The following is a 121,435-nucleotide window of genomic DNA, read 5'->3' as shown; positions in this document are numbered from 1 at the left end:
TGATGCAACGTCTTCATTATGTAAAAGAGTTACATAAGACCAGATTTCAAGAGAGGTTTTGGCACTACAAAATTTCACAATTATAAGAGCTAGAAACCATAGCACTTACAGTCATCAACATACATTACCAGTCAGTTGAACTCCATGTTACTCAGTGTCTTAAAGTAGACACAAAGATCAAATTCACTTCTAATATACCGTTGACTCACGATGAAATAATCAAATTTCTTATGCCAGTGCATATGCGATTGTTTTAGGCTGTACAACGATCTCCTTAACTTACAAAACTTATTCTCTGATCCTTGTACCTCGAACTCCTTTGGTTATTTTATGTACATTTGCTCTTCCAATTCCACATATAGGAAATGAATTTTTACATCCATTTGTGGAAGTTTCAGTCAGTGTGAATATCTCAATAAAGTCGACGCCTTCTTTATGAGCATATCCTTCTCAACTAATCTCGCCTTGTACCTATCATGTTTATTTCTTTAAATCTACTTGCATCCGATCGCTTTTCGTCCAATGGAAAGCTCCACTAGTTCGTACGTCTCATTCTTATACAAAGAGTTTACTTTGTCTTGTATTGTCGCCGTCCACTTCTCATCATTTTTATCTTGCAATGCTTCCTGTAAGGAAGACAGATCTCCCTAATCCTTTGCGATATCTTGGTGACAATGCATCATTCGAGTTATCCTTGTATATAGTCGGTAATTTGTGATATCTTGGTGAATTTTTCCTCACAGGCGTCGACTTCACTGGCTCCTGTTTCTCTTCCTGCGGTTAGACTTTTACTAGTATCTCACCCTTGTCAATTTCAATATTAATCACTGCTAATTTTTTCGTTTCCTTATGTTCATCCTTGCAGAACGAAGAATCCTTATCAAACTTGACATCTCGACTAATTATGATATTCATTGTGGCCCAGTCATACAACCTGTATCCTTTCACATCATCACCATAGTAAAAAAAAGTACACTTCTTCACCCTTTGGTCTAGCTTATCTCTATTAATAGTGGTACATGAGAGTGAGCATTATAACCAAATATACATAGCCTTGAGTACTCTAAATCATGACCACTCCACACTTAGGAATTTTATAATCAATAGTTATAGATGAGGACCGATTCACTAAATAAAAAAATGTATTGACAGCCTTAGTTCATACCTCATTGCCTAATGCAACATTGCTTAATATACTTCATGCTCTCTCTATGAGAGTTCGATTAATTCGTTTCGCCACACTATTCTCTTATGGTGTATGCCTTATTGTATTGTACTTCATGATCCATTCATCTTTACAAAATTGATTAAATTCCCCATAAGAAAATTCTCCACTGTTATGTCCTTAACACTTTTAACTTCCACTTTGATTGTTTTTCTACCGTTGCCTTTCATATCTTGAAAGTGGCTTACATAGGATTTATCTTTCATAAAATAAACCCAACCTTTCTTGAGAAATCATCAATAAATGTGACAAAGAATGATGATCCTCACCTAGAAATCATGGGTGATGACCCCCATATATCCGAATGCACATAGTCAAGCACACATTTACTTAATATTTTTTAGATTTAAATGGAAACTGTGATTATTGACCATATATGTAATGTTCACATACATTAAAATCAGCACTTTTAAATGAAGAAATTAAACAACTATCAGAAAGTACCTTCATATCGCGCTCGTTCATGTGGCTTAGGCGCACATGCCACAAACACGCATACGTAGATTCTACTATAAACGTTGTAGCTCCAATGATAGATTTTACTAATCAGCTTGTAAAGATTAACGTTTTGCTATGCCTTCATAACAATGAGTGTTCCTTTTGAAACTTTTAAGACACGATTAAATCTGGTGAACTTATACCCTAGTGCCTCAAGAGGCCTCAAAGATAATAGATTCTTCCTTAGACTAGGAACGTGTTTCACATTCATCGGGATGCACTCTATCCCATTAAACATCTTGATGTGCACCAATTTGATACCAACCACCTTACAGGCAATGTCATTGCCCATAAACACCAAGCCACTATCATACTTGCGGTAACTGGTGAACCAATTATGATGAGAAGTCATGCGATATGAAACCTCCGAATCTAAAATTCACTTGTTACTGATGAGATACCCGGATTTGGATGAGATCAATACGTCACAACTACTTGTCTCATCACTGGATTCTGCTATGTTGGCCTCTCTTGACAATCCTCTAACTTCTCTGCTCTCTAAGTTTTAGGATTCCGATACTCTATGTCCCAACCTCTAACAATTCTAACACTTTATCTTCCCTTTACTTTTAGACTTGGATTTACATCAAGGCTTTCCATTCTCTTGCTTAAATGTTTGCCTCGAAAAAATAATGTGTTTGTAGAAGATCCACTATTAAAAAATTGACCAACATTGATGGTCGTGTATTGCTTACCCTGCAGCTTTTAGCCAGAGGCGAATCATACTAAGCCGCCCCAGGCAGAACCTTGGTTTCAAGTGCACTATCAAAAATAGTAGTTTATGACGCCCACCACATTATGTGTGTTTTATCTAAGCTGTCCATCCATCTTGAAAGCTAAATTTAAGGCATTAGCCAAAAAAGGAGTAGATCGAAGGTCCATGTGGACCACACTGCAGAAAACAATAGAGATTAATCATCTACCATTGATACGTGGTGTGTTACACTAGGAGCTTTGATCTACCTCCTTTTTAGTATCATGCCCTAAAATGAACAGTAAAAATGGATGGACGGAGTGGAAACCAACATCACGGTGGGCCTCGTAAGCCCCTAATTGGACCGCCAGTCTCTTGCTCGTGGAGACCGCCGTGAGAAGCCCATTGGCTGGTGTACCGCACACTAGCTGTGTGTTGACATCACCAACTTCTGTGGTCCCATCATGAGTTATGAGTTATATCCAAACCGTCCTTCTACTTGGTGATTTGGTTGTAAGTATTGAGAAGAAAAATAAGATGGATCCAAAAATCTAGTGCACCACACTGTAAAAAGCAGGGCGGGTTTGAACGCCTGCTGTCGAAATCCTTTCAAGGGACGGAGAAAATTTGGATCAATATGATATTTTTTTTTCTCTTCATCCAGGTCTTCTTGACCTTATGAACAGATTGGATGGGAAGTAAATGTTACGGTGGGCCACATGAGAGCCGGTTTACCAGTTTAACGGTGAGAATCATTGTACCACTGCTATATGTGGTGTGGTCCACTTAAGCATTGTAAATCACTTATTTTGGATATGGATCTAAAATGATTTCTTCAAATTGATAAACGGTGTAGATATGATAAATACATTATTGTAAGGCCCATTTAACTTTGATCTGGTGAAGGGTTCATTCGTGGTGAAATTTCACTAGCTTGAGTGTGTGGGGGTGTGTGTCCGTTTAAAATTAAAATAATAATAAAATAAAAACCTTTGATTGCCCTTGAACCGTTCGTACAAGTCAGAGCTCGAGGAGCGTGAGTGCTCTCTCTCTCTCGCGCGCGCCCTGATTAGTTACTGACAAGGTCAGTAGCGATTTCAGTAGCCAAATCGCTACGACTACTGAAGTGGCGTCACCAAGCGCTGTAGACCTACCGTAATGCATGTGTTGTATCCATGCCGGCCATCCATTTTGAGATATTATTTTATTGCATGAGAAAAATAATAAGATAGGTATAAAGTTCAGGTGGACCCCACTATGGAAATCAGTGGGGACAGTGACATCCACCCTTCAAAACTTTTTAAGGGCCACATAAGTTACCAATCAAGCTTTGAACGGGAGATGTCACTGTCCCACTATTTTCCATAGCGAGTTCCACTTGAACTTTAGATCTATCTTAATCTCTATCTAACGCTATAAAACGATCTCTAAAAATGGTTTGACGGTAGGATACAACTGGTGGGATCCACAGAGCTTGGTGACATCACTTCAGTCGCGATTTGGCTACTGAACTATTCAGTATATAATCCGCGCCCAATCCTCTCCATCCTCTGTCTCTCGCCCTGAGCTTCTCCCTCTCTCTCTCTGTCTCTCTCCACCCACGATTCCCTTCTCTCCGCCCCCTAACCTCTCTCCCTCTCTCCCTCTCTCTCTCTCTCTCTCTCTCTCTGTGATTTCGCGATCTGCGATGTTGGTGGACTGACGATTGGAGCAGAGCTCTGCTCTTTTTTGTTGTAGGTGCGGCTGAAGGTCTGCTCTGCTCTGATATCTTGGTCGTTCGTCTTCCAATCAGCAAGAAAGGGCCTCTTTGAAGACGCTTGGAGTAGGGCTCTGCTATGATTTTTTATGCTTTGCCGATGGCTAGAGATGGGGTACAAGTGGTTGTACGTGGGTCGCTGATGTGAGCGGAGCAGTGGGTTTCGGGTGGAGGACTGGTGGTGCTCCACCCAATCGGAGGGCTGATTTTAATGGAGGGAGGCTGGATGGGTGGTGGAAATCGACTGCCAGAGAAGAGGATTAGCTCACAGGATTGGCAATGGAGGCGAAGATGGGTTTCACAGGCTGGTGTCGTCAGGGCTGGTGTTGTATTCAAGCATTATTTGCTTTTTTTGGGCTCTATTTTGGTGGATTCAATTGCAAAAACTGATATTTAGACATTGATTTCAGATCTTTTTTTTTTTTTTGCTTGCTCCATTAGTTTCCTTCTTTGGGTAATGGCAGCTTCTTCCTCTTAGGTAGAAGGCCTTTATATCTTCAGCAACGACTTCTCAGGTGAAGTTGTTGAGTGGACAAATCTGAATATTATTGAATGGGCGGAATAATGTCAACTCGTGGGATTTTGCGCATGCATGGGTTATCATACATATGCATGATTCTATTGCTTCAGTTTCCCAAGAAACTGGAAAATCCAAGCAGGATATAACTGTAGTCACCATAGATCAGTGCTGGCATTTCTTTTGATACTCGAGGGATCTTGATCATTCATAACAATGTTTATCTGGAAAGGACCACAACTTCCAAGCTTCTAGGATGTTCAAGGATATCTGGGAATTTTATGCATGAGATACTTTGAAGAAGAGAATTCAAGATCTAGGGAGTAGTTCTTTCTGTATTGATTTGTTGCAATACTTCTGTTTTGTACCCTTCATAGCTGTATAATCTGACTTTGAATTACCCTCTAGAGATTTGTTGCTCTTGTTGTTTTCCACTGCTTTTATTGGCTTTCGAACTGAAGCACCAGATTTCCTATCCATCTATTGTAAGTAGTATGATTTGAAGGAGAATAGAAACATGGCCTTCTATTTTGATTGTACGCCGGTTGATTTATAGCTCCAGAAACATGAAGTGTCAAATTTTCAATACTCAAATTGTTTGGCATAATCTGCCTAGGGCAGGCTTGACTTTCCTTAAACAGGATTCCCTTGGAGTTTAGAGAATTGAGTTGAAGAAATTAGGCAAATTTTCTAAGTGCAGTCATTTGTGAAGTTTCATTCTCACCGTATTCTTAGTTTGTGAAATTAGGCTAACACACATTCGGAGTCTAGTCCCACCATGTGGTATCATATTCAGAGTTTGTTTAGCTGATCTTCAATAAGCACATTTGGTTTTCTTGTGATGAAAATTCTGGTTATCTGCTATCTGTGCATGGCTTTAGAAGTTGTGGTATCATAACACAACTTCTTGTTGTTTTGTTATTAATAAAGGTCTTGACTTCACTATTATATCTTTATGTTGGTTCTTCCTACTGCATTTTGTAGTTTATTTTTGCTTTCTTACTGTTGTTAGGATGTATGCTCACTGTTTGGTAATCTTATTCCATCATAACAAATGTCCTGCATTGAAACTCATGTCAACATCATGGTCTTTGGTCATTGGGTTCGTTGACCGAATGCAAGTTATTCTGTTGGTTTGTCACTCTTGTGCTTGTCTTGTGGCTATTCTCAATGTCCATGATCTCCCAAGTATAATTGCTCATTGAGATCATGGATAAGGCTTAGATGATGGCATTGCTCAGCAATTTGGCTTAGGTACATTTTTGGGTTTCAATTATTGTTCGTTTTTTCACTTGATAGACGGCTTGGATATTGCATCAGTTGGAGTAGGGTCTATTATACTAGATGATTTTAATTTTCATGAATCTGTCCATCTTGACAATTTTGAGTAAATCATACATTGTGACAAGTCAGGATGCAGGTTTTTCTTTGTTTTGCTGACATGATGAACATAATCGAGGAGTCTTCATTTGGGATTTTTTTCCTTTTCATTTTCTGCTTTGCAGAAACATTCATCAATTATGGAGTGAGTATCCAACATAAGATCACATCATTCATTCTTAATGTTGGATTACAGGTAACTTAATGATGGTTTCTCTCTTATTCATCTGATTTCAACAACATTGTTGCATTAGAACTCAGTGTAAGAATAGGTGGTAACCAGTGTTCAAGTTGTCGGTGTCGCTACAAGTTTCGCTGGCCGGAGATAAAGATATAATATCGTTATCGCCGATAATATCTCCGATAACTGGAAATGTAAGGAAAAAGGGGGAAACATGGAGAAAATGGTGGAATTTTTCAGTAAAACTTCAGGACATGCCTAAATGCATATATTTACATATTCAGGAATGAAAAATTTGCAAAAAGAATATATTAAATTAAAAGTTTCCATTTAATGGGGGCCAAAAAGCATGCGTTGTTGTAAGAAATCACTCAAATAGTAATCAAAATGAGTTTATATAATACAAATGCAAGCTTACAATAATTAAGACATGCAAAAGTAAATAAATTGAAAAAATACACATTTCTGGCCATGTTTCATCCCCATATAGAGTGACGAGGTGGCTCGTAATCATTGTCTGGATCCCGTGGCAGTTGAGAGTAGTACTGTTGCCCAACATATTGGCAGTACTGTTCCCAGGTCATCCTCTGCTCGTACCAATTGAGGAACTCTCTTATGTACCTCTGATAGTCATCCTCCCCAAACTATACGAGTACGCCTAGACGTGGGAATTGCGTGACATACATCGATGGCATTTCCTAAGCAGGGTACTGAGGGAACAGATCAAGTCCAACCCCGACTCCTTGATAGTATTGCTGCCAGTCGTACGGGTATCCCAAATATCCACCTGTCAAAGGGTCATGACTCGAAGAACTATCTTCTAACTGCTTGTACTCATGGGTAGATGAGCGTGACTGAATATCAGAGCTGTCATGGCCATACCCATGATATCCCCCATGAGCATAAGGTGGGACAGAGGTGGAGCTCCCCCGATCTGAACTTATGTCCATAGATGACAAGCTGCGTGTGAGAGCATCAGCTGTGGCGCGTCCGACTTTCTTCTTCGAACGACGCTCGAACATATATGTGGGCTCCTATGCTCTCGCCCTGGATGGTGGATGAGATCCATGGTCCATGTCCTGAGTGGCATGGTCAAAGCTCTGCTCCTCAGTGAACTGGCCAACGGATCGTTGGCTCTGAGCCGTCGTGTATCCCTCACCACTGCCACCCTTACCCCTACTAGTACCACCTATACTAGTGTCGGTGCCTCCGTCCCTTCTCTCATCACTGTCGTCATCGTCGTCGTCATCATCATCGCTGTAGTCGTCATCCCCAGGACCAGTGTTGAGTGGGGGTTGAGTCTCATCATCATCATCACTCACTACGACTTGATGATGGGGTGAGGGCCGTGAAGATGCTTCCTCACCCTCATTGGAACATGCCGAACTCCTCACCAAAGGATCAAAGGAGTCTGTATCCGCCTCCTGTTCGGATACTACCTGATCGACGTCGATACCTAGAGCCGCTGCTCCCTTGGTTACCTGTGGAGCAGGGCGTCCCTCCGCATCATCTAAATCAGCTGATTTGACCTATTCATAAAGTGGGTCCTCATCATCATCACCTATCTGTGCCATGTTACCTATAGACAATAGGTCCAGTGGGTCCTGATTTTCCTCCATGTCTCGATCTACCCGCAACTGCCTCTCTCTTAACTTCATATTGTAGTGGCAGTAAACGAGCTTTTGCAACTTCTCATATGCCAACCTGTTCCTCTTGCTGGTGTGTATGAGTGACCATGTGCTCTAATTCCTCTCACACGGTGAGGAGGATACAGTCTGTGCGAGAACACGGACTGCCAATAACTGCAGTGCGGGCGTGTCGACTCCGTACATCTCCCACCACTCACCTATATATCCATGAGGGGCTTAGTTTAGTTTGAAGTTTAAACGAAAAATGCAATTACCTAATTATGTTACCATACTTACATGGCATCATCGTTTCAATCGATGCTTTTGCTAATGCGGATGAGAACGTACCCCTCGCATCCTTAAACCGCAATAACTGTAAACACGGATTCACAGGTCATTATTTTTAATCACCCATATTTCTGGAGGCTATAAGGAAGAAAATTTATTGCATTACCTGGTTACCGAAATTTGCTTGTGCTGTTAATTCTGGGAACAATCGTTTGAACACCTCATGGACAGCCATCGTCAAATTTTGATTCTCATGGAGCCGACGTTTGTAATGAAATTTGGGATGCAGATAGTATGCTGAAACCCAAATATTAGTTGCTCAGTTGTATTAACATGCAAACAGAAGTGATGCTTAAGGTACTCAGTTTTATTAAGAAGCTTACCGGCTTCGTGGGGTGGATGCTCGAGGGTCCTGGTCCATCGATGATCGATGATACTGATCACCTACTGATACGAACTGGGGATTGCAGTCATTATTCCTTCTCTCATAATTCTCATAAGCTCATACATTGACCCCATCGAAGGCCACATCTCATTATCTACGGCTCGTAGGACCTTGTACATCGGATGCAGAAAGAAAACGACGTTGTGAACTTTTTCCCAGAAAGCACTATCTTCGAACAGGTCTTTGCACCCTCGGTCTTCTTCTGATTCCACTCTATATATTTCTCAGATCTGAACAAATTTCTCAGACCCACGCGGTGCCTATATAAGCTGTTGAGTGCAATGAAGTTCGCGGCGAACCGTGTCGTGCTTGGTCGAACGATGTCCCCTCCACAACACTCACGCATTGCAGCCAGCAACCATGAGTGATTGTATATAAAATTTGTCACTCTCCTTGCATCCTGGATAGTCTTGTTGACAGAATCCCTCTGGCCTATCTCCTCGAGCATTAAATCAATGCAGTGTGCCGCACACGGGGTCCAATAGAGATTGAACTTCTTCATCAATTTCTTCCCTGCCTTAACGAACGCACTGCCATTGTCCATCACAACTTGGACAACATTCTGGGACCCAACCTCTCTAATCACTTCGTTTAGGAGAGAATATATGTATTCGTGATCTTTTATCTTGGCTGATGCATCAATGGATTTGAGGAAAACCGGTTGTCCTCTACAGTACACCATGAAATTGATAATGGACAATTTCGTGGGTCACGTTCACCCGTTACACATGATTGTCACCCTGTACTGCTTCCAGTTTGGCTTGAGTCCATGTACCCAAGCTTGCATCTCCTCGTGCTCCCGATCGAGGTAGACGCCAAGAATCTCCTGTGGCGTGGGAGGCTTCACACTGGGCCCGGCATGCTGCACCTCCTCAATCATATTTTTAAAGTGAGGACTGGCTGCTGTATTTGCTGGTATATGGCTCGAGATGAACCACCTAGATATAACACCACCCACTTTCTCCCTGAGCCCCTTGCTCTACATATTTTTTAATATTTTTTGATTAACACCTGCGATGGGTGCATCTGGGACACGAGCGCTTTGCGTCCGTTGTATGCCATGCCCGCTGCCTCCCTCAAAACGTCTGCTGCTCCCACCAGCCTCATGTCGGGACGTCCCAAACGACGGCCTACTCTCATCAATCCGTCTTCTTTGCTCCCTCTCCCACTCTGAAGCCCGATACTTACGAATCACTTATCTAAAATTACTCCTTTCTTGAGCCGTAACACAGTCATCGGGGTATGCGATCACCTCATCGCCGTCGTCATCATGCTCGTCGATAGCACCTAGGCCCCGTCTAGTGCCTCGTAGCTCTTCCCTCATATCCCTCTCCCAATCATTTTGTTGCAGCTTACGTGACTTCGCTTCAGTCAAAACTCTTCTCACCTCCTCTCTCACTGGCCTTGTTACACTTGGACAGTCTTTCACGTTCTTGTATCCCACTGCTAAATGTTCTTTTAGCCTAGACACTCCCCCACTCCGTATCACTTGGCCGCAATAGTTGCATATGGATCCATATTTATTCCCCTCCACTGGCCGTCCATATTTCCACCCTATGTCCCTTGCTCCTCCTTTTCCCGATCCAGACGACATTGTGCTCCCTAGTAGTATACAAATTTGCAATAATCGACAAAAAAGTGCGGACGGATTGGATTTTACTTTATGAATGCATGTGCATGTGCGGCCCCAGCCTCATCCACGACAGTGTGGTCCTGATTATGGGGCCCACCTTGATGTATTTATTCTTCCATTGCAAGTTTGATGCATGGAACATTCACATTTGGCCTACCATATCAATGGCTTAGATCACTGAATCATGGGCCCTACTTGTACAAGTACCAACTGTAACCTGAACAAGTCGGGTTCCTAGATCGAGCATATTGCTTCATCCTTCAAAGCTATTGATGGAGCATGAGATCTGGACCATTGGTAACTGAATGGATGGATGATCCAGGCCAATTAGAGGGAGCGTCCACAAATTCAATGGCAATAACAAGTTCTCTGATCAAATACTGAGAATATCCGACAAGTATCGGAAATGGGCTATGGACTGTCAATAACAGGTCCCAACACATGGACGGTCCAGATTTTCTAAACGTGCACACGTGTAAAGAGATGAGAGGTGCTTGATGGCAAAGATAAAAGCATTTAATCAGGTACTATATAGCTAAAGTGCACCATACTGCCAATAGATGCTTAACACTTTTCCCCTAATCGGGTCCCACCGTTGAAACATTTATAAGGGCCACCATTATGTATTTTTTAGATCCAACCTATTCATAAGTTAACATAGAAATAGATGAAGTGAGAACAAAAAAATCAGCTTCATGGGAAACTTCTTTGGCCCCGGGGAAGTTTTGAATAGTGGATCACTGTTCCCACTGTTTTCTATGGTGGGGTCCACTTGAACTTTAGATCTATCTCATTATTTTTGTCATGCCATAAAACTCTCTCTCTGAATGGATGGACGATATGAATTCAACACATGCATCATGGCGGGGTCCACAAAGCTTGGTGACGTCACTTCCGTAGCGCCCCTGGGAACGGATTGGCTACTCCCCCTGACACCAGCCATTGACTGGTGGTCGGTGCTCTGTGGGGCCCACCATGATGTATGCATGTCATCCATGCTGTCCATATATTTTTATATATCATTTTATATATGATAAAAAAAAATGAAGTATATCTCTATCTCAAGGGGACCACATTATAGGAAACAGTGTTGAATGAATTTTGACCATTAAAAACGTTTTGGGGGCCGTAAAAGTTTTGGATGAAGCTGATATTTATTGTTTCCCTTCAGTTGGGTCTTTATGACCAAATCAACAGATTGGATGTCAAATAAACAGTACAGTGGGCCTTAGGAGGATTTTACTTGTGAATATCCATTCATTATTTTTATCTTGTGGTGTGGCCCACCTAAGATTTATATTCCAATCATTTTTTGTATCAAGCCCTAAAATGATTTGTCAAAATGGATGAATGGAATGGATGAAACACATACATCATGTTGGGGCCCACAGAGCACCGACCACCAGCCACGGGGCTGGTGTCAGGGGGAGTAGCCAATCCATTCCCAGCGCCCCTTGGCGGATTTGGATTGTGTATTGAGTAACTGGGTACTCTAAGCGTATTGAGTAAACTCTGTGGGGTCCACCTTCATTCATGCATTTTATCCAACCCGTTCATCCATTTTACCAGATAATTTTAGGGCTTTAGCCAAAAAAAGAAGCCTATAAAAATATCATGTGGACCACACCAACGTAAACAGTGTGAATTGAACTTCTACTGTTGAAAAGTTCTTGGGGGCTACAGAAGTTTTAGATCAAGATGATATTTGTTTGTTTCCCTTCATCCATATCTGTTAGATCCCATGAACAGGTTGGATGAAAAATAAACATCACCGCGTGCCTTAGAAAGGTTTCAACGGTGGAAATCAATATTTCCACTGTTTCACGTGGTATGGTCCAGTTGAGGTGTGGATATACTTCAATTTTGGTCTCAACGCCTACAATGATCTTTAAAAATGTATGAACGGCGTGGATGAACTACATGCATTCACGGTGGGTCCAACAGAGTTTACTCAGTACCATAAGAGCGTACTGAGCAACTCAGTACGCAAGCCAATTTCTGCTGTCACTATCCAATCCGCGCCCAATTGGCAGGCGTTGCGCTGCAAGCTCAGGTGGGGCCCACTGTGATGTTTGTGAAAAATCCCCCCGTCCATCTGTTTTGTGAGTTCATTTTTGGACATGATGCCAAAAATGAACCGTATGTAAAGCTCAAGTGAGCCTAAAACGTGATAATTAAACATCCACAATTGAAATATTCGTGGGACCATAGAAGTTTTGATTCATGCCAATATATTTGTTTTCAGTTCATCACAATAGTACCGACGTTATTAACGGTATGGATTGCATCTAAACATCACTGTTGAACCCAAGAAGGTTTCAACGGTAGGAATTTCCCAAACCACATTTTCCTTTAGTACGGCTCACTTGAGCTTTGGATACCTTTCATTTTTTACAAGGAGTCCTAAAATGAAATCACAAAATCGATGGACGGAGAGGATTTCTCACAAACATCATAGTGGGCCCCACTTGCCCCACTTGAGTTGGCAGCGCATTAACCTTCCGCAGGAAATCCGCGTCCCTGATCCGCATGCTGCGGAAAGGGATTTGGCTACTCCCCTGCCGTGCTTTATGGGCCCCACCATGAGGTATGTGTTTCATCCATGCCGTCCATCTATTTTTATAGATAATTTTATGATATCTAGGAAAAAAAAAAGAGGTATATCCCAATCTCAATTGGACCACATTACAAGAAATAGTGTTGAATGAACTTTGACCATTAAAAACTTTTTGGGGGCCATAAAGATTTTGGAACAACCTGATCTTTGTTTTTTCCCTTCATCTGAGTCTTTATAAGCTAATTAACAGATTGGATGTCAAATAAACAGTATAGTGGGCCTCAGGAGGATTTAAATGGTGGATATCCAATCACTACTGTTTTCCCGTGGTGTGGCCCACCTTAGTTTTAGATCTACCTCATTTTTTGGTTAAAGCTCTAAAATAATATTTAAAAATTAATGGACAGAATGGATACAACAGATGCATCATGGTGGGGCCCACATAGCACCAGCATGCACCCATAGCCCAAGCCGTGGTGGGGTGGTGTGCAACCAAGTGAGCTTGCACTGTCCAAGCCCACCTGTGGGGTCCACCATGATTTATATATTTTATCCACTCCGTCCATCCATTTTAACAGATAATTTTAGGTCTTGAACCTAAGAAATAAGTATATCCAAACCTCAAGTGGACCACACCATAGGAAACAGTATAAATTGAATATTTACCGTTGAAAATATCTTGGGGGCCATAGAAGTTTTGGATCAAACTTCTATTTGTTTTTTCCCTTCATCCATGCCTGTGTGATCTTATGTACGGTTGGATGAGAAATAAACATCACTGTGGGCCCTAGAAAAGTTTTAATGGTGGAAGTTATTATTCAAACTGTTTCCAATGGTGTGGTCCACTTGATCTTTTGGTGGCCTTAAATTTTGGTCTCAATTGCTAAAATAATATGGAAAAACGGATGGACCGCATAGATAGACCAGATGCATTCTCGGTGGGCCCAACAGCGTTACTCAGTACGATAAGAGCGTACCGAGTAACCGAGTACGCATCCCCATTCATGCCCGCGGCCCTCCCGATCCCCAATTCGCGATAAAAACCCCAAATTCCCTCTCCCCTTTCGAAATTTTCGAAATTTCATTCCTTCCCACCGATTTCTCCGAGATTTTCAACCCGAAAGTCTCTCCCCCTCATCCCAAATCAAACAAAACCTCTATTTTCGAACAAGATCTTGGCCTGCAAGCGGTTTCCGCAACTTGCAGAGGATTTTTCGACGAAAAAAAAAGATATTTTTAGGGTTGAATCTTACCGGAAATGCCAATCTGCACTCAACAGCAGCTGAACTCGCGTCTTCCTCCAAATCCGGGCGAAAAAACAGGTATTTCTTATGTTTTTTTGTGATTTTTTCGTTGACAACCCCCCTTTTATCGATAAAAGTGGGTTGGTGGCTACAGTTCCCACCCGTGGTTGGTGGGAACAGTGATATATCGTCCTGATCTTCAAAATACCGATAATATCGGCGAGATTTCGGCGAAATCTGGAAACGAAACGAAATATTGGGGTTTCGGTGTCGCCAGTGCAGCGACACCGAAATTATCGGCGATATTTCGATAATATCGCCGACAATTTGAACACTGGTGGTAACTACCTTATATAGTTAGTGTTATTTATGGTCTACCATACACAACCTTTTTTTTTTTTTTTGAAGAATAACCATCTCTTTCTTACAGTGAAGATCTGTGTCATAGTTAATGTAGTTGCATTTGATTACTCTTTTGATGATGTTCAGATGAAGAACTTGTTTTGATGAATTTGATATTAATGTACATGCCTTGTTTTGTCAAAACAACCAGCTATATGCTCATAGGCACTTTTTGTTTCCTCTTTGAGTATTGAGGAATACAATGAATGTGTGATGGCAATAGTATGCTGTGAAGCACAGGCCTGTGTAAATCCTTTTTTTATTTTTATTTTTTCCAACGAAGATAATGTAGTTTTAGAATGATAAAATCCTTTTTATTTTTTGTTATTTTATTTTTTTTGTCCTTTCTTTCTAGCTGTTTTGATTTCTATTTTCCTTTGTTTTCAACAATAGAATTTTCGTGTACTATTGTCTTGATAGAGCAACTGTGATTTTTTAAAAGTTTATTTATTTATTTGCATTTCAGTTTTAGTAGTTTGGATAAGTATATAGCCTTATTCTAAGTATACAATAATTGCCAGTTATTTGTTTGGCATCCTTGCAACTCATTCATTACTTTTTGTGTTTTAGGATGCATTGCTCAAGAAACTTCTTGATGATGACTACTTATCAGAAGAAGGTTAGTATTAGATTGTTACCCTTCCAAATGCTATTTAAAGTGGTCTTTATAAAGCATTTTTAGAAGGTTTGGTTTTAGATTTTTATTATGTCCGTATACATTATATTATATTTTAGGTTTTATATGGTAGTTTGAAATATTGGGTTTTCCAATTTACTTGGACCAAACTGGAGTTTTCCAATCCTAATCTGTCCCAACCTGACCTGGACTCGGGTTGTTTAAGTCAGGTTTGGGTCAACCAAACCCAAGTTGCAGCCCAAAACTCAGACCTCTAATAAAGTTGCGTCTTAGGTCTTGACTGCTGGTTAATGCATGTTTACTTTCTGACTGAGCCTGGCAACTATGAGATTTTGCTACTTTTGGTTCATATGGCTGTTAATACAATTTGATATTATTATCATTATAATTGTCTATATATTACAGAATTATATGATCCTCAGGTCCTGAGTTCCTAACAGTGGGTCTTGTAGTCTGATGATCTAGACCTTTGATTTGATGGAGCCTCCTAGGTATAGTCGTATAGACCATGCCTCAGAAATATCTGGACTGGACAGTCCTAACCCTTTGCTCTGTTGTCAGCAAATAGATGATTAGGGAAACTGTTATAATGATCCAGATTCAACTGAACAAGGCCAAAGATTGGATGGATACAAGGGGGTCCATGTACGATAGGGCCCTTCCATCAATGATCTGGATAGCCAGATCCTGCACACCACTTCTAGGAAATCAGGATTTGAGGATAATACATATTCTGAACCAACTAACATATAATTCCTCAAACACATGTATTTGCACTTGTCATTTCTTTCTTTGGAATTCTTCAGGCATTGGAGCGGATGGGTCTTGTGGATGAAGTTGTCAATGATCCAGAGTGTGTTGCCATCTTTGTGACTATGATATCCACGTTGCTTTTGTTTTCATGACTAATCAAAACATGTTTATCACAATGTTAAAAAGAAAAAGAAAAAGACAATCATGTCTAGCACACATCCTTGAGAATTTTCAAAACGTCTCTCTTCATTTGGTCTTTATTTCAGCTTCGCGATGGCTAATGACCTTTACTTGTTTTTCGCTCTGCAACTACAAGTTCGAGTTCCGTGCTCGTGATGATAGACCAAGCCTGCCCATAATAAGTCTCAGGTTTTGTTTTTTTTTTTTTTCTCTTCCAGAAGATTGAGATTGTTTATTGCTTACCTCAGTGGTAGGGTCTGAGCCTATTCCTCAATGGTTGGCAGCCTCCATTTCAACTCTCAGGTTCAAGCTCAAGTTACCTATAAAAGAAAGATTGTTTATTGCCTACATTTATTTCAGTTTGAGAAGATACTACAAGTTCAAGTTCCTGCTCCTACAGGTGTTTTTACATGTTTGTGTACGCATACATGTATGTATAGTGTTACTCACAAATAATCCACGTGCAGATTGTGTATGTCTCATGACATATGATCCACTCGTTGGTTTGTTCTGTAGGCTCATTTAGTTTGTTTTTGCAATTTGTCTAATTCATGGACCATACTCAGCAAGTTTGATTGAGCAGTGCAATGTTTTAATATGTTGTATTCTGCAGAATTAATCAACTGATTCACAATTAGGGCTGCAACTTGGGTTTGGAACAATTGGAATTTGACTGATCCAACCTGAGTTTGGGTTGCTTCAGTCCTCGGGTCCGTTTAGGGTTGGAAAACTGCAACCCGATTGAAATCGAGTTGGGTTTGGGCTGAACAAATTCAAGACGGATTAAGTCAGATCGGGAATAATCACATGTTTTTGGGTTGGATCGGGTCAGTTTTGGGTTGAATATAGAGGATTGAGTTGGTTACATCACATCAAACTGCAACTTAGTTCACTTAGTTGATTCATGGTTCCATCATGTTCCAAGTGAATTGGGTACTCGGATGAGTCTGATGTGACTCTCTCTCTCTCTCTCTCTCTCTCTCTCTCTCTCTCTCTCTCTCTCTTTTATTTATATATATATAAATATGATTGCGTATTTTCTCATCGTATTTACAGGTAAGTCATGACGAACATTTGATATCTGGAAGCGTTGGCGAGCTGTGGGCAGTGTCGGAATGCAAGGTAATGCTGTTCCAAGGGACATTTCAGGATTACAAGAAGATGCTGTAGTCATCTTGATAAAAAACGAGGATGAATCGGCAAGCTATCGTTATTTCCTTCACTCGTAGAGCATAGATTTGTGAGAATTGGGACATTTTTTGTTAGCATGGATTTAATTATTGTATCAACGTTCTTTCTAAGATTGCTTTTAAATGGAGTTGTCATGATCTGTCGTGGCCAGGTGGGAACCTGGGATTAGGTATTATATATACAATTAATTTTTTATGGAAATACAGATTTCATTTTTGATTTTGATTTCAATTTTGATTTCTTCATTTTCGAATGTTTTGACTTACCTTTTCAAATAGGTTGGAGGGTTTGGGGCCTTGGAGAACATGTTTCTCAAATGGGTATTAAGCTAGTCTGGGATGCGTGCATGGATTAGGTAATCCATTTTCTTTTTTTCTTTTTTCTTTTTTTATTTGCAGTTGGTGATGGTTGGGGTTGGCAAGCAACCTTTCCCGACGGCTAAAAGCCGTCGGTGAAGGTCACTACCGACAGTTTTTAACGGTCGGCGTTGCCCTGTTTTTTTTGGTAACCTTCGCCATCATTTTTTTCTTCTAAACTGCTTCGATTGAAGTGTTAAGATAACAGTCTCAACGTCCAAGATATCTCTACCGCAACACAATATCCATCATATACTCATAAGATTTCGGAAGAGAATAACATGATTAAGGTTTTATTTTCTTCCTCCATCTTAACTTCAATACTTGCCAATTTACAAAGCAACTGATTAAACATGCTGATGTGTTCATTAAGATCCGACCCTTCTACCATCTTCAGATTATAGAATTGCTTATTCAGATACAGACGATTTGAGAGAGATTTGATCATGTACAAGCTTTCTAACTTCGTCCAAAGCTTCATGGCAGTATTCTGATCAAGGACATTATAGAAGACATCATTGGATAAATATAATTGAATCGAGGTTATTGCCCTCTGATTAAGTTCTTCCCACTCTTCATCGTTCATAGTCGCAGGGCGCTTTGCTATGCCAACGAGTGCCTATTGTAGCCTTTGCTAACCCAGAATGGCTCTCATATTTACATTTCACATTCAAAATAATTTTTCCTGGTGAATTTCTCTGATGTAGGACATGAAAATTAAATATGATATGCAAGATCTCAGGCTTTAAATTATACTAATTCAGAAACAATCACATAAAATTCCATATCCCACACAAAAGTTTAAACATTCAAGTAAGGGGAATTTGTGCGGGTCTAGGCCTAAGGCTAGGGTTGGATCAGTAAAATTATGGACCAAACGATACTCAAAAGGAAGTAAAAATCATTCACACATGCACAACAATCAGTCCCTAATCTAAGGGATTCACCAATTCCAATTCAGAGAACCCTAGGATAAGAAAATGGGCAAATAAATTGAAATTAATGCAATCTAGGGTTAGAGTTAGGGAGAATATGTATAAGAGGGGTAAAATAGGTGAAAATATGAACATGAAAATAGTCCCCGTGTGAGGACAGCGAGTCAGGCCTGTCGCACGTGTGCAGGGGTCTGGTTGCACGTGCGAAGGGGCGCTGATCGCAGAAAGCCCTCCTTAGCTTTGGTCGGCTAGGGGAGATCTTTAAAACTCTCAAGTTGTGTCGATCGCATGCGCGGTCTGTACGTAGTGCTCCGCCGAAGTTTCAGCCCTCCGATGATAGAGGATGGGGGTGAATTGAGATCAATGTGGCTTCGCACCATGATAGTTAGCCCTTCGATAAAGGGAGGGCTTCGCACCTAATTAGATTTCCACAACTCGAGAACTTAGAGGAGTAGAAAAATGCAGAATTTTTATTAAGCTTCAATGAGAAAAAAAAACTTACAAGGGATGCCTATTTATAGGAAAATCCTATACCTCAAAACTCGCGCCATGTGCGTAACCTATTACTTGGCGATGAAGTAAATAAAAATAAAAATAAATCAAAGAAATCTAAACCGTTTATGATATTTTAAATAACATTAATAAGCAAAACCTAAAATATGAGATTAATCAGATTAGTGGGCCACGATCATGAGATCCCATGATGGGCTTTATTTGACTATCGGGTCTACTCCAATGAACCAAAATTTCATCTTTTATCTTTGAGGCCCTCCTTGGACATCGTCATCAATCCAGATCGACGATGAGGCCCTCTTCCTTGCGTACGTGTGTAGGGGTGGCGTGCGTGTGCGCGTGATGTCCCCATCAACTCTCCCCGGCTGCGAAGATTTCACCACTGGCGAAACAAAACTCCTGAATCGCTTCAAGATATCAAGATCAAGTCTTTAAAGCTCCCCCTTAGTGAGCCACGTGCTGTCTGAAGTTGAGCGTGACTTCCATTTAACCAGGTACTTTTGAAACCCGCTGTCCGACGTTGAAACTATCTGATAGTCTAGAATATCATCTATTTTCTCTCTAGGTGTGTGAAGGTTATGTATGGGACGTAGAGACTGGGAAGAAAAGTCGGGAAGAGGCCATGTATCAAGGGACAGATCTGGGGAATCAGGATGGGGTGGGTAAAGGGCCAGACAAAGTATCAGGGGTCCCCTAAAAAATAACTAGATCCTCCACATTGAATGTGGAATTAATTCCCATGGAGGGTGGAAGATCTACCACATACGCATTGAGATCATTTCATTTTATAATTTTGAAGGGTTCAGTGCTGCACGCGTGTAATTTACGAACGACCCCCTGAGAATATTGCTTGGGCTTAATGCGGACCATCACAGAGTCCTCTATATTGAATTCCTTGAAACATTTATGTTGGTCTAAAGAAAATTTATAATGTTCATTACTAGTAGTGATCTTTCGCCTGATTTCTTGATGCATTGAATGGATGTGATGTGCAAAAGAATCTGTAGACTCTGATGGCCTATGAGACAATGACATAAGGACAAGATCAATAGGCTTTCTAGACTTGTAACCAGTAACGACTTCAAAAGGACGTAGACTTGTGGACCTATTGACAAAACTATTGAATGCAAACTCGGCTATGGGTAGTACGGCGTCCCATGTCCTGGTATGCTCCCCCTCTAAACATCTGAGCAAACTCCCTAGATTCCTATTAACCACCTTAGTCTGACCATCGGTCTGAGGGTGGTAGGCAGAAGAAAATTAGAGCTTTGTATTCATCATGTGCCATAATGCCTTCCAAAAGTAACTCATGAATTGCACGTCATGGTCAGACACTATAATTTTTGGTAACTTATGCAGTTTGATGACCTCACTAAAGAACAACTTGACAACGTCAGATGCATCGGAGGTCTTAGAATAAGGAATGAAGTGGGCCATTTTAGAAAAACGGTCTACGACAACAAGTATGGAATCGTGTTTTCGAATAATCTTGGGAAGTCCAAGCACGAAGTCCATACTGATGTCTTGCCAAGGGATGAATGAGACTGGAAAAAGGTGTGTATAATCCTGTATTTTATTTTTTTACTTTACTAGTTGACAAGTACGATATTGCTCTATAATTTTCGCTACGTCTTGCTTAAGGCTTGACCAATGAAACCTATCATTCACTATGACAATGGTCTTGTCTTGACCAAAATGACCCGCGACCCCTCCTGAATGTAACTCCCAATAAGAAAATCGCGGAGGGAGGTGCATAGTATGCATAAGCTGTCACTCCTAAACAAATATCCGTCTAAAAGCAAATACGTACTGCTAGCTCCTGATGAACTCTCTAACAACGATGCATATACAATTTCAAAATCTGGACACTCAGAATAATCTTCTTTAATGCGCTCGAGGCGGCCGGTAACTTTGACGCTCATGGAGTTGAGTAATGCGATTCGACGAATCAATGCATTGGCAGACTATTCTTTACGCCGACCTTGTGCTTAAGTATAAAAGTGTACTCTTGAGAAATTGAACCCACCTGGCATGCTTAGGGTTTAATTTCTTCTGAGAGTTCAGATATCTCAAGGCCTCATGATCTGAGAATAATACGAATTCTTGCGGCAGTAGGTAATGACGCTAATGGCGTAGTGATTGCACTACTGCATAAAATTTCTTGTCATAGGTGGAATATCTTTGTTTCGCCTTATTCAGTTTCTCACTAAAAAAGGTGACAGTGTGCCCTTCCTGACTAAGTACTCCTCCTATGCTAACTCTTGACGCATCACATGTGACTTTAATAGCTTTTGAAAAATCTGGAAGTCGCATGACTGGAGTTTCAATCATCTTGACCTTTATCTCCTTAAAGGCCTTCGAGGCTGCCTTTGTTTATTGAAACTCTCCCTTTTTTATGCAATTCGTGATGGGAGCCATAATGGAACTGAAATCTTGAATGAACTGCCTATAGAAGGTGGATAAGCCGTGAAAGCTGCGTACCTCATGTATATTGTGGGGTTTAGGCCAATTGACGATGGCCTTGACCTTATCGAGATCCGCCGATACGCCCTCAGCTGACGAAGACGCTGCTGACCCGTTTTGGTGCGGCTCGCGTGCGTTGTGTACCTTATGTACACGCTGTATAAACGGAGCCCATTGTGATGTTCTATCAAAATCCAAACCATCCATTTGTTTCCTCATCTTATTTAAACCGCCGAGACCAAAGTTGAGACAGTTCCAGATATCAGGTGGGCCCAGAATCAATGGTTTATGGGCTGATCTGTCAGTTGGAGTACTTCCATAGTGATCCGAGGGCTGAAATTTGATATGTACGGTTAATTTATGGCCCTCAGGCCATGTATGAAGTTTTGAGCCAATCAGATGGCGAGAACTATGTGATCTTGCATTTTTCACCCATTTCGGGCCTCTTTAACGTGAATGGGTTGATTTCCTCGGATCCCTGGTGTGTAATTCCATCGATCTTGGTCCCCTAGAGTCCGTCCCTTGCCTTGGGTGTCATCAGAGTGTCAAATCCATGGTTTAAGCACCCTTTTTCAGTTTATGCTTATAAATATACTCTGCATCACAAACATGATTAAATCAGGCTATTAAACGGTATCAATGATTGTAAATCCATGCAATAACTGGGTCTGATATGCAATATTTGACCCTCAACAAGCTTCAATGAGAAAAAAACTTACAATGGGAGCCTATTTATAGGAAAACCCTATACCCCAAAACTCGCGCCATGTGCGCAATTATTACTTGGTGATGAAGTAAATAAAAATAAAAACTAATCAAAGAAATCTAAACCGTCCATGATATTTTAAATAACATTAATAAGAAAAACTTAAAATATAAGATTAATCAGACTAGTGGGCCACGATCATGAGATCCCACGATGGGCTTTATTTGACTATCGGGTCTACTTCAACGAACTAAAATTCCATCTTCTATCTATGAGGCCCTCCCTGGACGTCGTCATCAATCCAGATCGACGGTGTGACCCTCCTCCTTACGTACGTGTGTAGGGGGTGGTGTGCGTGTGCGAGTGATGTTCCCATCAACTCTCCCCGGTTGCGAAGATTTCACCACTGGTGAAACAAAACTCCTGAACCGCTTCAAGATGTTAAGATCAAGTCTCTAAAGCTCCTCCTTAGTGAGGCACGTGCTGTCTGAAGTTGGGCGTGACTTCCATTTAACCAGGTACTTTTGAAACCCCCCGTCCGACGTTGAAACTATCTGATAGTCTAGAATATCATCTATTTCCTCTCTAGATGTGTGAAGGTTATGTATGGGAGGTAGAGGCTGGGAAGAAAAGTCGGGAAGAGACCATGTATCAAAGGACAGATCTGGGGAATCAGGATGGGTGGGTGAAGGGCCGGACAAAGTATCAGGGGTCCCCTGAAAAATAACTAGATCCTCCACATTGAATGTGAAACTAATTCCCATGGAAGGTGGAAGATCTACCACATATGTATTGAGACCATTTTGTTTTATAATTTTGAAGGGTCCAGTGCTGCACGCGTGTAATTTACGAATGACCCCCTGAGAATATCGCTCGGGCCTAATGCGGACCATCACAAAGTCCCTTTACATTGAATTCCTTGAAACATTTATATTGGTTTGAAGAAAATTTGTAATGTTCATTACTAGTAGTGATCTTTCACTTGATTTCTTGATGCATTGATTGGATGTGATGCGCAAAAGACTCTGTAGACTCTGATGGCTTATGAGACAAAGACAGAAGAACAAGATCAATAGGCTTCCTAGACTTGTAACCAGTACTTCAAAGGACGTAGACTTGTGGACCTATTGACGGAACTATTGAATGCAAACTTGGCTATGGGTAGTACAACGTCCCATGTCCTGGTATGCTCCCCCACTAAACATCTAAGCAAACTCCCTAGATTCCTATTAACCACCTCAGTCTGACCATCGGTCTGGGGGTGGTAGGTAGAAGAAAATTAGAGCTTTGTATTCATCATGTGCCATAATGTCTTCCAAAAGTAACTTATGAATTGCACATCATGATCAGAAACTATGGTTTTTGGTAACCCATGCAGTTTGATGACCTCACTAAAGAACAGCTTGACAACGTGAGATGCATCGGAGGTCTTAGAACAAGGAATGAAGTGGGTCATTTTAGAAAAACGGTCCACGACAACAAGTATGGAATCTTATTTTCGAATAATCTTGGGAAGTCCAAGCACGAAGTCCATACTGATGTCTTGCTAAGGGATGAATGAGACTAGAAAAGGTGTGTATAATCTTATATTTTGTTTTTTTGCTTTACCAGTTGATAAGTATGATATTGCCCTATAATTTTGGCTACGTCTCGCTTGAGGCTTGACCAATGAAACCTATTATTCACTGTGGCAATGGTCTTGTCTCGACCAAAATGACCCGCGACAACTCCTGAATGTAACTCCTAGACAAGAAAATCGCGGAGGGAGGTGCGTAGAATGCACAAGCGGTCACTCCTAAACAAATATCCGTCTAAAATCAAAAACTCACTGCTAGCTCCTGACGAACTCTCTAACAACGATGCATACACAATTTTAAAATTTAGACACTCAGAATAATCTTCTTTAATGTGCTCGAGGCTGCCGGTAACTTTGACGCTCATGGAGTTGAGTAATGCGATTCAACGAATTAACGCATTGGCAGGCTTATTCTTTACGCTGGCCTTGTGCTTAAGTACAAAAGTGTACTCTTAAAGGAATTGAACCCACCTAGCATGCCTAGGGTTTAATTTCTTCTGAGAGTTCAGATATCTCAAGGCCTCATGATCTGAGAATAATACGAATTCTTGCGGCAATAGGTAATGACGCTAATGGCGTAGTGATTGCTCTACCGCATAGAATTCCTTGTCATAGGTGGAATATCTTGTTTCGCCTTATTTAGTTTCTCACTAAAAAAGGCGACAGTGTGCCCTTCCTGACTAAGTACTCCTCCTATGCCAACTCTTGACGCATCACATGTGATTTTAAAAGCTTTTGAAAAATATGGAAGTCGCATGACTGGAGCTTCAATCATCTTAACCTTTATCTCCTTAAAGGCCTTCGAGGCTACCTTTGTCTATTGAAACTCTCCCATTTTTATGCAATTTGTGATTGGAGCTATAATGGAACTGAAACCTCGAATGAACCGCTTATAGAAGGTGCCTAAGCCGTGAAAGCTACGCACCTCATGGATATTGCGGGGTTCAGGCCAATTGATGATGGCCTTGACCTTATCAAGATCCGCCGATACGCCCTTAGTTGACACAATAAAACCTAAGAAGATCACACTATTAGACAAAAACGTACACTTCTTTAAGTTGGTGTACAAGTTCTCAGCCATAAGGACATAAGGATCCCACAAACCTGCCTCAAGCGGTTAAAGTGTTGCTCCTTGGTCATGCTGTAAATCAAGATATCATCAACGTATACAACCAAGAACTTCCCCATAAAGGGCTTCAACACTTAGGTCATCATATGCATGAAAGTGCTTGGGGCGTTAGTTAACCCAAAAGGTATAACTAGCCACTCGTATAGCCCATCCTTTGTCTTGAATGCCGTCTTCTACTCATCGTTAGGGCGTACACGGATTTGGTGATAACCACTTTTGAGGTTAATTTTTGAGAAGATAGTAGCATTGGCCATTATATCCAACATGTCATCAAGACGGGGTATGCGAAACTGACACTTGATTGTAAATTTGTTGATGGTCCTATTATCAACACACATCCTCCATGTACCATCCTTCTTAGATGTAAGAAGGGCGGGCACGGCACATAGGCTCATGCTCTCTTGAATGAAACCCTTCTTTAGGAGCTTGTCAATCTACCTTTTCAACTCAGCATGCTCCATTGGGTTCATTCTGTAATGTGGGAGGTTTGGTAGAGTCGCCCTAGGGATGCTGTATATCTCTCATAGGGGGAAGCTCATTCGGTAGATCATCAGGAAAGACATCATGAAACTCATGTACTACCTGAATGGCCTCGGTGGGTAACTCTACACTAGCCTCTGGTACACTCTTCCTAGCCACAAGGGCTAATACCATCGAGTTCGCCTCCGTTTCTCACACAAAATCTTTGGCATTTAGAATATGGAGAAGTTTAGACTTGGACTTCGACCCATTCAATTCTTTTGAGCCGTTCACACCACTTTGTGTGATGGACTCTTTTCTAGTAGTGTTCTTGAGTGGCAGTGGATTTAGCTTGACCTTCTTACCCTCGAACCAGAATGTACACACATTTGAATGACTAAATATGGTAACATTTTTGTCATAGAGCCATGGTCTACCCAGAATGATATGGCCAACATCCATGGAAACAATATCACACCAAAGTGTGTCTTTATATGACCCAAACTGGATCGGAACAAGACAACGGTGCGAGACTGGAATGGAAGTTTCATCAACTTAGGAGACTCTATAGGGTTAAGGATGAGCTTCCAACTTTAAGCCCAAACCACTCATAGTGCTAGTCGATGCCATGTTGGCACAATTACCATTATCCACGATCATCTTACAGTTCTTTTCTCCACATTTTGCGTAAGTATAGAAGATTGTGTTACGAAGCCAATCGTCAGTATTCTTGACTTGAGCAAAGGAGCAATGCACAACTGCGAGGGTCGCAGACTCTTGCGCCCCCTCTTTATCATCACTAGGGGTTTCTACTGTCTCATATTCTTTCTCCTCATTGTCACTCTCTGGGGGCACTACTTCTACTTGTCCATCAATAAGGAATACTTTGGTGTCCTCTCTCGTGCTGCACTGGTGGGCAAAGTGACCAAACCCCTGACATCTAAAACACTTAGTTGCTCCACTTCCACGTGAGCTAGACCCGACAATTTCTTTACCCTTATCATCCTTGGGCTTAAGTTGAAAACTATTGGAAGGTTTGCTTTGGTATCCAGTGTTAGGTTTAGCCCCAGAGGGGTTGGCCTTAACACTAGAATGACAAAAGTCAAATCGCCTCCCACAGATGCATTGAGGTATTGCTCGACATCTAACACTTCTTGATACAACTGCTCAATAGTGTCTATATCTTTGGTGAACAATTCTCTCCTAATGTCAAGACGAAGGCCCATTTTAAAACGAGCAATGGTGAGTACGGGGTCCTTGTTAACCTCGCAGTGGGTCAAGTACTCTTTGAACTTCTCAATATAGTCAGCAACACTCATGGAACCCTGTCGAAGAGACTACCACTCCTCAACCAACTGCAAGTGATAAGAGAAAGGGAGGTACTTCTCTTTAAGTGTTTTTTCATTTCTCCTCAATGGACTATTGAGAATTCCCTTACTCTTTCTTTCTTTCGCTCTACCGTCGCCCAGAACCTCTTTGCTTGGCCCACAAACTTCATCTTGGCGAATTGGACTCGTCGAGCATCCGACATGTCATACCAGTCACATTAGTGGTCCATATCCGCCAACCAATCTAAAAAGGCTTTAGGGTCCAAGTGGCCATCAAACGTAGGTGCATCTACTTTAACTCCCTTGAGGAGTTGTACGTCTGGGTCATATTGGTCATGATGTCCCTCGTGGGGTGGGTGCACAGGTGCGCGCCCATGACCAACTCCTTAGCTGCTTCCATTCATTGGTCTAACCTCTTGACCACCAGCCTGAGATTGGACATCTTCCCCAATGGTGGGGTTTGTCCCGAGGAAGGCTTCTAGTTGGGTAATATGATCATTAAATTGGTCAAGGCGTAGATCTATGTGTTGTTCCAAGCGCTTACTCAAAGAATCAACCTGCTGAGTTAACTTGTTCACTGATTCTTGCAGGTTTTCATGTTTAGTGTAGGGTGCAAACCAAAACCACGACCCGTACGTGTGGGCATACAACTGCTAATCCACCGAGGACTTTCTACTATGAGTATACGCAACTAAATGAGACTAAATGATCCTATGAGACTCTATATGAGGGAAACTACACTGTGCTACTAAAATCCAGCAATATAGTTGTCGAAATAAGGGAATAACATAAAGTTACAGCAATGTGAATTGCTAGCTTCTCGATAACAGAAATTTCAGCAACTAATATTAGTAACTACGGACTTCTAAACAGTTATATATGATGAAACTGGATGCATGATGGACTTAAACAAACTACCCTAAACATGTAATGCATTCTCTTATAAGAACCCTAGGCTCTAATATCAAATTTGATGTAGGACATGAAAATTAAATATGATATGCATGATCTCATGCTTTAGATTATACTAATTCAGAAACAATCACATAAAATTTCACATCCCACACAAAAGTTCAAACATTCAAACAAGGGGAATCTTTGTGAGTCCACCAGGCCTACATAGGCTAGGGGTAGATCAGTAAAATTATGAACCAAATGATACTCAAAGGGAAATAAAAATCATCCACACATGCACATCAATCAGTCCCTAATCCAAGGGATTCACCAATTCCAATTTAGAGAACTCTAGGGTAAGAAAATGGACAAATAAATTGAAAGTAATGCAATTTAGGGTTATGGTTAGGGAGAATAGGTATGAGAGGAGTAAAATAGGTAGAAATCTGAACATGGAGATAGTCCCCACACGAGGATAGCGGGCTAGGCCTGTCGCACGTGCACAGGGGTCTGGCTGCACGTGCGAGGGGGTGCTGATCACGGAAAGCGCCTCTTGGCTCTAGTCGGCCAGGGGAGAGCTTCAAAACTCCTAAGTTTCGTGTCGATCGGATGCACGGTCTGTGCGTGGTGCTTCGTCGAAGTTTCAGCCCTCTTGTAGGAATCTAAAATTCTGCTGTAAAGAGGAAAACTATTGCAATAAAGGACAGATTTGAAGCGCGAATGATGGTAAAAGATGAGAAATAGAGATGGTAGAGGATGAGGGCAAATCAGGATCGATGTGGCTTCGCACCACGGTAGTTAGTACTTCGATGAAGGGAGGGCTTCGCACCTAATTGGATTTTCACAACTCGAGAACTCAGAGGAGTAGAAAAATGTAGAATTTTTATTAAGCTTCAATGAGAAAAAAAAACCTACAAGGGGTGCCTATTTATAGGAAAATCCTATACCCCAAAACTCGCGCAACCTATTACTTGGCGATAAAGTAAATAAAAATAAAAACTAATCAAAGAAATCTAAACTGTCCATGATACTTTAAATAGTATTAATAAGCAAAATCTAAAATATGAGATTAATCAAACTAGTAGGCCACAATCATGAGATCCCATGATGGGCTTTACTTGACTATCAGGCCCACTCCAACAAACCAAAATTCTGTCTTCTAGCCAGGAGGCCTTTCCTCGACATCGTCATCAATCTAGATAGACGGGGAGACCCTCCTTCTCCCTGCGTACGTGCGTAGGAGGGCGGCGTGCGTGTGCATGTGCGCGTGATGTCCCCATCATTTTCTATCTCATACTTCATGATTAATCCTTTCATTGCCATGTCTCAGATTCAAACCCAAATCCCAATGTATAGATCTGTTATCACTTGTTGGGGAACTGAAGAAGCAAGCACCAAGTCCAATCAAACAAGCGAGAAACAAATGCCAACAAAACAACATAAAGAATACACGATTTTACGTAAAAAATCCTTGCGAAAAAAAAATCACGGCATAAAGCGACAAACAATCCACTATGAAAGTGAAAGTACCAGAGATGAAATCAACTTATAGATATGAAAAAATCCTAGCTTCTCTTTAGAACAAGCCTTATGTTCTTAGAATTACCCTAATCCTACATTACACACACACACACACACACACACACACACACACACACACACACACATATAGTGTTACATCCAGAATAAAAAATAAATCATGCAATTACACAAAACTGTGTGCGCCATCAATTGATGAATTTCGTTAATTGACACGGATCGAGTGACCATCGATTGATCGATAGTCACATATTCGATCAATTGAACATGCTCGAAATCATCCAAAGAATGAACGAATTGTTTAACTCAGAGTTTTTTTTTTTGATCAATCGATTAGTCTGGTCAATCGATCGAAACCCCCTGTTTCTACATTGATTGAAGACATCCAATCAACAGTCTTGATAATAAGTACAACTTGAATTGATATAAGGTGTCTAGGTGTAATGTAGCTATTCACGTGTATGGGAGAGGTCATGGTTTGCTAGAGTGTCCATGTCTCCGTCAATTTGATGGGGAAGAAATTAGAGAGGAGATTTGCGGTGGCATGTATAAACGTAATATATTAAAGAGCCTAATATGATGCATTCCATTAGTCTTAAGACTTTTCATGTGTTGATTAGGTTCTTAACAATTGGTTTTAGAGATAAGCCACGTCCTCATAGAGTAGGCCACCGCAAACATCGGCTACATAGAGTGCAGTGGAATGTTATGATCCCAATGATTTAAATAGCCGAGCATGACCTGTTAAATAAGTCCTTGAGGTTTTCGGACATCCAACTTGAACATGCTCCGAACCAAAGTCATTAGTGGTTGCATGTAGCAAGGTTGGTTATCTACAGGGAATTTTCCAATAATTCATGTGTGGGCCAACTCATGATCACGCCAGCCCGTTTCTTGTGCGAGGCATCTTCTCGGTGGGCCCTAACTGATGAATTGCTTGGATCTCATTCACATGAGTCATGAACTGCAACATCATGCTCAAGCTCTCATCCAGCTGAGAAAGCAAATCTTTTTCATCCTTTAAGATGTACAAGTTACTTCTTTGTTATGTGAAAAAAAGAAAGCAAAATTGACGCAGTGAGGACGTGTAGAGGTTGAGCACCGTCTTCTTCAAGGATAACTACTCCGAATTCACAGAGCTTATCTAGACTCCTCACAGAGACTTCTCGAATCTACAAGGAAAAAAAAAACAAGCAAAATAGAAATAAATTCTATAAAATTCATAATTTGATTGATATCTGAATAAATGAGCTTACGCTACTTTAAATAGGGATACTAAGCCATGGAAGAAGTTTCGGAATTAAACTACAACTAAAACTCCTAGAATTTGCGACTTACTATAAATAGTAAATAGATGGTTGTAATTCCTACTAGTGCGCATGGTTTTTGGCCAAAAATAGTAAGTGTCCTATTTAGCTTCACCGCGCTGTTCTCCTAATTTTTTAAACATTTTTCATGTTGGGCGTAACTCCTAAAGCCCAAGGGATGAAGAGTTATATTCAAACTAAAAATTACTATAATTAGTAAAAACGAAATTAAAACATGAATTTGACCGTCAATCTAATGGTATTTCGCAAATTTGGCATGGGCAACCGGGCATAGTGGGATTGGGTGGCTTAAGTAGCTCGTCCTAGCCCAAAATCATATACGGTACGTCTGATAGTTCATTCTGGTTTGCGGGATATGTCCATTTTAAGTTCTGGTGGTCCAGATCATCTCCACCTCCGATCAGGCCTTTTCTGATCCATCTTGGCCATGAAAATGTCCGCAACCTGCTCTACTTCAAAAACTACTCGACGTCCTTACCTGGCAAGAACCAAACGAAGTCACTCGCCTGAGTCAAGAACCAAACGGAGTTGCCGGAGTCAAGAGACCCGTGAGTGATAAGAAAGAGTGTGAAAGAGCACAATTCAAACCCGTCCCAACCGATGAATAGCCTGGATCGTGCTCACGTGTCATGAATTGCCACATTTATCTTCTTCTCAGCCTTTAGATATACATATTCCTTAGTTGGCAATTCAAGCTCTGATCCAACAATGATCTTCTCAGACTTTAGATGTACATATTCCTTATTTCTTTGCTTTTCAAAAGCAAAAGTACTCAGATATCATTGCCTGGCAAGGACCAAACACTCGCTTGAGTCAAGAGACCCTTGTCTAGGAAGAAAGTGAAAGCCAACCTTATTTATTTATTTATTTTTTCACACACACCCCACATAAGCACTTACACCCATGACTCAAGTGTCCAAACATAGAGCGTCTAGCACTAAGCCATGCATCAAGACCCGACGCTATCTAAGATCTAAGAAGAAAGTGAAAGTCTGAAAGTTGCTCAATTAGAACCCATGGCAAACAGAAGCTTCCAGCTAACCACAGATTATTATGTGTTTAACCAAAATTTTATATTTATACATTTTAACCGTCTATTATTAGTAAATTAAAATTCTAATTTAATTATTAAATATCAAGTCAAGTCGATATATGTCTTCAAGTTGCATGTCTTAAACTTTCCCGTGGGCATAGACATTTTATCAGTGCCTATTTTTCTCATGTGCGTGCGTGTGTGGCCCATTTGATGAATGGACAGGCCTGACTTTTGGGCACTGACCCAGCAGATTCACCTACTTCAGTCATTCCTCGTGGAAGTCACCTCACCACTTATGACGCATGAAGGGGCATGATGCATGAGACCGATCACTGTCTTCTTCAGGGGATATCTACTCCGAATCCATAAAGCTCTTTGGATTCTTCACAGAGTGTCCTTGATTCCACAAATGATAGAAGTAAAAATAATTGATTGATGATAAAAAAATAAAATTACAGTCCTTTAAATAATGAGCTCAAACCTAAGATAAAAATTTAGACACAAACTCCAACTAAAACACTTAAAAAAATATGACTTACTATAAATAGTAAACTAACTATTTGTAGACAGTCTCCATTCCTACTGGACTTCATGATTTTCAGCCAAAAAAATTAAGTGTCCAATTTCGCCTAACCACTTATTCTCCTAATTTTTCTAAGCACTTCTCATATTGGGCACGGCTCTTACAACTCAAAGGATCAAAAGTTATACTCAACTAAAACTCACTATTTATAGTAAAAATGAAAATAAGGACTTTTGACCGTCGATCTGATGGAATCTCGCAAATCTGGCATGGGTAACCAGGTGTAGCAGGGTTGGCTGGTTAAAGTAGCTTCTCCTACTCCAAAATCATATTTGATATGTTGAGAAACTCATCCCAGTTTGCGAGATACACGACTGTTCTAAGGTTCTATCAGCCTAGATCATTTCCGCCATGGATCAGGCCTTCTCTGGTCCATCTTTGCCATGAAAGTGTCTGCAACCCACTCTACATCAATTTAGCATTTAAGGCCGGATAAATGAGTGTAAATGGGTTTTAAATGCATTGAAGAGGGTGTCAATGGGACCGTGAATTCGAATCCTTCATAGAAGGTGAGATTTGGGTATAAATCTACTGAGTTGTATACTCTGGCCGAGTTTCAGGGTTCACAAACTTGAAACCAGAAACTGTACCTGTAAAATAATTATAACTCTGAAATTGAACCGTCCAACTGGTGGGCCTTACTTTGGGTTGTTCATTAAAAAGATAAATGATACAGTAAGTGGTGATTGAAAAGCATCATGTGGCCTTATTTCAATAAACTGGCATCCACAAATCAAGGTCATATTTGTTCAACCAATTTGGTTTTTGGTAGATTTCAGAATTATTATATCTACCATTCCAATCTGTCAGCATATCAAGCTTCATACACCCAGAGAATCAAATAAATGCAATGCATTCCAATTACAAGCTGTCAAATAAAATATTTAGAATCCAATGCATTTCAATCACCGGCTACCAAATAAAATTGTAGATTGGATTCCATTTGCCTTTACTTACAAGCTCCCAAACAAGCCCTTGGAAGTAATAGGGGTTTCAACATGAGGTTGTGGATTCGAATACCCATTATCAGTTCAACGGTCTGGATCTCCAAATTATATGTAAAAAAAGAAAAAAAGGAAAAAAAAAAAAAAAACAAAACGACTCCTCTGCACTCGAGTTAAATTTCTCCCTGAAATGAAGCTCAATTGTTTTAGTCTTCCTCTAGGCTGCAGTGTTCTCTAGAAGAGTGGCGTGATCCGAACCATCCATTTCATAGGCACTATGGTGGATTGCTGGTAAAAAAAAAAAAAAAAAAAATTGAAAAAAAATGCTGTCTGGACATCTTGTTCTATTACTGTTCTTCTTGAATCAAAATGAAAGCTGACCACTAGCTCTGACTCACTGCCAAGTATTTTAAAATATCTTGGGAGGGTATTATACAACACTTTTCTATAAGTGGGGCCCACTATTCACTGATCCAAATGATTAACATTAACATGTATGGGTCCCTAAACTTTGATTAACAGAATCCAAACCACTGAGTGTTTTTTTTTTTTACATAGATTTCATCAGCTCCCCATTAAATGTCCGATAATCAGGGAATTACGACATCAGTTCGGTGTAACTTTTAGTTTGTGAACCATCTGTAGTGGACCCCAGGGCTTGAACAGTTTAGTTTCAGTTAAGTGCAGGCTACACAATTAATATTCGCATGCATGAGTATAAACCATCACTCAAGGCAAGAATATTAAAAAAAGATGGTACAACCTAATGAGAAATATACAGGATGCTTTCTAAAATTTCCATGATTTTGGCATTTTACTTTTACTTTAGTAAAGAAAATAAAAGACAATCAGGCCAGTTGTAAGACGGAGCGAATTTCTCATGTGGGACCCGACCAAATGGTTTTTTTTTTTTTTTTTTTTTGTAATGTACACACTTGGGCAGTATATGAAGAAGATAGTTGCTAGGAAGCACTTATTACCTACCTTGCCGCAAGCAAACCTAGCATTCCGAGCTCACTCACTCGAAAATGGCTTCCCCACATCATAATGCTGAACTCGTCCAAGGAGGAGGCCAGTCGGACGTGCAGACTACTTCAGGTGGACAACAAATCCAATCTGAAACCGGGGGGATCACAAAAGATGGCGTGGCAAACCAGGCAGATGATCTAAAGAAGAAAGTGTTCCGGTTGGCCATGGAGAGCAAGTGGAAGGAAGTGTTGTATATGTACAAAACGTATACGCAGATCCAAGGGGAAAAGATCACCAGCTCAGAGGACACGTTATTGCATATAGCAGTCACTGATGACAAGACATACATAGTCAGAGCGCTTGTGAATGCAGTGAGCGAAAATAAAATCCTAGAGATGCGGAACGACATGGGAAACACTCCACTCCACTTGGCAGCGGCAACGGGAAAGGTAGAAATGTGCAAATGCTTGATAGAGAAACACTGGCAACTGATTGAGATCCGCAACAAAGAAGGGGAAACGCCACTCTTTGTGGCTGCTCTACACGGCAAAAACGAAGCATTTCTCTACCTACTTTTTCAATGTCCCACTGGAAAGCAGAGTGAGTATTGGAGGAGGAGTGATGGCAATAGTATTCTTCATGTGGCCATTTCTGGGGAGTACTTTGGTAAGTTTTTACACAAAGCCATAACTTGACTACACGTAACCGAAATTTATCAGTCGAAATAGTACTGGGACCCATTTTAGATGAGTCATAGAGTGTAAATTGATGGTTGGTGGACATCTAATGAGTGGGTAAAATGCAAAAATAGCCCCCACGAATGTTTGTTGAATTTGCATTTATGATCTATCTGCATTGGGTCCCATGAGTCGACGTTTGCAGCGTGTCAAATTTCAGAGTGCAATAAATAAATAAAAATAAAAGCACTTATATTTTCTTACTTTTTCTTGTAAGGTTTGGCCTTCGAGATGATGAAAAAGTGCACAAAAATTTCACCGGAAAAATCCACAAATGTCTCAGTTGATCTTGCTAACATTAGGAACGAGAGAGGGCAGACACCTCTCCATGTTCTCGCAAGTAATCCTTCGGCTTTCGAAAGTGGAAGTCACTTGCGAAGACTCGAGAAATTCATCTACCATCGTAAGCCTCTCTTCCTCTGTGTGTGTGTGTGTTGTGGGCGTCCCTTGCCTCATATGATAGAGTGGGTTTAATGGCCAGAGTATCTAGTATGTTGGGCCTCGATGTAGTTGGGCCATAATTATGATTAATTGAAATGAGGTGAACTCATTATAAGTTGTCTAACAAACAAATCTTAGGCCCTGTTTGGTAGACGCCTAAAAATGAATTCATCTCATTTTAATTAACAGGAATTATGTATCAGAGATTTTACCTCTGACAGATAATGAGCTGGTATTAGAGTTCAAGATATTTAATACTTAATTATTATTAACTAAAATGAGATGAACTCATTTTTTTAGGAGTCTACCAAACAGATCTTTAACCTGTTAATTTGTCACCAGAGTGTAGACACGTAAAAAGAGAAATAGGATGGTCCACCTATAGTGTCACCAGAGTGTAGACACGTAAACAGATCTTACTGTCATGAAGACATTTTGATGCATGGTCTACCCATAGTGGAACTGAACTATTGCCCAATTTGTAAGAATTGGAAAACTAAATGCTACCCATGAAGATGGAAATGTTGACGAACATGGCTGGCAATGACCCAGACTTCGCTGGGCCTTGAATGGCCTGCATTTTAGGGCTTAAAACTCAAAATGCGTCCAATTTCTAGCCTAATTTGGTATTTTGTAGCTCTACGTGCACACGAGCACTTAATACTCATCCACGCTGATGTACACAGCGGCCTCTTCCCACTTCTGTTAATCAGGTAGCGTTTCCTACAAGCATTAAAAAAAAAAAAAAAATAAATTTCTGGGATACTTTATGGTAGGTCGAAATCATGGCACCCATTTTATTTTATTTTTTGTTGGGGGCCACCCTTAAGCTGCTTTGGATGGTATGATAATTGATAACCGGTTGAATAGTTACCTTTATAAAAGTTTTCTAGCCACCCTTTACTAACATATATGAGCTAACATGTCAAGTGTATGAGACATGTGAGTGACCTATGTGAAGGAATTCTATTGTGAAGAATTGTTGGGAGAATTTCAAAATAATTCATTTTTTTACGGGGTGTTTAGATCATAAATTAATTAAGCTACTTATGCTTCAAGTAGCTTATCTTGGTTTTTACTCATTAATCTGAAGTAATTAACTTTAAGTAAAACAGTTGTTTACAATTGATCTTATACCAAACTTATCTCAAATAAGTTATCTACTGATGTAAGTGTGTGTGTGTGTGTGTGTGTATAAAGAGTAGAAAAAGAAACTTATTTGGTGGTATCCAAACGGGCCGTTTGTGTTAACAAAGCTCTTGAGAAAAGCGACTTTTCTTTCGTTATGGGAAAGAATAATCCCACATGCAAAGTGGACAATTGTGATTTTTAAGCCATGCATTTGATCCAATAGCCTGCATTGATATGATAAATAGTCTAAATCTTGGCCAAATCTACTAAAACAATGTAGTCTGAATATCCATTTTTAGTGAGATGGAATCATAAATTCCCGGTTCAAAACTTTGGCAGTTTTTTTTAATTCTTCTATTTGTATAACCACTCAGGGGTCATTTATGCCGCGTTTGGATTGTAAGTTACTTAAGATAAGTTACTAATCAGATAAGTAACTTATATATATATATATATATATATATATATATATATATATATATATATATATATTGGTTACTACTTATTTATCAGCCAATTAGTAGATAAGTATGTTTAGTTGTTGATGCAGAAATCTGGTTCACCCTTTCATCGAACCACTGGACTCGGAAATTTGCACACAAAGAAGACAAAGGAGACCCTGTCTATGGCAGGGAACCCTTTGATGCCAAAGTTAGGCTAGGAATCTAGGTCAAGTCCTGTGGACAGGATTTCTTTGGTGAGATTGTGCGTACCTCTTAGTGTAGACGAGTCCCCTATTTATAGTGTAGAGGGGTCATTATTGGGATTAGTAACGGTTCTCGATCACAAGCGCAATCCTTACGTATGTTTCTCAAATGTTACGCGGAATTCATGGGGGTGATAAGTGTTGAAGTGGTCGGCCCTAAAATCATGTGACGGATAGTCGAAGCTGAGCTGGGTCAAGCTCCTGATCAGTCGGGCTGACGTCCATGGTTGGCTCAAGGTGGTCTTTCGCATTGACCGTCGTTGCTTGACTGACCAATTCCTTGGGCACGAGGGGCAGGCTTATTTCCTCGGTGAGATTTGTCATCCTGGATGACCATCCCCTCGATCTCGTCGAACCGTCTGGTCTCCTGGTCACCTATCGAGGGCTAGCCGAGTCGGGTCCTCGATCGATCAGGCAGATTGGATAAATCTGGGCGTTCCTCAGGGGTCAGACATGCTCAGTATGAACGTGGAGATATATGATGTCGTGGCCTCGACTCGGGAGGTCGTCGTCCGTTATCGTTCAGATCGATTTGAGATAGGATTGTTCAGAAGCCCTTTAGTCATGATCAACCTTGGTCCTTTCTTCCAATCTTGGGTCAGGAAGTGCATGTTTGTGAGTCCGAGCTAACCCCATGAGTGTTCAGACCACTTTCACCCATAACAGAAACCCCTTACTTCTGAGTTCATAGTGCGAGCTCAAGAAGTAAGTCGGTGAAATGGGGTCAGGAAGACGAGCTGTCTTGCATTTATTGTTAGTGGACGAAAAGGCACGAGAATCAAAGGAAATCTGCAATGATGGCTTCGCGCGATCGAGGTGGCGTACACTGTCGCAGTAGCTTTTTCGGCTTCTACCCTGTAAGGTGTAGACGCTTGGCACTACTCGGGAAGTTGGAATAGAAAGGCGAATGGGGAGCTGCTGTGTGTAAAGTGGTGATCGCCAAGATGTCTCTTCGTCTGTGGCATTTAATGCAGGCCATCAATGCTCGCGACCGAGGAGACCTATAAAAGCGGGAGACCCTGCAGGCAGCTCGGCTATTTGCATTTCGTTCTTCCCTTTTTCTTAGCTCGTCCTTGCATTGCTGACCACTCATCAGAAGGTGAGATAGATAGTCGATGAGTGCGACTAGGTTGAGGCGGCATTCAAGGAGAAGGCCACGGAGGTCGATGCCCTTAAAGTGGGCCTACAAGAGAAGGTGGTCAAGGCAGAGGCTCTGAAAGGGGCCCTGGACCGTACTAGGGAGGAGCATGATGCTCTGAAGATCCACTTGGATGAGGCTAGATACAAGGAGGGCCTGGTGTTGGCCAAGCTTTAGGGGATGAAGGCTCATCTCGGCTTGGCATAGGCTGAGCTGGAGAGGGTGAAGGCGCACCTTTCATCCATTGAGGTCGACGCCACGGGGCTGAAGGCAGAGCTAGAGAGGGTAAAGGCGAGCTCAACGGCTAAGTTGGCTGAAGTTGAGATGGCTCGGCCGCTCAACTATTTGAGTCTGAGGTGGCCATCTCGGCTATCAAGGCCGCATCTGTAGAAGAATACAAAACCTCGAAAGAAAGAGCCGATGAGGTGGACATAGTTTACAACTGCTACTACGACTACTGTGTGGAAGACAGCTGTACCCTAAGCTAAACTTAGACGCCCTCTTTAATGATGAAGCCTCGGAGGGGCCAGCGCAGCCCGAGGTTGAAGAAGCCGAGTAACCTCCTCTCAAAGCCGATTGAATCTCTCCCTCTTTTTTTGTAAAACTTCTTGTAATCTTTTTTGGATTAAATAAAAAAAGTTTTCTTCTAGCTTACTCATGTTGTTTGCACAGTGGACCCTTAAGGTTGCACATTTTCATGTAGTTGTGGGCCGTACACAACTAAGTCGTGAGGACGGATGATCATCTGACCACTTCATTGCAGATCGGTTCATTTGTCGCTATAGTGAATAGTCTGACATCTTTTCTAAGGGTCAGATTATTAGACGAACATCTCTCCTTTTTTTGTTTTTGTTTTTGTTTTTGTTTTTGTTTTTGTTTTTCAAAGTGAGCTATATTCATTCAATATCAAACTATACAACACACCCACCATTCGGGCCAAACCGAGGAAAAAAAGCCCCTTGGAAACAGCCTATCATAATACGTACAATTACCTACCTGCCCAACCCTCGCTGGCCACCCAAACAGATGTGCCTAAAATCGTCCACCCCAATGTTATCAAGGAACAACAGCTCCCTGATCTCTGGGGGAAGGTCGATAGAGGAGCAAGTGAAAAAGCAGTCTTGAAGTTCCGATCCCCTACAGGCCATCCCATCCGCCAGCCTGTTGCCTTCCCTACCAATATGAACAAAGGACACCACAACTATCTTTCTTAACCTTTCAATCCTCTGCAACTAGTAGTTCCAATGCTAATTTGGATTAGATATACCGTTTAAAATCGACACCACCATCATGGAGTCCAATTTAATTTCAATCTGTTGGAATCCCAACTGCACACATAGGGACAAGCCATTGTAAACAGCTCGAAGTTTAGCCCCGGAGTCCGACCCCACTCCATACCCCATCGAGAAAGCAAAAATAAAAGCCCAATTGTTTCCTCTGCAAATACCACCACCACCAGAATTACCTGGGTTGCCTATAACGGAGCCATCAACATTTAACTTAATCTAGCCTGATCGATGTCTTCTCCACTTCACTATCTTAGAAGATATACCATCTGACTCACTAACAGCGATGTGCAGATCTGAAAGCATCAAATGCTCAGCCATAAGGTGTCTTCTGGAAGCACGCATACCATTATACACTGAAGAGAGCCTCCATTTTACACAAGCGATAATAGCTGCAACACAAGAAGTGGTACCCTCATACTTGGCAGCATTTCTGGCGAGCCAGATCTCCCAGAGGATAAAACAGGGGGTTAACCATTGCAAGGCTGGGGAGTGACTTTGCTGAGTGGAGGGGAGCCTCCACTGCGTCAATCTACCGATAATCGACTGAGAAACCATGAGGGAGATGCCAAAAGTGGCCCCAAATAATGGACGCAAGAACCCCATTGATGAAGAGGTGATCAAGGGTTTCGCACTCAGGATCAGTGGATGTGCTACCCATGCAGCAAACACAAGAGGAGGCAAGCTATATCCCTTTTGCTTGGATTGAAGAATCCACCGGAATACCTTTGTGCAGTAACCTCCATAAGAACATGGACAACTTCGGTGACATTTTTGCGTGCCATACCCACTTCGCCCAACCTTTTCTCTACCTGATCTCTCTACTGATCTCCCAAGCCGATCTGATCGAGAAGGATCCAGACGGTTCGAAGGGCCAAAAACTCTCTTCATCCTTATCCGATAAGCAGAAGCCACCTTAAAACAGAAAATTAATGACTTCCTGGGGAAGATATGAGAAGATGGATGGAGGGAGGGGGCCATCCAATCCAATGAAGTCTTGGATCTTCATAAACCTCAAGGCTAGTGGGATGGGGCTAACCAGAAGGCTATCGAGACCCAGGCCTGACCAATTTTAAGACCATAGATTACCTAGACCCTGCCCCACACAACTTTGTACAAGAGAGTCTAGCGTTGGCAAGAGGGCCCTAATGCTCTTCCATAGAGGAGAGGGATCAACAAAGGTACTCCTTGCAGCGTCGGGATCAACATCCTAAACATCTTTGATTTCATGTAAGCACCCCACAGGCTAACATTCCTACCATATTTGACTGCCCAAGCCATTTTGAGCTGAAGAGCTTTCATTACCTCTTTCAACCTTCTGATCCCCAGCCCGCCTTCCTGTTTAGAAATCTCTTTCCAATTCGACCAGTCAAAATTGCGCTTGCCGTCAGGCCATCCCTAAAAAAAGTTAGCAAAATGTTTCTCCAATTCCCCAATCACAACAACTGGGATCTAAGTAGTAGCCATAGTGTGGATGGGGATGCTCCCAAGGACATGCTGCACCAAGATAGCCCGACCCGCCTCAGAGAGAATCATTGCCTTCCAACTAGTGATGTGCGCCACCACCTTGTCCACTAGTGGTTGAAATAGGGCCCTTTTCACCCTGCCCATGCACGGTGGCATGCCTAGGTAAATGGGGCAGGAGGTGGATCTGGCAATCCCTAGAGTTCTCTCAATAGTTTTGATTCTGGATGGCAGAAGCTTGTCAGAGCATAGGAAGGAGCTCTTGAGGAGGTTCACTTTCTGGCATGAAGACTCTTGATATGATTGAAGGAAGGCCTTGACTGCACGTAGCGAGGCAACTCCTCCATTTAAGAAAAGTAGCGTATCATCTGCATATGGCAGATGGGAGACTAGAGGGTAGCCTCGACGTAGATTGAAAGGCTTGTAGGAGTCATGTTTTACCAACAACTTAACCCTTTGGCTGAGGACTTCCGCAACAATTATGAATAGTTTGGGGGAAAGAGGATCGCCCTGCCGTAGCCCTCTCAAAGATTTGAAGAAACCGGAAGCCTCACCGTTAATTAGCATGGAGAACCAATAATTGGCCCAACATTTTTCAACCAGGAGGATCCAAGAATAGCTGAAACTAAAACACTCCAAAACTTTCTTCAGAAAATCCCAATTAACTCAGTCATATGCTTTTTTCATGTCTAGTTTAAGCACGATATTGCCTCCACGAACTTTTCTGTTAATGTCTTTAATAGTTTCTTAGGCTAGCACAATATTCTTCGCTATATTGTGGCCTTGGATGAAGGCTCCTTGCTCGGGCGAGATTAGAGAAGGCAGAAGAGAGCTCATCCTAGCCGCTATAATCTTACTAAAAATTTTGTACAAACAATTACATAAACTGATGGGCCGAAAATCGGTGAGCCTCTTTGGGACCAGGGATTTTGAGATTAGACATATCAGAGACATAATAATTACCTTAGAAATTTTCTCGCCCTCAAAGAGGTGCACTGCTGCCTTATGAAGGTCCTGACCTAAGATATTCCAACATCCCACGAAAAATGCACCTGAGAAACCGTCAAGGCCTGCAGCACCGTCAATAGGGAGGCAAAGAACTGCTTGATGCACCTCCTGCTGGGAAGGGGGGGCCATCAGCTGCATTATCTAAAGAAGAGATGATCTGAGGGATAACTGCTAGAAGGGACTGCAAGAAGAGAGATGAAGACCGTTCTTCAGCCTTGAAAATGTCATGAAAGTACCTAACCGCTTCAGATTTGATTCCGGCAGGCTCAACGAGATGGACTCCAGATTCTAACTCAATAGCCCTGATTTCATTCCTTCTCTGATTATATTTAGCTAAGACATGAAAGAACTTAGTGTTCGTATCACCCTCAGCAAGCCAGTTATTCCTAGACTTTTATTTCTGAAAGATCTCGGTCATGAGTTCAACCTTGGACAGATTCTGTCTCGCCATGACATATTCTTGCTGAATACTAATATTTTCTCCTGACACGCCTGAAACTTGTTGCAATCTAATATCAATCTCCTCCAGTTCTTTCTCTGCCTGCTTCACTTGCTTGATAATGTCACAAAAATCTACTTATTCCAAAATTTTAGGGCTGATTTAACCTTCTTAAGCTTCAATTGAACGTTCAGCAATGACTACGGAGAGTTCTCACCCTCCCAAGCATCTTTAACTACCTACAAAAATGACTCGTGTTGCATTCACATTCTCTGAAATTTGAAAGGCTTGGTAGAGGAGCTGATGAACTGATTTGGGAATTGAAGAAGTAGGGGTGCATAGTCTGAGGAAGCTAGGGGTAGGTGCTCGACATGAAAACGCGGTAAGGTGTTCACCTAGTCACGTTCAGTATCACCCTGTCCAACCTAGCCCAGACCTCGTATTACCCGACTAATTATTGCACCAAGTAAATCGTTTACCTGCAAAGCCCACATCAATCAACCCGGCTGTGTTGATCACCTTAGCGAAATCTTCGGCGCTATCTTGATCGAAGTTCCTGCTGCTTCTTCTCTCTGAAGCTTCAATCATCGCGTTGAAGTCGCCACACAAGGCGCACGGACCAGCAGTCGATTTGGACAAAACAGCCATGTCCTTCCAAAGTTTCCTCCTTAAGCTCCTGACACATTTAGTGTACACTATAGACAGCTGAAAATTTGGCAAAGATGCAGTGAGAGAGCATTTGGTTAGTTGCAGACAACATTGATAAGCTGAGGGGGCTATTGTAGAACACCCATATCTTCCCTCCCACTTCTCCATTGGAGAGAGAAGAATGGAAATCGAATTTCAGACCAGTTGCCACCCTTTTACCCTCTCTGAGCATTGGTTCAAGGATGGCTACGAACCACAGATTATGCTTTGAGGTGAGTCTCTAAGCGTTGAAATAGTTCTCCTTACATTGAAGGAGGTCCTCGGTAGTCCGCGTAGCTAACGATAATAAATGAAATTTTCTAGTGGCAAGGAGGCTTTATTGTAAAAATTTCAGTAGATTTACAAGTGTTCCTATCGTTCCTGACCTCGATAGGCCGGTTGCCCTTGCTCTGTGGTTTAAACGGCTTACGGGTAGTAGATCTTTAGGTGTTTGGTATTCCACGGGTGTGGTAAAGGTCGCTCTTATAAACCCTCAAGTTGATAGGTGCCAAATCGAGCTGTTCATGTCACTCGATAAGGTCCTTCCGAGTTTTGCCATAGAGCTCCCGACCTAAGCTCCTTATTGCTCTGGAATTTCTTGTAGAGGACCAGATCTCATGGTCGAAATTTCAAATTTTTACTCTGGAGTTGTATGACCGAACGACCTTCTACTGCCGGGACGGGGTCCTAAGCTTGGCTTGTTCTCTTGTTACTTCGAGAAGTTCGAGGCTCATGGCCATCTGCTTGGCGTTTTGGGCTTCATTATAGGATCTCACACGTGCTATAGGGAGTCCCATTTCGACTGGGATGATGACCTCCATTCTAAAGGCCAGAGAGAATGAAGTTTTCCTAGTGGATGTCCGAGCAGTAGTCTTATAGGCCCAGGCACTTTTTCCTTCTTGAGACTGATCTTGAAGTGGTTCTTGATTATCTTATTGATTCCTTCCACTTGCTCGTTATCTTAGGGGGTGTCGAGTTGACAATTAGGCGTTATGAATGCTGAGCTCCCGACACATACTTTGGAACTTGTGGTTATCAAATTATTTTTCATTATCCGAAACGATCGTATGCGGGATTTCGAACCAATATATGATATTCTTCCAAATAAAGTTGGTGGTTTTCTGCTCAGTAATCTTAGCCAAAGGCTCGGCCTCGGCCCACTTGGTGAAGTAGTTGACCGCCACGACCGCGTATCAGGTTTGACCTTTACCCGTGGATAATAGGTTGATGATGTCGATCCCCCATTGGGTGAACAACTAAGGTCCGGTCATCGGAGTCAGTTCCTCGGCGTGCTGGTGAAGGATAGTCATGACCCTCTGACCTTATCGCACCTTTAAGCATACTGCTTTGTGTCTTTCTGAATGGTCGGCTGGAAGCACCCTTGTTGGATGACCTTGTGGTGAGAGCTCGGCCTCCAGAATGATTACCACATATCCCTTCATGAATTTCCTTTAGTACATAGTTAGCCTCTTCAGGTTAGAGACACTTGAGATAGGGCATAGAGTAGTACCCTTTCTTGCATGAGATATCTCCTACCATCGTATACCGAGCTGACCTAGATCTAAGTTTACGTGCTTCTAGTCAGTCGTCAGGAAGCTTGCCTTCTCAGAGGTATTCGATAATTAGGTCCATCCAGCTTGGGCTTGTATGTCTGGGTAGGGTGGCTTCTGGGTCGAGCTTATGGATGCTTGGCTCGGCCAAGTGCTTGATCAAGATTGACCTCGAGATGTCCTCCTCATCCACAAATGCCAAATTTGCCAACGCGTCTGCCTTTGAATTTTCTAACCTCGTGATTAAGCTAATGTTGCACCTCTAGAATTTTCTTATGAGCTCTCAAGATTTTTATAAATATGTGACCATCCGCTTCTCCTTGGCTTGGTATTCGTTGGCAGCCTAATTGACGACGAGTTGGGAGTCATAGTAGACCTCTAGGACATGAGTCCCCGTAGTTGCTACTAACATGAGTCTTATTAGCAACGCTTCGTATTCCACGACATTGTTAGATGCGCGAAGCCCAAACCCCGGAGTATACTGGACAAAAGTCAGGTTGGGGGTTATGAGGACGATGTTAGCTCCGCCGCGCTTGGAGTTGGAAGACCCGTTGATGTATAGTGTCCAGGTGGGGTTGTTGGCTTCAGGTGTTTGGGCATCTTTGACCAGTTATTTTAGCTTCGGATAACTTAATGTTGTGACCAACTGGTCCATGTCGATTGGCTGATTAGACTTGTCCATTGGGTCGGTTGTGGGGTGGACACTTCCATTTAGTTCGTCCAAAGCAACTTGTTCTTTGCAATCAGTGAACTCGACGATGAATTCAACCACCACCTGACCCTTGATGGCATTCCTCAGTTGATATTTGATGTCAAATTCACTGACTTGATCGCCCATTTCGTGAGTCTTCCCAACACCTCAGGCCTTGAGCACTTGGCAGAGAGGTTGATCAGTCGCGACCACTATTGTGTGGGCTTGGAAGTATGGGCGAAGACGTTGAGATGAGATTATCAGAGCCAAGGCGAGTTTTTCTAAGCTCGAATATTTGGTCTCAGTCGGGACCAAGGCTTTACTGACGTAATACATAGGAAGTTACTTTCCTTTGGATTCTTGGATGATGGTTGAAATGGTTGTTGTTGCCAAGACTACCAAGTATATCAGCAAGGGTTCTCCATGTTTTGGCTTTGAGAGCAATGGGAGTCACTCTAGGTATTGCTTTAGCTGTTAGAATGCTTGCTCACAATCTCCGGTCCACCCTGCCTTCTTATTACCCTTTAGTTTGTGGAAGAAGGGGAGGCATTTATCGGTTGCTCTAGACACAAAGCGGTTTAGGGCGATAACTCTTTTAGTGAGGCATTGGATTTCTTTGACAGTTTGAGGTGAGCTCATCTTCAACAAGGCTCTGATGTTCTGGGGGGGGGGGGGGGAGGGTGTGAATAGGACTATGTCAAATATTTCGATATAATGTGGAATAATAAAATAATAATACTCAATTACTTAGAGTATTGAATTCTTGATATCAAATAGTTCATAGGACAACCTTCACCTAAAAGATTTAGGCAGGACAACCTTATTTCACGACATCTTTAAAATCAAAATATCAAACTTAGAAAAAGAAAATTAATCACTAGACAAATATATAAATACTAAAAACATTCACCACAATGCATAAAGGAATTATAGTGGTTTGGTGCTTAAACCCACACCTACTCCACTCTCAAAATTACTGCTCTCACAATTTTGGCTTTTACTATTTCAAGATTTTTCCAGGGTCACCTTAACAACCTGATACAATTCTTGTGATTTTCATGGGTTATCACGATAAAACCCACTTTATGATTTTCATGGGATCGCCATAAACAAACCCACTGAGATTTTTAGGCTATCTTAGAAAAATCCAAAATGAAATAAAGTAAATGCAATACTTATCTTCAATTGGCGAGTCGAAGACCTGATTGTACGTTGGTTGCAACGACCTTCTTCTTAAGATATTGATGAAGCTGTGTATGAGTTCAACTCAAAAGAATATATGGATCTATTGAGTATTCGATAAAACAAAAACCCTAGGTGCTGAAGATTCTGTTCTCTAAATCTTAAGTAGAGTTTCTATCACTCTATTAAAAATAGTTAAAGCAACTTGAGAAAGAGAATAAAATAAACTTAAATAAAAGATTAAAATTACCACTCAATAGCTTAAGAGGAGCCTAACTTTCTCTCTTGAGTAGAAAGATTTTCTCACTGATTTTCGTTGGAGGAATGAATGAGAGAAGACCTTTATTTATAGCCAAAGGAATTGAAAATTCAACTAGCCTGATTTTAGGTTCGGCTAGCCGAATTTCAATGATTGCGTTCCAACGGATCTTCAGATTTCGTGGGATAAGATCATTCAAAAATTCGGCTAGCCCAATTTCTCTGAAATCTGAAATCTTGCATTACTGAAAACTTGATCGAACATATTCGGGCTGGCTGAACATACCACGAAAAATTTTATTTAATCTGTAAACTTGTCCGAATCATGTAGAGTTAGCCGAAGGCAGTTAGGCTGGCCGAACTAGATGTCGGGCTGGCCTAACATGAGTGTATTTTAACATAAAAAATGATAATTAAAATGATATGAAAAATACATAGAACTTAAGGTCAATCTAATGTTATACCACTTGATGGTTGACTCATCTAGAGTGTTCCGATCTTCGAACCATGTACTTTCATGCCTTGAGATGTACAGTCTTCCCTGAGACGCTTGATTTAGTCGATAACATATCTTCATGAGTTGTCGAAGAGTATCTTCATGAGAGCTTGTGATCCTTTCAGGACTACAAAATTGGACAAACTTGATTGTGCTTGAGTATAAGCACTTACAGGATTCACTTCGATCCCTCTCTTGTTGACCAGGAATTTGAGAAATTTACCCGAGCTGACCCCGAATGCACACTTGGTTGGGTTTAATTTCATTCGATATTGTCGTAAAATTGAGAACATCTCCTCAAGGTCATGACGTGGTCGGCCGCCCTGACGCTTTTCATAAGTATGTCATTGACATAAACCTCCATAAAGCGCCCATGCCGAGCGAACATTTTATTCACAAGTCGCTGATATGTTACCCCATCGTTCTTTAGCTCGAAGGGCATGACCTTTAGTAGTAGAGCCCTTTGTTAGTGACTAAGGTCATCTTCTACTTGTCATGCTGGTGCATGGCTATTTGATTATAGCCCGAGTGTGCATCTATGAAGCTTAGGAGTTTATGCCCTTCTGTGCTATCATTAGGGCAGGCTTTGTTCATGTCAGTGTAATTAACAAAAATCCGCCACTTCTCTTTGGATTTTCTCATAAAGATGATATTGGCGATCCAATCTGGGTAATAGATTTTCTCGATGAATCCTACATCTAAGAGTTTGCTAACCTCTTCTTCAATAACAGTGTACCTCTCTGGTTCGAAAGCTCGTCTCTTCTGTCTTACTGGTTTGTGGTCAGGTTCCAAATTCAATTTGTAGACAATCACCTTAGGATTGATGCTGGGCATATCTTAATGAGACCAGGTAAACACATCGGCATGGCGCCGAAGGAGTCCATTACTTGGCTTTGTAGATCAGGAGTCAGTATTTAGCCGACTTGAATAGCTCGGGTCGGGTCAGATTCGTCGAGGGGAATAACTAAGAGATCTTCCATTGGAGATCCCTTTTCGAGTGATTCTTCTCTGGGGTCGATGGAAGTGACATTGATTGGGGTTCCCGCTTTCAGAGCGGTGGAGTAGCATTGATGAGCTTCGTGTTGGTCCCTTTGGATCTGGCCGACCCCATGATCGATGGGGAACATCATCATGAGGTGGTAAGTAGACATCATGACTTTCATGGAATTGAGTGAAGGTCGTCTGATGATGGAGTTGTAGGTAGAGGGACAATCGACCACCAAGAAGTTGATCATTGTTGAGGTTTGGTTCTGTCCTTCTCCATCAGTGACCGGGAGTTGGATAGACCCTTTGGAAATGACCTCGTCTCCCACAAACGCAAGTAGTGGAGTCCTGACAGGTTGGAGCCATGACTTGTCGATTCCCATTTTGTTGAACGCCTCGGCAAAGAGTATGTCAACCGAGTTGCCTGTGTCCACAAGAATGCGATATACCTTACGATTGGCTATGGCCACGGCTATGACCAAGGCGACATCGTGCGGGTGTTAGATTTCGTGGCGTTCTCCTCGGCAAATGTCAGTTCGTAGGGGTGCATCCATTGCTCCTTGGTTGGTCTCCAGGTGAGATGGATGTAATGGTTCGAACTGATACTTTGAGCATGGGCCTTTCGAGCTCGGTTTGAATCCCCGCCTCCCGCAGGCCCACTAAAGATGGTCGGATTTCTCTTGTAGGCTCGTTAGTGATCCCGCTGCTCGACAGCTCATATTTTCGATCTGCTTACTCCCCTCTCCTATCAAGGTATTCGCGTAAATATCCATTGTGAATCAGAGCTTCAATCTCCTCCTTGAGATCGAAGCACTCACTGATGGACTGGGAGTGGTCATGATGGAAGTGAAAGTACTGGTCATGATGGAAGTGAAAGTACTTCCGCTGTCGCGCCTGTTGATGTTGGGCTTCATTTTATTTGGCCATTTCAAGAGTCGCTTGTCCCAGACCTCCATGAGGACCTGTTTAGGCGTGGTATTGAGAGGAGTGTGGGAGCTAAATCGACTTTCAGGTCATCTGCTCGGATGTGATCCTTTGGTCGAGTCATTGTCCTTTCTCCTCTTGTTGTCCGATGCGCAAGGATTTACTTCTTACCTTCGCTTCTTATCCTTGCTCGAGCCTTTCCTGGAGCTGAAAAGCTCCCCAGTGTTATAGTACTTTTGGGCTCGGCTTAGAAGGCTAGGCAAGGTTGGGGGGGGGGGGGGGGGGAGTTTGCAAACGGAGAAAAAGAACTTCCCTTCTCTTAGGCTGGATATCATAGCGGTTAGGTGTCATGCCCCAAATTCAGAAAACAGGCTCACGAAATTCTCTATCGCTGAATTCGGCGCCGACAGCCTTCGTAGTACCCCATTTTCGGATCCCGGCACTCGCATGCTAGATTCCGATCCTAGGATCCTACAAGGAGGATTTTCAGTATAATTTTTTTTTGTAATAGAGCATAACCACAAGCATAACCAAGTCACAAAACAACATCACCACATATCCATTATATCAAAAACTTTTAAGTACAATGGGGAAAGGGAAATACAAGGTGATAAAAAAAACTCCAAAATGATCAGATGCGCGCTCCTGCCTCAACGCTGCTACTGTCCAATGACACCTGCACGCAACGGTCATGCATAAGCTTACAAAAGCTTAGAGGGGGTGTAAGTGTGTGTGCAAGCCAAGCGCAAAGTGTGCAATATCAGAGTAATGCAAAAATATGCGGTAAGTCCATAAATGCTATCAACTGTACCAAAGCTATGTAATGCAAGGTATGAATGCTATCGGCCATAGTAAGGCCATGTGATGCGTGGCCTATGTAGCCAAATATCATATGCGAGATGCAAAGCAAGCGTGTTAGTACTCATCAAGTACACATATCAGTATAGTTCCTCTCTGGATATCACCGGGGTCTAATACACCTCACACTGACTGCCTCCTCCCTAGCTGCACAGTCAAGCAAGTGGAAGAGACCACACTATCCGCCTGACCAGTAGTCTGCCAATACCTACCCGACTCGTCGATAGCAGACTCATTTATGAGCTGGTCAAACTCAGCCTAGCTTATAGCCCTCTCACTCGGGCGGATAAGGCCACACCCCCTTCCAACCGACCACGACACAGTGGGAGACGAGGCCTACTGGTATTCGGCACTTGGGCACTTGTGTATCCATTCGGTCTAGACGTTGGAGCATTTCCTGGTACCAAAAAGGTTCTGAGACTTTCACCCAAGGACATCCTAAGTGCCCACAATACTAGAACCAATATTTTCGGTATCCGATACAACCATCCACGATGTGTCTGTGGAGGCCACGGCCCTGATGTCGCTAGGGCGTGCAGTGAATCACGATATACAATGCAAAATGCATGAGTCAAACCATCAGTCATATAGCAATCTCGCACGTACCACGCGCTCATGTGGGGCACTCCGTCTCATAAGGAATCCCGTAAATGTCTCAGCCCAACGGCTTATGCCATGATTAAACATTCCTCACATTGAGCATACATATGATGCGTATGGGCATGAGTCATGGAGATATACTAATCATGTTACAAAGTGGTGAATTATCCTTACAATGCAGATGAGCCTAAACGGGCTACACACGACAAGTACGGCCTATTAATGGGCCTTAGGGAGAGTCGTAATGCGGACATTTAACTAGCATTATACTTGTAATGTGGACGTCAAACCAACATTGCTCCCAAGGTATAACCTGCCACAAACCATAGAGAAATCACGCATTGCAATGGACCCTAAGGACAACCCATTGACCTCGACCCACGAGCCTTAGATACATTAAATGGGCTGTATCGCATTAATAGGCCTCACCAACGGCCTTATGTACATTGCAATGGGTCATAACCCATGGGCTTTAGAATACATCAAAATGGCCCTAATCACATGGGCTTTATGTACATTAGATGGGCCACACCAATTGGGCCCCATATCTATACTCAAGTGGGCCCCAACAACGGGCCATAATACATCAAGATACGCCTAATCCTATGGCCTTATATATATATACCAAGGTGGGGTCCACTTGGACTATAGGTTAAGCTTTCAAAATGGTTAGACAATTTGGATGCAACACAAGCATCATGGTGGGGGTCCACATGAAGGCCCACCATCATGTATATTATATATAATATAATATATAATATATATATATACAATATTATATATAATATATATATATATATATACACACACACACACACCCACACACACCGCCGGCCCCACACGTGGGGTGGATCCCATCGTCCAGTGTGGACGGTGCAGATATAACACATAAGTCACGGTGGCTTCACCGTCCACGGCCAGTGGACGGTGTGAATGAAATACTAACACCATTGTGGGTCCCATGTGGGGCCCACCATAATGTTTATTTGCAATCTAAATCGTTGGTAAGGTCACACGACCCTGAATGAAAGGGGAAAACAAATTTCATCTTGATCCAAAACTCCTGTGGACCCAAAAATGGGTTTCAATGGCAAACAGTTCAACCCCACTGTTTCCTCTGATGTGGGCCACCTGAGTCTTGGATGTGGCTGAAATTTGGAGGGGGCCCACTGATGGAGGTGGCCCACCATATGAACGGGTTGGATGGCAAATATACATCAGGGTGGGGCCCACGGCTAGGGTCGTGGGTCTGCTCTCGTCCTCCCGCCAGCCAGCAGCAGCAGGCGCTGCCTGTACATTTTTTTATATATATATATATATATATATATATATATATATTTTTGAAACCGAGTTTTTTTGTGGTTTTTCGTGTATGGGACCCGCATCAACTGAATTCAGCCTGTCCATTTCTCTCTATGGCTCAAGACCATTCCAACGAGTCCAATATCCGATGTTTTTCGGCCCATAAAAAATGACAGGGTGACTTTCAACGGTAGAAACCACTATTTTACATGCTCTGGCCCACCCAAAGATCGGATAGATTTCATTTTTCGGCTCAACGCCTAAAATGAGTTGGTAAATAGGATGGATGGCATGGATTGAACTCATGCATCAATGTGGAGTCCACACAAGTGGCCCACCAATAAGCTTTGAAAAAAAGCTAATATTTGTGCCTTCCCAGTTCATGTCCAGAGATGCTGGACTCTCTTCTTCTTTTCTTTTCTTTTTTGTTTGGGCATTCAAATAAAGTTAAGGTGGGCCCTGCTTAGGTGGGCCACCACATGGCTACACATATAAAGTGGGCTCCCACTTATGGATCACTTGGATAAAATGCATGCCTCATCGTGGGGTCGATCTGGGTGGGTCATAAGGCCACATCATCACACATAAAAATAAATAAATAAAAAGAGAGGGAGAGAGAAAGAAGGACACGTGTGATGGAGGGACCCCGACACTATGGGCCCTCCTTTACATTTAATCATACATCAAGTGGGTCCCAATACATATGGGCCCACTAAAACAAAAATCAACGGTGGAGATCCTTTCTCCACCAAATGTAAGGTCTAGATGACCTCTTTTTATGTAAGGAAAATAAACATCATGATGGGGTCCATGGAGAATGGCCCCATCATGGAATGATCATGAGCATCAAGGTGGGCCATCGGCCACACCTAGGGTCCAAAGTGAGATCCACACCATCAATCGGTAGGCCTCACTTGGCCCATCATCAAAACATGAAAATCTATCCTAATAAGCACCCACCGTCGATCTTCTTGGTCCGTTGGAAAGCCGATTTCCTTGTGCTTCACTTTGATGGAGGGAGATGAGAAGTGGATGGCTTGGATGAAGGATCTTTGGGATGGGAAGTGGGCCACAAAAATTACATTTTTTCTCTCCATGGGAAGGCTTGGACGTGGGGTTTTCCTTGCTTGGGAATGTGGGTTTGAAAAATGAGAGAGAGAGAGAGAGTTGTAAAGAGAGAGAGAGAGCTTAGGTAGGTTATGATTACTTGTAAGAGAGGGTGGCTAGCAATAAATGCTTGTAAGAAGGCTAGGGGGGTAGGGTGGCTATAGCTAAGGTAGGGTGGCTAAGGCTACGGCAGGGTGGCTATAGCTAGGGTAGGGTGGCTAAGGCTAGGGTAGGGTGACTATAGCTAGGGTGATGTCATCCATCACCCTCATGATTACCTAGAGATTGGTGCCACATGGGATGGATGGGTCCTGCAATATGCAGTCCATAGCCATTATAATGCACGGTTCACATCTTATGATCTAAGCATCGGATTGGTGCACAAGATGCGACGTTGAAACCGCGACGACAGTGCGATCGTAATGGTATGGGTCTCGGGTTAAGCTGACTCAAATCTACAGGATATGACCTAGAATAGCTCGCAAACGTTGATTATAGGTCGCAGGTTGCCGAAATTCAACGGGAATGATAGCGGGAATTGACGGAACAGTACGGACTAGGATACGGGTCTTACATCAGGGAAATCTTATCGGAGTAATCATCCACCTGGACTGCTTCTTCATTGAAGTGCGTAATGTAATCTTTCAATGGCTCGCCTTCCTTTTGTTTTACGGAGAGTAGGTGGGTGGACGACTTTCTATGGTCCTTCCCGATGATGAACTAAGTAAGAAAGGCCTTGTTAAGGTCAGAAAAGGAAGGGATGAATCTCAGTTTCAGTTGTCGATACCATCTCCATGCTGCCCTTATCAAGGTGAGGGCGAAGGCACGACACATGATGAGTTTCGATGCTGATTGGAGCTCCAATCATGCCCTGAAGGATTCCAAGTGCTCAGCAGGGTCTCCTGACCCCGAATAGGGGGGAATCGACGACATCTGGAGCCTTGGAGGAAGAGGGGATTTCATGATGTTGTTTGTGAATGGCGGCTCGGTCTCTTCTAGCATCGCTTCTATTGGGGTTGGGGCCAATGCTCGATAGGCCCGGTGCATGTTGCTGATCTGATCCAGTAGTTCTTCGAGCTGAGCCTCTCATGGGCCCCTATTTTTGGCTATAGCCTCAGGGGTGGGGCCCACCACTGGGGCTTTTTCGTGCCTCCTCTCCTCCAATGCGTGACGCAGGTCAGATGCAGCTAGCGGGGCTGTTCTAGAGGCGTGGGAGGGTGCATGTTCTGGTTGCTGGTCTCTCCAAGACCCCACTGGTGCTTGAGACGGTTGGGCGGCTTCAGCAACGGTTCACATAGTGGAGGCTTGGACGGGGGGAGGGATTAGCCTCTCTAACATCTGCTTTATCTGGCCAATGTTGCTAGCCAACATTTCAACCTAGTGGTCTTGGGAGAGAAGGCAGCCTCCTTGGTTTCGAGATCGCTGAGCCGGGCCCACGGGAGCTGACTCAACCTAGAACTATGAAGAAGAGTCCCAATGTTCCCTAGGCTGGTCTACTGGTACAGGGTCAGCTGCAGGAATCGTGGCGAGGGCCTTTTTTCTTCCCTTTACCATTGTACTCCTCTCTGAGAGTTGGAAATGGCTCTAATGTCTATTCCCACAGACGACGCCAAAATGTTGATGCAGAAATCTGGTTCACCCTTTCGCCGAACCACTAGACTCGAATATCTACACACAAAGAAGACAAAGGAGACCTTGAATATGGCAGGGGACCCTCCGATGCCAAAGTTAGGATAGGAATTTGGGTCAAGTCGTGTAGATTAAAAACGGTTCTCGATCATAGGCGCAATCATTGCATATATTTCTCATGAACTGTTACGCCAAAGTCATGGGGGTGATAAGTGTTGAAGTGGTCGGCCCTAATATCATGTGACGGATGGTCGAGGCTGAGTTGGGCTGAGCCGACCTCCATGGTCATCTCAAGGTGGTCTTCCGCATTGATCGTTGCTGGTCGACTGACCAATTCCTTAGTCCGTCCGTGCTTAAGCACAGGGGGCAGGCTCATCTCCTTGGTGAGGTTCGTCATCCTGGATGACCATTCCCCTGATCTCGTCAAACTGTTTGGTCTCCTGGTCGCCCGTCGAGAATTAGCCAAGTTGGGCCCTCGATCGATCGAGCATATTGGATAAATCTGGGCGTTCCTCGGGAGTCCAGCATGCTCAGTATGAACTTGGAGATATACGGTGTTGTGGCTTTAGCTCGGGATGTTGTCGCTCGTTATCCTTCAGTTCGATCTAAGATAGGATTGTTCAGAAGCCCTTTGGTCATGATCAACCCTGGTACTTTCTTCCTATCTTGGATTAGGAAGCGTGTGTTTGTGAGTCCGAGTTGACTGCATGAGTGGTCACACCACTTTCACCCATAATATTAGTAATAATGTATAGATAAGTAACTTCTGAAAGAAAATTTCAAATCTGTGATATATATATATATATATATATATATATATATATATATATATATATATATATATATATATATATATATAAAATCTTGCTCACCTGCGCACTTATGCATGTGCGCACCATTGCGCACATGTTATGGGCGTCTAATCCGAATGGTCCATGTGATGCGGAATCCCCTGAAACTCCAAGGGACAAATTTTCACGCTGATCTAAAATTTTGGTGGGCCATAGCAAAGAGAAATGCAAATCAAGGGAGGAAACTGTTTTCATTTTTAATGGCCCACCAAAATTTTGGATCAAAGTAAAAATTAGGCCCGGGTGGTTAAATGAGGTGGCGCTTCATGTGGACCATTCGGATTTTGGATTTTCACCATGTAGATGACTTCTAAATTTTCACCATGTAGATGACTTCTAAAAAAAGTTCGCACGAGTATTTGTCCGCATCAATATATATATATATATATATATATATATATATATATATATATATATATATATATATATATATATATATATATATATAAGGGAAATGGTTCTACGTGGTCGACCTTATGGAAACTTCCCATGAGGTCGAGTTGTGTGGACCCCACTGTGATGTGTGTCGAACATGCACCGTGCATTTGATGAGTCCCCTTTAAATTATGTGATATACCAAATATCAGCCGTTTATGGAACTTAAGTGGGCCATATCATCTAAAATCATGTGAAGACATGCCTAAAACATATAAAAGCACTTGGTGGGGCCCACCTAAAACTTGTATGCGTCTGAAACGTGGTCTGACCCCTCATCCAAGTGGGACACACATAATGAATGGGATGGATTGTGAACCACATCTAGGTGGGCCCAACAAATGATTATAAATGTTTTAATGGGAGGGTTACCCCTTTCAACTTTTGTATGTGGTGTGGCCCACACAAGTCATGGATTGACTTGATTTTTAAACTCGAGGCCCACCATGGAATGTTCAATCTGACTGATGGTGTTGATGTTAGCGCATCACGGTAGGCCCACACAACTTGACCTCACGGGAAGTTCCCATAAGGTCGACGGAAATGGTTTTATGCGGAGGTCTAGCTATGTGAGCCCTACCGTGATGCGTGTTGATCATCAACACTATGCATTTGATGGATCCCCTTTAAATTATGGGATATCTCAAAAATTAGCCGTACATGGAACTCAGGTGTGATATACCATCTAAAATCATGCGAAGATATGCCTAAAACATATAAAAGCACTTGGTGGGGCCGACAAACAAATGTGTGTGTCTATATATATATAGAGAGAGAGAGAGAGAGAGAGGGCGTTGCTGGTGAGTAAAGCTCTGGCAACACCATTACCATCTCTCTTTCTGTATGAAAAGAAATGAGAGGGAGGCGTGGTTCTAGAAATGTACTTGACCCAATGGTTGGGTTTGCCTGGCTTATATATATATATATATATATATATATGGAGAGGGCGTGCTGGTGAGTAAAGCTCTGGCAACACCCCTACCATCTCTCATTCTATATGAAAAGAAATAAGAGGGAGGCGTGGTTTTAGAAAAGTAGTTGACCCAATGGCTGGGGTTTGCGTGGCTCTTGTCGATAAAAATAAGATCTCACTAAAATCTGTCAACCGGTTGAAGGGTTAGGATCGTCCACATAATCTGATTTTTTGCTCAATTGCTCTTTAACTACGGATCAACATAAATGAGCGGTTGAGATCTTTCTCATATCTGCGGAATATGCCGCAGCCGACAATTTTCCTTTTGTGGGCCATTGATAATTTCCCATCCAATTCAAGAGCCAGCCACCATCAGCTTTTTGAGCCGCAAAGCATGGCCTCATTCCACATCACAGTACGTGTGCCAATGTGGAACATGTCTGTGAGATAAGATCTAAACTAGGTTTTGGAATGGTGTTCGTCGGGTACCAATTTAGTAAATTGTGCCACAGAGGACGAATATGCAACTGGACAAATCAGACCGTCCATTCGTGGACCACCTCTTGGGTGACTCACGATCATTTACTAGAAAAATCAAAGAGGGATTGTAGGATCACGGTAAATTAGGATATGCTTGGATGGGAAAAAGGCTTTGAAAACGGAAGCTCTGGTCATTGGGTGGGCCATATGGTTGAATTTGGATCATTGGTCCGTTATTTTAATCGTCCATGCCATACAAGAATCGCCCACTTGATTGTGAAGGATCTCGTACAGGTGGGCCACCAGATGAATGAATCGGATATTTTAGGGAGAGAAGAGTAACGAACGGTTGTAATCTATCCTCAAACAGACGGGTATAATGCCAATAAAAGAGAAGTCATAGACGTTCTGTATCGTCCATTTCTTGTGTAATAGATATTACCTTTTCAATGGCTGGATTGAGTTCTGTATATGACACGTGACATGCTGGCTGTACCGCATATGATAATGCTGCCACGGTATCCTATGCTTTTTATATTTTAACGGATGGGGATACATCGGACCTGAGGGTTTTTTCAACGAGGACAAGTTGAGGGGTAATTTATTATTATTATTTTTTTTTGGGGTTAGCTTGTTAGTACACACCCAAGTTGATGGGTAATTCAATGAGGACGAGTAAAGGCCATGTTCAGCCATTTTCAGCTAAAAGCTCAAAAAAGAAGAAGATTAGAAAACCAAAAAAAGAAAATAACTGAAATATTTATGTAATTTTAAGTAACTGATGATTATTTGATAACTGAACTTATTTATTTAGAACAAATAACTTAACTGCTGTCATCCATAAAAATAAGTTACTTATCTAGTTATATCCAAACAAGCCCCTGGCAACATGGATTTTGGGTAGCTAGGATTTTTAAACCAAGTCACACTAGACATGGGTGGATTTCAAATCCATCTAGAATTAAAATAAAAATAAAAAATGACTCCTTTTGTTCCTTTCAAAAAGGTGAATTACAAAATTTAGAGATTTTCACACATCTCTAATTATTAAAACTGCACTCTCTTTTTCTTTAGGAAGTCTTTTTTAAAATTTTTTTTTTTTAAATTATTTTTTAATAACTTTTTAATTTTTTTTTAAAAATTTAATTATTGAAAATCTAAATTGTCAAAGGCAACTCTGGGTTTCATATGGTTGAAAATCCAGACTACTGGATATAATTGATAGAATGGAAATCTCATCTAAATGTAAGGTATGGCAAACGTTGTCATTCTTACTTTTAATATTTTAGTACTTTTTTAAGAAGAAAAAGAAAAGAGAAAAGTTTTTAAATTGTACAAGTGGGCATAACTAAATGCTTTGCACGGCCACAAAGATAAGACAGGAATCATGTCAGACGGCCCCATGTTCAGAGAGAATTCAATGATGGGAAGATCCGATTGTTTTCATTTCTATTGTAGTAATATTTTAACTGCAGTCTCATTACTTTACTGATTTTTTTTTTGGGTAGATATTGTAGTTGAGCCTCTCAAAGAGTCATCTAACCATATCCAAAGCGACTCAAAAGAAGAATCTAAAAGCCAACAGCGGAAACTGCCTGAGAACTACAGTGTCTGCCTGGACTTGTTCAGGGTTAGCAAGGAACTGTTGGCGGTGGCGCCTAGGTTATTTTATTTCGGAGGTAGAGGTTGAATGTTTAAGTATACTCACTATCTTTCTCGATCATAGGGTTCTGTGATCCAAACGGTTGATATGATGGGCCCACCAAGATAACCCGGATTGGTAGATCTTATATGAATCATATTTTGCCTTTAACTTTGGTTGAGTGTCATGAACTGGTCTTCACTTACTAAAGGCTAGGATTCTTCCATCTGGGGATTCTTTTTAGGTGGACCATCCACAGTGGTGTGACAGTATCTACTGTTTGGATCACTGGGCTTACTTATCATCAAAATTCCGAACAGTGCTGGATAACATTCTGCAGGATTAAGTTCAACTTGTTAAGATCACTATAAATCCAACTCGTTCAATAGGCTAGTCCCACCGTGAGGAACGATTTGTGCAAATATCAGCCATATCCGCTCATTAACCCAACGATACTTTAGAAAACAGTGTGTATACATTGATAAATAGCAAAACATAAGTGGATCCAATTGCTGAATGAATAGGGCTGATTTTTGCATGAAGCTTTCCTTATAGTTTTGTTAATTTGTTGAAAGGGTTGGATTTCTTATACACTGAATTACTAAGCACGCAATCTGATTTCCATTTACGGCTGGTATGGTTTTCCAATCTTTTATAGAATGCAAAGTAAATAAGTTATCATTACTATTTTCAAGGGTTTAATCAAGAATTATGATTTGTAAACTGAGAGTTAAATACACTAATAAAGTATGAAAAGTAAATTGTAATCATTACATTTTTGGATTATAAAACTACCATTTTTACTGTAATTTTCCCGTGAAACGAACAAGGTAACAAAGTCATTATTGTAGTAAAATGTAAGTGATATCACCGCACACTCACATGAATAAATAATCATTACATATGATATTGAGATATATGTTGCTTGATACTCACCAATCAGAAATTGTACACGGGCCATATATTTCCTCGTATCAAACTGGCCAAATTGGGGTCCCACTGTCTCCAAGGCACAGTCCGAAATCGTATTGTCTGAACAATCCTGTCCTCTGAAAGGTGGAGATTTGTTCGGTGAAATAGGACCGTTGGTATTTTTAATTTCTAGCCGTCCAATGACTGTCCACCAATCTAATAGTCTGAATATCAAATAAGCGAACTTTTGGTTCTAATTTAACCAGGGAGCCATAATTTTGACAATTCTGTGATTAATTTCATGCACCTGCATGCGTTTTATCCATTTCCCTCTGCCAGAGTACCAAGGTAAAACCCTTCTATTGTCTCGCGCCTGCAGCTCTGAACCTAGGCTCGCACTTTCTCGGGCATGGTTTGGGTGGATAAGGGGCTCCAATGGAACCCATTTCGATGTTATTGATATAACATCAAAACTATCCAAAGACAAAATATGAAATTCTTCAATGGCTTCAAACATGACCCTCGATGTCATCGTAATGACACCCAATATATATATTCAAAATTCTCCATTGTATATATATCCAAAAGGAGCAGTACAACTGGGAGGGGGCCTGCTGGCAAAAAATGAGGAGCAGGCCCAAGGAGAAACAGGGCAACAGGGCCCCTTGCAGCTCATGCAAATAGCCTAAACTTACTTTGTCCAAAATGAGAAGCCCTCTAATAACAAGAGGAAGATCAGCTAAGCGACGGAAGAGGTGGTGAGATTGGCTACTAGTACCCCTCTTAGCGAGCCCATTAGCCACCGCATTAGCTTCCCTAGGGGAGTACGAAACAGAAATGTCCATGGAGCTTTTGAGGTTTCTAATCCTGACCCACCAATACCACAGGCCCCAGGATGAGGAATTCTGATTGTTCAGGGCTGCCACCAGAGCCTCAGAGTCACTAGCCAAATCTACTTTGGAGAAGCCCAACTCCTTGCAGAAAGAAAGCCCTTCCCAAATCGCTTTAACTTCAGCCCTCCCATTAGAACCAAACCCATAACCAGAAGAGAAAGCGAAGAGGAATGCCCCGTCACACCCTCTAGCCACCCCACCACCTCCAGAACTGCCCGAGTTACCTAGGGCCAATCCATCAACATTGATCTTAATACGACATTAGGGGGGACCCATGTGACTAGGAGGGCTTGTTTTAGAAAGGACACGTTCCTAGGGATCCCCAAACAGTCCAAGGCGAAGGAACAAGGGGTGCGTCGAGCCATGGCCGAAGGAGGAAAGAGGGCCGCCATTTTCCTCATCCAAAAAAACACTCTGGAAATGACTTTTTGAGGCGCAACCACTGCCCCATCCATGCAGGATGTGTTCCTAGCTAGCCACAGTTTCCAAAGAATGATCGACGGGGTCAACCCTCTAAGGGCAAGGAAAGAGTTCAAAGTAGAAGCCGCATTCCACCACCCGGTAGCACGCCCAATCGCAGATCCACCGTTACGGGAAGGAACATCAAAACAGGACCCAAATAACTCCCAAACTTTATCTGCAAGCTCACCTAAAGAGAAGACATGATCGATGGATTCTAAAAAAGGGCTTTGGGAGCGGCAACATATGCACATGGAAGCAAGGGGAATCCCTTTTGCCTAGAGCCTGTCATCAACTGAGATCGCCTTCATAAAGATTTTCTAAGTCAAAACAGAGAATTTGAGGGGAAATTTGGGTGCCAAACCCACTTCGATCTGGTTGCATTAGATCCCCTTGGATGGGCCGCACTCCAAGTAGATTTAATGGAAAATTCACCTGAAGAAGACAACGACCAGACTTTGCAATCCAGTGAAGGGGAGGTACAAAGGCCTTCTTCGATAATGTGATCAATAATTAACTGAGGGAGAAAGACCTGGGCCAAGGCCTGATCGTGCCAGCCCTCAGGGCCTAACTAATCGTGCACTTGCAACAGTTGCGGGGGAGGGGGCTGAAAAGCTCACTCTTTCAGTGGCCCGAAGCCAGACTAGCCATCCTCCCAAAAGAGACAGTTGCCGGTCCCAACTAACCAGCGGGAATTAGCCTCTATGAAGGGGAGGAGGTGACTAATTTTCCTCCATATAGGGGATGCTGTGGACAGCCTGCTAGTTGTCCCCTAATCCGTCACAGCCACACTATACTTGTTGTGCATGAAGTCTGCCTAGCAGCTACCTAATTTCCTGCAAAGAAATGTCCATGCCATATTTGCATGAAGGGCCTGTATGATGGACTTGGGATCTTTCACTCCCAGCCCGCCTTCAGCCTTAGGAGAAGAAATTTTTTGTCAATTAATCCAGTGACAGCATTTGCGAGGGCCATCCCAGCCTTAGAAGAAATCGACCATCAATTTCTGAAGCTCCCCATGGATGTTTAGCGGAACATCAGTTACAACCATGGAGTAGATAAGAATACTGGTTAGGACATGATTGATAAGGGTGAGACGGCCCGCTTGTGATAAAATCCAGGATTTCCAACCAGTAATTCTGGTGGAAAATTTTTCAATGATGCACTAGAAGTAGATTTTTCGTGCTCTCCCTTTGAAGATGGGGACTCCCAAATATGTGAAGGGGGAGGAACCCAAAGTAAAACCAAGGATGTGGTTGATGGAGCGAGCTCGAGCCACAGGTCTGCTAGCCGAAACCAGGAAAACCGACTTCTGCGCGTTGATTTTCAGGCCCGAAGCACATTAGAACAAGGAGAGGAAGTCAGCAATCCTACGAAGCGAGTTGGAGGAATCGTTGGCCAGAAGAACAGTGTCGTTAGCAAACTGAAGATGAGTGACTGAGGGACTTTTTCTAGAGGTCTTGAATGGATGACATGTCCCTGAAGAGATCAAGTGTCTTATATCCATGCCCTAAGGCTTCTGTTGCGATAATAAAGAGGGCTGGAGAGATCGGGTCCCCTTGGTGAAGACCGCGAGAGGATTTGAAGAAGCCTGCAGGTTCCCCATTGATGAGGATGGAAAACCATGAGTTGTTCCAGCACTTCTCGACCAGATCAATCTAGGGAGAGCTAAAACTGAATTTTCCCAAAATCACTTTGAGGAAGGCCCAATCCAACCTGTCGTAAGTTTTCTCCATATCAAGCTTGATGAGGATGTTTCCGCCCTTAACTTTCCTTTCAATATCCTGAAATATCTCCTGGGCTAGCGCATAATTTTTCACAATAGATCTGCCTTTAACGAAAGCACCCTGTTTAGGAGAAATAATATGTGGAAGCACACTCTCAAGCCTGTTAGCAATCACTTTAGTAAAAATCTTATATATACACATACATAAACTGATAAGACGGAAATCAGAAAAATGCTTAGGGGCAGGAGATTTTGGAATCAAACAAATGAGAGTTGAGGAGAAGGCCTTGGGGAGGGGACTGCCATGGAAGAAAGTGCAAATAGCTTCAAGGATGTCCATCCCCACTATGTCCCAACAATTGTGAAAGAAGGCCCCTGAGAAGCCATCTGGGCCAGGGGCACTATCAGCCGGGATAGCTTGAGCTGCTGCTTAGACTTCCTCCATCGAAGGCTCACGCAGGAGAAGATTATTATCTTCATTAGAAACTGTACGAGGAATTACCTCCATTAAGGAATCAAATGGAAAAGATGGCCCAACTTGGTGGAGGGATTCGAAGAAGTCCACGGCGGCCTGTTTGATGGCCTGATGGTCTGATAGGACTGTTTCATCTTCTAATTGGATGCTGGAAATGTTAGCTCTTCTAGCACAGTCTGAGGAGATGGAGTAGAAGAATTTGGTGTTCCGGTCACCCATCTTGAGCCATTGATTTTTAGCCTTTTGTTTCCAGAATATCTCTTCACAAAGTTCGGCGTGGAAAGCCTATATTTGGCTTGTTGGAGGGCATCCATGGATAGAGGGTTATTGCTCTCTTGGGCAGCATTTTTAGCAGCCAGAAGCTCCTTTTCAGCACGTTGGACATTCTAGAAAATGTTCCCAAACGTTTGGGAATTCCAAATTTTCAGGGCTGACTTCAAGTTCCTGAATTTACTTGCTAGGACTAGCAGCGGGTCTCCCAAAACATCCGATTTCCAAGCATCCAAAATTAGCTCATGAAAGGACTCGTGCAGACACCACATGTGCTGGAACCTGAACTATTTCGGTCTTGAACTATTGAGCTGAGGAAAAGAAACCAGGAGGGGAGCATAGTCGAAGTTAGGGAAGATGTGTCACTTGGAAGGACTGGAAGGAGGCGATCTAAGCATCATTACCACATACTCTGTCTAGCCTAGCCCACACTCTAGCCAGACCACGCTGATTGTTGCACCAAGTAAATTTGCTACCGGTAAAACCAGCATCTCTCAGCCTCACACTATTTAGCCCATCACTGAACTCCGCAACGCTAATGGCATCGAAATTGGTGGAGCTTCTCCTCTCTGTCGATTAAAGGACCGCGTTGAAATCACCGGCAACCAGCCATGACATAGAGTAGTTGTTAGTAAGCACATGAAGTTGTTGCCAAAGGGATCTACGAAGCATCCTGGAGCATTTGGCGTATACAATGGATACAAGGAAAACATCCACCCTACCTTGGGCACGAAGAAGAAAGGACAATAGCTAGTCAGAGGTAGAAATGAGGTCTATGGCAATGGAGGGGTTATGGAAAACCCAAATTTTACCTCCTTTAGATACATTAGATAGGGAACAATGGAACCCAAGTTTCAGACCGGTGCTAACCCACTTAGAGTCTCTAAGCATGGGTTCAAGAATAGCAACAAGAGCAGAATTTTTTTGGCGGATGAGGCGTTTCAGCAAGGCAATGGTGGCAGCATTGCCCACTCCTCACGCATTCCAAATCACCCAGCTATCCATGAGAAATTTTAACAGGTCCAAAACCGCAACCCTTCAACTGTTTCAACCTCCCCTTCCATCCACCATCCATCCCCAAGAGCACATGAGGGTGTTTGCATAGCTGTCTTCCAGCAATTTTCTTACAATTGGAAGGAAGAAGGGCAGGGGTATTTAGGTCCGGAGGGTTTAGGGATATTCCCATATCATGTGCATTGTTGCGACAGTAGGAAGAGGTATGGGCGAGTCTGCAATAGGGGACAGTGGTTCCTTCCTGAGGAGGAGGGTTCCCAAGCCTAGGAGAGGAGGGCAGTCGTGACGAGGGGCTGACTGGCCTACAGCAAATCCGGCTCCTCCGGGCCCCGGTGGAAGGAGGAAAGGTCAACAGCCAATTGAATATCTTCTATAGCTTCCATAGAGTGGTCCCCTCCAAGAGGCATAGAGTTCCAAGCTTCATGGCAGCATCTACAGAGGATTCTTCCAATGTGGTATCAGCCCGAAGAGGGCTATGCCCTTCGGATAGGGCACCCTGATTAGTAGCCAGAAGGCGGATGCCTCTGCTAGGATGGGGAGTCCGTAGGAAGATGCAGTTGGCAGGTTGGTTCTGTAGGTCAGGTGGTAGGGGAGAGATAGGAGAGGGTTGCACTTGGTTCTGCGGATCAGGTGGCAAGGTAGTGGTCTGTCCCAAGGGTGGGGCAGGGCTAGTGGGAGGGGTGGAGGCAACGGTCAAAGCCAGAGAGGGTTGATTAGGGACTAGAGGGAGGGTTGAGGAGGCGGGGACATGTATTGAGGAGGCAGGGATAGGTATTAGGACATGATCTCGAGTAGGTATCAGGAGAGAGGCATTGGGATGAGGATTAGGCAGTAGGGCGTTTTCTCAAACAGAAAGTGGTTGCAGGGATGTGGACCTAAGATTCTGCATTGGGGCATTGTCAAACCTGGTAGCTGGAAGGGGTTAGCAGACTGATTGTTCTGTATAGGGGCATTGGCTCGAACAGGTAATGGGGGTGAATTTGTGGACTGGGGGAAAGGTAGGGCTGCTGCATTTAGCTCATTGGTATGAGGAACCTGTTGAGAATCATTATGACAAGCACATGCAGGGGGTAAGGGATGTTACCTATTGAAGGACGATCTGCCATATCCATCTGCTGTGGAGGGTCTGGAGGCCGAGTAGGGTGATGAAAGACCTGCTCAACCCACTGTTTCGTAGAGATAGCCGGAGCCAACGGCATTGCTTGGTAATCATCTCCTGGAAGATTTGACAACGCATCGAATGTGGTCTAGATAGGGTAATCGGTGCCATCCACCGAAAGAATCCTAGCTCTGTGTGTGTCTACCCCTAGATGGAGGATGACTTTGACCCTGGCTTCAACCTGGACAAAACCTAGGGATGAGGATCTGGCCACGTCCACTACTTTCTTGAAGGTGTTGCCCAATCCAATGAAAACCGAGTCAAACCATGCATGCGTTGGAATGCTGAATAGGGAGATCCAAACGCCATCTGGTGTTGCTTTGGCTAAGGACCATGGTTCAACCTTGGAGATCCACATAGTTGAATGTAGAGAGGAGTCGGCCATGAAAGACAGGACCTCCATTCTTGAATTGAAAATGAGAAGAAAGGGGTCATTAGCAAGGCGAGATATGTCGATTGCTGATGCCACATACCTGAAATCCCTAATCCCCTGAAGTAGGTGAATGATCGGGGTATCACTGCTAACTACTTGGGCCACTAGGGCCAGTTCCAGCTGCTTCTTTCTTTGTTTAACCTCATGAGAATCTGCAGAGAAAGAGATGGAGTCTCCATTGATGGAGATGCTCTGCTTAGTTGTCTGATTCCCTTGTTGAGAGCGACTGTGGGTGACGAAGAGGGGTTTAGGATTGGATATCTCCAAATAGGGGGGACAGGGTTGGGTTGGGCGGGAGATGCAGGTCGGGGTAGGTTAGTGGAGGGAAGGCTCTGGGGTTTGGGGGTGGTAGGTTTAGGGGCTCCACGTCTAGGGTTGGCAATCTCCACTGTGAGGGGCCGGCCGTCAACCTTCCTACTATCGAGGACTCCAATGGCCGCGTATGCATCTGCTGAGTAGAAAAAATAGACAAAGCCGTACCCTCTATGGTGCCAAAGCTTCTCGTCCCAAGGAGTGTAGTAGTCCTCAACCCTCCTGCATTTGCTGAAGATTCGGTACAAATCCTCTTCCGAAGTGTCGAAAATGATGTTGTCGACGAAGAGGTTGGATCCACCATTTTTCTGTATTTTGAAGGAATTGGACTCAACCTGAGACGGGTTAGGGTTGTTAGCTTACTTCTTTCAGCTCTCTCTCTCTCTCTCTCTCTCTCTCTCTCTTTATGACACCCAATATGTCTAACAACCAATTAAAGGAAATTCGAAAATCCTCGATGGGATCAAGCAATTGTTCGATGACTCGATGGCATTGAATGGTCTGTCGATGTCATCGATAGATCCTGTTTCTGAATAGATTTAAGACATTAAAAACAATAATCTTCATCATGTCTTCAATCATCAAACATGTTGCTTCTTGTTATCTTCTCTTATCTCTGCCTTGTATCATACATCTATCATCACTTCTTGTCCACACTCCGTCCTCATTTTACATCTTTGCCAAGCCTTGAGAAGTTGCACAGAATTTGAGCATGTCTGTTGGATTCACGTTGGTGTGAATCTTCTCCAGAGTCACTCCTCCTTCAAACATGTCAGATAAAATGGTGACAAACATCAATGTGTTTAGTATGTGAGTGATAAATATAATTTTTAGCAAAATAGATAGCGCTCTTACTGCCACAATTAACCGGCACTGCTTCCTTCTGAAGACCCAACTGATTTATCATACTTCTTAACAAAACACCTTCCTTGAAAGCGTCTGTTACCGCATATATTCAGCTTCTGTTGTGGAAAGAGCCACCATTAACTGAAGCTTTAAAATCCAACAAATCGCTCCACCCGCTAGCACAAATGAGTACCCGGGGGTTGACTTTCTGAAATCCATACTGCCCGCGTATTCTGAATTCACATACCCAACTTTGTCCCTGTCTTCTCAAAAGTTATGACATAGTCTTTCGTACCTCGAATGTATCAAAGTAATTATTTTACTGCTTCTCAATGTTACTTGTCAAGGTTTGACATGTATCTGCTCACAACACCAACTATCTGTGAAATATCTGGTTTTGTACAAACCATGACATATATTAAACTACCGACAACATTCGAATAAGGTACACGAGACATATTCTCCTTTTCCTCATTTGATTTAAGACATTGTTTTGAGGAAATCTTGAAGTGAGTCATGTGGGGAACACTAACCGGATTTGCCTTGTCCATCTCATACTTGATCAACACATTTTCAAGGATTCTACTTGAGATAATTAGAGCTTGCTCCTCTTCCTATCTATATAGATATTTATGCTGAGAACCCTCTTTGTAGCTCCCTGATCTTTAATATCTAATGTCCCTGATAATTGAGTCTTCAGTACATCAATTTCAGACATGTTATGACTAGTGATCAACATATCATCAACATACAGTACCAGGATGGTGAATTTGTCATCACTTAGTTTCTTGTAATAGACATAGTGATTGTATTCACTCTTAGTAAATTTTTGACTCAACATGAAAGAATTAAATTTTTTATACTACTGCCTAGATAACTTTTTTAGGTCATACAATGACCTCATTAAGTTACAAACCTTGTTCTCTTCCCCTTTAATTTCGTAGCCTTATGGTTGTTTCATGTAGATCTACTCTTCCAATTCCTAGTATAGGAATGCATGCAGTCTTCACGTCTAGTTGTTCCAACTTAAGATCGTATTGGGCAACCAACGCCAACATGAATCTGATAGATATTTGCTTTGCAATCGGTGTGAATATCTCTGTATAGTCAATTCCTTCTTTCTAAGTGTAACCCTTCACTACCAACATTGCCTTGTATCTATCGTGTTTCTTCTTAAAGATCCACTTGCATCCGATCACTTTTTGGCCCACTGGAAGCTCCACCAGCTCCCATGTGTTATTCTTGTACAAGGAGTTCATTTCATTATCCATTGCCACCTTACACTTTTCTGCATCAGGCTCATCAAGAGCCTCATGAATAGTAGACAGATCCCCCTCATCTATAATAAGGGCATATGCCATATTAGAGTTATCCCTGTATCTCACCGATAACCTGCAATCTCATGACTTAGTATCTGCTTCACCTCTTCATGTACATCTGTCTTAGCCTGAGTGTCACTCGTATCAACCTGAATGTCTACGACCAACCTTTCTGGTTCCTTTTGGTCATCTAATCATTCTTGCAGAATAGAGAGCCTTCGTTGAATCTGACGTCATGCTAATGATGATTTTTTGTATGATCGAGTTATTCAGCCTATAGCCCTTCACACCCCCACTATAATTAACAAATATGTACTGTTTTGCTCATTGGTCTATCTTATCTCTCTTAACTAACGGTATATGAGAGTAAGCTTCATAATAAAAATATGCATAATCCTAAGTAGTCCACCTTTTGACCACTTCATACTTCCTCTAAAATCTTACCATCAATCGTTGTAGAAGGGGACCATTCACAAAATAGCAAGATGTGTTAATGGCCTCAGTCCATAGGTCTTTGCCTAACCCAACATTACTAATCATGTTCCGGACCCTCTCCAAGAGATCTGATTCATCCGTTTAGTCACACTGTTTTGTTCAGGTGTATGTTGCATTGTGTTGTGCCTTATAATCCCTTCATCCTTACAAAATTTATTAAATTTAGTAGAAGTAAATTCTCCACCGTTATTAATTCTTAAAACTTTCACATTTCACCTGTCTGTTTTTTCACCATAACCTTCCATTATTTGAAATTTGTGAAAACTTCGGATTTATGTTTCATGAAATAAATCTAAACTTTTTGGGAATAGTTGTCAATGAATGTGATAAACCATGACGACCCTCCAGCGAAAACCATGGGTGACGACCCCGTACGTAAGAATGCACATAATGAAGCACTCTCTTACATACATATTTTCCAAATTTAAAAGATAACCTAGATTTTTTTATCATATATACAATGCTCGCATATATCTAAATCAAAACTTTGAAAAGCTGAAACTAACCATTGGTCAGAAAGTACCCTTATGCCTCGCTCACTTATATGGACGTGCATACCACATACGTACAGATGTATAATCCGCTACAGCCACTGTAGCTCCAACTATTGAAGTGCTCCCGATCAATCTATAAAGATTTTTGTGCCTCTGTGCTCTCATACTTACGATCGGCCCTTTTGAAAATTTAAGAACACCATTGAACCGGTGATCTTACACCCAATTTTCTCGAGTGCCCCAAGAGATATCAAATCTTCTTCATATCAGGAATGTGTCTCACCTCAGTCAAAGTATGCTTCATCCCATCAAATATCTTGATGTGCACCATAATAGCAGCCACAACATTACAGGAATTATCATTGCCCATAAGTACCTGTCCACCATCATACTCATTATAGTTGGCAAACCAACTTCGATGAGGAGTCATGTGATATGAAGCCCCTATGTCCAGAAGTCACTCGTCTCTACGATCATCGTATAAGTGCCCGATTATAGACACTAACAACACATCACTTTCACTTGTTTCTTTATCAGATGTGGAAGTGTTGGCCTCCCTGGAAGAAGCCTTTGAGTTCTCTTTATTTGCTTTAGGATTTGTATAATCCTTCTTCATGTGTCCTGACATCTCACAATTCCAGCGCTTTAACTTTTTCTTGCCATTTCCCTTAGATTTGGATCTCGATCGAGAAGATCTTGTGTCCGACTCAGAATTCCGACCCCTTGTAAACAATGCATTAGTAGAGGCCCCCATGTTAGTATTTTTCTTTCTCATGGCATCTCCTTGAAGGGTTAAGATAATAGTATCGACACTAAAGGACATGTTACCATTGTACAACGTGTCTTTAACAGACTCATGCGATGTCGGGAGAGAATTCAACAAAATACATGCCTGATCTTCATCCTTAATCACCTCCTCTATATCTAGCAACTTGCAAATTATCTTGTTAAAATTATTGACGTGGGTCTCAACATCTCCTCCCTCTGCCATATTAAAGTTAAACAACTGTAACTTCAAGTGTAGGTGATTATCAAGGGACTTTTTCACATAAATGTCCTCTAACTTTGACCACAAATTCGCCGTAATTTTCTCCCTTATGACATTATAAAGAACCTCATCCGTTAAACACAATTTGATGGAGGATTTTACTTTCTTATCTAGTTTCTTCCATTTATCATCATCCATAAATTCTGGTCACTTTTCAAGGACCTCATCCAATCCTTGCTAGAGTATTTCTCAACATCGAACTTAGGATTGACGTCTATTGATACTTCACTATCAGATTCAAGCCTACGCACCGACGATAGCTCTGATATCACTTGTTGGGGGGACTACGGAAGCACACAATGATGAATCAAGTGGAGTAATCCAATTGCACAAAACAAGCACAAAGAGAACACATCGATTTAACATGGAAAAACCCTTATGGAAAAAAAACCATAGCACAAAGCGACAGATAATCACTATAAAAATTAGAAAATTATAAGAGAAAAGATCTTACCTAATCCGAACAACCTCGAATCAAACCCCTTGCCACACCCTTGAAACCCTTAGAATGAATTTGAAAGCCCTAAGTACATCCCAATCCCATTCACACTAAAATATATAGCCTTTGGAAGAATCTCAATCAAAAATCGAAAACAAATCCTGCAGATGCATAAATCTGTGTAACTCTGCGTTATGCTCGATGACACCTTCGATAGCATCGAACCCACTTTGATGTCATCAAGATAATATCAAAACTGTCCAAAGATAAAATATGGAATTATGGCAATTCTCGATTGCATCGAACCCTCTTCGATGGCATCGAACATGACCTTCGATGTCATCAAACTCTCCTCGATGTCATCGTAATGACACCCAATATGTCCAACAACCAACTGAAGGAAATCTAAAAATCCTCGATGGGATTGATCAATTGTTCGATGACTCGTTGACATTGAATGGTCTGTCGATGTCATTGATAGACCCTGTTTCTGAATAGATTTAAGACATCAAAAACAACAATTTCCATCATGTCTTCAATCATCAAACATGTAGCTTCTTTTCATCTTCTCTTATCTCTACCTTGCATCATACCCTGATCATCACTTCTCGTGCACTCTCCGTCCTCCTTTTACGCCTTCGTCAAGCCCAAACAAGTCGCACAAACTTGAACTTCTTTACAGGAAACACCTTGGTGAGCATGTCCACTGGATTCACGTTGGTGTGAATCTTCTCCAGAGTCACACCTCCTTCTTCAAGCACATGTGGGATAAAATGGTAACGAATATCAATGTGTTTAGTACATGAGTGATAAACATCAGCAATGCTTGATGTCGTCAAACATAGTACGTGAGTGACAAACATCGACTGTTCGATGTCATGAATAATGCTTGATGACATTGAATGGTTTGTCGATGTCATCAATAGACTCTATTTTTTAATAGATTTAAGACATAAAAAACAACAGGACTACCTTGAATAAACATCAGCACCTGAGTCCTTACCCATGCCTCAATGATAGACTCATAAGAGTTTCAACATGAGGTCATGGGTTTGAGTACCCATTGTGTTGAAATCCTACTATGGTGTGAGTGTGTGTGTGTGTGTGTGTGTAAAGAAAAAAAACCATTAGTACCTGGAGTAAACAGTGGCACCACCTGAAGCATTCGCCTTTTGGATATTTTGCTACATAGGGGTCATTAGAAGAAAGGTCTGTTGAGCGGATGATTATACATGAAGATGAATTTGGAATACTGAGGTGTAAATTTTTAATGGCCCATGTTGATGCAGTTTTCTAGTTAACCTTCCTCGGACCTTCGTGTACCTGCACAAGGGATGAACAAAGGATACCCTGGCTAATACAGGGGACACTCCAATGCCTAAGTTAGGTATGAAATCTGGGTCTGGTCGAATAAGGAGTTTTAGGCTAGAGATTATGTGTACCTTTCACCATTGGAGGGACTTCTATTTATAGGTGAGGAGAGGCGGTGGCATAGAGGAGATCTCCCTGTTTAGCAGGGGTGTGTTGTAGTCGTGAGGATCTCCTGAGATTCTCTGCTAGGATCTGAGGTAGATCTTTATTGCTATTGATTTCTTATATCTTTGGCTGGGATCTTGGGTAGGCACCGTCGGGATCAAGTTAGAACTAGCAGAAGAAGGGTTGTACCGACTTGGGGTTAAGCCGACCTGACTCCTTTGGTGATCAGCAGTTGAGTTTCTTTTGGTATAGGGTTGATCAGTGGGTCTTCCGACCTACTGACGAGAGCACGAGCTCAACCTCACCTCTTGTCTTCTGACTTGATGAGGAGAGGCTGAGCTCGACCCTGTCTCTTACTCGGTCTGGGGCTAGGGGTCCAACCCTTTGGTCGTACCTGTCGTTGTCCGACCTGGTGAGGTATACAAAGTTCTGACCTGACCTCACCTTTCTAGTCGGTCCATTTTTCCCACAACATAAGCCCCCTACGTTTAAGGTCACGTAGTGGGCTTGATAAGTAGGTTGGTAGTGGTTAGGTTGGACTGTTGTATGCCCAGGGTGTTAAGTCAGTTTCCTATTAATGTCGAGTTGGGTGACATACACCTGATCAGAGTGTATCCGCAATCATGACAGTCTGTACTTGAGGTGGCGCGTCATGGCTCAAGGTCACATGCACTGTAAAGACATCTTCTTAGCGCTCATCGTATGGGGTAGTGACGCGTGGCCTATCCTTGCTCGTGAAGTAGTGTAGCGAGTGGCGGTAGTCCATGTGTTTAAGCAGGGGTGTCGAGGAGCCGTTTTTTGGCTGTGCATTAAATGCAAGCATTAAATGCTCATATGAGTGGGCTTGCTATAAAAGGGGACACCCTAACATCGTCCAGGGCTATTTGCCCTTTCACCATTTTGCCCTTATGTTGCATTCATCATTCTTCCCTGGCGTCAGGCGATTTTTGGCGAGGTCTCAGGCTTTCCTCTTGGTGAGCCTCACATTTCTCCTTCTATCCCCCCTCTTCCTCCTTTCTCTTTCTGTCTCTCTCACTCTCTCTCTCTCTCTCTCTCTCTCTCCTTTGGGTTTCCAATTTTCGGCGATCTTCCTGTCTGGAAATGTGTGTGGCTCGCCTGACCAATGGAGAGGGTCATTCCAATGTGATTGTGGGGTAGATGAGCTTCACCCCATGTCGAACCCACCATCACCGTTGGTGGCGATGAGCAACAAGGACTTCCGGGCATCCCATGAGTCGCGGATGGCAGATCGGTCCTCAGGCGAGCGACCAATGGATGCGGAGGGGGTTGCCCTAGCAACTGAAGAGATAAGCGGGTCTTCGTCAGAGGAAGAGGAGAAGGGGCTGGTAGGGTCCTCACTGACGGAGGCCGACCTGGTGCGGATCTGGTTGGGGTATCACATTCTAGACTACGTGATACTCTGAGCCTTTGCACCGGGCGAGTTCCAAAATGAACCCCGGGAGGGTGAGGTGACCATCTACCAGGTCGCCATCCAATGTTGGTTAAGGCTTCCTCTTCCGAGGATAGTGATGAGAGTCCTTGCGTAATTGATGATTGTTTGTGTTGATAGGCAAGTCGACCTTTTTTAGGCCATGTTGGGGCTAGTGTCTGAGCCTGTCATTTTTATAAAGTGGGTTCGACGAGTTGCGTTAATTCCTCATTTGATTTTTTTTGTTGCTTTTGGATGCATTGTTCCTCCTTTATAGGAGATCGTGTTGTTAACGTAGTAGTGGTAGTTAGTGGTCCAACCTCTTCTTTAAGGGTCGGACGACTGGTCGGCGATTGTTTTTCCCTTCCACTCAGGGAACTCCTTGGTGAGCAATGTAAGAGATTTGATCATCGGTCTGACCTCTTCTTTAAGGGTCAGACTATTATTGAGGGCTGTTCTTTCCTTGCGGGAAGCACTTAGTTGACTTACGTAGGTCAAACATTTGTAGATAGAAATGTAGAGAGTAAAATTTTTCGAGCTCGGGATTTTTATTGTAGCTTCTGGAGAACATATGTAGATTTCGACATTGTAGATTGAAAATAACAGGAAAGTAAATTTTGCACTTAAGCTTGGTCAACCCCTATGCATGGTAAATCTTCAAGTGCTCAGCGTTCCATGGGTCTGGCAGGGGCCATCTCCCAATGTCTTTGAGTCGATATGTTCCCGGTCAGCTCATGCGTGTCACCTTGTAGGGCCCTTTCCAGTTCACTCCCAGGGTCACTAAGCCAGGCTCCTTGGTATTCTGGAGGGTTCTGTTAAGCACTGGATCTCCATCCCGGAACCTACTTGTCTTTACTCCGAAATTGTAGAAATGGGTGATGCCGAGCTGCGACCTTGAGTTAGGCTTGCTCCCTTGTTTTTTCGATCAGGTCGATGTCCGGTGTCATCTGCTTGGCATTTTGACATTCGTCGTGGTAGCGAGTTCGAGCATTCGGGAGTTCGATTTCAACCGGGACAATGACTTTAGCAACGAAAGCTAGAGAAAAAAGAGTTTCTCCTGTGGTCGTCTGGGCGGTACTTCGATATGCCCAGAGAATGTGGGGAAGCTCTTCTGCCCAGGCTCCATTAGCCTTCTCGAGCTTTGTTTAGAGGTGATTCTTGATGATTTTATTGACCGCTTTGACCTTCCCGTAAGCTTGGGAGTGCCGATGTAACACCCTGATTCTCATGGCTCGAGGATGATCACTCCTCGTTGAGAACTTAATTATTACGTTAAGAAGTCTACTAAATTACATCTTAATTATAAAAGATCCCATGATGTAGTGTAAAACAACTACTATATAAGCCATATATGTCAAGAATATTAACAAAGATGTTTAAGTAACACATGTAAATGTCAACAAAATGAAATCCCTCAGCAGGGGATTTTAATTACAATCCGTGAAATTAAAAACATAAAGTTCTAATGACAAAAGCATGTGAATCATGGACTACTAGTTGAGCTTAAATAGCTCAACCACGTTGGTATAGTATCCTTCCTCGCCAAACTCGTCTTCAGTCACATCTGACATCTCAACTGGGGGGTCTTCTTCTATCACTAAACCTGCATCTATTTGCTGTTATCGCATGATAAGATAAGTGATAACTTAGTGGGAATTTTCCTCAAAGATTTCATGCATGTCATGGTATTCCAATATAGTTTAAATCAATTTAGCAATTTATAATGAGAGTAATATAATTTGAATGTGTGCATGAATGCATGGATGTATGCCTAAAGTCACAGACCTGGGGATGCACATCCAGTTGTCAAAAGGGTCACCCGCAGTTGACTTACTACCTAAAAAAGACCATGTAGTGAGAGTGCCCAAGGTAATTTAGTCTCTTGGAAAAGTATTCAGGATACATGCGAGGAGGTCTTAAAAATCCAGAAAAGCCTCATGCAAAGAGAGCCACCCATAGTGGTATGAATGCACTCGACTTGAGGGTTATGATAGAATGATAAAATTTAGACCTAATAAGATGTGGCTTAGATCAAGCACCCGGTAAAGCTCATATGTTATGCATCATGATACCCATGTACATCTCTTTGATTTGACAATAATGTTCCTTAACTTGTGGTCACTATCCAATCTTAAGGTCCTTAACAAGACTTTCATCCTTGAGTCATAAATTTGATCTCACTTTGATATAATTCTCCGTAATTCTTCTACTTTTAGATTGGATAGGATCACATTGGTATAAAATGCTAGCATGCATGTGTATCTATTCCATGTAGTAATTTCAATTCTCCAACTAATATAAGAATATAGTAACATGATTTTTCTCACTAGATGTAATAAAAGAATGTAACATGTTTTCAAGATTTGTATCATGAATATTAGAAGTAGATGTAAACAAACAAGATTTATTAAATAAAGCAGAATTAATAGAGTGAAATCAAATTCACAAGACATTGCATATTATAATTATATTCTAAAGATTGTATTAGTTACTAAATTCCACTAACATCGAATTCAACGAATGCAGAAGGCAAAGAGGGTGACTCCTCACCTTTAAATTGGATGATTGCAACGTGAATGCTCGAATGCATGAATCCAACTCGAACGGGTTAGATCTGGACCCGGCATAATAAGACTTGAATCCATTTAAGAACCGACACTTTTAAGCCATCAGTCGGGGCACTGGAATGGTTTTGTTGTACCCAGGTTTGCCTGAGCACCAGACTTGGTGAGCATAACTGAGTCAACTCAGCAAAACCGAACCTACTACAATCTATCATTCCCTCTTCCTCCTTACTTCCTTTCTTCTCTTCCTTCATCTCTAACTTTCTCTTTCTTTCTCCCACATTTCTTTGAGATGTTTAATAACAACTAGTTATCAAACCAGACCTGCAAAACAGTCTGACTCGGTGAGTCGATCTATCAAAACTCGACAACGAGTTAAGCTCTCGGCCTTAACATGTTTGTATCAGTAACATCACAACTCCCTTCTTCATCCATCCCTTTTGTTTCTTTTTTCCTTTCCTTATTCCTTCTTTCTTCTTAGCAATCCCCTATCCAACAAGGTTGCAGGACTCACTACGATTCTTGGATTGAATGAGACAGTGAGTCCATGACTTAGTAACTCATGAGCCATCTCACTCCTTCCAATCTCTCTCTTCTTCTGTTACTTCTTCTTATGTTTTTCTCATTCTCAAATACATCATCTACTCAAGGTTGTTGAGGCAAGCTTAACTCGGCTACAGACCCACCACAGCGACTCGTTTCAGACTCGGTCTGCATCCTTGTCTCCCTCTCTTGTTTCCTCTCGCTTTCTCTTTTCTCTCTTGCTTCACTTCTTCTCCTTCTTCATTCTTTATTGGAACCAACTAGGTGAAGCCCTGGACGTGGCTCGATCTTGTAGCGACTCGGACCTAGTCGACTCAGCCCGATGTGGCAGTCGAAATAGCGCATTCTCCCTCTCTTTCTGGCTTTCCTTTTTTCGAAAAAGGTTTCCCTAAAAGGTAACCTCTTATAGGCTTTCTGAATCCTATTCTAGAGGCTTTGGAAGTAACTAATCTATAGGATTAGTTGCGATTTAATCACTCGACTAGCCAAGTTTATGAGATCGTTATTTGAATCTGGTTTGCATGGATGAAATCTAGTCATCTAGGTGGATGTTTGGAGTCCCAGGCCACATGATGAACGTCTTTAATCAATAAATGGGACCCACTAGAGTTTGATGGGTTTTTCTTACCAAGCGAGGAAGATGAGATGGTTGATAATGGTGGATTACCATTTAATGGCTATTCCTTCGATTTGATTTGTATGGATGGTGTGGATATGTCCAATGAGCATTGCAGGACCCACCTTTTGGAGAATCACCATTGAAATCTCAATGGGTCTCGAGATTTTCGATCACAGCAGTTTTCTCATAATAAAGAGATCTCGCACAAGATCTCCAAGCTACTGCGAGTGAGGCCATGAGAATACCCTAGGTTTAATACCTAGGATGCTTTTGGAGAGTTTTAACGGTCATGATCTTGCCAGTTGTGTAACAGAAAAGATTCCCTTGAAGCTTCCCTAGCAGCGTAGAGAAGCAACGCTGGTTACCCTAAGATGAATGGTTTAAATGGTGTTCATCCAATGACCAAGGATGCAGGAGGCTAGGGTTGCCAGCTTGGAAATCCCAAAGGAGAAGTGGAGTTTTTCATTTATGAAAAAATGGTTACACACGGTTTAAATGTGCCTGGATTTGTGCCCACACGCGTGCATATCTTCATGTGAAACGGCACAAGTTTTTTCTATCAAGGACGCCCTAGACATAATGGACGATTCAAATCGTTGATTTGATCTGTGATGGTGCGCCACATTCACCCTAGCAACGGCGTTTGTCAAACACTAGTGAAGGTGGTAAAAGAGGGAAGAATCCTCACTTTTTTTTAGCTTTCATCGGGTCAACATCTTGTTAACCCGGACAGACTGAGGTCCTATGCGTAGCGAATGTACAAACCTTTGGTGCACGTACACCATGGGTGTAGGGCCTATAGTGCTTTTTGGTGGGATCCACATAGTCAATTAGGTTCAACCAGCCTTATTGCGACATCTGGCCAAGGATGAAGCGGATCAGAAGATCTGGAGGGCCACACTACTTTTGTGATTTTTATTAATGTTTACTGAAAGTTTTAACGGTCAGATCGAATTGAAGCTAAACCTCAACGGTCCAAGTTGTTCTAAGCTCCTTTTTGAGTGATAGTCTATAGTAATTTAGGGGTCATATGACCTAATGGTGAGGATCAAGTTTAAGAATTGTTAGGTTGATCTTGATCCGACGGTTAAGAATGTTTCAATTGTCTAAACTTACTTCCATGTTTACTGACTTGAGGTGGATATTTATAATAAGTTTAATTGGGTGGTTGAATCTCCTATAGATATGGATGGATCGAGTCTCTTTTGAGTTCTTTGATTGCTATGATATTGAAGCCTGGTCCATTCTTCAGATTCATGGTTAATTTTCTATATGAAGATTACTTTTAGTGGTCAAATTTAGGCTAGAATGAAGGTAAATGTTCAAATAGGATATGTTTGTATTTATACTAAAATAGGTTATATGGTAACACCCGAGTATTGAAAAGTATGGGGTGTTACGGCCGAAGTGACGAGTAAACGTTCTGAATTTCGAGGTTTTCACACATATCTCGGAATGGTTGTTCTCGAATTGCCTCCCGTTGTTCGAGACGATGTATGGGGGATCCTATACCGACATATGATATTTTTCCAAACGAAGTTCGTAATCTTTTGCTTAATGATCTTGGCCAAGGGCTCAGCCTCGATCGATTTAGTGAAGTAGTCAACTGCGATGAGCGTGAACTTGGTTTGTCCTTTGCCAGTTGGTAGAGGACCGATGATGTCGATTTCCTACTAGGCGAAGGTTCATGACCCACACATGGGAGTCAGCTCCTCGGGTGGCTTATGGGGTATGGCCATAAATCGCTGCCATTTGTCACATTTTTGAGTATACTGCCTTGCATCTGTCTGGATAATTGGCCAAAAATATCGCTGCCGAATGACTTTGTGGGTGAGAGCAAGGCTGCCAGAGTGATTTCTGCAAATACCTTCGTGAATCTCTCTCTGGACATATTCGGCTTCATTAAGTCTAAGGTATTTGAGGTAAGGGAGAGAGAATCTCTTTTTATACAAAGTGCCCCTAACCATGGTATATCGAGCTCCCTTGGATTGGAGTCTGCGTGCCTCCAATCAATCTTCTAGTAGTTTACCTTCCTTGAGGTAGTCGACTATTGGGTTCATCCCTGTCGGTTCTAAATCTATCGGGAGGATCATACCTGGATCGGGTCCGCTGATGCTCGTTTCGGTCAGGAACTCGATTGGGATTGGTTTCGGGATTCTCTTCAGCCGCTGTGGCCAGCTTTGCTAACATGTCTGCTTTGGAGTTCTCTGACCTGGGGATCTGGCTGATATTACACCTTAAGAATTTTTCGATTAGCTCATGAGCCTTTTGCAATTAAGCTTTCATTCTCTCTTCCTTGGCCTGGTATTCGCTAGCTATCTGCTTGACGAGGAGCTGTGAGTCAGTGTGGACTTCTTAGTGCTAGGATCTCATTGTTGTTGCCAGTATGAGCCCGACCAATAGCGCTTCGTACTTTACTACATTGTTCGATGTTTGAAATCCAAATCTTAAGGCATATTACATGTAGTCCTCGTCAGGAGCCTCTAAGACTATCCCAGGCCCACTGATTTATAATTGGATGAACCATCGACATGCAGTGTCCACGTCAGTAAGTCCAGCTCAGTCATTTGATCTTTGGGCTGATTGGTCGGGATGTTAGGGCTGGTCTCCAGGTCGTTCTCAACTACGGGTTTGACAATGAAGTCAACCACTACTTGGCCTTTGATAGTGGTTTGAGGCCGATAGATGATATCAAACCGCTGGGCTCGACCGTCCATTTCGTAAGTCTTCTTGATACCTCGGGATTTTGGAGTACCTGGTGGAGGGGTTGGTTTGTCAGGACTACGATGGTATGAGCTTGAAAGTAAAGTCGTAGGTGACGGGATGATACGACCAGGGCCAGGGCGAGCTTTTTGATGTCCGGGTATCTAGTCTCTGCCGAGACTAGGGCTTTGCTGACATAGTACACTGTTAGTTGCTTCCCTCCTTAATCCCAGATGAGAGTTGAACTGACCATGGCTAATGAAACTACTAAATATAACATAAACGACTCTTCTTGCTTGGGCATTGAAAGCAGTGGTGGAGACCCCATCTATTGCTTGAGATTTTGGAAGGCAAGCTCACATTCTTTTATCCACTCTGTCATCTGCTTTCCTTTCAACTGTTTACAAAAGGGGGTTGTTGGTGGCTGTGGATACGAAATGGTTGAGTGCAACCATTCTCCCTGTGAGGTATTGAATTTCTTTCATCATCTTGGGTGAGCTCATGTTGAGCAGAACTTGAATTTTGTCGGGGCTTGCCTCTATCCCCCTCTGGCTGACCAGGAATTTGAGGAATTTTTCTGAACTGACGCCAAAGGCGCACTTGCTTGGATTCAACTTCATCTGGTATTTTTGTAGAATCGCGAACATCTCCTCTAGGTCAAAGATGTGGTCTATAGCTCCGATGCACTTGATAAGCATGTCGTTGACATAGACTTCCATGGAACGTCTGATCTACTGGGTGAACATTTTGTTAACAAGTCACTGGTATGTGGCCCCTACATTCTTTAGCCCAAAGGGCATGACCTTATAGTAGTGGAGACCTTTGTCGGTGATAAAGGTCGTCTTTTGCTTGTCGTAATGGTGCATAACAATTTGGTTGTAGCCTGAGTAGGTGTTCATAAAACTCAAGAGCTCATGTCTAAGCATGGTGTCGACGAGCTGGTTGATCTTGGGGAGAGGGAAACTGTCTATGGGGCAGGCTTTGTTTAGGTCGGTGTAATCAACATAGACTCACCACTTCTCATTGGACTTTTTCACTAAAAGGACATTGGCTATCCAGCCTAGGTAGTGAATTTCTTTGATGAAACTTGCCTCGAGGAGTTTTTTTGACCTCTTCTCCGATAATGGCATATCATTCAGGCTCGAACACCCTTCGCTTTTGGCAGACTGGTTGGTAGTTGGGGTCGATGTTCAATTTGTGAACCATTACCTTTGGGCTAATGCCGGGCATGTCCCAATGAGATGTAACGCCCTGGATTCTGGGGATCGAGTAGATACTCGACTCCCGATATCCCGAGTGCCACTTATGCTTTGCGTTATTGTTCGTTTTACCTGATATTTGTGCAATTCATATAATTAAATTAGATTATGCGATGTACTCTGGAATAAATGTAAATTTTAATGCAAGTAAATCGACCAACAAGTAAAATATGTTTATCCAGAGTACGGGACTACAACTAAGCAATATATATAGTTTTAAAAATGTAAAATATATCAACCCAAAAATCTCATTGATGTCCTGAAAGTGTCTTACATCGGATTATCCAACAACTGGAAGTATAAGAACTCCTCCGAGTCTGTGTGAGCCTCCTCCAACGCATTGAATTCTTAGTACTTACATCTACGAAAGTGTCTGATTGGTCTTTTAAAATACTGTCCCAGAGTGAGAGTGAGTGATCAACTCAGTGGTTCCATTAGTATCAGGTTACATAAGTTATCAATTCCACAGGTGTAAATAATAAGAAGAAACTAAGTACACGATTCCTAGGTACTCTTGTTAATGCACATGCATGGTATTATATGATGCATGTCCTCACCATCCAACGCTCCCTCAAGAGATACCATCTATATGTTAACATATGACCAATACTCCCTCAATGCGACCTCGACTGCCGAGTCGCCAACCTATGTTAACGCAATGCTATTAATATTCATGTTAGCTGAGTATTTTATTAAGTCCATTCATCTAGTAAGATTGGGGAAGCTGTAATACCTCCATTTAATCAATGGCCTTATCCAGATCACTTGGCCCAGAGCGGTCGTAGTGGTTTTGAGCTTGCGATCCATGATCCAAATTTAGGCATCATCCATTTATCTCACAAATCAATAATTCCAAAGGTAGGGCATGATACCCAAAGGTATGATGATCAACTCGGTATAGGTCGTCACCCAAACACCGAGTATGATCACTCAGTTTTGAGGTGTAGGCTTATCACATAATCAAATCACCACAAGTTAAAGCTCATTATCCAATTCCATTCATGCCCTGGTCATTCGAACGCTACTCTAGTATGGAACCATCAGTCGAGTAATTTGACGGGGGTAATTCGAACAAGAACCTATCACCTTCTGTGCTCGTTAATCACTACGGGGAGGCTCGTCACCCTAGCGTAAGCCGATAGCATGGACACAATGTCCCATACCACTATGCCCAACTCCCAAAACTTGGGAGTCGTATCACTAACGATCAATAGTAGGCCTCTCAAAGGTATGAGGTGCTTCAGATTCAGTCAGGCGTGACAATACATGGTGATCATACATGGTTGGTCAATTGGTGGACTAATTCGGCTGACTCAGGTGAAGTATGACGCAACCGGCAATGGGTGCAAGCATCCCTCTAGTCCAACTACTGTTGGTTGTCCGTCATCAGCTTAAATCGGTCGGAGTTGTGGGCTCTAATGTGGGCAGCAGTAGCAAGGGAAACCCCCAAAAAAGTTTCACCAAGGAGTTCATTCTTTCACTTCTCTCCACTCCCTCTCTCCCTTACGGCTGAAAATTTGTATGGGAGTGAGGGAGTGAAATTCTGGGCCTTATATAGCCCAGATTTTATGCCTAAATGGCCTCGGGGGCCCTTTTTCTAGCATGCATGCCCCTAGGGGGTTAGATTTTAGCCCATAGATAGGGCTATTTCAGGGGGCCTGCTAGCCCATCCGTGTCATGGGGAAGGTACCCCATCATAGGATGAGTGATTAGACCAATTTTGGTGGAGATCGGATGCCTTTATTGACTGCAGGGACCTTACTTACGATTGATAGTCGTCGGTGCTCGATCAGGGCCACGGTTATAGGAATATGAGTAGGAAAATATCTTTTACTCATAGCTCAAGTTTAGTTGTAATCTAACTGTCGGAATGCCACAACTTCACGAAAGAGTGGGAGGTTCATTTCATTTAAGTTTTAGGTTTCAACCTTGGGTATTTGCGCATTTCAAGCACTCAACCTTTGACCCAAGTTGTGTAGTTATGGGTACTATCTTGATTCGTCACTCGCAATGGACGTCAAGCCCAGTGAGACGGATATTATTCTATAATTTTGAAACTAGTGGCCCACTAACGAGCAATGTAGAGCATGTTCGGATCATCGGGGCATTTTTCGAATGAATTGGGTAAGGAGATTTCTTGGGCATAGTTGTTTTGGTCTGGATTAACTAAGTTCATAGTGTGGCCTATTCAAAATTAGTAAAAATAGTGATTCAGTCATGATCACTCTAGATAGTTGTTTTTTAGGCTAAATGAGTGACCGGGTTGATTTGGTTTATTAAATAAGATCCAACCCATAGTTATGTCGGCTTTAAGTATGTCTTTAATTTAGTTGTGGTCGTCTTGATTAGTCAGTGATAGGTCAGATAAATTTGGGCCATATGTGAACAAATCACGAGGCTAAACTCAATGCTTAAGTGATCGGCGGATTCATTGCCTTTTTACGGTTGATTAATCGAATTTGTGTGGTTCTTTACTGTTACTATCCACATATATGCTAACATTGAGTGTTAATGGTCAGTAAATGACAACATGAGTTAATTTTTTTTAAAAAAATTAAGAGTTTTTGAAAGATCCAAAATAGCAAAAATCTGGGACGTTACATGAGACCAGGCAAATATGTCCTATGTCGTTGGAGGAGATTCATTAGCTTATCCTATAGTGTTGGGGTCAGTGATGAGCCGACCTGTACTATGTGAGTTGGGTTAGATTCGTCAAGCAGGATGGTCACGAGGTCTTCCATCAGGCATCCTTTTTTAATCGAGTCCTCTCGAGGATCGAGGGAGACAATGGCCATCGCTTGATGTTGTGTTCTTAATGCCATGGAGTAGCATTGTCGAGCCTCTTCTTGATCTCCTTTGACTAGCCCAATGCCATGCTTAGTCAGAAATTTTATCGCGAGGTGGAATGTCGATACCACTTGCTGTTCAAAAGAGACAAGCTGTCCTCCCCAATTCCAAGATCATTGTGTCAGTCCTGTGGGTGAAGAGTTAGCCTAGAGTTGAGAAGATGAATTCGATGATCAGCAGATTGCTCTAGTGGCTTGAGATCTGGTGTAGCAGTGGAGGTCTGACATTTCTTTCTCCTTTTCACCATTGATGAGCCTTATTAGATCAGGAGAACGACTTCCATTATCGTTCCCATAGACGGCGCCAAACTGTTGATGTAGTTTTTTGGTTAACCTCCTTGTACCTTTGTGTACCTACATAATAGACGAATAAAGGAGACCCTGGCTAATACAGGGGACCCTCCGATGCTTAAGTCAGGTATGAATCTAGGTTTGGTCGAATAAGAGGTTTTAGGCTAGAGATTGTGCATACTTTTCACCATTAGAGGAACTCCTTTTTATAGGTGAGAGGCGGTAGCATAGAGGAGATCTCCCTATTTAACAAGGGTGTGTTGTAGTAGGATTCAGATCTTATACATGTCGTGAGGATCTCCCGAGATTCTTGGCTAGGATCTCAAGCAGATCCGTATTGTGGTCGATTTCCTAGATCTTCGGCAGGCGCCATTGGGATCACGCCAGAACTAGCATATGAAGGGTTGTATAGACCTCGAGTTATGCCGACCGACTCCTTTGGCAAGCAGTAATTGAGTTTCTTTTGGCATAGGGTTGATCAGTAGGTCTTCTAACCTACTGAAGAGAGTCTTTCGACCTGATGATGAGAGGTCGAGCTCGACCTCCTCACTTACTCGGTCTGGGGCCAAACCTTTGGTCGTACATGTCGTTGTCTGACCTAGTGAGGTACGCAGAGTTCTGACCTGACCTCACCTTTCTGGCCGGTACATTTTCCCCACAATAGCCCATATTCAAATCAAAGAGTCACAGTCTTGAAAGTATGTGTACAAGGTCATAGCTTACATAGGGCAGTAACGAGAACATGAACAATTCTAATCAGCATCTAAATGCGATTCAGCCCATACGATAGATGTAGTATGAGGCACCGGATCCTATCAAAACTCTTACCATAATACATCCGATATTTACATTGGGGCCCAAGCCATTGGATTAGTGGTCTTTTCAGTGATCATAATTATTTATACAATAGATCATTCTCTTCTCCAACAACCTTAGCTGTTTATATGATGGAACTAATTTTGTATAGGGTAACAAGAGAGAGAGAGAAAAAAAAATCTTAGATGGAAATAATTTCACCATTTGATTATTGATCAAAAGTTATAAGATAATACATACTCAAAAGGAAAGGAGACATGATTGAATGGTTGAATTGTTCCAATCTAAGAGTTCTTTTCTTTTAACTATCACTCATCCAAGGTGAGGTGCATCAAATAACAGTTTTGATGATTCATAGATTCCGTCATATCTATTCGCCAAAGTCACCATGTATCCGGTTGCCATATGTCGAGCTGTTTTCAATCAAATGTTATGTCAAAAATGGTCAAGCCATCCAAACCCACTTTCTTGATTTCAATGACACTCCAACAACCCATTCCTGTAGGAGAACTTTTGCAGGTCTGGATAGGGCTTACTGTTGAAATTTAATAATGTAATACAATAAAATATTATCGATGGAATATACAAATCAATTGAATTGAGTTTATATCTGACGTCAACCCAAAACTCTCTCTTAAATCTCCAATAATGGCTCTAAGGGACGATCCAAAAATCTCTAAATCTTAAAATCTATATAAAGTAGGCAACAAACCTTAATGGTGATAAGGGCGTAGTTCTTGTACATGCATTTAAACTAGTTCTATATTTTCAGTTCCCCAGTGGCTACCGTCATGGTGTCAGACATGCCAAAGTGATGCCGAGAACCCACCAAATGAAAGATCTGCACCTGCAGGTGAGAGGTTTCTGAAAAAACATTTGTTATGTCCATTGCATGTGCAAGTATTATATTTTGTTTACTTCGAACAAACATGTTCTTTTGTTATCAACCAAATGTTTCTAGGTCAATGTTTCTCTTGGAACTTAAATCTTGCTTGTTTGTGTGAATCTTTCAATATACTTTAATTGAAGGTTCCAATGAGGGTGGAGGCAAAAACCATCAGAAAGGCCAAGAGAAAAGTGTCCACAAACATGATAGCCGGTTTCTTCCTAATTATGAAACGTGCTATGCATTTTTTGAGCTTGCAATGGTGGTCTTACAAGTGATTGGATTTGGTTAGTAATCTCTACCTTAATAACTAACATTTTTAACTATATATCAAAAGTGTTTTATTTATTTTAGTTCTTGTCTCTTCAACTAAAAAAATGATAAAATGAAACATAAATTTCAGAAAAAAAAAAAAATAAAAAAATTGCTATTTTTACTTTCATATTTTGGGTTAACTATGTTAAAGTTCATTTGACTGTATGTTAATTCTCTTGCTCATCCAAATATATAGTCGATCTCTTAGATAAGACTTTTTTTTCCTGTACAAAGGTGGACGGTGCCACTATGAATGCGTAGATGATCAAAAGGAGATACACCTAGCTAGAGGGGGCAACTACCTTACACCTCGAAAGTTACACAGAAAACTGTCGATGATACTTTTGTACATCAAGAAACTGTAAAATTTTCAATGCTCCTCTTATTAAGAACTGTTTACCACATAAATTCCCATAGATGTCTTTAACCTCATAAAGAGTTGGGTTCCTGTGGACACCCCACTCTAATGCACCGCGCACTTGATATTAAATCGGAGCCGATGGCTAATCCAAAAACTTATACCCCAAGGAATCTGAAAACCATAATTAGGAACCTACTCACCCAAATTTACCAAAACATCCCATAACCCAATACAAAATAACACATGGACCCTACTAAACCACCTAAATCCAGTAGTTAAAACCTGGATGCAAATGTCCATGCTGGGGGTAATCGAATTGTTATAGACACCAGAATCCCCCAGGCAGCACATGTGAAGAAAATAAAAGTATGCGAGGCAGCAACAACCCAATTGCTTTTTAATTTTTTTTTTTATAAGTTTTATAAACCATTTATTCTATTCCATCGCAAAAGGCATGTACAACGTGAGATTCGGGAGGAACCCGGAATATGGGCCCTCCTATGGTAAGAGCAATAAGGAAATTGGAAAATCGAAAGCAGGTTAGGCAATACAAATGCTGGCCGGCCCGGTTCCATCTAAAAAGAGAAGGCCGCAAATCTTGGCAAGGAGGGCATTCTCATCATGGAAGAAGTGATCCTCTAGCACTGCACTCCCCAAGCGCGCCAATTCATCAGATGGATAGTTGGCTTCTCTGGGACAGTGCAAGAAGCAGACCTTGATGGAGCGGGCAAGAGCCTTGATCCTGGCCAACCAATACCACATAGTTCATGATAAGGATTCACCAAGGGAGAGGGTTGAGTTGATCGACAAAAAATCATTGGCGACCTCCACTTTGTTGAAACCGCGGTTTGTGTACAAGTTGAGCCCATCTAGGATAGCTCGAATTTCTTCATGAGTATTGGACCTGAGTCTGTAGTAGTGAGAGAACCCGAAGAGGGTTTTCCTTACTACATCTATACCCCCCCCGATTGCTACCACCTGCAAACATCACTTTGAAGGTTGCGCTCAGACTTCTTGTATCTCTAGGTTGGCTCAGAAAGATTCGGTCTCTCGATGACAATCAAATTGTTGTAGGAGGGATAAAAAGGTTGTTTGCTCTTGCGTTGTGATGAAATTACAAGTTTTATAACTTATTAAGCCAACCATGAGAAGCCACGTTTCCCTCAGCCAATCCAATCCTGTCACATGAAACTTTTACCCTTCAACTCCTCACTTGTTACCAAAGTGTTGTCACACCATCTATAAGTACCCTCATCACCTCTCATTCGAGAAACCTTGACACACCATTTTCTCTACAAGAGAGTGTGAGTAAGAGTGAAAGTAGAAGAGAGAGAGAGAGAGAGAGAGAGAGAGAGAGAGAGAGAGAGAGAGAGAGAGAATACGTATCAGGTTCTTATGTAGGACTTTGACTCTAGTCTGGAGTCTAAAGTCCAGGCTCTTATGTAGGGCCTAAAACCATGGGTTCTTATGTAGGACTTTGGCTCGGGAGTATAACTTAAATTTCTGGGTTCTTGTGTAGGACCCTTGCTCTTGTGTATGGCATAAACTTTAGAGTCTCTGTGTAGGGCTGTAAAGATTAGATGTGAACTTGATTTAAAACCTTCAATAGTGAAATTTGGTACACTCATAAGTTGAGTGCATCTACTAGGAGTTGCTAAACCACTATATATGATTGTATTTGGAATTGTCATTTGCACATGTGTTTAATTATGCATGTGTTTGAATGGTTACATTATACATGCATGGTTAGGTGAATGCTTTGTAATTGACAGGTAGCACATCCCACACACACATATACACTATCTTGATATAGACTAGTTACTTATTTGCATATCTATTGTAGTTTATATGATTGAACACTCTATTGTCTTGGAAACCTTATGTGATTGACCCACCCCCACCCGGCTAGGATATAGCTTTCGTTATATAGCTCTACCAAGCTTTCGCAAAGCGTAGCTGTGATAATCTCATTATGCCATAGGCCACATTTTCAAACCTGTCCCTCAATCCTTCATCTCGTAGCATGCTCCCTTACTCTCAATGTCATTTCCGTACGCCCTAATATATAATATGCTACCCTGTTGATGCAGATTCAGATGGAGATGATGGATGTGATCCTTAGTAATGTTGGTAGAAAGGTCTTAGTGAGGAGATGCAAAACTTGTACTAGCTACTACCGACATAGAATAAACCACGGTGGGCCGAGTCTCGGCAATAGCGAGGCTTGGGGTAGCATTGGATCTATCTACAAATGATTCAGCTGCTGCTCCTTCTAGGGAGCCATTACTACAAATATGAGCATTTAGATGGGAGGTGAATGCCCAACTATGGAATTGTCGCATCCACCAAGGGAATATACTTATTCCAAGCCCATTGAAACTTTTGATGCTTAGGGCATTTAGCTTAGACAAGATCCCATGCCATTTTAAGTGAAAATATGTTGAATGCATCTATTGTCTAGATAAGCCTATCATTAATGTCTTGAAATTTGATGTTCACTAGTTGCACATGTCATATTAGATTAGTTGGGACCACATCTTCAATAGAGCAGAAATTCCAGGTTCCATCTTCCGTCCAAAAATTGGCTACATCAGCACATATTAGGGCCTTGAGAATGCGAACATTCTCCACACCAGCAGTTCTACCTGCATCGGTCCAGTTTCGCATCCATTAATTTATATTTTCCTGACTGATCAACCATCTAGAGTTGAGAATGGTTAATGGGAGTTTTTCTTGGTTAAGTCTTTCTGAAGCTTGTAGTCTCCAACCTGAGGGGTGCCTTTCAAGTAAAGAAATTTACAGTAATATTTGGCTCTAAAGAATTTTTCCCATGACTTTCCCAACAACAAATTCCAGCATATCTTGACATAATTGCTATGCATAATCTCCTCCACTCTCCTAATCCCTATACCGCCTTCTGAAGTAGGATAAAAAATAGTCAACCATTTGACCTAGTAACATTTTTAGTGGTCGTTGACTCACCTTAGAAGAAATTAGAGAATACCACTTTCATCTTTTTGCAAGAGGAGATTGGGATAGTAAACATTGTTAAGACAAGCAAAGGATAGCTTGCTAGCACATACTTGATAAGGGAAATTCTCCTTGCCAGCGATAAGAGCTTTGCTTACCAACCTTTAATCTTTTTAGTCATCTTTTAAATAAGAGCATTTATTTGACTTGCCCAAACTCTCCCTTTAGAGAGAGGAATCCCCAAGTTATGGGCAAGGATGTCTTCTTAAAGCCTATAAACTGAGCAACATTCTGAGCCCATGAGCTTATGACCTTAAAGGATATGATGAAGCAACTTTTTTACACATTTATTCACTGCCTTGGTGCCTTCTCATAATTGCAAAAAAAATTTTCCATTCTCTAAATTGAAGCTTGCCTCCCATTCATGAAAAGAATGGTATCGTCTGCAAAGAGGAGGTGGGATAACTTCAGACAATATCAAAGTACATGAAAGGGTTGACACTCCCCCAAAAAACCATGAGATTCATGACTCCTTTACTTAGCACTTGTGCTACCATGATGATTATATTTGGCTAGATCGAGTCACCTTGGCGCAATCCACTTGAAGATTTGAAGAAGCCTGTGAACCGGCCATTTATCATGATAAAAAACTGGTAGTCTTTCCAATGCCTCCCTACCAACAGATTTCACTCCCCAAGTATAGGGTTGTGATGTAGTAATAAACTCGGTAAGACCGAGGTCGAATCCACAGGGACTGAAACTTGTACGTTTCCTGGAACTAGGTAGAAATAAAACTAGCCTAAGATGCAATCTAAATCAAATATAAATTGATGAATAATGGTGAGAGATTAGTGTAAAACTTTAAGGAATTCAGAGGAAGGAAACTAGGGATTCAGAGGATCCACTTGTAGAGATCAGAGAGATCTTATGCCTGCTTCAAAGATCATGAAAATTATACTGAACTTCTTCGGATGTAATTTTAAAGAGATGAAAGATATATGAATTAGAATGGATTCCATCACCAAACCATGCCCAGGAGACAAAGTTAACAAAAGAATTAAACTAATTACCAACCAATCAACATGCTATGAAGGTCAGGAAGGGTACTGTCATCCTACCATGCCCATGGAACAATGATGAACAACAGGGCTTCCTGACTTCATAAACATAAAAAAAATAGAGTCTCCCATCTCGCTACAGGCTTCACCTCTTAGCCCTAGCTAAGAGGTTTAACCGACCATGATTAGGCTAAAATCCTTAGCGTTCATAAGGAAAGAAAAGAATAACAGCCCAGAAAAAATAAGAAAAAGAAAAAGAAAATAAGGCAAAACTTCCCTTTCCTCTTCCAGTCTTCTCCTTTACCCAAGCCAAGCTCTCTCACGTTCCAGCCTCCCTCTCCTGCCAAACACTGATCTCCTCCCCTCTGTTTCTTCTTCCTTTTTAGCTGTCCAGCGCCCTGTAGGAGTCAGTTACGCCCTCCTCTTTACGCAGCAACGGCGGCAACCCTGTTTTCGCAGCAAGTAACGCACAAAAACAAACTGCGTTTGGACTGAAAATCAGGATGTTGATCGTCCCGATTACTGTATCTGCCATCATGGCTAGGGTCAAGCCTAGCTGGGGCTTCCATTGGACGGTTCGGATCGCTGATCCGATCACGTTCTGGGTCACGTAACTCCATAGAAAATCTGGATTTTCTGGACGTGCGTAAACCTTATGCAGGTTGCGCTGACGTGTTCGGTGGGCCCCATAATGATGTCTTCAGAGAAATCCACTTCGTTCATTGGATTCCTTACGAAAAACTGGTTAGGAAGGGTAAGTTTTATTCAAATTCTGCATGGCCCATTGTACCAGATCCATTCACCGTCCATCTTGCTTTTGGACGATCAAAAATGGATCTCCGGGACCTTTTGAAACTTTGCCACCTAAGCATGAGTGATATAGCCCTCGTAATTCTCATGGACGGTCCAGATTAGTCATCTGGACCATGATGGTGGCCCACAGAGATCGTCCGGAGGCTCTGTTCTTGCGTAAACAGAGAAGAAAAAAAACGAATTTCTTCCGCTGTGCTGCTGGCGGGGGCCATGATTAAATTCAGATAGGAAATCCACACCGTCCAATGAAATCCTAGCGAAAATCCAGTCAGGAATGAGTAGTTTTGGTAGGTTCTTGTGTGGCCCATTATATAAAGTCAATTCACCGTTCATCTTACTTCTTTTGACGATCCACGTGAATCCACGTGTATGGGTCCAAAATTCCACCTAGGTGAGGGTATTCCCTACCCTAGAAGCACTATGGATGGCTTTGATCATTCAAAGGAGCAAGGGGTGGGCCCCACTGAGTGAAACCGGCGGACCCACGTCCGCTCACTGTGAGAAGTAAGTTTGGAGAAGAAGAGTCGGTCAGCGCTTGCTGACCGACTTTCGGATGTTTGGTGCACGCCCGGTGCACTTGCGTCCCTTGCACATGCACTACATGTATGGGTCCCACAGAGATGTTTGTGAGAAATCCGCTCCGTCTATCCGTTTTGTCAGCTCATTTAAACAGTTGAGACCAAAAATGGAGAATATCCAGATATCAGGTGGGCCCCACTTAAGGATTTAAGGGGCTGATCTATTCGTTGGGCCACTTCCACAGCGATCCAATGGCTGATTTTTGATTTGTACGGCTTATTTAAGGTCTTCAGGCCATATATGGAGTTTCGAGCTGAACGGATGGTGGGAACCCTGTGATCTTGTATTCTGTACCAATTTCAGGCTACTTAAGCATTAGTTTCTTGATTTTCTTAGATCCCTGGCGTGCAAATATGCCGATCTTGGTCTCCTGGGGTCCATCCCATGCTTTGGTGTCATCAGAGCGTTAAATCCATGCTTTAAGCATCCTTTTTCAGTCCATGCTCGTAAATACACTCTGCATCACAAACACGATTAAATCAGGCAATTAAACGGTATCATGCTTGTAAATTCATGCAATAACTGGGTCTGATATGCAATATTTGACCCACAACATAACCCCCAACCAGCATCTTGCTAGTCCCGAGCAAGGTATGCGAAAATTAATTTCAGAAATAAAGGGCAATTCCTATAAACCCAAGTGACTTGTGAACAAATAATCAAGATGCGAGAATTCTAAGATTCATGAATGGTGAGTGGAATTTTCTCTCCTAGACTCAAGCACACAATAAACTTCATAATCAAGTTCAAAGATTAATCCCACAATCAAAGAAATTCTAAACATTGAGTTCCATGGATGCATAGTCTAATCTTGACTTATCAACATTAAGATTTACCTATCTATTTAAGGATATCATTGTTAACCAATAAGAGAATTCAGATAACCCAAACTTGTCTCACACATTATAGTTTTATTCTTTTAATTTTTGACTTTTTCATTAGAAGTAACACCAAGAAGAGGGATCAAATCCTCACCTATAGGGAGCAAACCTAAGGTAAAGACTGTACACCCAACTCTTTTTCAAATATCATCCATGGGGAATCGAATCCTCACCTATAGGGAGCAAACCTATGGTAAAGACTGTTCACCCAATCCATTCAATTTTCCAAGTTGGTTCCTTTCATGTTTAGTGATTACCAAGTTAATCCTTCAATATCGAACTGAAACCTTAATATGCACGCGAGATGTGTCCTGCGAATTCATGTCTCAATCAATGTTTACAAATTCTAGTAATGGATTAACGATTCAAACTTAGCTGTGAAATTTAATAGATAACTGAATCCAAGAGTCATAAAGTACCAACATCAGGTATCTTGAAATTCTAAGTGCCCTAGATGGCCGTCAAAATCACTTTGAATTCATCAGAAAGCCTGAAAAATTAAAAATTTTCACAACTTTTGCTCAAGACCAAGAAAACACTGATTAGGAAACCTAATCTCCCACCCCCAACCAAAAATCTACATTGTCCTCAATGTAAAAGAAATAAACATGCAATGTACTTGGGACAACGAAAAGTGAATATGAAGTGATGGGAAGATAGTACCTGGATGATGAATCGAGAGACACTTTCCAAGAGATCGCAGCATGGGCGTCGGTCAGCACGAGAGAGAAGGCAACACAAAAATAACAAAAATAAAATCCTAACTATACCACTTTCGTAGGTGCTCTCGATTGCATTTAGCGTATGCAACAAGCCTTTAAACCCCTAGGTTACCCCTAGTGGACGAGTTGTAGTCTCGTGAGGGTTTGCAGTAATGTTACCCACAAACATTGAACTAACTAATGATAAAAACAAAATGAAATGACGAGCTGGGTTGCCTCCCAGGAGCGCTAAGTTTACCGTCTTCAGCCAGACAAATAAAGCAACAACTCTAGTCCTATGAAAGCGATAAACCTACCTATACCTCCATCAGACTAGGAGATCAATCCTGGTAAACAGGATCAGTCAGAGGTATGGACATGTCCTCTGAATCAAATTTCTCGACAAATGGTTTCAATCGATGTCCATTGACTTTAAACTCCTTGCCATTGTCGGGATCTCTAATTTCAACGGCCCCATGAGGAAAAACAGTAACAACAATGTAAGGGCCGGTCCAACGAGATCGAAGCTTACCCGGAAAGAGATGTAATCGAGAATTGTACAAAAGGACCTTCTGACCAGGCGTGAATGATTTTCGCAAAATGTGTTGGTCATGAAATGCTTTCATCTTGTCCTTGTAAATTCTCGAATTATCGTACGCATCATTCCGGATTTCCTCAAGTTCATTCAATTGAAGTTTGCGTAGCGAGCCAACATTATCCAGATTGAAATTAAGATTTTTGATCGCCCAGTACGCTTTATGTTCCAGCTCTACAGGCAAGTGACAAGCTTTCCCATAGACAAGTCTAAAGGGAGACATTCCAATAGGGGTTTTAAAGGCAGTACGGTATGCCCATAAGGCATCGGTCAATCGGATTGACCAATCCTTACGATCAGGGTTAACCGTTTTCTCCAAAATGTGTTTAATTTCCCTATTAGAAATCTCAGCTTGTCCACTTGTCTGTGGATGGTATGGGGTGCTCACCTTATGAGAGATACCGTATTTCTTCATTAAGCTCTCGAATGGTCTATTACAAAAGTGTGAACCCCCATCACTAATGATGGCTCGAGGCGTTCCGAATCGAGAAAGGATGTTTTCTTTTAGGAATTTAATGACCGTGCGATGGTCATTCTTTCGACACGGAATCGCTTCGACCCATTTAGTGACATAATCCACGGCGAGCAAAATGTACAGATTTCCAAACGATTGGGGGAATGGTCCCATGAAATCGATGCCCCAGCAATCAAATGCTTCAATGATAAGGATGGGATTCAAAGGCATCATATTTCGTCGGGACAATGCTCCCAATTTCTGACAACGCTCATAAGCTTTGCAAAACTCATAAGTGTCCCTAAACATAGTGGGCCAGTAAAAGCCACACTGCAGAATCTTGGCCGTGGTCTTTTTAGCAGAAAAGTGACCACCACAGGCTTGTAAGTGACAGAAAGAGATGACGCTCTGATGCTCATCGTCTGGTACACATCTCCTTAGGATTTGGTCTGAGCAATATTTAAATAAGTAAGGATCATCCCAGAAAAAGTTGCGCATCTCGGTGAAGAATTTCTTCTTATCTTACGCAGTCCACTGTGTCGATATGGCACCTGTAGCAAGATAATTGGCAATATCAGCGAACCAAGGTGAATGGGAGATTCTGAACAATTGTTCATCAGGGAACATATCATTGATATGGGTCGCCTCAAGGGAATCAGAGGTATTAAGGCGAGAAAGGTGATCGGCCACTACGTTCTCTACTCCCTTTTTGTCTTTAATTTCCAAATCAAATTCTTGGAGTAGAAGGATCCATCGTATCAAACGAGGCTTAGAATCATTCTTAGAAAGAAGATACTTAAGTGCCGCATGATCTGTGTAGATAATGATCTTGGATCCGATCAAGTAGGACCTAAATTTGTCCAAGGCGAACACTACAGCTAAGAGTTCCTTTTCCGTAGTCGAGTAGTTCACTTGGGCAGAATTTAAAGTTCTATTTGCGTAATGAATGACGTAGGGCCTCTTTTCTTTTCTCTGACCTAGAACCGCTCCAAGAGCATAATCAGAGGCGTCACACATAAGCTCAAAAGGAAGGTTCCAATCGGGTGGTTGCATGATAGGTGCAGTGGTTAACGTGCCTTTAAACTTGGTGAAAGCTTCCTGGCGTTGCTCAGTCCACTTATAAGGAGCATCCTTTTGAAGAAGATTACATGGAGGACGAGAGAGGTGACTAAAGTCCTTTATAAATCTTTTGTAAAACCCGGCGTGTCCTAAGAAGGATCGCACATCTCGTATGTTCTTGGGTGGAGGTAGGTTGGAAATAAGATCAATTTTAACCTTATCTACCTTGATTCCCTTGGACGAGATGATATGTCCAAGGACAATTCCCTTACGAACCATGAAATGACACTTCTCCTAATTGAGTACCAAATTCTTTTCTTCACATATTTTCAGCACACATTCAAGATTCACTAAGTAATTGCTGAAAGATTGACCAAAGACAGAGAAGTCGTCCATGAAGACCTCTAGATATTGCCCCACCATGTCAGAAAAAATACTCATCATGCATCGCTGAAAAGTGGCAGGGGCATTACATAATCCAAATGGTATCCTTCGGTAAGCAAAGGTGTCGTAAGGACATGTAAATGTGGTCTTTTTCTGATCTTCAGGAGCTATCTCTATCTGGTTGTAACCCGAATACCTATCAAAGAAATAGTAATAAGAATGACCAGCTAACCTTTTCAAGATTTGATCAATGAGGGACAAAGGGAAGTGGTCCTTCCTTATGACGGTATTTAACATCCTGTAGTCAATGCACATTCTCCTACCAGAAGTAACTCTAGTTGGCACGAGTTCATTATTTGAATTAGCTACGATGGTGATTCCGGACTTCTTAGGAACCACCTGAGTTGGACTCACCCATTGATTATCGGATATAGGGTATATGATACCCACATCCAAGAATTTAAGAACCTCGGCCTTAACTACTTTCTTCATGTTTGGATTTAGTCTACGTTGTGGTTGTCGTGAGCTCTTTGCATTATCCTCAAGATAAATGTGGTGAGTACAAATCGAATGGTCAATTCCGTTGAGATCCACCATCGACCATCCAAGGGCTCCTTTGTGCTCAATAAGAGTAGAGATGAGCATACTCTCATGTTCTTGCTCAAGGTGGGAAGAAATCACCACCGAGTATGTCTCATCTTGACCTAAATAAACATATTTCAAATCAGAGGGCAAAGGTTTTAGGTCAAGCTTCGGTGCCTTAAGGTTAGACGGTAGAGGCACTACATCAGTTTGTGGCAATTCTTCAAATTGTGGCCTCCACCGGTTAACTTCAAGTACCGGTGCAGCATCAAGCAAGGCACACATCTCTCTAATCATGTCATCATCAAAATCATAGGAGTGGGCCAGGCACGTCTCCAGATGGTCGGAGGATAAGGTCAACGGTGTCGTATCTTCCACGAAAGAGTCAATCATGTTAATGTCGTGAAAATCATCATCATCCTCTAAGTTGCTGCCGTTATTGAAAAAAATGTTTGACTCCAATGTCAAATTTCCAAAAGACATAGTCATGACACCATTCCTGCAATTGATAATTGCATTTGACGTGGCAAGGAATGGGCGACCAAGAATGACGGAAATCTGAGTGCTCATGTTATTGATGGGTTCGGTGTCCAGGATGATAAAATCTACAGGGTAGTAAAATCTATCGACCTGGACTAACACATCCTCAATTATCCCTCTTGGTACACGAACAGAGCGATCAGCAAGTTGTAGTGTGGTTAGGGTGGGTTTTAATTCACCCAAACCTAACTGTTTGTATACCGAGTAGGGAATCAGATTGACGCTCGCTCCTAAGTCAAGAAGTGCGTGATCAATTCGATGGTTCCCGATTACACATGATATGGTTGGGCTACCGGGATCCTTGAATTTCTGTGGCACGTCTTGCTTCAGGATAGCACTCACTTTCTCAGTCAAGAAGATTTTCTTTTGAATAATTTTCCGTCTTTTGGTCGTGCATAAGTCTTTCAAGAATTTGGCATATGAAGGTATCTGTTTCACGACATCAAGTAGAGGAATGTTGACTTTCACTTGTTTCAACACCTCTAGGATATCCTAAGAGTTAGAGAGAGGTTTTGGTGAAACCAACCGTTGGGGGAACGGAGCAACTGGCTTCTCTAGAAGTTCCGGTTCTAATTTTTGTGGGGCATCACTAGCTCCATCATTGTTGTCCTCTTCTGGTTCTTGAGGTTTTTCTTGTCTAACCGGAAGAGTTTTATCAATGATCTTCCTACTCCTAAGAGTGGTGATGGATTTAGCATGCCCCATCTGATTTGAAGAGCTAGGATCATTAATCTCGTACTGCGGTTTAGGATTGGGGAGAAGTTATGCAGGAAGCATCCCCTTTTCTATAACCGTCATACGAGAATCTATCTTTTGCATAAAATCTGTAATTCCACGCATTGCCTGAGCCGGCTCTTGTATGGGATTTTGAACCGGTTCCTCTTGAGGTTTCACTTGATTTGGATTTTGATTGAAGAAACCTGGAGGGGTCGCCGTTTGTCCATTCCTCCAACTAAAGTTTGGATGATTTTTCCAGCCAGGATTGTATGTATTGGAGTTAGGTCCAGTAAAAGGTCTTTGATAGTTGTTTACGGCATTGGCTTGTTCATTCAACACTCTTCGAAAGGCGGGTATTGTAGGACAGTTTTCAGTTGTGTGAATGTTGCTATCACAGATGCCGCAAACACTTTCATTAACCTTATCCTTCTTTCCTTCCATGGCCTCAACTATCCTTATGAGCGTAGTCACTTTACACTTGAAATCATCCTCTTCTTTCAAGAGATATAATCCACCTTTCTCCTTTAATTGAGTCGGCCTAGACGTGGTGTTCGACTTTGGGTAATAGTCCCATGATTATGTTTTTCAGCCAGACTATCTAGGTAGTCCCATACCTTGTCAACATCTTTATTAATGAACTCTCCATTACACATTGTCTCGACCATTTGGCGCATGGAAGATGTCAATCCATCGTAGAAAAAATTTGTAATGCGCCACGTTTCAAATCCGTGTTGTGGGCATGAACTAACCAAATCTTTGAACCTTTCCCAACATTGGAAGAATGTTTCATCTTCCTTTTGGGCAAAGTTCATGATTGCTTTTCTGAGGGTAATCGTTTTATGATGTGGGAAGAATTTTTTTATGAATTCCCTCTGCATGTCGTTCCATGTGCCAATGGATCTAGGACGCAGTGAATGTAACCACGTCTTAGCTTTCTCTTTTAAGGAAAAAGGAAAGAGTTTCAGCCTGACTGTATCCTCAGATACATTAGGAAAACATAATGTAGCTATAATCTCATCGAACTCTTTCAAATGTAAATATGGACTTTCTGATTCAAGTCCATGAAATTTGGGAAGGAGTTGGATAACTCCTGGCTTGATGTCCATTTGTCCTGTGTTTTCAGGAAAAATCATGCATGAGGGCATACTCACTCCCGCCGGTTATAGATAATCTCGTAAAGTATGAGGCAGGGGTGCCTGTTGCACCTCATTTTCATCTTGGGTATCCTCCACCCTAGGTGGAAGTATAGGAGGTTGGTCTTCAGCCATAACTTCAGTTAACTCAGGGGATTTCGAGCGGTGTCTAGTCCTGCGATGGATAGTCAACCCCTCAACCAATCCTCCTTCAGTCAAGAGACGTCGAGTGTTGTCACGGGCCCACTTGGGCATGAAACACTCGCAGCCCTCAATCAAATTTAAAGCCTAGTCCTAAGAAAGGAAAAGAAAATCTAAAAAGAAAGAGAGGGAGAGTTGGAAAGAAATTACCAAATTGGAGTCCTAAGTTAAAACCTGCAAAATAAAACAAAATAAGTTAGATTTTAAAAAGAGAAGAACGATCCTTTAAAAGAAAAATAGCAGTAAATTAATTTCTAAAAGAAGGAATTCCTAAAAGAAAGTGGAAATTTCTAAAATAAATTAGGAAAGACCTAAACTAGAAAGTAAATTATTAAAAGAGAACTGAAAAATAGAAAGTAGGGAAGGAGCTTACCGAATTAGAAATTTCTATCTTAAAGGCCTACAAAATAGGAAGGTTAGTTTCTAAACAAAAATTCTAAAAATAAATTAGGAAACAAATTAGATTCTAAGAGAGTTAGAATTAGAAAGTTACTAGAGAACAAGAATAGAAGGTTAATCTCTAAAAAGGGAAATAACTAACCTAGTTTCTAAAAACAAAAGAGGAAAGTTTCTAAAAATAAACTATTTCCTACAAATAGAGAAATACTAGAGTTAGAAAATTTCTAAGATTTAAACCTTAATTCTAAAAACAGAAAAAGTAGAGAAATTAGGAAGGAATTACCAATTTAAGAACTTATGTCAGGATCCTACAAAACAGGAAAACAGGTTAAGTTCTAAAAACAATAGAATAAAATAAAATAAAAACTTTTATCCTAAAGTAAGTAAAATCTTAATCCTAACCTAATTCTAAAACTAATTAATTTCAGAAAAACGTAGCCGTCAGTCCCCGGCAACGGCGCCAAAAACTTGTTCACTCCCCAAGTATAGGGTTGTGATGTAGTAATAAACTCGGTAAGACCGAGGTCGAATCCACAGGGACTGAAACTTGTACGTTTCCTGAAACTAAATAGAACTAGAACTAGCCTAAGATGCAATCTAAATCAAATATAAATTGATGAATAATGGTGAGAGATTAATGTAAAAACTTAAGGAATTCAGAGGAAGGAAACTAGGGATTCAGAGGATCCACTTGTAGAGATCAGGGAGATCTTATGCCTGCATCAAGAATTATTGAATTTAAACTGAACTTTCTTGATCTGATTTTCAAGAGATGAAAGGTATATGAATTAGAATGGATTCCATCATCTAGCCATGCCCAGGAGACAAAGTCAACAACAGAATTATACTAATTTCCAACCAATCAGATGATTATGAAGGTCGTACTATCATCCAACCATGCCCAGGAGACGATGGTGAACAACAGGGCTTCCTGACTTCATAAACATAAAAAGGGGAAAGAAATATCCCATCTCGCTACAGGCTTCACCTCTTAGCCCTAGCTAAGAGGTTTAGCGCACCATGATTAGGCTAAAATCCTTAGGGTTCATAAGGAAAGAAAAGAATAACAGCCCAGAAAAAATAAGAAAAAGAAAAAGAAAATAAGGCAAAACTTCCCTTTCCTCTTCCAGTCTTCTCCTTTACCCAAGCTATGCTCCTCACGTTTCCTGCTAAACTCCACAGCTCTCTCACGTTCCAGCCTCCCTCTGATGCCAAAAAAACTCCCCCATCCTTCTGTTTCTTCTCTCCTCTTATAGCTGTCCAGCGCCCTGGAGGAGTCAGTTCCGCCCTCCTCTTTACGCAGCAACGGCGCCAACTCTGTTCTCGCAGCAAGTAACGCACAAAAAAGGCTTCGTTTGGACTGAAAATCAGGATGTTGATCGTCCCGATTATTGCATCCTCCATCATGGATAGGGATAAACCTGGCTGGGGCTTCCATTGGACGGTTTGGATCGCTGATCTGATCACGTTCTGGGTCACGTAACTCCACGAAAAATCTGGATTTTCCGAACGCGCGTAAACCTTACGCAGGTTGCGCTGACGTGTTCGGTGGGCCCCATAATGATGTCTTCAGAGAAATCCACTTCGTTCATTGGATTCCTGACGAAAAACTGGTCAGGAAGGGTGGGTTTTATTCAATTCTGCATGGCCCATTGTACCAGATCCATTCACCGTCCATCTTGCTTTTGGACGATCAAAAATGGATCTCCGGGACCTTTTGAAACTTTGCCACCTAAGCATGAGTGGTATGGCCCTCGTAATTCTCATGGACGGTCCAGATCAGTCATCTGGACCATGATGGTGGCCCACAGAGATCGTCCGCAGGCTCTGTTCTTGCGTAAACAGAGAAGAAAGAAAAAATGAATTTCTTCCGCTGTGCTGCTGGCGGGGGCCATGATTAAATTCAGATAGGAAATCCACACCGTTCAATGAAATCCTGGCGAAAATCCAGTCAGGAATGAGTAGTTTTGGTCGGTTCTTGTGTGGCCCATTGTATAAAGTCAATTCACCGTTCATCTTACTTCTTTTGACGATCCACGTGAATCCACGTGTATGGGTCCAAAATTCCACCTAGGTGAGGGTATTCCCTACCCTAAAAGCACTATGGATGGCTTTGATCATTCAAAGGAGCAAGGGGTGGGCCCCACTGAGTGAAACCAGCGGACCTACGTCCACTCGCTGTGAGAAGTAAGTTTGGAGAAGAAGAGTCGGTCAGCAAGCGCTGACCGACTTTCGGATGTTTGGTGCACACCCGGTGCACTTGCGTCCCTTGCACATGCACTACATGTATGGGTCCCACAGAGATGTTTGTGAGAAATTCGCTCCGTCTATCCATTTTGTCAGCTCATTTAAACAGTTGAGACCAAAAATGGAGAATATCCAGATATCAGGTGGGCCCCACTTAAGGATTTAAGGGGCTGATCTATCCATTGGGCCACTTCCACAGCGATCCAATGGCTGATTTTTGATTTGTACGGCTTATTTAAGGTCTTCAGGCCATATATGGAGTTTCAAGCTGAACGGATGGTGGGAACCCTGTGATCTTGTATTCTGTACCAATTTCAGGCTACTTGAGCATTAGTTTCTTGATTTTCTTGGATCCCTGGCGTGCAAATATGCCGATCTTGGTCTCCTGGGGTCCGTCGCTTGCCTTGGTGATTTCAGACCGCTAAATCCATGCTTTAAGCATCCTTTTTTCAGTCCATGCTCGTAAATACACTCTGCATCACAAACACAATTAAATCAGGCCATTAAACGGTATCATGCTTGTAAATTCATGCAATAACTAGGTCTGATATGCAATATTTGACCAATGCCTCCCTACCAACAGATTTCACTCCTTAGCAAAACAATACTTAACAAGAACTAAAGAAATAAAGACCCATTCTAACCAATCATAGGCCTTTTCCATGTCTAAGTTTAATAATTAGGTTGCCACCCATAACCTTACAATCAGTATCGTTCACCATTTCACTAGCTAATGCAATGTTCTCTGCTATAGACTTCCATAATTAGACAAATGCATCTTGCTTGTTCGAGATGGTACTAGGGAAGATCCTTGCAAGGCGAAGTGCAACGATCTTTGAGAAAACCTTGTAAACATAGTTGCACAAATTGATTAGGTTTGAATTCCCTCAAAGACATAGGATGAGGGAATTTTAAAATTAGGCATGTGAGAGAATAGAGAAATGATTTGTGGATAGGCTAATCCTTAAAGATCCATCCATAAAGAAATCGCAGGTGGCCTTATATGTCCTCTTTAATAATATCCCAACAAGAAGAGAAAAAACTTCCAAAGAATCCATCGAAACCAAGAGCACTATCCTACAGAATATAAAAAATGCATTAACTTCTTCAAAGTGGGGGCAATGTAGAAGGCCTTGATTCATTTGCTCATTCGCCAACGAGGGGTACAGTCAATAATGTTGTCAGTTATTCTAATTTCTTCTGATGTGAAGATGAATTTGAAATGACTCTCAACTTCCTCTATAATAGCTTCATAAGATTTGAGAATCACACTCTAGTCGGTCTTTAATTCTTCAACTAACAGATCTATGCCTCCTATCCACTCCACAAATGAATCATGAAAGAAGCGGTGGTCTTTTAGTCATCCTTCTCCAGCTACTAATTTCTTTCTTTCTGCTTCCAAAAAGTTTCCTCTTAGAGCTACACTTTCACTAGGTGCTCCTTTGCCTATTCTATATTAATACAGTCTGCCTCCATCATAGAAATAAGTAAGTCATGTTCCACCTTAATGACTACATCTTCAGCCTATTGTATATTTTGGAAAACATTCCAAAAAGTGGAGTTCCATTGTCATAAGGCTACCTTCAAGCAATGCTTATGTCAAAAGATATCTTAATCTTTCTTCATGAGCTCCCTCAGTTGAAATCATGCTGAAATTATCTTAATAAATTCACCATTGAAGACTTTCCATGTGTTGGGCATGAAGTTGCTAGAGTCCTTATCGTCGTAGCTCGTAAGTGGCATCTTCCATCAAGAAAGGATAATCAAGATGAAGGCAGACGTGTTCCTGTAGCTAGGGAAGTTTTTCCTAAGACCAATCAATTCAAGTGATCACCTACAATCGGGCTTGCAAAGAATTCGAATGCGTCCCGAAAAACCCCGAAAACCCCCAATTCCCAAAATCCCTCCAAAGTCCTGATTTCCCCCAAATCTTCCAAACCCATTGCAATCCGTAAATCTCCCTACATCCCCAAACCCAGCAGGGTGGGTAGAGGTAAGATGCAGGAACTCCTACAAGCCACCCCCCCCGAAAAAAAACCCTAAATCCTTCTCTCCGTTCATCGGAAACACATCCCTCGACACCACTAAGGATGACCTAAGGCGAATCTTCGGCCACTTCGGAAAGATCGTAAACATCTACATCCCTTGGAACCCTCCACTTCAAAGGCCTCACAACTATGCATTTATCCGTTTCCTCTACGAAGATGACGCAAGAGCAACCATGGGACTCCTTAATGGGAAAATGGTGGACGACAGAAGCCGGAGCATATCTTAGGCTAAACCCAGAAAGCTTCTCCGCAATCTCCCACAATCCCTCTCCACAGCTACCGGGCACACACGACCCCTCCAACGGGTTTCAGGTAGATCGGTTCTCTCTTTCATGGATGTGGCCAAAGGTGCGGGTACAGGTGCGGCTGTAGAAGGAGAGGGTCCAGCTCCCGTTGTAAGAGGCCCCTCATTACCGTGATCCACATAGACAGTAAGGAAATGAAGCAGAAGCTAGTAGAGCTAAGCCTCTCCTTAGTGGGTTAGGCCAAGAATGTCGATGTTTCAATCATGCACCTGCTCAAAAGTATCAGGGAGTCCAGGTACATCTCCTCGGCCATTAAAATTACACACATCGGTGAGGATCGGTTCCTCCTTGTCTTCAAGACAAGGATGGAACTGATCTCCCTTTTTTTCGATGTTTCTCTGCATTCCAATATGGGCCTCGCTAAGTTGGAGGTATGGTCTCCAGAATCCTTCCTAGAATCCAAAGGCATGTGGGTCTGCCTCTACGGGATCCCGTAGCATGCCTGGTTACACTCGGTTTTTGTCGCTCTGGGGGGTACATTCGATGATATTCTGGAAATCGACAGGTGCTTGACCATTGACCTTTACCAAATTACAACAAGAGTTAGGGTCCGGCTTCACCCAAGAGTGGATACTCGGAAGGTTAAAAACCTTACAGTGGAGGGCAAATCCTTCTCGATTTTGCCACATCTCAAGTTAGCGTCCTCAACAGCAAATGCAGTTGGCATCTACACCTCTCCTACTAGGTGCAACAGAGAATCCACTAGGCAATGGGTGGAAAAAGTCGAACCCTCCCCCGATACCCTCTCATCCCTCAACTCCCTCCTCCTTAGGAACTACCCATTTCCCCCCTTATAGGGTACCTCATAGCCCAACTCGTCCTCTATGCACCCATCCAGCTTGTTCCCAAGCCTTAATCACACCTCAATCAACTACTGCTGAGAGTGCTCTGCCAAAGAACTCGATTCACCCCCCTCCAACCCAAATAGGTAGCTTCTAGCCCCCCCAGTGCATTCTCGACCAAACCCAACTACCACAGTGATAGGGGACCCCCTCAAAAGCTACACCCACCACCTATCAGCCCCAATCGTCTCACCCCCACTCCTGGCCCTTCTCCCCACTCCATTGAGATGGTCCTCAAAGGCCCCATCTGAGGGTCACAGTACGTTGAAACTAGGAAGCCAGTTCGAAATAGATCATGAATATACCCAAGCAGAAGTCTGGAACTACTTCCCCCTCATTACATTGGGGAGGTCAATAGCCCAAGAGGGAGGTCAAGTGGCGATTGATCTCTCTCCCTACTTCATTAACCAACCAATTATCCACTTCCCAAGCTAACAGGAGCAGGCCTAAAGCCTTCCTATTGATGACAGTTCCTCTTTCGAGATAGTGGAATCGACGTGTAATACCCTTCATCCTTCTCCCTTGTTACGTCGTCGGACAGCTAGCCTGCCAGTCAACTAGATGGGAACCAATGGATTGGACTCTAGTAACCATCCCCATCTATCCTCTCTTGGGTTCTCCTCAGCGAGAAGGAACCTGGAAATCTTATTTAAAAAATAAGGGCAGTTTCTAGAGTAGACCAACTCCCAGGCAGGCTTAGGCCAATCCTCCCTCATAGACCCTGTTAGGGTGAACCCAGTTAAACGAAATTTAAATTTACCCTCATCATTCCAGCTAACCGACACCATAAGGAAAATAGCCAAGGGCTAGGGGATAAGCTTACAAAACACTTGTTTAGATACTTCAATGTCGCCCCCCCCCTTTAGACCCTGTTAGGGTGAACCCAGTTAAACGGAATTTAAATCTGGCCTCATCATTCTAGCTAACTTACACCATAAGGAAAATAACCAAGGGCCAGGGGATAGGCCTACAAAACACCTGTTCAGATACTTTAATGCCTCCCCCCCTCGGGTTATGAAGTGGCACCTTGTAATGTCAGGATTAGGTCATTGAAGAGACGAGAAGCGAGATTAATTTCGTGGTCCCATGTATGACATCCTTGTTTGGAATGACTGCGGGGTGGGTCATGCTCCCACTATTAGTTCCATCAAAATGTTGATCAGATCCTTCAAGCCAGCAATCATAGCCATCCTCAAACCCATGCTCAGGGATGAATGAAGAGTTCGATGGGCCCTAAAACTAGGCTTTCACTCATCCTTCTCTACTACGGATTAAAAGTATAAGGTGTGGGTTCTCTTCGCAGCTCACCTCAGTATTGACATCCTTATATCCTCCAGTCAAATGCTTACGCTGGCTGTAGGGCACCAAGGGTTTGCTGCTATCGCCATGACCTCTTTTGTGTATGCTAAATGCTCCCTTATCTTGAGAAGACAATTGTGGGGTGAGATGGCTCTTATGGGGAACACCTGCACATGTTTGTGGATTATATACCGTGATTTCAATGCCCTTATCTCCCCCTTAGAAAGAAGAGGTGCAGTAACCTATGACTCGCACAGTGTTGTCGAGTTTGTGGATGGGCAAAACAACACGGGGCTGATTAACGCACTGTTCTCGGGTCCAAGCCTTTCCAACTTTTCCAGTCAAACACCTACCCAGGGTTAATTTAGACCATGCTCCCCTACTGTTCACATCCCCTCCTCAACTCCCAGCAGCCCCCAAGCTGTTTAGATTCCAGCGGATATGGGCCAAGCATGAATCTTTCCTTCAAGTTCTGTGTGAGGCGTGGTCTTAGATTCCGCTATTGACCTGATGATCACCCTTCTCAGAAAATTGAAAAACATTAAGCGAGCCCTAAAGAGCTGGAACTGGGGAACCTTCAGGAACATCTTCTTGAATCTGAAGTAGGATGTGGACGAGCTGACCATAGTAGAGAGTGCAACCCAGAGTTCCTCGGACCCCTACCCTCAACAGATTATACAAGCAGCTAGTTAGAAAGTGGCTCGGTTGGAACTTTGTGAGGAAATCTTCTGGAGGCAGAAATCCAAGGTCCAATGATTCATTGAGGGTGACAGAAACACCAAGTTCTTTCACGCAAACGCGTCTGGGAGAGCAAGGAGAGCTAGCATCCAGAAAATTAGGCTTGCGGATAGGTCAGTTATGAGAGACATCAACTTGATCAAGCGTGAAGTGATCTCATTCTACAAGCACCTCCAGCGGGCTAAAAACCCCTTTCACTTGGGTGACTTGCTCGAAGTCATTCAATAAACTATCTCTCGAGATGAGAGCCAAACCCTCTTGATTGCCCCTTCTAGCGAAGAAGTTCTTGTGGCAGTCAAGGCACTCCTAGAGGATGGGGCCCCTGGCCCAGACGGATTCTCGGGGGCTTTCTACTAGACGTGTTGGGACATTGTGGACCCAGATCTTCCGAGAGCTGCACGCCTTTTCTTCAATGGTGGAACCCTTCCCGGAGCCTTCTCAGTCACTCTAATCTACCTCATCCCCAAGTCCACCTCGATGGTCAAATTCACTGATTTTAGGCCCATCACTCTATGTAATTGCATTTACAAGATTATTGCTAAGATTATTGCTGACAGGTTGGGAAACATCCTCCCCAACATCATATCTGCTGAACAAGGGGCATTCGTGAAGGCGGGTCCATTGTAGAAAAATGCGCTCTAACTCAGGAAATCTTCAGAGATATTAATAGAAAAGCTAGAGGTGGCAATATTATGCTTAAACTAGACATGGAGAAAGCATATGATAGGCTTAACTAGGAGTTCCTATCAAAAGTGCTCACAAGATTTGGGTTCGACATCAGATGGATCTCCATGTTGGAAAGATGTTGGTCCAACTGTTAGTTCTCGGTTCTCATTAATGGGGAAGCTTGCAGATTCTTCAAATCATCACGTGGGCTTCATCAAGGAGACTAATCTCCCTAACACTCTTCATTTTGGCAGCAAAAGTCCTCAGTCGAGGCTTTGCCCACTTGTTTGGGAGTGGCTAATGCCAGCCCTTTATGATCCGCAGGAACTGCCCGATCATCTCCCACCTGCTGTTCACTGATGACACCATCCTGTTCTCTAACAGTTGCAATTCCTCCCTCAGGAATATAGCTACCTTCCTCAGAAATTACGAACAGGCTTCGGGCCAGCGCATAAACTCCCACAAAAGCTTCATCATCATGGCAGAAAATCAACCTCAGGCTTAGTTAAGATCAACCACTTCTATCCTGGGCTTCAACCGTGGCTCCTCTCCTTTCACCTATCTGGGTCTACCCATCTTCTATGTCAAACCTCGCCGAGCATATTTTCTTCATTTGCTAGAAAGAATTAACTCTAAAATTGCTAATTGGAAAGGGAGAATCCTTATGCAGGTGGTAGACTCACCCTTATTAACCATGTACTGCCCAGCGTGCCTATCTACATGCTAGTGCCAACGAAAGTCCTATCTAGCATCTTGAAGGATCTTCATACGTCCTTTACTGATTTCCTTTGGGGATGGGAGGGTGCTAAGAGGAAGTGTCATTGGCGCAGCTGGCGGTCAATAGCTCTCCCCAAGGCAGAAGGTTGGCTGGGCCTTAGAAGCCTCACATTCATCATAAAAGCTTTCTACCTCCAAATGGCCTGGTCAGTCCACCACAGGGGTCTAAATAGTTACTGGAATAATTTCGTCCGAGCCAAATACTTGTCTAACATCTAAGGGCCAGCCAGTCATTCTTCGTACACCTCAACCTCCGCGCTCTGGAAACAAATCTGCAAGGTGACCCTATTGCTGACTCCCCTCTCGTGCTAGTTGATTAGAAGGGGTGATTACAGCTTCTGGAGGACCGACTAGACAAGGTTGGGCCCCCTCCTTGACTGGGCTCTTAGCCCCATCCTTGCCCAACTGCAAGAGGCCTGCATCAACGATCTGATTGGGCCATGTGGCTGGAAGTCTAGCACTTCGCTGCTCCCTCTCCTGCCCCAGTTTATCATCGACCATATTTCTGATGAGGGTATCTGTACTTCTATTTCGGAAGACAAATGCATCTGGATGGCTTCTGCCTTAGGGGAGTTTTCAGTTCGCCTGATAGCCCAACTATTCAAAACACAGGCCGACAAGAAGGCATGGTCGCAATGAGTGTGGTACCCTAAGCTCCCTCCTATACTCTCCATCTTGGTTTGGGAAATCATCCACAAGGCCATCTCGATGGACGATTGTATCCAAAGCAAAGGGATCTCATTCGCTTCTAGGTACAACTGCTGCTCCATGCCAAACTCGCCCCAGATCGAAACAATTGACCATCTCTTTCTCTCGGTATCAAAGGCCTCGGAGGTTTGGGCCCACTATGGTAGGATCTTTAGCTTAGACTGCCTTTCCTTTGCAGTTAGCATAACCATCTTCTGGTGGGCCTCTGTCTCTGCTGCCCTAAGAGATGGCCACTGATTGGCCTCATTCCCTCCATTTTCTGGGAGATTTGGAGGGCTAGGAACACGACCCGATTTGAGGGTCTTGATACTCCGATCAACACCATTATAGATAACATTCATCGGTGGTTATGCCTAATGAGCCCGCTTCTACCCCTCCCAATCCCTCTAACCACCACCTAACAGTGGCCCTTGGGGCCTTACGCATCTCCGTTCCCCCTTTTGCACACCCCATTGCTCAGGTGGTAAAATGGTCTAAGCCGCAATCTGGTTGTACCAAATTGAATGTTGACAGATCGGCTCTTGGAAATCTGGGCTCCTCGGGTGGGGGAGGTTTAGCTAGGGATGTTGCAAGGCACACTCTCTCCGCATTAGCACATCAATAAGAAATAGCTTCTTCTCATAAATAAGAAATACCCAAAACAAGTAAAAAATTCTCTGGCTTCACATCTCCATGCATGTAACCTAAGCAAAAAAGAGAAACTACATATATACAAATCCATGGAAGTTGATAAAGAGCAGAACACTGCAAGAAAAGATAGAAAATATTAATTAGAGGCACCCTTTCAAGTGAAGCTTCTCAAGAATCGATATAGCCTCCACCGCAATGCAAGCCACCATACTTGGTGATATCCTGTTCCAGGTATTAGATAGTCAATCTATCTGACATAGCACACTAAAAGAAATAAAGGAAATAAGATGTGTCTGTTTCTTATGCCTGGACTACAGAATTCCAGACATCCCAAAGACTGGGCCCAAGCACGTCCATATTACTTGAAACAATCATTTCAATTAATTTAGCAAAGGTAAGTTGAGGAAACCTGCACAAAACCTTGAAAGTTGTGAGAATAATCTCATTCATGGTCATGGTTTGTATCAACACAGCACAATTGAATCAATCAAGAAAAAATTGGAGCTTTTCCATCATAGCTTTGAAACCAATTGTTGTGCGAAGCACAAGAGCTTGGATCCTAGCTAATCACTCCTCAGTCATGATTTTGGACGTAAGCACAGGGTCCAACAAATAGGCCCACAAACATCCTATGAAGTGGAGCCGGAGGATGTATCCCGTGAAATGTGGACCATGGAACATGATAAATGCGCTTATCTGTAGAATTTCATCGAAAATGATAAAAGGATTGATAATGGGTTGTACCTGTTAGTATCTAACTCTCATTTAAGGTCATGGATGGATGCCTCCGTCCACATTTTTAGGTGTGCCCGAACTGGCCCTTGGTCGAGAGACATTTTTAAGTACCTGCATATGACGTAGTTGGGCCTTGTCCAAAGTACTGTAAGATGAGAAAGTCCTCAAGTATAATTCTATCATCTGCTACTTAAAAAAAAAAAAAGAAAAAAAAAAAGATAATTCATATGCAAAAATATAAATAAAAAATGAAAGCAAGGATCATCACTAGGAGATGAAAAAGTTTGTCACATTAGTAGGCTTACAATACCTTGATTCTATACCCTTTGAAATCTCTCCAAAAGAAACATAGGATTCCCAAAAGGTTTTCTATCCCCAGGCGCAAATGAGTATCTTAAGAGGAAAAAAGCTTTTCACCAAGGGTTTAATGGAAAATACCGTGATGCATAACCAGAGAGAAAAACAATGGAGAGGAACCATGTGGGGATATTAGGACAGAAAACAAACTTTATATGGTAACTGAGTTGCGGAAAATCATTAAAAAAAAATTAGAGAATTAGTTATTACATGTATTAATAGTTCATAACATGGAATATTATACACGTAATCACCGCTGGTTTTACTTGAATTAGAAAGGCTTAGTTATTACATGTATTAATATTTCATAACATTAGAGAATTAGAAAGGCTTAGTTATTACATGATTGTTGGTTGATTGGTGGTTCAAGGACAGATTAACCTTGCATTTTTAGGCAGAGTAAGGTTATTCTACTCTAATCATGCATTTGCATTTCAAAATCAATGTGACCTTAGTGCATTTTTTTAATAATGCCAAGTCAATACAGCAAAGGTCATGGGGTACACAAGGCCATGGACATTCTCCTTTAAATAACATGTAGAAGTGTTGCAAAATTTTAATTGGTGGTGGCCTTCCCATAGACTTTATCATACTATCTAATAAACAAATCTCAATGATTATGGGACCTGACAACACAAAGTATAAATTACACCAACTTAAAATTGCATTTGAATTGGCAAGCCAACAATTTTTTTTTTTAAATCGAGGAAACAAGGTCACTGTGTGATCTCCCAATCTACAAGAATTTAGAGGAACGGTCAATTCAAGGTGGGGCAAAGCAAAGTAATGCTCTGAATTACCAATTAATGGGGGACCTACTTATCAGAATTGGAAATCCTATGTATTTGTGCAACAAAATGGTAGTTAATGATACAATTTCTCTGTCCAAACCATCCCATCTGGTGGGCCAGTAGAAAATTTTCTATCCAGATGGCCCACATGGAGATTGTGCCAGCCTTTTTTTTTTTTTTTTGGCATCCACACCATGCAACCCGGTAGATGGCAAAGAACCCCTGGCATGTGTCACAACGATAATCAACTTGCAGCCTAACAAACTCATAGATGACCCCTCGTGATGTTGACTGATCCACAACAATGGCCCACCAAACCAGACCTTTTCAAGTCAACAGGGTGGTTCCAACGCCCATTACAAAATCACCAAAATAGCTCTAAACCCCACCAAGACACCGCTTGGAAATCTATGGTAGTTCACATCATATCCCTTAAGGGCATTTCGCAATCTCATCGGTAAACAAGCAGTAATGAAACCCTAAAATAGGTATAAATAAAAAATAATAACAAAAAACATAAAAAATAATTGCAGACAGTTTCTGAAAACATCAAATATTTCAATAGATAACAACAACACAATTTTTACAACAAAATCAAATCAAAGATTAAGGGTGCGTTTGAATGCACCAAATATCATATATTTCATGATATTTTGCACAAAACAGACTAATTAGTCATGAAATTTCATTATATTACGTGCAGCCAAACGCACCCTAAAAACGACATACGTGACCAAAAGATAAAAAAAATAGATTATTTTTAAAAAATTTTTATTTTTTATTTTTTCAGAAAAAAGAAACCCAAGAAAAGGAAAATAAAGAATTTTACAAAGCCCTAATTTCCAAAAATAGAGGATCCAGAAAAAACCCTAGATTTTACATATATTTACCTCAGCAGTCCGGTATTCTAGAACGACAACGAGATAATATCCCCACAAACCCCATGTGCGTGGATATGCGTTACTTGGTTGCTGCGACTGGGCATGGTTGGCAGTCCGATCGAGAGGTCGAGAGTGAGACTTTTGGTAGGGCTTTTTGCAGCCCATGAGAATGACATTAGGCGTCGCGAATTTATTTCGCAGGAACTCCCTTCGATGGGAAGCTAGGTGGGGGCCCACTTTATTGTCTTTTAGAAATCCACGGAAGCGGATTGGTTGGTGTACCTCACACCAGTTATATAGCTGCTGCATTGATGTTAGCAAATTCTGTGGGTCTGATCATGAGGTATGTGTTATATCCAAACCGTCCATCCATCTGGCGAACTCGTCTTAAGGCTTGAGATGAAAAAATAAGACAGATCTAACTATCAAGTGGACTACACTGCAAAAACCAGCGGGGAATTGAACGTCTACCATTGAAACCCTTTTTGGAGTCACAGAAGTTTTGGATCAATATGAAATTTGTTTTTCCTATTCATTCAGGTATTTGTGACCTTATGAACATATTAGATGCAAAATAAACGTTATGGTGGGCCCTATAAATTGTTTAACAATGAAAATCATTATCTCCGCTGCTATTTATGGTGTGGTCTAGATGATCTTTGGATATGATTCATTTTTTGGATAATGCTCTAAAATGAACTCTAAAAAGAGATGAATGGTGTAGATATAATAAATACATCACTGTGGGGCCCATGTAACTTTGATCTCCTTTGAACTGTTCGTACAACTCGGAGCTCGAGGAGCGTTAGTGCTCGTCTTCGCACGACACGTACCTACAACAACTATATAGCTGATGTGAGCTACACCAGCCATTTCGCTTTTGAAATCCACCCCTTCTGTCTACTTTTTCGAGTCATATTTAGACACGGGCTAAAACTGAAGCAAATACAAAACTAAGTGGGCCAAGGATTGAACATGCACTGTTGAAACATCTTATGGCCATAGAAATTTTGAATCATGCTAATTTTTATGTTTTTAGTTCATCCAAGTAAGAATAACCTTATGAACGGTAAGGATGGTATATAAACATCACAGTGGACCTAGGGAAGTTTCAACAGTAAGACTTTACCTACACATTTTCTTGACGTAACGCACACTTAAGTTTTGGATTTAGATAATTTTTTTGCCCATTTCCTAAAATGATCCTTCAGAACGATGAACATGATGGATTTTTCAAAAACATCATGGTGGCCTCACCTAGCTTACCATTGCAAGAAGTTCTTGCAAAAGCGTTTAAGAGGAAATTCCTGTTCTAAAATTAATATCGAAGGTCGGTGACCCACATTTTTTAGGTTTTAGCTAGAGTCTAAAACCGTAGCAATATAGCTATGGCTAGAGCTATACACGAGTCAAATTGAGTCGAGCTTGACATAGCTCGACTCGGCTCAGCCACTAGCTGACCCTAGCTCGAACTTGGCTTGGATCGGTCCTTGAGCCTGACTGGCCAGCTCGACTCGGTTCAGTCAGTAGCTCGGGCCAATTCGAGCCGAGTTCGAACCTGTGCGGCATTTTTTCAAATACATGGAGTGCACTTTCAATTCTCATAGTATGCAAAACAGTAGTAATAGTTTACAGTTATTTCATCGAACACTTAGTAGGCGGCATCAAAATCATGATACAAGGATAGTTTTATCATGTAATGTTTCTTTTTTTAGTAGTTATTTGTTTTATATACATACCTTCCTCATCACCAACCAATCACGTAGAGAATGTATGCACCTGAAACAACACTTTGTTGAGTCATTTCATTAAACACTTGGTGAGCAACATCAATATCAAAATAATCAAGTCACCGAATTGGTTCGATCTGAGTCGATTCGAGCTTGGACAGGCTCGAACTTGGCTCGAAATTTTTTTGAGCTCCAAAAGTCATCTCGACTTGGCTCAAACTTAGTTTCGAACCGAGCTTTTTCGAGTCAAGTCGAGCGAGTTAACTGAGCTAACTTGGTTAGTGTACAACTTTAGATACAACTTATATCTGTAGTAAAGATCACACATGGTTCGTAGCCTTTACCTTTTTTTTTTGGTAGTATTAGCACCCGCTTGACCGATCTATGAATTTGGTGTGATGCAATTGGACTTGCTAGTGTACACTCACATAGTAAGTGTAGGGCCCACATTGATGTAGTGTGAAATCCACAATATTTGATGGTTTGCTTTGATTGATAGGTGATTCACCCCCAATATTTGCATCATGTAATCTTCATAGTGGTGCTCTCTCAATGAACAGCTTAGATCAGACCATTGTTTGCTTTTTTCCATGTAAAGATCACATAGATAAATCCTAATGAGAAACCATCGATTGCTAAGTAAGAGATCTGAGCCATTCATCGGCTCATCCCTTCTTTAATAAATCTCATATTTTAACAAACTTTTTAGCCTCATTTTCTTAGCAACTAAGGCTAAAAAGCATACTTTTAACCTCAGTTTCATAGCAATCGAGACTAAAAAGATGACTTTTGGCCTCGATTTGTCACTAAGTGAGGTGAAATGGTACACTTTTAGCCTCAGTTTTTAACCAACGAGGTGAAATAACGAACTTTTTATAGCCTTAGTTCCTTTGCAATCGAAGCAAAAAAGTAGACTTTTAGCCTCGGTTTTCTAACAACTTAAGCAAAAAAGTGGACTTATAAAAACTAAACTTTTAACATTACGTTACGACCAATTTTTAAGCGCAACCATTAGAAATGGAGGAGCAATGTTTGAATAGGATTCTAGGGTATCCTTACATATAAAGACTTCTGAATGGATGGTCTAGATTGGTTTGGAACGATTTCTAGAAGCCATTTAACGGTTGAGATTACAACAACCCTCAACAGTGGTAAATAGAAAAGATTCTTTTCGCCCTCTAGCTATGGAAAGAAAAATTCTAAAATGGAGGGTTGAGATCATCTTATCATGTGGTTAAGATCAAAGGAGAAGAACACAAACGGATTGTCGGTCTGTTAATTAAAACAAAATTAGATTTTCATTTTTAGAAATAGCTCACTTGTGGGAGGAGATTTTACTTGATGTAGGCCCCATAGAGTTTACTTAGTGTGCTTGGCTTAGTGGGTGTTAGATGTATTACCTAGGAAATTGCTTAGAGAGAGAGAGAGAGAGAGAGAGAGAGAGAGAGAGAGAGAGAGAGAGAGAGAGAGAGAGAATGGGAGTGAGAGAAATTGGGCTAGACCGGGAGTGGATCGTCGCTTTGGGTCATTTCATACCCCTTTAACCCTTCATTTTCTTTTCATCCCCCTTCCAATTCAAAGTTGAGGGGAGTGAGTCAATGTCATGTGTGGCCGATGGCTATTTGTCGTGAAATCACACTATTTTTTTATAATGTGCTTTCTTTTAAAAAAATTCATAGTGGATTCCATGTGATTGGGAGGTTGATTAGGCGATCATTTCCACTGTTTGATTAAGGATTGGAGGTTAATTGGATGGTTGACAACACTTCGTGTCGTCCAGTCATTGATTGGGAGGTCAATCAGTCAATGGTTAGTGATGTGCATAGTTTGATTGTCAATTGAGGTCTTGATGAAGTGATCTAAGGTGGTTTCCACTGCTTAATTGATGATTGGAGGTTGATCGGATGGTCAAGAACACTTTGTATCATCTGATTATTGATGAGATGTGCATATATTCGTCGCAAATAGTCTAAATTGGTGTATTTGTGGTGAGTGTAACAAGTCGTCGCTAAAAGTCAATTTTTCAACGAGTTTTATGTCGTCACCCAATTTGTCGCCAAAAGTGGCTTTTTACGATCACAATTGAAACTTGTAGTGAAAAGTCTTTCCCACCCTAAAAAATTGCACTCTAAGTTTTTGTGATGACTTGAAATGTCGTTACAAATAGTTTATCTTTTTGCGATGAGATTACAATCACTGTAAAATGTCTAATTTGGTTTTTTTGCAACGAGTTTAACCAGTCGTCACTAAAAGACAAGTTTTTATGATGACTTGAAATGTCATTACAAATAATGTACTTTTGTGCAATGAAACTATTGTCATAAAAAGTCTAATTTGGTGTTTTTGCAATGAGTTTACTAGTCGTTGCTAAAAGTCACTTTTTTACAATGACATAAAATGTCGTCATAAAAAATCACTTTTTGCAATGACCCCAATTTGCCGTAAAAAGTGGCTATTAGCAATGACCATTGAAACTTGTTACAAAAAATCTTCACGCAACGAGTTTTTGTGATAACAATTGGAACTCGTAAAAAAAAAATTGATCATTGGCAACGATTTGAGATGTCGTTGCAAATAGTTTACCCTTTTGTGATGAAAATACATTCGTCATAAAAAGTCTAATTTTGTGTTTTTAATGAGCTTAACCGGTCGTCGCTAAAAGTCACTGTTTGTGAGGACTTATGTGGTCATAAAAAATCTTTTTTTTTTTTCACAACGACACCCAATTTGTCACAAAAGTGGCTATTAGCAACAACCATAAGACTCATCGCGAAAAGACTTTCCCACTACATAATTTTCAACGAAAAAAATCGCAGTGCAAGTTTCCGCAACAAGTTTTGTGACGATAATTGGAGCTCGTCGCAAAAAGTTGACTATTAGCAATGATTTAAAACGTCATTGTAAATAGTCAATTTTTTATGACGATTTAGAATATTGTCATAAAAAATTGACTTTTGTGTTAAAATTAGACTCGTCGCTAAAAAAAGGCATCACAAAAAGTCTAAATTGTTGTAGTAGTAAGTCGAGTTGAAGTTTGATTCTGAAACTTCTTCAAAGGTTCGGTATCACTATTTAAAGGGGTGTAAATTCATTTTTATCATCTATCAATCAAAATTTGAATTTCGTACAATATATATATATTCTTGTGGATTTGAGGAATCTTTGTGAAGAGTTCAGATAAGCTCCGTAGATTCGAAGTAGCTATCCCCTTGAGGAAGACGGTGATTGATCTCATCATGTTCATCCCTGTGTCACCTATGCCTCCATGTTTATTGTACTTCTGATCTGGTCACTCTTCACCTAAACATTTGACAAGGGCATTGCCACCATCATGGCCACCACTACCACCACCACCACCACCACCCATCACTGTTACCATCTCACTCAAACTATGGTACATAAATCCAAATTATTTTAATTTGTAGTATTAAATATTGATTTGATTTAGTACAAGTTTTCAAGTTGACATGACCAAGTTGAATATCAAGTTGAATTGAGTTTGAGGTTATTAAATTATGGTACAGAAGAGGCAAGTATGTGTCCGCAATTCTCTCTCCCTTTATTATGTTAGCTATGCAGAGTCGAGGGCTCGAAAGCCACTGCCCACCTTTCCTTTGATCGAGCGGCCGTAGTTTCTCGATTGCACAGAAACTCCTACTCTCGTCTCCACCCATCTCTGTAATCTTATTTGGGTTAGAGATGGGCAGCGGGCCAGCACCATTCTCAGAGATTGGGAAGAAAGTGAAAGATCTTCTGACAAAAGACTACAATTTTGATCAGAAGTTCACTCTGATGATGTCTCATGATGGCGGGCTGGGGCTCACAACTACTGGAATGAAGAAGGATCAACTTTTCATTGGCGACATAAGTACACTGTACAAGAGTGGCAATACCAAAGTCCACGTCAAAGTTGATACTGATTCTAATGTCTCCACAACTGTGATGGTAAATGAAATTTTCCCATCTACGAAGACTGCGCTCAGCTTCAAAATACCCGACCACAAGTCTGGCAAGCTGGATGTGTAGTACCTTCATTACCATGCAACTATTAATTCCAGCATTGAATTGACACCCGCTCCTTTGCTAGAGCTCGCGGCGTCCTTTGGCAGCAAGGAGCTTAGTCTTGGTGGTGAGGTCGGATTCAATACTGCTTCAGCCTCTTTCACCAAGTGCAATGCTGGGATTGACTTAAACAAGCAGGATTTCTTTGCTTCCCTTATACTGGGAGATAGAGGAGAGTACATTGAAGGTTTCTTATATTCACATGGTAGACCCCATCAACGGCACTGCTGTCGCTGCCGAAATGACCCACCGGTTCACCACATACAAGAACAGCTTCACCATTGGAGGCTCCTAAGTTCTCGATCCTCTCACCTTGGTGAAAGCTCGGCTCAGCCACAATGGAAAGGTAGCGATGCTTTGTCAGCGCGAGTGGCAGCCCAAGTCGCTGGTAACCCTTTAAGTAGAATTTGATGCCAAGGCGGTAAATGGCCCCCCCAGGTTTGGATTTGCATTAGCTCTCAAGCCTTAAAAAATGGTGGGGCAGTCCCTTGTTTCTTCTATTTTTGAGTACCTGTCCTTATATTCCATGGGAAAATGATTTTTTTGACCTGCATCGGTTTCAATCTATCTGGATTCTTTCAGTGAAAGCATTAGAACTGATTGAGAAGGAATTGAAATTAGAAGGAAATCCAATATCAAGAAATACAGATACTACTTGCTTGCTCTTCTTCTTTTTTATATATATATATATATATATATATATATATATATATATATATATATATATATATATATATATATATATAAAGCTATGCAATTTTCTTTTATCCATTTTAGGTGATGTTTATCATTTCCATTTCAATTTTTCTAACTGAAATAATATCTTACCTATGTGTAGCTCACATTATTTAACCTAACGTGAGATAATCCTTTAACAATGATCCTTATTCATTGGCATTTAGGGTTCATAAGAACGCAAAGACTTAAAGAGAAGAAAAAAAAACATACATGGGCAGCTCAAATAATGGAAGAACTTGTCAGCCAAGCTTCCTCATGGGAGTATGATGCTGGGCGTACGCCACAGGATAGAGGATCAACTAGTTGGGTTAATTTGGAGAGTCCTCCTCAAGTACTGGACGGTGATTCTAAGGTAGAAGACAAGAGCAACAAGTCTCCTGAGGCCAAAGATAAAAAAGAGGACGGAGGTAATGTAAATTATATTATTGTTTTCATCTTTTCTTATAAGCCAAAATATAGATATACTCAAACAAATGTTTAGCATGACTAACGAGGTTAATTGTTTATTTTTTAAAATGTGAATATCCAAATATGATAACTGATGCAATATTAAAAGGTAATGCAAGCAATCAAAAAAATTAAAATTTCAATAAGAGTAAAAGATTATATGATTCTACATTTGAAATGAATATTTTCCTTTTTCGTGCATCAACAACGGTAACTTCATCTATTTTATATTGCTTGTCTAATCATTATTATGTAAAATTTGTATGGTGCATCGTGGTTAACTTTTTATGTGGCCCTTATTTATTTATTTATTTATTTACATACGCACTCATACCCCATACAAAGTGGGTTTTCACCACAGTGGACCTGTGTTGAAACTCTTGTGAATCTACTCCTGAGGCATGAGTACGACCCTATGGACCCCATTGATCTTGAATTCTTGATGGGTGATGATAGCACGACTGTTTGGGTGGAGGGAGACGCGTCAACGAGGGGAATTAGTAGAGGGAATAGAGGGTGTAAAGGAAGGGGTGGCAGGTCGGAGAGAAGTAGAGAGGCGGAGTCGCGAGATCCGCGAAGTACAGGTAGGAGGCCCTACATTAGAGGTGACGAATGGCCGAATGGGCAGAGACGGGTTGGCTGTGGAAAATCATCTCTCCAGGAGACACGTAGCGAGACTGTAGTGGCGGTGGCTAACAGCGCAGGAGGGTTAGGACACAAATTTGGCTGGTTTAGCTAGAGTCAGGCCCCAGAAAGAAGCTTTTAAATTTGAAGGGTTACAGTGAGGAGATTTGATGATGCATGACGAATTGGCTGGTGTACCACACAATAGCTACCTTGCAGGTGTGCTGATGTCACCAGATTTTATGGGTCCCATCATGAGGTTTGTGTTATATCCAAACCGTCCGTTTATTTGGAGAGCTCGTCCTAAGGCTTGAGCCGAAAAATAAGATAGATATAAAGATCAAGTAGATTATACTGCAAAAAGCATAGGGGGATTGAATGGGTGCCATCGAAACCCTTTTAGGGTCACAAGTTTTGTATCAATATGATATATATA

The 121,435-nt window shown here is 42.0% G+C and overlaps 1 protein-coding gene, 1 non-coding gene and 1 pseudogene across 2 annotated transcripts; all 3 read left to right on the top strand.

The window, feature by feature from the left end:
- The first annotated feature begins 33,968 nt into the window (after positions 1–33,968).
- Positions 33,969–86,924, top strand: LOC131232365 (uncharacterized). The gene is made up of 5 exons (XM_058228595.1): positions 33,969–34,633; positions 34,922–35,107; positions 58,773–58,943; positions 86,519–86,599; positions 86,776–86,924. The coding sequence occupies exons 1-5, from the start codon at positions 34,027–34,029 to the stop codon at positions 86,922–86,924; spliced, it is 1,194 nt and encodes a 397-aa protein (XP_058084578.1). The 5' UTR covers positions 33,969–34,026.
- Positions 86,925–99,364: 12,440 nt separating this feature from the next.
- Positions 99,365–99,471, top strand: LOC131234251 (small nucleolar RNA R71). Its single transcript, XR_009165654.1, has one exon. It is a non-coding gene; the product is annotated as a small nucleolar RNA R71 (small nucleolar RNA).
- Positions 99,472–118,709: 19,238 nt separating this feature from the next.
- Positions 118,710–119,814, top strand: LOC131233541 (mitochondrial outer membrane protein porin 6-like; annotated as a pseudogene).
- Positions 119,815–121,435: the final 1,621 nt, after the last annotated feature.

This window comes from Magnolia sinica, chromosome 18 (genome assembly GCF_029962835.1).
Source record: "Magnolia sinica isolate HGM2019 chromosome 18, MsV1, whole genome shotgun sequence".
Taxonomy (NCBI): domain Eukaryota; kingdom Viridiplantae; phylum Streptophyta; class Magnoliopsida; order Magnoliales; family Magnoliaceae; genus Magnolia; species Magnolia sinica.
Note: the sequence above shows the minus strand (reverse complement) of the source record. Positions and strands in the feature narration are given on the sequence as shown.

What these genes read in the sequence shown, in the direction of transcription:
- LOC131232365 (XM_058228595.1), top strand. Translation starts at nt 34,027, where the DNA reads ATGGCTTCCCCACATCATAATGCTGAACTCGTCCAAGGAGGAGGCCAG. An exon ending in CGAGAAATTCATCTACCATC is followed by an intron (nt 35,108 to 58,772) that starts GTAAGCCTCTCT and finishes TTTTTTGGGTAG; the next exon opens with ATATTGTAGTTGAGCCTCTC. An exon ending in TAGGTTATTTTATTTCGGAG is followed by an intron (nt 58,944 to 86,518) that starts GTAGAGGTTGAA and finishes CTATATTTTCAG; the next exon opens with TTCCCCAGTGGCTACCGTCA.